The following is a 102916-nucleotide window of genomic DNA, read 5'->3' as shown; positions in this document are numbered from 1 at the left end:
AATGGGCCATAAAGCACAGCCCCCCCTGTTGTTGCTGAAGCTCTGTGCACCAAAAGTGCACACAACTGACCGTTTGAAACCCAACAACAACAAAGCACAAAAAACCAGAAGCAGCACACAATCTATAATTAAAGACTCAGCGGCTGTAATGGGAATGGATTTCTGAACTCAAGGCAAATCCCTTCTGGCACTTCCTGTGCCTAATAACCATCAACAGAAAAATCAAACAAATCCAATTGGCTCCAGCTGCTAAATCTATAACTAGCAAAAGATTGCAGCAGAGGCAAGAAAGGAAAGCAAACCCAGGCAACATCACTACACACACACACACACACACACACACACACACGGTTGAATGTGTGTCAAAAGCTGGAAAACAGCTCATTGACCAGGGGCAGTGATTAGGAACCTTGCCTCAGCTGGCCCTGTGTAAGTACTGTGACTATGAGGAAGCCAAATCCCTACCATTAGGCAGAGTGACAGGGCAGCCTCAGGCAGTTGAAATGGGGTGTCTTGAAATGGAAGCAAATTGGTAGTTATTTAGTTTAATATTGTAATAATAATAATAATAATAATAATAATAATAATAATTCTATATCACCTTTCATTCGAGGATCACAGGGTGCTTTACAAAATAAAAACACAAAAATAAATACCATAGTAGCAAACAGAAACAATGCTCCCCCCACAGTTTAAAAGACCATTGATTAATTAGCCAAAGGCCTAGGAGAAGAGCAATGTTTTTGCCTGGCACCTAAAGATATGCAACGAAGGTGCCAGGTGAACTGCCCTGAGGCTAGCATTCCACAAACGGAGCCACCACAGAAAAGGCCGGTTCTCATGTTGCCACCCTCCAGACCTCTGGCGGACGAGGCACATGAGGAAGGGCCTCAGATGAAGATCATGGGATCTGAGTCGGTTCATATGGGGAGTGGCAGTCCTTGAGACATTACAGTCCTGGGCTGTTTAAAGCTTTATAGGTCAAAACCAGCACTTTGAATTGGGTCCAGAAACTAATTGACTGTGCAGTTGGCCCAGGATCGGTGTAATATTCTCAAATTATCTTGCCCCAGTGAGCAACCTGACTGCTGAATTCTGCACCGGCTGAAGTTTCTGAACCGTCTTCAGAGGGAGCTCCATGGATAACACATTGCAGTAATCTAACCCAGAGGTTAGTGGAGCATAGATGACAGAAGTCAGGCTAACGTATCCACTGCCAGAATCTAACAGAAGGCAATAATTTGACTGCCACAGATACTATGGATGTTGCCTTGGTGGGAAGGGATTCCATTTGCTTTTCTATCTCAGGCTGCAAAATATCTTGGTCTGGCCCTGCCAGCAACGAGTATAGCACTGGAGCTGACTTTAAAACCCTTCTAATGTCTGGTTAGAACATCATACTTTTGAGCTATCTTTAGGGGGTTAAAATGAGCTGCAGTTCCTCAGGGCTCCATTTCAGAACCCATTTCGAATGCTCGGTTCAACCTCAGAACACATGAAGCAATTACAGGAAAGAGAGTTCCTCTGAGCATTTGGCAAATGTCATTTGCAGTGATCTTCACTCCCTCAGCTGACTAACGACAGCCAAAATCTGAACCTCTCGCCCATTTGGGGACAGCTGTTACAGTTCAGAAGCTACAGTTTCCTGGCTCGAGCCTTAGCACTTTTCATTTTAAGCGCTGGCCAAAACTGTTAAAAACCAGGCCAAAATGGTCAGGGGCCAAAAGGACTCGTCTTCAGGATGTCTCTCCCTTCACCTGGGCCTGCCAGCTCTCCTTGTGGCAAAAGGATTGCCTATCCTTTTCCTCTGGCTGGGGAACAGAAAGCCATTGTAGACCAAGGGAGTTGGATCAGGGGGTCAGTCAGCACAGCTGGCCATGTGCCAGGGCTCACACCCCAGCAGGATGGGGTCTTCCATGTAGAGCAGGGGTAGGCAACCTAAGGCCCGTGGGCTGGATCCGGCCCAATCGCCTTCTCAATCCGGCCCACAGACGGTCCAGGAATCAGCGTGTTTTTACATGAGTAGAATGTGTGCTTTTATTTAAAATGAATCTCTGGGTTATTTGTGGGGCATAGGAATTTGTTCATATTTCCCCCCGAAATATAGTCTGGCCCACCACATGGTCTGAGGGACGGTGGACCGGCCCATGGGTGAAAAAGGTTGCTGACCCCTGATGTAGAGCCTTGTGGACCTGCTTTCCCTCACCATTGCTCATCTGCCCCCCTCTTGCTGGCTAATTCAATTCATTGGTTAAAAATCAAGTTCCAGCTTGCTACTCTTTAATGACATCCAGAGTCTACTGTCTGAGATTCTTCAAGCCTCACTCTGTCTTATAGTGTGGACAAGTAACACTGCCATTTGGGCTCTTTGCTGTTTTATTGTTTCGGTGTGGGAGAGAGGGGGGTGGCTATTGGTTTGTTTTGTCTTTGTTATCAGTGTTGTGCTTTTAACTTGCATTTTCATTCTGCGAACTGCCCTGAGATCAACAGATGAAGGGCAGTATGCAAATTTAATTTTTAAAAAATATTGTTTTATAATTTCAGCGTGTACATAGCCTTGAGACAGATTATATTAGGTGGTACATATTCCACCTTATTTTAAACAGTGCCAAAATGTGATGGTGCTTGCCAGAGCTCCAAGGAGAGGTGATTCCATACAAAGGGGGCTGCCACAGAGAAAGCTCTTCCCCTGATCACTGCTAACTGAGATGGCCACACAACCAAGAGAACAATGGATCCCCCCCCCTCCTTATTAGGGTTGGTACACATAGTGGACTCAGGGCACCTTAGTAGTTGGTTCCACAGTCATAACATTTAACATCACGGGACGCAGGTGGCGCTGTGGGTTAAAGCCTCAGCGCCTAGGGCTTGCCGATCGAAAGGTCGGCGGTTCGAATCCCTGCGACGGGGTGCGCTCCCGCTGCTCGGTCCCAGCGCCTGCCAACCTAGCAGTTCGAAAGCACCTCCGGGTGCAAGTAGATAAATAGGGACCGCTTACCAGCGGGAAGGTAAACGGCGTTTCCGTGTGCGGCTCTGGCTCTGGCTCTGGCCAGAGCAGCGATGTCACGCTGGCCACGTGACCCGGAAGTGTCTCCGGACAGCGCTGGCCCCTGGCCTCTTAAGTGAGATGGGCGCACAACCCCAGAGTCTGTCAAGACTGGCCCGTACGGGCAGGGGTACCTTTACCTTTACCTTTTTATCTTTTTGTGCTAATCTGCCACTGTTTGCTGATCAGAAGATGACAACTATAATCAGTCGAGTGTTTATTATGGCTGATTGACCAGTTAACACGGTACAAAATATAAAAACCACAGCCTCAGGGGAGCTAAATATTAATTATTAACTCTGGCAAGTTAGGAACTAACATTCATAGCAGGTCCAAGAGATAGGATAACATTCAAATATTTTGCCACCTGTTTGGTAGTAGATCTATTAGTCCCCTCAAGGAAAATAGGTCTTGGATAGCTGACCAGAATCCTCTGCTCCTAGTAGGATCAGCTATGTGTTCTCTAACCACTTGATAAAATCTGCACCAGATGAATGTATGGGATCTTGGAATAGTTGTGAAGACAACACCTGTCCCTGAGGAGATACAATTCTAGAATGTTCTGGTGCTAGCAGAGAAGCAGTGGCAGCTTGGTTGGGCCTGGGCACTGGCATCAAACAAACATTGCTACAGTCAACAAGATTAGCAGAGTGCTGGCTTTAGTCAACAGGTCTGGGAAACTGAGGGCCAAACTACACAACATTCTATATGCCCTTTAAAAAAATCCAAATAGCATTAGTTGGGGGATGAGTAAAAAAAGAGAGAGAAAAGAACAAGGTCAGGGCAAGCATGGAGATGGGATATAACCCTGTGCTTCCTCATTACTGTGATCCTGAGGAAAATGTCTTTTCTGAAGCTGCTATCCCCCTGCTCCCACCCAAAAAGCAAATACCATCTACAGAAGCAGCATTTTCCTCAGGATTTGACTTTTTTCTCTCCCTTACTGTAGCAAGGGAGGGAAAACAGTCAAATCTCCTCTTTCTGTCTGTCCTAGACTTGTTACTTCTCACCCACCTACACAACGGATACAACTGGCATTTTTAAAATTAAAAAACAAAAACACCTGCATGTTACAAAAGCACGTGATATCAATATAATGTGTAGTTTGGCCTTCTGACAATTCCTCAGCTCATTTGTGTTGTTTCTGGACTTGCATACATTGAAATTAAAGGGGACAAGTCTGTACATTTGTGAAGCTGCAGCCAGATGAGCAAAGCTTCCAAGCTGTCGTTCTGAGACCTACTGGTCACATACAGAGCTACTGGGCTAAGCAGGCTTAGAAACATAGTAATTGTGCTGTTATCTGACTTTGCAGCAAAGCATTTGGAATCAGACCCCCAGGGAACATGAAAGCCACCAGCCACACTGAGGCCAGATCATCTATACCCAAACATTCTCTAGGGTGGCTTTTTCCAACCTGGTGACCTCCAGGTATTTTGTACTACAATTCTCACCAGTCCCTGTTGGCTGGGGCTCTTGGGGATTATAGTCAGGGCTTTCTTTCAGCCGGAACTTGCTGGAACTCAGTCCTGGCACCTCTCAGATGGACGGCATTGCCATTCTAAGAGAACGAGGGAGGTGTTCATTGTGAGCTCTGGCGCCTCTTTTTTCTGGAAATATAGCACTGATTATATTCCATAATATCTCAAGGGCGCCAAGTTGGTGAAGGCTGCTTTAGGGCTTAGAATACGTTGAGTAAGGAACCTCAGCTGGATCTAATCTTGCAGTGGTAACAGGCAGCAACAGAGAGTGCTGTTATTTGACCCCAGTCCTTCTCCTAGCTGGAAAGATGTCTGTGGAAAAACAAAACAAAACAAAACACATGCAGTTGGAATAGCTATGTTGAAAGCCTTCGGACTAATTGCAGAGCATCTCTCTGAAGAGGAATATATCTGTGTTTCAGCTTGGAAGCTGTGGTTGCTCACTTCTACCAGTAAGTTCCTGTATATGGAAAGCTCATTTCCATTGCAAGCTGAAACCTCTGTAGGAATACTTGCCTTTCTTTTATAAATATGTTGTCAGAAATCCTGGGCAATATAGAATACATATGCAGGTTTGCAGGCAGTACCTGGTGAAATGAGGGCAATTGCACCTCCATTTTATCCCGAGATTCTGGTGCACATGCCTCCCTGAATCAGGAAGGGCTACGCTAAATGGGGAAGGAGGGGGGTCTCATCATTTTGGCATGAGATGCTATGCAGGTTTACATAGAACCCTCTGGCAAGGTAGGATAACCAGCTTCCCATAACCAACTTGCTTAAGTCTAATTAAAGCATGAAGGGGTTAATGCCATAGAGTAAGCTGTCTTTCCAGCCATAGCTAGGTCACTTCCCCTCACCCTGGAGGAAGGTAATCAAGCCTATTGTTGTACCCCAGTCTACCTGAGAAGCTCAGCATGTAAAGAGGTCTGAGGTAGTTGCTCCAAGCTCTAACCACATGGTTAGAGACCACATGGCTCTAACAAGCCTTTCTTGAGTTTCTATACCAATACTTTAGGAACCTTCACCGCTGAAACTAAGTTTTACTGCCTGCACAGTACACGACCTTGATATACTTGGAGGAAAGATGGGATATAAATGTAACATATAAAATAAATAAGTATAAATAACCAAATGGAAAATGGAAACATAGTAAACCTCAGTAGAAAATGTGTCTGATTTCAGTTCAGCTGCATTTTAGTACTATTGGATCAAACGTCTGCAGATACAAACAGCATTCTAGGTGCAAGGATGTCAGTTTTCCTTTTTAAACACGAGCTCTGTGCCTTTCACAGCTGCATGGGAAGCAGACAGTCAGCAGCTGAAAAAAGCCTCACCTCTTGAATTTCTGCCTGCTAAGCAACAGTTAAATGTTCAGGAGCTCTACCAGAAAAAAAGAGTTGATACTAATTGCTCATTGGGGGGTCCAGAAAGCAAAGGGCATGCTTTCCATCCAGAAAAAGATCACAGTTTCAATCTCAGTTTAAAGGATCTCAGAGAAATGGGGCTCTCTTTGCCTGAGAGCCGCTGCCTCAGGAGTAGACTTTATTGGACTGGATGGCACATAGTGTCTCTGATTGCCATGAAGAGGGTGCCTTTTCGAGGGTTGGGGTGGAAGCAACCTCTGCCTCCCACCTTAGAGAGCCCTAGCTAGTCACAATAGACCAGCTTTTGCCAGTGTTGCATCCTCCAGATGCTGATTGGTGATGCTAATCATATATTATTTCAGACTGGGTTTGCCAGTTCTGTGGTATGGCATGCTATGGCTATTCCTAAGAGCAAGCTACACAAGTGTTTGGTGATGTTCACAAGCAGGACATGGTGTTTTTTGGCCCTGTTTATTAAAAATCCGGCCCAATTGTCAACCTTCACAAGAACCCTCAAGGGAGCTTTAAAACATTACCTTCCTTATCCTTCCTTCCTTCCTTCCTTCCTTCCTTCCTTCCTTCCCCCGAGAATAGTTTCATAGCTACTGTCTCTTTTGGTGGGAGTGGAGCAGAATGCTGTGATCTTGAGCAGCTCACAATAGTGTAACATGGGGCAGAACAGGTCCTATTGAAGCCTGCAGCTTGGCATTGCATTGTGTTTTAAAATTGCCATGTTTGTTGCAGAAGTTGAGGGGCAGATAGAGGAAATGTCCCATGCAAAGTTTACACACACACATACACACACACACGCAGTAACAGAATTGAACAAATGGTGGTATTTACAGGTACAGTGTATTCTTCTGGCAGTCAGGCCTTATTGTGTCTGTTAAAGGGCCAAAAGAAAGACTGGCTGTGCCTGTGATAAAGTTAATGATTTCCTGATGTTAGCATTGTAAAGAGTAAAGAGTAAAGGGGGGGGGGGGGAATCATGTACAGTCTTGTGCTACAAAACACACTGTACTTTGCTCAGATCTGCTGTTTAGATTTACCAAATGTTGCAGGCCTTTACATGCGAGTATTGTTTGCCTTACATGGAAATGGACCAAACCTTATTTAAAAATGAAAAATTTGCCATCTTCTGCAAGCACGGAGAGCGTTCACTAAAGTGAACAGGCGATGGGCAGGGGGTTGTGTTGCATCTGCAAAGAGGGTTGCCTGATCATGGGTTCCTTGGATGGTGCCAGGAGGATAAAGCCACATCCTCTCTTCTTGCATGGATTGACACTTGGAGATGAGGTTGACTGAGGCACATGTTCTTTCTGAGTGTATAAAACAAGTGTTGCCCTCCAGATGTTGATGGACTACAACTCTCATCATCCCTTACGGTTGGCCAGGATGACTGGGGCTGATGCTGTCCATTTGGAGTCCAACAACATCTGGAAGACCACAGTTTAGTCATCTCATCATAAAAGGTTTAAAAACCCCAAAAAACTTAAAAACCCTGCCTTTCTCTTAATCTCAAATGCAATGTGGCTTCTGCTAGTGATGCCTTTCTCACATAGTTATATTGAATGGGAGGCTAAAGATGAAGAGGTTAAATGCATAATGATTAAGTGGGCACAAGATCTAGGACATAGTATACAAATGGAAAACTATGGAAAGTGAATTTTAAATTCGCCAATTGTATATTGTTAAAAGAGAATTATATGAAAATGATGTATTGGTGGTACATTACACCTGCAGAAATGTATAGAACAGGCTCCAATAAGTGCTGGAAGTGTAAAGAAAAAGAAGGCATTTTTTTTCATATGTGGTGGAATTGTAAAATAATTAAAAAATACTGGGAAATGATTTATAATGAAATGAAAAAAATGTTAACGATAACCTTTGTTAAAAGACCAGAAGCTTTTTTACTAGGCATTTCAGGTCAAGATTTGCCAAAAGAGAAAAAGAAACTTTTAATGTATGCTATGACTGTGGCTAAGGGATGCGGGTGGCGCTGTGGATTAAACCACAGAGCCTGGGACTTGCCAATAAGAAGGTCGGCGGTTCGAATCCCCGCTGCTCGGTCCCTGCTCCTGCCAACCTAGCAGTTTGAAAGCACGTCAAAGTACAAGTAGATAAATAGGTACCGCTCCAGCGGGAAGGTAAACAGCGTTTCCGTGCGCTGCTCTGGTTCGCCAGAATTGGCTTAGTCATGCTGGCCACATGACCCGGAAGTGGTACACTGGCTCCCTCAGCCAATAAAGTGAGATGAGCGCCGCAACCCCAGAGTCAGCCATGACTGGACCTAATGGTCAGGGGTCCCTTTACCTTTACCTTTATGACTGCGGCTAGGATGGAAAAGCGATGAAATCCATCCAAAGATGGAAAACCGATGAAATACCAACCAAAGAAGAATTGCAAGAAAAATTGATGGAATACGCTAAAATGGCGAAGCTAACTGAAAGACTTAGAGATATAGATAATAGAGAATTTAAAAAGGACTGGGAACCATTTATGTTGTACTTACAGAAACAACGTAAAGAAATGGACTCACTAGCTGGATACGAGTAAACACCTACAATTAACAAAAACAAATATAGAAATTACAGAAATGATGATAAAATGATAAGAACAATATTTAATTTAAAGAATATAATATTAAGATATAATAAAGCAAGCAGGAGAAGTTACTATGCAAAAACCCAGAAGGGGAAGTTGAAGGAAGTCGCGTGGGGTTTGTGTGTGGTGGAATCTGGGAATTGAATTTGTTGTTAGTTGATATGATGTTATTATGATAAAAATGCAAAACTTAATAAAAATTATTTTAAAATATATATATTGAGATATAAAGGTGTTGGTGTTGTTGTTAAAATTTGCATACTGCCCTATAACCTTGCTCTAAGTGGGGCTGTCCTTGAAGCTGACCCAGAAACTCCAGCAGGTGCAGAATGCTGCTCCTTACGGGGTCCTTGCCGCGGGATCACATTCATCTAGTGCTTTACCAGCTGCACTGGCTCCTGGTGGAGTACAGGGTCAGGCTTAAGGTACTGGTTTTGACCTTTAAAGCCCTATGTGGCTTAGGACCCTCATACCTATGGGATCGCCTCTCCTGGTATTCCCTACGGAGGACCTTAAGGTCCATAAATAACACTTGGGAGGTCCCAAGTCTCAAGGAGGTTAGATTGGTTTCAACTAGGGCCAGGGCCTTTTCAGCACTGGCCCCAATGTGGTGGAACGCTCTGTCACAAGAGGCTAGGACCCTGAAGGATTTGACATCTTTCCGCAGGGCCTGCAAGATGGAGCTGTTCCGCCTGGCCTTCGGCTTAGACTCACTCTGACTCCTTATATGGGATTTGGTAAAAAAAAATTCCCTTGGCTTTTTTGCTGGCCCATGTAGGACCAGCATGGATAGCTGGCTTGGGTGAATATCTGATGTTTCCTCCCTTTATGGTCTTGATTTATGGGCTACTACTAAAATGAGGTTGCATTTTAAGCTGTATTTTAAGCCGTATTTTAATTAACTGGTTTTCGTTGTTGTTGTTTTCCTATTACATTTTATTGTAATTCATATTTAGTGAAGGGGAGGGCCAGGTATAAATAAATAAATAAATAAATAAATATTAACCGTAGCTCTCACAACACAAAGTTACAATATTAAAAAACAAAACAAATAATAAAAACAATTAAAACATTTAACAATACTGTACTAATTTATATGAACTTAGTCCCTAAACAATCCCCCAGCCCACAAATACAAATACAAAAATCTAAATTAACACATAACAAATACAAAAATCCAAATTAAAACCTAACATTTAAAAACAATTTAAAGTAACACCACCCTCACATAAGAGGAGTCCTGCTGGGGCGAGTCACAGGTTGGTCAACCCTGAGTTTCTGCTTCATGGAGTGGTCGACCTACTAATCCTCATCACATCTTGTGGCAGCAAATCCCATCAATTAAGTATGTATAGTATGGGAATTGATATCATTTATGAAGGCTATACGGAGGCTCCATATTCAGAGGCATTATGGCACAGAATACCGGTACCATGGATTCCTTGGAAGCAGCATGAAAAATTATGCACATTAAGCAAATGTGCAGATAGTTGTTTCTTCTGTGTGTATGGTGAAGGGCAAGGAGCTGTGTGGGGTGCTGAAATCTCTCTCTCACTGGTTTCTGAAAGTCCTGCTTGTCTTTCCTCTGTTTCTGAGATATCATCAGATTCTTCTTGTATGTTTACAGTCCTTCCATTGGATTGAAGCACTAGAAACTTGCATTTTTTAAAATGAAGTTGAAATTCTCAGGATGTTGAATTCTGTTCTGTGTATTGAATCCTGTGCTTCTGTAACACTATTGCAGAAACACACCAGATGTGATAGCCGTATATGCAATCTATTTCTCTTAACTGCTCAGCCATCCATCAGATATCATTATATGAATACTTGTTGCCTTAGATTCTGTGTTACTCAAGGGTGTTGACAACAAAGGTAGCTCAGCTCTCATAGACTGAGAAACCATTATTTTGATTATTGCCTTGCAGAGTCTGGTTGGTAAGCTTTGTATGCATTGAAAGAAAGCGTACAAAGGGATGACATATAGCCTAGACTTGCTTTCATAACCCACTGTAAAAGGGTGGCACGCTACAGAATAAAAATGTTATCTTATCTTCTGTTTGTTTCAGAATGATCTGAGAACTGCTTTAGGTTACACCCAGCAATTTAGCTTCTAGACCAAATGCTCCTGTTGTCTTTCCCCAGGTACCATGGAATACTAGAAGGTGAGAAAAATTGGCCCTGCATCGTACATTTCTAGAAAGCATACTAGCTCTTTACAGCTTGGCAAGTCCATCCTGCTGTTAAAAAATGAGAATATTTTCTTACAGCTTCCTTTTTATCCCATAACAATTAGCACACAGCCTGCATTCCCCAGTCTTCCTGGGTCAAACATAACATAAAGGGAATCCCTTGCAAAACACTTTATGCCATCTTCATTAGGCACCTATGGAGACCCTATTCTCTTTGACCATTCAAGGGTGAGAACCACAAGTCAAGTCCTTCCATGCCTTCAATTAATTGCTCATAATGTCAAAAGAGAGTGCTCTCATTTGTTTGGTGCATTACTGTGCACCATCACAGTTCTGTGATGTTCCAGTAATTTTTCTTTATGTGTTAAGCCAACTTGAGGCAACCTGTAATGGTTGTCACACACTATTTCCTTACAAAATAGCATGCAAAAAAGACCTTTGTGGGAAAATCATCACTGAGTTGAGGGTCCTCTGCTTTCAGATGACGAGAAATGAGTCTACACAACCTTACAACCACAGGGAGCATTCAAGCATTATCCATTTGTATAGAAAGTCCATTTTTGTGGCAACGACATAGGCATTCTGTGGTTGCTTGGACACAGCATGGAAGGCAGAAACCACATCAAATGATCCCTCGAAAGGTGAGTGATGTACTTTCACATTGACCATGCAAAGTGACTGGGCATATTTGCCAACTAGGTTGTTACCATTAATGTATTTCAGAAGTTTCTAAAACCTCTCAGGGACAGGTGCATGGAAGGTTTCATGGTAACCACAGATAAAGAAAGTACCTACATCTGATGATAGCAATGGGATGCACTTTTAAATGCTGAGAGACACTTGGAAACTAGAATTCCTATTGCGTTAGAATTAATTGATGTCCTTTGAGTTGAATGGAATCCAGTATATTTGTATTCCTGCAATGGAAGAACAGCCTTAGCAGGGAATGGCTGGGTTCCCAGTAAAAGGTGAGTTGTCACTGGGTCCTCATTTCTCAAAAATCAAAATTGGTATGCAAATTTTACACTCAAGGAACACATCTGAAATGGCTCAAACTATGCTAGTATTTGGGCCAATCTAGCTAAAGTTAGTCATGACTAAATTTCATTGTAACCAAGGCATTGCATACGTTGATAATCCTATCACTTTCTATGGAAGGGCATCACAACCCAGCTATGAGGTTTCATTGCTAGCACAGAGATAATTGGTGCAATGCAGTGGTACCTCGGGTTAAGAACTTAATTTGTTCCCGAGGTCCGTTCTTAACCTGAAACTGTTCTTAACCTGAAGCACCACTTTAGCTAATGGGGCCTCCCGCTGCTGCCGTGCCGCCGGAGCACAATTTCTGTTCTCATCTTGAAGCAAAGTTCTTAACCTGAAGCACTATTTTTGGGTTAGCGGAGTCTGTAACCTGAAGCGTATGTAACCTGAGTTACCACTGTATAGAGATAAGAACATAAGACCTGCAGGATCAAACCAAAAGCCCATCTAGTCCAAAGAATGGCAAAGAATGCTCTTGAGAAGTCCACAAGCAGGATATGTGCACAGATTCATTGCTGAATCAATATATAGCCATCATTGCTAGTAGCCATTGATGGCCTCATCCTCAATGAATTCATCTAATGTTCTTTTAAAACCACCCAAGTTGGTGCCCGTATCTATGCACAGTGTGCAAGAGTATCTTTTATCCATCCTGAAACCTCCAATATTCAATTGTGTTGGATGAGTTCTAATATCATGGGAGGCGGGGGGGGGGACTTTCCCCACACTGTGCATAATTTGATAGGCCTCTGTTTTATACACTGTGATGGGACAGTGTGGGTGTATGAAACAAGTGCACTTGTCCTTACCTTCCCCATTGCTGGTAGGGCATAATGCCTGAAGTATGTGTCTGTCCCCTTCCATTAGGCAAAGTTGGACAATGGTCTCAGGTAGATGCTGGGGTCCACTACTTTAGAGCCCCTTCCCTGTGCCCTTCTGTTGGAGGACAGAACTGGCTGTATCAAATGGGCTATCCTGCACCCCCATAACCAGTGTAAGGTTAACTGGTGTAAGGCTTAGGTACCTCCAGTGCTGCTCTGATGTGCATCAGCTGTCATGTCTTTGGGTACCACCACCAATCCTATCCTTGCCCAATGGACGTATGTTGAGGATAGGATTGCATTGTGAGTTATTCATTAACACTTTTTTTAATAGAGAGATGGTTAAATGTCTTCCCTGACAGAGCTCTACAGCATTGCTGAGTGCAAGCAACATAATTACTGTAAAAGCAGGGATGAATGATTACTGGTACATCCCTGTCAAAACCAAAGACGAAAGAAAGAAAATCACGTTCTTTTTTGTGTGTGTCACACTGTGAGGAGATTTATTTACCCTTCTGAAATACTGATATGACAGTTAGAAAAAGTTAGCTTGCTTGTTTTGTGTTTTGAGACTGTAAACTTTATGAATTGGAAGCTAACGATTAGAATAATGATCTCATGGGCCTGTTTGTTTTGTCCTGCAATCTTGATCATCCCTGTGGTCTTGCACATTAGATATGTACCCGCCACAGCACACAGATGACTACATGCTCTATATCTAGCTGTTTGAACTGGCAGCGATATTTTCAAATAACACAAGGAGGAAATTTGTGAATGGGACCAGTAGAACATTCTTTTCTCATGTGGTTGCTCAACAGTTCTGCTTTCAAGTGGGAGGTTGGATTCGTGACAGCTTTCAATGGGGTGGGGAGGGGGGGGAGAGAAAGATTGTGCAATGTTGTGCAAGCCTTTGTGAACTCAAATGTCCTACCAAAACAAATTTCAGAGGACTGCATTCATAACAAAAATGGCTTTAGATCTAACAGGTACATTCACACTGGCTCCTGCGCTCCAGTTTACTGCCTCTCATTTCAAAGATGGGCCAACTCTGTTAATAAATCATTCAAGAACTGCAGCCGTAGCAATGTAAAGCCTGGGATATTGTGCCATACCTTCCAATGTTACCAATCTTAACACCCAAGAGGGTCTGTAGGGAAGAGGGAGGTTTTGTGGATCTTGGGGGGCTGGAGCTACTTAACCATTAATGTGAGCACCTTGAATTGGACCCAGAAATGAACTGGTGACTGGGGAAGCTGTTTTAACACAGGGATTATAAGCGATCTACAAGGAACCCCAGGCAGTAACCTGTCTGTTATATTTTGGATCAACTGAAGTTTCTGAGTCGTCCTCAGCTGCCCTAAATAAAAGTTCAGCATGAACTTTGCCTAAGTGTAGTATGTGAAATGGCAAGCTGCACATATAGGTACGTAGCCTGCTTGATTCCCATGGAGGCCAGCCATGAGCAGAATTACACCCTTGGTGTAGTGCAGTCAGAAAGTATCCCACTCCTACTCCGATGTGCAGGGTTAAACTAAATGAGATGCCATTGGCACAATTAGCAATTGCATGGGTGGTTTTCCAAAAGTAAATAGCAGACACAGCCCCACCAGTCCTGATCAGGATTTTGTGATCCTTCTTTGCCTCTCGCAGTGGACTTGATCCAGACTGGGGACCCACACCAGCTGCTACGTGCAGAAGTTAAGTGCCCATTTGTGCCACTGACAGTTTTTCTTTCAATAGCACCACCCCACAGCAGGGAATGGATGATTAAAGCCCCCTCCCTTCCTCCAGGATCCAGATTTTGATCACACACATACACCTGCTATTAACATTTTTAAAGCCTTTTAATTCTATTTGCTTTAATTCCATTTATTATTTATTTTACTCTGAACATTTCTGCGCCATCTATTTCTCCAAGGAGACCCAAGGCAGCTGACAGTAATAAAAGCAGAGCCTGTAACATAAGTTAACAATATCCAATCTGTTTAACAAATTCCAGAAGCACAAAAATAACACAGAACTCAGCCAGCAAAATTACATAATTTAATTTGTTTCAATTAAATTAAAAAATAAATCACTTGTTGTGTGAAAGGCGTCTCATGGCATTTGGTTTTGGGCTTTTTAGAAACCTGAAGGGAATGAGCTGAAACCTGAAGAAAGACAACTTTAGCAACGAACAAAATAGTGGAAAGGCAGCCCCAAACTCTTCCCAAAAGGGAAAACAACAACAAAGAACAGAAACTCAGTTTAACAGGGGCATCTACTTAAAAAATGGGGGTGGTAACTAGGGACCATTGGTGTGAATGTGATGTCACTGCTAAAGAATTTCTCTTCAGAACTGGAAAAAGAAATTCCGCTTAGAGTTACGGATGTTCCCCCCTTCATTGTTTTTGTTCTCATTCTGTTGTCGTCGTTTTCCTCCAGTGCACACATGCCTGGATCCATCTGCGTTCATTTCCATGTGCCTCCTTTTTCCTGAGTACGGTCTGTTGAGGAAGAAGTATCTAAATAATTGCTCCCACGGAGCAGGAATGAGCAAGTAGTACCCATTTTGGATTTATTTGGTTTTCAAAACTCGCTTGCTGTTGACTCATAGCTGAGATTCTGGCAAAGTAAGGTGACACAAAGCGCACACGGACATGTCATTCACAACTGGGTTTTGCTCGTCTTCTTGTTTTGGCAGCCCGCATTGTCCTTGCTTGTTGTGTAGCAGAGATATTTATCAGACAAGAACAATTCATTACCCAATCCCTATCCAGCTGCCGGAGATCTAGAGGAAGGAGTGCTTTATGGCCACAAACTTCCTGAATTTACTATGAATTACCTCATGCATGTTTGAAACAATAAGCATGTACAGCCAAGAATATTTGGCTGGGTGCATTAGGATGTTCCAGGAGAGGAAAATGAACTTCCTGCAAGATGCCTCCTTCCCTCTTTTTAAGATTTGTGTTCCTTTGTGTTTGAAGCAATTTGTGCCACTACCCGAAGGAGCGCTTGGCAATTCTAATGCCAGAATAAGGTATCTTCAGTAGTTGGTTTTATGCAGAAGGAGAACCGAAGCAGGGCCAAATGAAAACACCTATGTGAGGCTGCCCGTGGCAGGGATGTCAAGAGGGTTTCCTGGGCACGGCACACTTTGTGTGGCTTGGGCCCCCTGTCTCCTCTCCTCAAGCAATTTACTGACAGGAACTGCTGCTCTTATGTACATATATTAACTTAACACAGCCTACCTCACAGGTCTGTTTCAAATATGAAGGGGAGAAAATGTGTACGAGCTTGAGCTCCTGGTTGGAAAATCAAGATACAGTGGTACCTCGGGTTACATACTCTTCAGGTTACATACTCTTCAGGTTACAGACTCCGCTAACCCAGAAATATTACGTCGGGTTAATAACTTTGCTTCAGGATGAGAACAGAAATCGTGCTCCGGCACGGCAGCAGTGGGAGGCCCCATTAGCTAAAGTGGTGCTTCAGGTTAAGAACAGCTTCAGGTTAAGAACGGACCTCCGGAATGATTTAAGTACTTAACCCGAGGTACCACTGTACAGATATATGCCACATACTGCATAGTTAAACTATGGAATAAACTCCCACACGAGGCAGTGAGAGAAACCAAGTTGGGTGGCTTTAAAAGAGAATTGGACAAGTTCATGGAGGACCAATCTATCAATGGCTAACAGTCATAATGGCTATGTTCTGCCTCCATCATTAGCAGTATGCCTCTTAATACCATTTCCTGGGGACCACAGATGAAGAGAGAGCTGTTGCACTCACATCCTGTTTGCCAGCTTCCCAAAGGCATCACTGTGAGAACAGGATGCTGGTCTAGGTGGGCTTTTGGCCTGATTCAGCCAGTCTTTTCTTATGTTTGTATGTTAAGCTAAAGGGACTTTAAACAGCCATTTGCAATATAGTTGGAGCCTCCTCTTCATGAGAAGCATGATAATCCTTCCTGTCAGTACTGTCAGCCACAAATTCTGAAACTGAACACCACTCTGGCACCCATAGCAACTGTTCAGGTGCACACCTAACGTGACTTGAAGCTGCATCCCACACAAACACCTTTCAAGCATTTTCCAAATACCAAATATTTCCAAATACCATATAAAATCATCATAGATTTTTGCAAGGCAGATTGCCGAGGTTCCTCTTTCAAAACCCTCCAAGTTGGTGCCCATCACTACATATTCTGGGAGTGGGTTCCAGAGCTTAAATATGAACTGTGATGAAGTACTTTCATTTGTCTGTTCTGAATCTTCCAATATTCTGTTTAATTGGATGGTTCCAGGTTCTAGGATTATGGGAGAGCAATCCACTTCTTCCATACCATGCAAAAAACATATACATTTCTGTCATGCCCCCTTTCTTACGTCCCATGCTTTATTTTCCTAAACAAAAAATATAAACATGTTGGAATATGCTATTATGGGAGTTGCTGCATCCCCTGAACCTTGTTCATTTTGGTTGCTCTTTGTGAAACCTTTTCCAAAAGCCCAATATCCTTTCTTTAGGTGAGGGAGCCAGAACAATACAGAGTCGCACCATAAACTATGCCATTGCAAGTTCTGTTTTCTGTTTTCTGTTCTGTTTTCTGTTTCCTAATTATCCCTAACATGGAATTTCACAGCTGATCTGGGCATTTGAATTTTTTTGCCTGTGCCTGATTTGTTGTCTTATTCCCCCCCCCCCCACCCCAAATGAAATAATGTAAGGCAGAGATTTTCAACCTTTTTGAGTCCATGGCTCCCTTGACCAATTACATTCTTTCTGCGGCAGCCCTCTGGGGCTCAGGAGCCCAGTTATGTCACCCCTTGTCTGTAGAGCTGGCAGCCTCTCACTCTTTTTTGAACACCCTCCCTTGTGGAGTGTTCCCTCAGCCTCCTCTCCTCTCCCCTCTCCTTGGGAGTCCTCTGGGCAGCCACAGCTGCCGCCCCTGGTCTCTGAGCTGCCCTTCTGCCCCAAAGAGAGCTGCCTTCTCACACTGCCCCACAGGGACCTGGGAAACACAGCCCAAGAGGACCATTTTCCTGGGGAGCTTGTAGCCAGGGCTGCTGCAATAAACAGCTGTGCAAGCCTTTGGGAGGCAGAGAGGCAAGAGGGCATCAGCGGAGGGAGGGAAGGAAAGAGGGATAGAGGCCAGTGTTGCACCCCTAACCATCATTCAAGGCACCCCAGGGTGCCACGGCACACTGGTTGAAAACCACCAATGTAAGGATATATTTAAAATATTGCATTGTAACCACAGGAGAACACTGATTACTTTAATGCATTTGAAGCAAAACAAACCCCCAAACAGCAGACCACGTGTCACATAGTAAGGAACCGAAGATTGGATTTTAAACTTGTAATGGTGGCATATCGGTTAAGGTAAGGTTACCAGACGTCCCTGTTTCCCGGGGACAGTCTCCGGATTTACACATCAGTCCCCATACAAAATCCATTGGACTTGAAAAGTGTCCCCGAATTCATTGGAAAAAATCTGGTAACCTTAGGTTAAGGATGAAACAGCTTCAGAGATTTCATCTAGAATGTTAAAACCTGAGTTCTTGGTGAAAGAAAGGACATTGCAGGATGGCCATAGGCTGTTCTTTCTTTAAAACGTCCTGGGGAAAAATAGCTACCATATTACACATCATATGGCATGTGACCGACTACATTTACACATGGCAACATGCCAACCATTATCCTTCAGAATAATAACTTAGCAAATGTAGCATTTAGACAGCGTCTCAACAATATGACAGCTGAAATCTGTCCCAACAGAAAATTGCTGTTCCAGGTTTAAATTTAAAAACAGTCCAGCATGAGTCATTCTTGTGGTGGCCAGATTCACTCCTCATTCATCTAGGCATTATCTCTTTTACAGCAAATTGAACAAAGGAATAAAACCATAAAACAAATGCATATTCTCCTCCTAACCAACAGAATGTTCCTCAGCCATTTCTCTCTCTAAATATATCGCTTAATGCCAAACTAGGTTTCTAAGTGGCTTACAAGTATAAAAACCAATTATATATGCCTTAAAATATGAGCATCTACAAATAAACTGCACACTAGAACAGTGGTTCTCAAACTTCCCCCCTCCCAACCCCCTGAAAATGAGGGCCTTGGTGGAACACGATAATTTTTCTGCATGTTATAGCGATGGCAATGTGCTATGTTAGATGCCATATTACTTTTACTTGTCTTTTTATTTCTTCTTGTATTTCTTCTATATTGTATTTTATTGTACAGTAACTTGAATTCAATGAAATTCAAATTGTAATATAGTTAAATGCAATATAAGAAATAAAAGAGGTAATAAAAATGGAAGTAAAAATCAATACCAACATTTAATGGGGTGGATGTGCCATCTCCCATCTTCAGCCACAAATTCACAAACACACAGTAGACCCCTGAATGGAGCTTGCAGACCACTGGTGATCTACGGATCAGAGTTTGAGAACCCTTGCAACAGAACAATCTCATTAAAACATTGTTATGCATGTGCTGGAAACTGAGGGGTACAAATCTGTGTGTGAAACGAGCAAGCAGTGAAATAGAATCAGGTCACTGAGTCTGCAACATTTCTTACCTTTCGCCTGTGTGTGAAAGTGGATAGATAAAAGCATCAATGTATTTACATTGGGTTGGAGCCAGTGAAGCTGCCCTGTTAGCACAAGGACTTCCGCCTGCTCAGTGGGTCTCCCTCTCCCTCTTCTGTCCTTGTGTGTCTCCTGCATCCCTCCAAATCTCCTCCAGAACAAATTGGGAGAGGGGTGCAAGGCGAGGGAAAGGAATTCCCATTGCGCAGGCAGAAGACTTCATTGCACACAACCCATTTTGTCTCTGTTACTATCACTTAATGACTGTAAAATCAAGTGATGGTGATTTGCATGTTGGAAAGAGCCACCTTCTATCACAGACAGAATTTTCATGCACAATACTTTTCCAGTGGTGTTGGCTTGATTTAATATCTGTATGCCACTGCTCCTGTCTTGCCCCCAGAAGTCTAACATACAGTAGCACTGGCACTCACAGTGTTCAGCATATTTTAGTGCTGATCCATTCAGTCCCAATTCTGTGCAAATTAAAACTATGTGAAGATCTGTAGCACTTTAGAGTGGCAGAGACTGGCTGGTTGGCCCAAACTGGTACTATGAGAATACTCTGAACAGTCTCCCAGATTGACTTTCTCAGGTATCTCACCTGTATGCCAGAGTTCACACTGCTCCAAGAGTGGCCTTATTTTTCCCTTCCTTCTTGGAAACTCTCCAGAGTCCAAGCTGGCTATGACCAGGAAGTGCTGATAGGACTTTTGGCTTTCAGTGGCTGTGGATAACCTTTGAGGAACCCTGAACTGGAAGGCATATCAGTTTGGATTGATACCTACCACAATATCCTAGGCTCAGCTTGTAAATATAGAAATAATGTGCCATTTCCCATTTTTCTACAGTGGTTTATGATGTCATAAACTGGGCTCCTCCAGGGAGGGCATTTCACAGCTGCAGCACAACATCCAAGAAAAGTTTGACTCCAATCCCCCTTCAGCAGACTTCCCTGGTACTTGGGGACCTGAAGCAGAGCTTCTGCAGATGATCTCATCCAACATGATGGGCCATGTGTTATGTTTTCCCCCGTGAGCAGGCAGCACAGGACCGAGTTGGCTTTATGGCACTCAGTCCTAAAATTGGAAGGTTGTCTGCATTTCCAGGTTACAGTACTGCTCCAAGCAAAAGAAAAATTGCATTTCCTTTCTGTTCTCTTGCCTAGAGCTATTACCCAGACCAGCACTTGGCTACAAGAAGCTCTACCTGTACATTGTAACTGCAATATACCCTGAGAGACAAAAGCGTTTGCAGAAGCATTAGAGTTCTCTATTTCCCCCTTTCCTCTCCGCATGTGAATAATGGATACAAACTGCTGACCGTGGGGAACATGGAAACTGTAAGCAAATATGGAAGCCATTAAGCATTATTTAGCAACATAGACCGCATGCAGCTGTTATGGTGCATTTATGCAAGCTATCGCTGGAATTAAATTAGGATTTTTAAATGGGGGGGGGAGCATTATTTCCGTCTTTCTTTCCATTTTGGCGTGAATAACCACCAGATGGGAAGAACAGCATGTGTCCAGAAGTGTTCACTAATTTTATAGCAATATTTTCCCTACACTAATTAGACACAGAAATTCTCTCAACCTCGGGGCTGTTTTGTGTTTCTTGTGCATCACCGCCCTCCCCCAAAAAGTGATTGTCTGCATTTCTGCACACAGTTGCAGTTGGGCCTGGTGAATGAAATGTCACCCATCACAGACAGCAAAGGCCTGATTCTGAAACCCCACATTGGCCACAACCTCTCTGGCTGCCTTTGAGCAAGCAACCAGCCACCTGGCTTCAGGTCTGAATGAGCCACTGGCCAATTGCCCTCCAGCGAGGCCCTTCCTGCACTGGTGGGTCCACTGTGGTTCACCCGGCTGCAGTGCTCTGATTAGAAGCAGGCACTGTTCTAATATCCCACCATGACTCTGATGGAATCTCACTTTAGGGGATTGCGGGAAATGCATATGATGGGGTCCTAGGAGCAGCATTGCTGCATAGCTGTCATGGACTGGCTGGATCCAGAGGAGTGGTAGGAGGCATCAGCTGGGGAACCCTCAAGGGAAGAAGGCTCATGCCAGGGGGTTGGTAGTAGGATGATGACAAGTAGTCAGAGGAAGAAGAGGGAGCAGACTGGGAGGAGGAGGAGGAGGGGTTGGAAGCTGAAACGTAACAAAGTTTGGTGAGCAGGAAGAGTCTGTGGCAGAAGCAGAAGCAAAAGAGGAGGATGGAGAGAAGTGGGGTGGGCAAGAGGCAGAGATACATCAGACTAGAGAGAAAGCCTGGCTGTCTCCTGCTTCTGCTCCTACCAGCTACCCTTCCCCCTGGTCTCCCAGAACCCAAAGAGGTATGAAGAGGGAGGAGCTAAGACAGACAAGGAGCCTCAGATTGCTGGGGAAGGGACCAGGGGAGGAGGAGACTTAGGGAGCTGTGGGAATGTGGGGGCCTTCAGTCCTTGCAACTGTCTCATAGGGGCAGGTTCTACCAGGAAAAGTTGATGTGTTCTCTAGGCCTGGCCTCCTGAACTATCTTGTTTGTTTGACTAAAGAGTTAACTTCACTGAAGCCGTGTGAGTTATTGCTGACCTGCTCCTGGCACCTGCTTCTGACAATATGTGACTAAGAGACATCAGGGCTGGTCCAAGACATTATATTGCCTGAGGTGAAGGCTCTCTCACCCCTTCATCTGCAGAATCTTACTTCACAGCAGAATCTTACTTCAATACTAGCAATGGGGAGATGTCTCCTGTTGCATCTGAGGGCATCGGGCTAGTTATGAGGTGGGAGGGCGGCCTAGGACAGGCCATACAATGGTATGGGGAGAGGGCTCAGGTGGAATGACTAATGGGTGCCACCCCTACCCCCACCCAAGCATCTGAGCCTCAGTCTGCCCAACAGCAGAGCCAATCCCTTATTTCTGAACTGTTAGAAGCAGGCATCTTTCTTGCCAGCTTCTGCGAGATTTCTGTGAAGCCTTGTCAACACAATCAAAACATCAGACTGTTTCACATGGCTGGTTCATGTGAGGGTTGCTCATTGCTCAGTAAAGGCAGCATCATGTGCCATCTTGCGCCTTTGCAGCTGGAACTCTCCCATCACCCAGCGGTCCATTCAGACATGCTGCTTTTGTTACTTCGTGCAATCATCCCGTGGCATCCCCAGGCGTTTGTCTGAACCAGTCCTAGCCTTCCACTTCTTGGGAGGAAAGAAGGCACCCCCCCCCAAACATATGGTGTTTGTTTTCACTTGTGTTGTTTCCGCTTGGCTTCATGCGCTTGCTCATCTGCTGCGCTTACATCTTCGAAGCCTAAACTTAAAACAGAGGCCGGCCTGGATTTTGTGGGGGAACATAAGGGCAGATGGAAAATAAACAGCCCAAAGAATCCCTGGCTAATAGAACTGCGTATTGTTACCAAAAAAACAGGAGATCCAATACACTGGGGAGCCATTAGCGGGACTGGGAAAGTTGCCGCGGAGCTGTGTTTCCCCGCCGTTTCTCATCTCAAAAGGAATTGTCAAAAGGAAGAGTATGTTCATTCTCCATGATAGTGGCCCATCACAGGGAGGGTCTTGGAATGTATGTTATGACTTGTAAAAAGATAAAAGAGGTAGGAGATGGAGTGGGGAGAGAGAAGGAATAAGCAGGTCATCAAGCTAGTGGCAGGAAGTGAGAATCCAGGAAACCTTGTCTGTGGGCTTCTCCAGATATATGGTACATTCATGATGATTTGTGCTCCTGGTGGTATTGGGGTGGTTGTACGCTCTCCGACTTTCAATACCATTTGCATCTGCAAAGGTTTCAGGGCAAGTATGCTGCTTCATTTCTAATCAGTGTGTGTCCCACAACTTACTGCTGAAATCCTATAACTTTTTATACCACAAATGTCCTGGTTTGTTTGCTTTTAGCCTGCTTTAGTTGCACTAGAGCACAAGAGGGATCCTCTGGATGGCAATAAGGAGATGATGCTGGAGAACATAGCAGAACAACTAGTAAAGCAAAATGATGTGCAGTCTAGAATACATTCACATTGCAGAATACACCCGCAAAAAAGCACCATTCTGGAGGAGGCCTGTGCTGTTTCCCAAAGTGGGCAAAGTTAGTGGAAAGAGTGCATTATGTTCTCAATATAATCATGGTATCTAGTCATGGCAGCATAATTACTGACAGTGGGGAACAGGTCACTGTCACAACACTCTGCTGGTGGAGAAAAATCTCAGTGAACTCAGACAAAGTGGAATAATCTCCAATACATTCATATGCAATGTTGAATCAGCACTAGCTAGTCAGAATCACGTGTCCCATGAGCGTAGCCTTTTGTTGGGGGGGCAAAACCTCAGTTTGCTATGTATTTTTATTTTTATTGATTTAGGGGGGCAGTTGCCCCTTCCTGCCCCCCCCCCCGACTAGGCCCATGATGTGTCCCATTTCCAACCTATGCATAATAGGTTCTGTGCATAATGTGCAGTTGGGCACCAATGTGTCTGATCTGCTCATCATAGATGGTTTTCCACCAGTCCCCTGGACAACAGGCCAAATGATTACAAGCTGAAAGCAAACATTGCTTCTTTAATAATTGTCGGTGGATTACATGATCCCTCATTCTTTGCCCAGGATGGATGTCCCAGTTTCCCCATCTGAGTGACACTACTCGAATGTAGGCCCAGTTTCAATAATGTGCTTGAGGAGAAATGTGTGTGTGTGTTCCTGGCCAAAGGAGGTCATAGCCAGGAAAGCAAATTATGTTGTGCAATCTTACCTAATGCAAGGGGCAGACTGACTACAAAATCAGTATCCCCTCTAGAAGCATGAGATAAACCATGAAACTCTTGATTTCAGGGTCATGGGTTTGAGTCCCATGTAGGGCAAAAGATTCCTGGATTGCAGGGGGTGGACTAGATGACCCTCGTGGTCCCTTGCAATTCTATGATCCTATACATCACTCGAGACTGAACTCAGACTTAAACAGGAATGTGCATGCTGAATAGTTCATCAGGCATGCTGGGCAATCAATTCATATGACATTTGCTTCATTTGGCTAATTATTAATACAGAAGGATGTAAATATTTGGATTAGATTTTACTCCCTTTACCTGTTTTCCATTTATGTATCAATCATGTCCTCAGAAGCAGCATCTTCCGATTTCACCCATGATCTCACTGAGGTAGTTGGCCATGCATAGGGATCATTTCGGTGAATGAGGAATGTTTTAGCATCTGTGCGCAGCAGGAGATGACTGTTGCTTGAAAACACGTCCTCTTTCTTAGCCTTACACCTGGAAAACAGGGGCGTAGGGCAGTGGTTGCCAACTTCTTACCAAAGAAGCTTTGGGCAGGTGTGCCTTCGCTCATCCCAGTGATCCCATCGTTGTTAGGAGAAGTCCCACCTGCAAAATATTTCCTTACCATGGAAAAAATGAACAAGGCACCAGAGAAACAGACTATGAGACAAGGTGTTGACAACCTCCTAAAGGTGTGTCAGTAGCCTGTGCAGGCAAGCAGCAGTTGGTGCCCTTGATGAGAGAAGGGTACTAGTGGCCAAGGTGGAATGCTAATGTATGTGCACCTGAAACCAGAGGGAAGCATAGGATACCTTGGGCCAAATGAAACCATTGGTCCATCCTGCTCAGTCCTGTCTCCTTTGACTGGCAGCAGTGGCTCTCCAGAGTGACAGATTGGTGCCTTTACTCCCTGGAGATGCTAGAGAGCAAACAGGAAACAATATTCTGGCCATAGGCTTGCCATATTATATAAGTCTCTGCTCTTGACACCAAGAAATTATAGGATAAGGTGACTGTCAGGGATAAGTACATAAGAACGCCTATTCAGTCCACCATCCTGCTCACACAGCTCTCAGCCAGATACACCTGGGAAATCCACAAGCTAGATGGGAGGATAATAGCCCTCTCCCACCATTGTGGAAGATACCACATCTGGTATTCAGAGTCAAAAAGCCTCTAAACTTGGAGCTTGCATATAGCTGTAATACTGGTAGTCCTCCATGAGACAAAAACATCACAGCTAGTGGCCATTGCACTATCCTGTAGTATTGATAAACTGCCTTCTGTAAATAAATATTAACGTTTGTCTGTCTTGAATTGGCTGTCAGTCAGCTTCACTGGATTCTTGAGAGAGGGAGACAAATAGATCTCTATCCAACTTTATCCACATAACATATTTCTATGAACCTCTACCATGTCCCCCCTTACTCACATTTTTTCTTCTAAATTTGCTATCCCCAAACACTGCAACCTTTTCTCATTGGAGAGTGGCTCCAGCCCTCGGATCACTTCGGATGCCCTTTCCAACTCCTTCCCTGGCTCTACAAAATGCAGATACATGTGGGGCCAGAATGCTGAGATTAATGGCACAGAGAGAGGAGAAAAGTGGCAGCCCTAAGGAGCTGGTATAAATTTACAACTGCAGCTCAGGCCACTTGTAAAGTGCCATTAACCTTTCCTCTGTTCTTCTGTTTTGTTTAGGTTTTTTTGGTGGTGGGTAGGTTGGTTAAGGGTTTCCCCCATCCCTTCCCTGGGGAAACCAAGATTCTTTAGCTTAGTTGAAGAACGCCAGACCAAACAGTCCGTGAGGCTGAGACGACAGCAGAATGTTCTGATAATATTTCTTTCCCCCCAAGATTAGAAATGGAAGTCATGCCAGAGTGTGGAAATTCCTTGGAGCATTGTGACTAGGTAAAGGAAGTGGTTTAAAGCTGAGCTACTGGCTTCTTCTGTGTTACAGAACAGAAGCCAATTTTTACTTCCTGTAACTAGCTCTCACCTCTTTGTGCTGCCTGGAGTTAGTTTGGTGGGGGCTCTCTATAGACACTTTTATAAGGAATAACAATAATAAACTTAAAGAAACCAAAAAGCTAACAATAAAACAAGTTTTCAAATGTGTCTCTGGTTATTTTCCGGCATTGCAGCAGGTTGGATTAGATGAGCCTCTGGGTCCCTTCCAACTCTCCAAGTCTATGATTCTGGATAGATAAACATAGATAGGGAGATTCTGTTTGCATGAAAAACACGACCCTCTCCATTCCTTTCCAGCTGAAGGTTTGGGGAAAGTAGCCTGAATCCCAGTAAAACAAAGCAAACATTTTTCTCATTCTAAATAGCGTTTGGTTTTGGCTGCTGCTCTGCACAGTTGGAATTTTTATAAGGAGCACTGCTAGGCTGCCGTCAACCCTCACCTCCTTACATGAAGGCTTAGTGACATGAGATGGACGGTGCTGCTTGCTTTTTCAACTCTTATTTTAAAGCTCTGTTAGAACCAAGTACCTCGGAGCCTCTGCTTGGAATGATGGTAATGAGCGACACCAGGAAACACCCCGTCATTCCTTTTTTTTCATGATCGTTACTTCTAATCATGTGTCTCTGAGCACACATTCTAGGCTCCTTCTTACATCTGGGGCAAGGAATGAAAGAAGATGCACAGTTCCCGAACCTTAACTGTGCTTTCGGTCATGTATGTTTCCATCTTGTATTACTGTACTCCGTGTGTGTGTGTGTGTGTGTGTGTGTGTCTTACAGGACCTGTTGTTTTACTGTTTGTTGTTGCTGTTTTTACATGGTATGGGGAGTCTAGATCTCTTTGGAAGGCGGAACAGTAAAACGAGATGGACTGAATTGGTTTTTGGGGTCCCTCTCCCACTTCTGTGATTTTATAGCTGTCAGGTGGAATTCTGCACCACAAAGTGACTGCTAAAGTTGTTAATGGTACTAATTTGTTAATGCTGTGAGCCTTCCACCTTACTCCATGTCTGAGTTAATAGAACCACGTAGAACAAAAATGACATCAGTTTTATGTGACCTTCATTTCAAGGAAACCAACCCATGGAACTAGCGGAAGGGAACCACACCTGAAATCTCTCAGAAGTTCGGGTATGTGTAACAATATTGATCTTGTCAACCAATATTCTCTGCTGGAAAATCCACTCTTAAGTTTCATATTCTTCTTGACTTGACTTTAAAGAGATCCCCATCCAATGTCACTGCAAAAGGGAATATTGTCTACATGGCGGAATGAATGTGGATGAAACTAAAGGGAGATAGGAAGACAGAACCAACAGGGTGGGTCTATATATTTCCTTTCTCCTTTTGTTCAACCTCTGTAAACAGGTAATCAAGTCTGATCTCATGTGAGTTGCCCACCTGACCTACTTACATAATGCTACCGCACCAAATATGAGAGGATCCTGGTCCAGGCATGTGGTTGCTTTTTGCCATTCAAGAAGCCTTCGCCTCAACTTCTATGGCCCTTTGGAGACTTCCTCTCGCTCCTGGCTTTTATTTCCTGCATAGACGACTGGAGATTCTCTGTGGGCTGGAGAAGCCATGCAGTGCATCTAACCACAAAGGTCAGAGAATTGTTCCGCTCTCGTTTTGGATTAACTAGTCCTGTTTTAGAGTGTGTCTGCTTGGTTTTTTTTAGAACCTGGTAACGAGAGCTTGCACTCTGCCCCTTAAAAGCACCATTAAAAGAAATGCATATTTGTATTTTTTTTTAATGCCCATGCCTGAACTGAGATACTTACCTATGATCCTATGGCTGTGGACAACACATACATTTTGTAGTTTGTAAAGCATGCTAGGAATTGTAGCTCTGTGAGGGGAATACTACAGTCCCCAAGATCTTTTGGGAGAAGGATGCATGGTGTGTACACAGCCATAATAAATTCTTCTTTTGCTCTGAACTGTTTCTTCTACCCATGCTCCCTTCTACTGTCAGATCTAAGGCTAGGATCCTGGAGGTACCCGAGTTGTACCACAAGTGAAACATATTGACAGATGAGTCAGGAACAATCTCATGCTCTGGGAGTCATTTTTCAGTGCCCCAATTTAGTCATTGTTGCTGGGTAGCCCTGCGGAAAGGGCTAGTGATGAGCTACTCTTGGCTGGTCCAAACATTTTGATTTTTTTGCCGCCTTCTCCTTGATTATCTCTTTTGCACTTTTTCAGTGTAATCATAGATACAGTATGTTTGTTCAAGAGTACTCCCCACGGACTTCAGCAGGACTTTAGGTTTTAGCCTGTTTTTCTGGGTTTTTTTAATAATTCCCACAGCAACACTGTGAGGTAGGTTAGGCTGAGAGCTGGTGACTGGCCCAAGGTCACCCAGTGAGGTTCATGGCTGAGTGGGGATTTGAACCCTGGTCTCCCAGGTCCCAGTCCAACACTCTAACCACCATGCCACACTGGCTCTCCCTGTTTCCAAAAACAAAACAAAATCCCCCTATGCACACAGTGCCCGCCTACTTGAAAACACTATGACATGCCTTGAGGGTCACAAGTTCAAGTTTGATTACATTGGTAAAATGGTCTAATGCATGTGTAAAGTGGTTTCTCCTTTGCCATTGTGGTGACGGCGAGAGTAGGCGTTTCTGCTTTTCCTTGAATCCGTTGCTATAGAGCTCTTTGCCGGTTGGGCCCATAGTCTGTGCTGTTCTGACTGCTCTGAGTTTTCAGTGAGTTTTCCTTTCAGAAGGTTTACAAAGGGCTGAGAATGGAGCGCTTATGCGGAGAACAGTCGTAAGGAACTGTTCTCTGTGGTTATTGATTTGTTCCCTAAGATGTGCATCCTGTTCTTCAGTGGGCATTTGGCATTCCCAGAGCAAGGACATAGGAAGCTACCTTGCACTGAGCCCAGACGACTGGTTTGGCTAGCTCAGTATTGCCAACACGGACTGGCAGTGGCTCTCCAGCATTTCAGAGACAAGTTTTTCCTTGCCCCACCTAGGGATGCTGGGGTTTGAACCTGGCCTTAATGCAAGCAAGGCATGTACTGTGCAGATGAGCTTCAGCCCTTATAAATAAAATTAGTGAGAAATGTTAACATTCAGCAATGAACCTTCAAGAATGCATAAGTGGTTTAACGGCCTTGTTTGCACTTAATGCTGATCCAATAGTTTAACTATGGTTTATTTGAACCTTGGTTTGTTTTCTGCAAAAAACAAAACACAAAACCCATGATGTGAGGCCATATTGGTTTGGATTATAAACCACAGCTTGTTTTAACTATGGTTTAGAGTTATATCTGACACAACAGTCTTGCTTAAGCAGACACTTATCAAGCTACAAATGTGCAAGGCAAGAGCAGCTGGAAAATAGATAAAGTTTTGGAAGAGAAACCTACAACTTGTTTGCTCATCTGTGAAATGACTCATGGTTTGCTGAACAAACCATGACTTAGTGCTATGCGCCAATACAGCCAAATTGTTACTTGTGATTTTTTGATCCCTTTCTATGGCACCCAAGGCGTTTGTTCAAAAATAGCTTATTAGAGTTCATTGCACGTGCAACACATAGTTGCGGATGTGGTCACGGTATAGCCATTACACCTGAGGCTGGAATCTTATCTATTTCATAGACTTAAGTGGGATTGCACTTGTCAGCATAGGCCAAGATGAAAGACCTTCCAGTTAAGCCTCAGATGCTTTAGGAAAGTAGCAGTCTAACTGAATAAGCAGAGGCTGGATTTGACGGTGCCATGCACTTGCCTTTAGGGCAATATGAATACATAGGAAGACTTTGAAACATTGGACTCAGCTAACTACTGCACTGTCTGCTACTTAAAAGCAGATTACACTTAATAAAACTCACATAACCAGGGAACTTGCATTATTTAGAACAGACTTAGCAGTGTTTTAGCGATTTGGAATACTTAGGGCATTCAGATATTCATAACCCCAGTTGTCCCTGGGAATGCATTATCACCTATTGGCAGTTGCAGGGCCTAATCTTATTAGATGCTCTTCAAACTGAGTTTCTGGTCCTGGATCCCTCTGACAATTCCCATTTAAATCTTCCACGTTATTGAAATGGGTTTTGTTCAGGCAGGAAGACTTTCAACAAACACAACAGTGGGGGGAACTGCAGCAGTTGCCAAGTACACAGCTTGCAAAATGTAGTGGACGTCTTCTGAAATAATCCATAATCTAGAACATTGATTTTGGTGGGTATGTTTAACTGATGTGGTACTATAGCCTAGTATCTTATTCTCTGACTGATGCTTTCAAGACATCATTGTATCACAACTCCCATCATCCCTGACCATTGGCTGACTGGTGTGGCTGGAAGCTGTAGCACAAAATATTTGGAGGACACCAGGTTGGAAATGGGAAGTTGTGACCAAACTGACAGCTTAGTCATCACTCTGTGTTTCTCAACTGAATGAGCTACTTAAATCTTTCAGTGATAATTTGTTTATGTTAATCAGATCTCCTAGACTGGGACAGATTTGTTTTCTGATAATGCAGGTAGGATGATATATGGCAACTATGTCACTTAACAGCTACAGCTTCTGCCGGTTAGGTGAGCTGCTTCCTGTGACTCATTCTGCTCCACCTTGTTCAGGCACTCATACTGCGGAAACCCCCACAGCCCAACCCTAGTAAAAACCAGCCATATCACAACAGGGGTGTTTTACATCGACTTTGCATCTGGGCAAGCATGTCACTCAGGCTGCAGGAGGACAAAAGAATAAATAGACTAGGCCTAGTATCCATGTGCATCTTCAAGGTGTTGTTTCTTGTGACCAGTTCCTTCTGCTTCCCCTGCGCTTGTGGTATCTAGTAGCACAATCTTTCCTGCTCTTGGGTCCACTCAAATAATCATATTTAACAACAACTCTTTGTTGTTTCAATTCCTCATAAAGCCAGTTCTTTATAATCTAAAGAATCCTTATGCTGCCAGATGCTTGCCCTGTGGCTGGATGAGTTAAAGATCTGGCCCACCAGGCCAAAAAGGTTTCCCATATCTACTTCATATATATTCCCATATATTGCCCCCTTTCCACTCATCCATTGACCGATCTGATAAACAGGGAGGAGGCAATTTGCATCCCCATCAGGGTTGGGCAGAGAGGTTTGCAGCAGAGCTAACAAAGAGTCTTGTGTGGCACCATAAAGACTTAACAAATTCATTATGTATACATTTTTGTGGGGTCGAACCCACTTAATCAGAGACATAGGTGCCACTTCTTGCATGTGAGAAAGGGGGTTTGAGCCCATGAAACCTTGTGCCGTGATATATATATATTTACAATATTCTGCTGTTTTATGTTTCTTCTTTTTGCCACTGGTTCCTAAAGTGGTGGGGTCTTGCGGGGGAGGCAAGGAAAAAATGCTTTCGGAAGAGCATGTCAGGGGTTTGCCACCCCTGCCTGAGATACCCAAAAATATCAGGATGAGATCGGATCTGAAGAGCTATGGGAAGCCAGAAACTGATACCATTCAGCCAACCAAAATACTTAAGGACAAATAGCAGGCGGCCCCTAGTCTATCCAACAATAAGATTTACAGGCACCTTGGCTTTCGACTCATGTACTAACCACTGAAGAATGAAGCAGACATTCCGTTGTGAGATAATGACATCCTCTTCATTTCAGATCTTAAGGAGAGTTTCCTGTGCTCAGACACAGGCTATCCATGTAACTTGGGTGGGTGTGGTTCTTCATTGGCTGACAATAGTTTCCTGCCTGGGGCAATGCTGTCTGTGTACTCAGTGGTCAGGTTGGGCTTAGTTAACATTCTTTCTTGTGTTTGTCAACCACCTCCTTTCTGTTCTCTCCTGCACATTCCAGCTGGCCTTCTACTTAGCAGTAAATTATGTTGGCAGACATTTGGAAAACAACCTCTTGATATACCCAAACCACCTACTTCCCCTACAAATGGAAAGAAGAAGACATAAATACAAAATGCATAGCTATTAAGTGGAACAAGGGGAGCTGCCTTATATGGGGTTAGACTGTTGGACCATGTTGTCTAAACCCAGGGTTTCAGGGAAGGGATCTTTCTCAGCCCTACCTGGAGGTTCTGGGCATTGAACCTGGATTTTCTGCATTTAAAGCAGATGTTCTACCGCTGAGCTATGGGCCCTCCTGAGCGCCCACAACTGAGTGGCTCTTGGTGCCTTTGAACCCTTCCTGGTTTTATTATGCAAGAAATAAGCACTTACTGCAGGAAATCAGGAAATCTTCCCACTATCTATATGCCACATCAGTTGCAGAAAAAGTGCACTTTTCCAGTACTGCTGCAGCAAAGTACATAATGGTCCTAGCCTGCTCCGGACCCAGTTAAAAATGCTGGTTTTGACCTTGAAAACCCTTAAAGACCTGGAAGATCTCCACCTTCTGGATATACCTGCCCAAACCTTAAGGGTCCTCTTCAGAGGCTCTGCCCCAGATGTCCCTTCCAAGTGAAATGAAGTGGGTGACTACCAGGGACAGAGACTTCTCAGTGGTGGCACCCTAGCTGTGGACTGCCTTCCTCAGGGAAGCTCACCTGGCACCTTCTTTATGGTCATTTGGCACCAGGTGAAGACATTTTTATTCTCCTTGACCTTTCAAATTTGCGATCTTAAAATCTTGAGTGTTGATCCACTGCTTTTATTGTGCTTATTTTTATTTATTCCATCGACTGGTTTTCTCTCTCTTTCTGCCAAACTCTTTTATATGGCAATTGCTGTTAACACTGCAACAATGTTAAAAATACAGTCATAAAACAGCTTTGGTGACCTGTATTTAATTTTTATTTTATGTGGTGACTTGCACAGAGAATTATGGTATTGGGCTTCATCCATTAAAAATGATGGGGAAATGCCATTTCCCTTCTCTTGTCTTCCATCCCTGTGTGTTTATTGAACAGCAAGACAGTGATACAAACAGGAGGATCACAAGGGCACATATTGGGGGTGCCCATCACATCACTGGGTGATGGGATAATGGAGCAATATCTAGGCCAAATTCTAGTTACTGCATGCTTTCCAATGCCTAGGCAGTTGCCAAAGTGTATTTAGAGTTTATGGCACGATTGTCCAAAAAGGTCTTTGGTAGAGCAGAAATGATTGCAATTATTGGCATTGACTCTTCCATTGACATTGATTACTCCGTAGAGCCAGTTCTAAGAAGCATGTTTGCTGGACTTAACCACTGTGTGAAATTAAAAGGGCAGCTGGATCCAGCTGACCAGCACTGCTGGTTCTAGAGACGTTATCAAACAATTGATCCTAATATGATATCAATCCTGAAATATTTTTGGACAGCTTTGAAAGATTGTGTCAGGGGTTCAGGAGCAGAAGCACAGGGAAGAGGGGAGATGGAGAGCGAAGGGGAAGAATCTGAGGGCAGCGTAGGAGAAGATGACAGTGGCCCAAGAGATTCCATGAGCCTCTCCAGTGAATCGGAAGATTCACAGAAGGGGGCGCCAGTGGCCAGGGCAAGGGGATTCCCAAGGGGGACACTCCAGGAGCAAGGGGCCAGCAGGGACTCCCAGAGTAGCAGTTGGAAATCAGGACCAGCTTCCCCACCAGAGCATAGTGGGGGGGAAGAGTCCCAGGTGTCGAGGGCAGAGGATTCCACACCAGGGAGTGAAGATAAGTCAGGGCTGGCCACGCCTCCATCGGAGAGCCAGACAACGGAGGGGAGGTCAGATCCGGGCAGTATCCCGGAAGAGGGAAGCAGTGACAGAAGCAGTGTGATGGTCAGGAGGAAGGTCACTGGGTTGGCGCGAGAGGCAAGTTCAAATGTACAGGAGCGCGGGACAGCAGAGAATGAGGATTGGGAACCGGGTCCTAAAGCCCGCCGGAGACAGGGGGAGGAGTCAGCCGACTCAGCGTCGGAAGAGTCCAGAAAGGGGAAAGCCCCGGCGGGCAGGAGGACCCAGAGGAGGAGAGAACAACGGAAAAGGTGGAGCAGGGCTAGGATCTTAAACTGGTGTCAGAGGGGAGGAGATTCAGACGGGACTTCGTCGGTCTAGGGTTTAAGACGTAGGGCTGCGTGCTGCGGCTTTGGAATGGAAGTTGAACTTCAATAAAGACTTTTGTACATAACGACGATCGGGCGTTGGTCCTCTGTGAGCTGGGACCTAGGGGCAGCTCTGACAGATTGCTTTATAATTAACCCTAAGATTTCCATGTGCTATGAAATGCTCATAAAATTACATTGTTAGCCATACATATAGTGCTTTGCACTGCTTAAGGTGGTCAGGAATTCCAATTACATCATTCCAACATTAACACTTGTACAAATCTAAAACATGGACAGGCATGTCAATATCTTTGAAAAATAATAAGGGAAGTGGGCCAGAGCTTTTGTTCCTAGAACATGTATGTAGGGCTGAATTTGAGTTGATTTGGAATGTGTAGAAAAATATTTGTTGAAGCAATTAGTGAAATAACAGTAGGGCAGCAAAAGAACCTCTTTGTCCTCTCCCTCTTACACAGACTTCCACACCTTTTTAAGGATCTGATACTGGGTGGTTGGAGGTGTGTGTGTGTGTGTGTGTGGTGAGGGGACAACCTGCATTAGACCTTGGAATGTTTAACTGCTGGTTGAATCCCAGTCACTAACAAGGTCTCTGCCATTATCACAGCCTGTCATCTCTCATTTAACTGTGTGCTTAAAAGCGCTAGGCATTGCCTCTTGGCTTCATGGCTGCTTCAGGCCTAAAGAACAAGGGAGGTGTTACTGGTGTTGAAAAGGAGCTGCTCAAGCATGGTTAGTGAATACATGAAATTATATCACTTACGGTTGACATTTCAGGGGTTTCAACTCTTCTATTTCCTTCAAAATATGTAATATTCAGAAGTTGTTTGAGGGGACATTGTTGCCATCATATTATTTGGACTACCACGACTTAACAGTGTGCAAAATTCTTTCTGAATGGACAGAGGGAAATATTTATTTATATTGTGTTTACGTAAGGGATTTATACCCAGTCCTTCAACAGCTTCCTTGGAGCAGCTTGCACAAAGTTGATTGTACGATCAAATGAACTTAAACAAAAACATTAAAGCAGAAATTTGAAAACACCACAATATCAAAGAGCAGTATAAAAGCAGCCAGCAGAAATAAAGACAGCGGAAGAGCAATGTATAGCCGAATGGCATTTTGAGGGCCACAGATTCCCTATCCCTGATCCAATAGCTGCATACAGCTCTCATCTAGCTTTGCTTTTTCATCAAAAATGCCATGAAATCTTGGCAGTGGCAGCACTGCCAAGCAGTGGCACTGTTGGAAGTGTCAAGAGTCCACTTGAATTCATTTCCTCACTATCTTGAAACGAAATAAAGCACAAGAGTTGGGTGGTGGGACCTCACTGTAAAGGGTTAAGCATTTGTGCTTATCTTCAGTGATGTAATGGATGATGAAACTGTTTTTCCGCAATAAACAATGGTTGAATGCTAAGCTATGACAAAGGCTACATGTCCCAAGCTCTTTAATCTTTCCTCGCATTTCATGTCCTTCCTATTGTTCAGCCCTTTGCTGTTGGAAAACTGCGCTGGGATGGAAGAACACTGTGATCTTACCCATCTGGCTGGGGAAGTTGATGCTATTTATGTGCCATGCAGTCTTTTGGCCTCCTGACTTGGTTTCCCATTTAAGGAAAGGGGAGGGAGGAAAGAACCAAGATACGGTTATTTTTCCCTTCTCCTCCTCCTTCTCCTCCTCTGCAAAAGCACTCAAGTCCCATCCTTCAGGTTTCTATTACTTGGTATGTGCGGAAAATAGCACCTCGGTGGTTTAAGGAGAGGATGTACCAGTGTGGATTCCCACAGTTTATAAGATGAGGCAGGAAGATCTTGATGACTCATAAGCACTGGTCTCTCTTTGTTGTTTATTATCCTTAATGCCATGGTTTTCCTTCTTTTGAGCATGTTTGTGTACTTTAGACCATGTCTTCATTTTGTCAGGACAACGTTGTGTGTGGTTCCCACACATGGGAAATGTTGTTGACTGCATCAAGGCTGTTCTCTATTCACTCGCAATGAAAATAAAATAAAATAAAGCTCTGGGTGGAAACGAGGGAGGTTTCTAACTACACCACATCCTGACACACTGACTGTGGGTCACTTTTCCATCACATGCATGACAGCATCTAAATTACCCTGCTCCTCCAGAGCTGGGCCCATGGCTGGTGTAACGGAGTCTGGCTTTGCTAACATGCTTTTTTGAAGGCTCTAAGTCTGTGGCCAGGTTTCTTTGGGGGAAGTAAAGACTGTTAAAGTGGTTTAAGAGTGGGTTTCAAGACCAGGATTCAGTTCTGCTGGAGGAAAGGCAGCCTGTGGAGAATTATTGTGAAGGTAAAAACACTGAGCAGGCAAAGAATTCAGAACCCCCTCTCATCCACTGCTTAACCTTCTCTCATGCCACCACTTTGTTGGTATTTAGGTGTGACCCAAATTCAGACATGGGTCTGCTGCCATCATATGCAGCTGTTCATGTGATTTACAACAACAGTTACCCTGTGTTTTAAACCTATGAACTGGCGAGAGATTTACTTGCTACGGGAGCATTATATCATATGACAGACTCCCCCTGTGCTTCCTAAATGGCACCTCTGACAATAAACACTCATCTGTTGCTCGCTTGATCTCTGCCCCCCCCCCCAGTCAGTTCTTCTCTTGAGGGGACACTGCATTTTCTCAACCCTCAAAAAGCCGCATTTCACAGGAAGGATCTGAAACCTGTGGGACCAGAGATTCTCAGAGGACTGGAGTCAGTATTTGAACTATTTGAAAAGCAATTGTAATAAACAGATTACGCTAGTAGGACTGCAAGAAGTTTTGTAAGGAGGATTATGCGAAACATTGCAGAGAAGATTATGAAGAGAGTTATTAGTTAAGGACAATTAAAAGTAATAGAGAAGTTAAGAAATGTTGATTAAGTGATAAATGTGGTTGATGGAAGTTCAAAACATTGTATAAGATAAGAAAGTATGTTATATGATTTTTGGAAATTATTTGTAAAAATCAATTAAACATTAAAAAACAAAACAAAAAGCAGCATTTCATCATGAGAAAATGCAGCTTCTGCACCCTTGCCTGCAGTTGGCCTGCCCTCCCTGCTTGTTATAGTGATTTTGTCTGGGTGAGTGTTAAGGTCACCTTGTCCTAGTGGAAAGTGTCCTATACATGGCTAGTGATGAGTAGCATAACTCCATCTCCACCCCTCACCCACATGCCTACATTATTAATTTGTGACCTTTTGCAAATGTTAACCCTCCCATATGTATTTGTGATCACAGCAAACCTGAAATAGATACTAAATATATACAGTATACAGTTTTCTTATTGGCCAGTGCCCTTGCATAGTCTATATTGGGGTGGGAATCCTGTTGCCCTCCCTGTGTTGTCAGGTTTCTTCTAGACGGTTGCTATTTTGGAGGATGGGATCCATTCATGCACTGGTAAATTCAGGCTGTGCAGTGAATGTGGATTTGGACTCTTACACAAGGAAGCCCTTCTCCAGCATGGAAGATGGAATGCACACCTCCCCTTTAAAACAAGGCATGTCAAAAGAAAACCAGTGGGAGTGCTATCCCCCTCCCCCATCTCAGAATGTAAAAGCTGTATCATGACACTAGGATCGCACTGGGGTATGTAATAAAAGGAGCCAAGTATCTTGACTCAGGGGCAGAAGGACAGAAGTACAGCATTGTTTGCTTATTATATTTCAAAAACCACCCTTCTTCCCATAGGAACTCAGGGCAGTTTGCAGCAGGATCAAATAAAATACTACTATCAGTTAAAATGTTTAAAACAAGGTGCCAACATTTTTAGGTCAAATTAAACAACAACTATCTCCCCACAGCTTATGCATTTCAAAAATCTACCCTTACACTACTGCTTCAGACATATCTCACCCAATGGAAATTAATTAATTAATTTCCTAACATTTATACACTGCTTGATTGTAAAAACAAACAAACAAACAAAACCCAACCTCAAACCTGTTGAGCATTGAGCAGTTTCACAGAGTGGAGACAACCACTATTAAGAAAGCAACTGCTAATTCTTGTAGCTAAGAACAATCTCATGATGATTGTCTACGAAGTTGACTATACCTGTGATTTTTCTCTGACCATGTGATGATGTTAATGCATTGCCCAAAGACCACAAGCTTTAAAAAGCAGTTGCTTTGAAATTCTGTTCCCAGTAGGACCCAACCCCTAGGGGCTGAGGCGCCTTTGCCCCCCCAAAATAATTGAGGGGGGCTGCCCCCCAAAAGTTGATGGGCATTGCTATTCAAATGGTGTGGGTGTGTGCCACATAATGTGATCTATTATGCAGGGCGGAGCTTACCTGTGCCCCCAATATTTTATTCAAGTCGGCACTCCTGTCGGGTCTTATCCTCTGGCTGTTTGACCCTCTCATTTTCATGCTCAGGAATGCTCTCCATATTGTCAAAAACTTTGTATTTTGTTCACTGGAAAGGAAGGAAGGAAGGAAGGAAGGAAGGAAGGAAGGAAGGAAGGAAGGAAGGAAGGATCATGTGGCATTAGGAAGAACTCCTGCTGCCATTTATATGATGCTAATTTGCTGTGCAAATAAAGTCTGCTCCCTTTGTTATTTATAGGCCCCCCATGCTGATGCTTTTGTTGTCATGTGCTGGCCTCATGTTGATGCACAGTAGTTCCTTGGAATCAGTACTATTGCTGCGGTTCTGGGTCAGAAGATCTGAACAACAGCTGGATTTGGTTGCATCCCCAGGCCTCCATGTCTGCAAGAGGAGTGTTAAGTACGGTCCCCTAGTTCACAAGACTCCCCCTTCAGCTTCCTGCCACAACAGGGTACACAACGTCCCTGAGGTACTTACTGAAGAGGTTTGTATGTGTTCAGACATCTCACTGCTCACTTACCAGGGAATTTTACATCATTAAGAAGCAATTTTATCCAATCTTTTTAAAAAAATTTTTTTTTTTGTTTTTGTTGTTGTTGTTTAGTCATTTAGTCGTGTCCGACTCTTCGTGACCCCATGGACCAGAGAAAGCCAGGCACTCCTGTCCTCCACTGCCCCCCGCAGCTTGGTCAGACTCATGCTGGTAACCTCGAAAACACTATCCAACCATCTCGTCCTCTGTCGCCCCCTTCTCCTTGTGCCCTCCATCTTTCCCAACATCAGGGTCTTCTCCAGGGAGTCTTCTCTTCTCATGAGGTGGCCAAAGTACTGGAGCCTCAGCTTCACAATCTGTCCTTCCAGTGAGCACTCAGGGCTGATTTCCTTCAGAATGGAGAGGTTTGATCTTCTTGCAGTCCATGGGACTCTCAAGAGTCTCCTCCAGCACCATAATTCAAAAGCATCAATTCTTCGGCGATCAGCCTTCTTTATGGTCCAGCAAATAGCTTATTTCCTTTCCATCGCAGCTATGCTGTTATTTATTGCCCGCTTCCTCTCAGCCAGACGGGTTGGAAGAGTTAAAAGTTGCACTTCCCATGGAATGCACAGGATCTTGGTGCTGTCAGGTTCCTGCAATTGTCTCTGTCCATGGGCTTCCGTTGGCAATTTATGACTCACAGCCAAAATCTGATCTGAAGTGGAAGTGGCCCAGGCTTTGTCAAAGTATACCTGCTGCTTCAGGGGAACCCAACTTTCATGTGCTAATGATGTGCAGCATGTCACAACAGAGGAGGGACAAAGTATGGTAGGAGGTGGACCTTTCTCCTGGCAGTAGCCCAACACCAACCATGCAAAAAAATTCAGTGCAAGGGCCCAGCACTTGCCACCATTGAAAATATACTCTAAAACATGTACTAATTTGTGTATTTTTTTAAAAAAAGGAGGCTAGTGAACTGTCAGACTGGTACTGCACAGTGACAAAACCTTTCCAGTATTCTACTAATTCTGAGCATATCTGTTTCTGAGTACCTGGCTTTATATGCTAACGATGCATTATCCTGAGATATCAAAACACTGAGGAGCTGAATGGGTGGGTATGGCAAGGGTCAGAATTTCAACTACAACAAAAGCAAAGCACCTCAAAGAACTGGCCTGTCTTAAAGATGTACACTGGGTATGTTCAAAAACGTGTTCAGAAACAGGAGGTTAGCAGGAGTGTTCATTGGTAGTGTCCTTTTCCTCTAATACTATTGTGAAATTTATAGTATCTACTGCAGTCTATCAAGGAAATAGTATTCTTTGGCGACCACTTGTAGCCGAGTAGGATTATCTTCCATGAACACGGTCTAAACAGTGAGTCTGTAAGTGACTGTGGAGGCCAATTCTGGATCCACACATCCTTCCACAGTGGGGACATAGGTTTCAGGGCAGGAGTTGATCACGGTGAGGGTTTGCCAGGCGTGCCTTCCTCTTAGCACATTTCTCTCCTTCGTCCTGAGTTCGAGGGTCTTCAAAGTCCATGAAACCTTTGGTAAAGGCTGTTCTCCAATTGGAGAGGTCGCAGGCCAGTGTTTCCCAATTGTCAGTGTTTATGCTATATTTTTAAAGATTTGCCTTGAGAGAGTCTTTAAACCTCTTTTGTTGAACACCAGCATTAAGCTTTCCATTTTTCAGTTTGGAATAGAGTTGTTGCTTTGGAAGACGATCATCAGGCATCCGCACAACATGACCAGTCCAACAAAGTTGATGTTGAAGAATCATTGCTTCGACACTGGTGATCTTTGCTTCTTCCAGTACACTGATATTAGTTTGCCTGTCTTCCCAAGTGATGTGTACAAATAGTATAGGATGACTTGATCAACGGAAGCCAGTGATTCTGCTTACATTAATCTGAATTTGCAAAGAAGCAACTGTAAACTAAACTTTTCAACTGGCATTCCTTTTTAGAACATTCTGCCTTGACCTTTAAAACACACACACACACACACACACACACACAGAGCACTTACGATTTACTTGTTTTACAAGAAGAAACATTTGCTTTTTAATGCAGCAATTGGTGCTTGCCTTCAGCAGTAGCTGTTACTCCAGATTATTTGACTGAAATCTGTAAAGTTTTATGGTCCCTTTGGGGCAGGAGAGGCTTGGCAATTCCCTGTGTCATGCAGGAGGTTATTGTCATTAGGAAGTAAAGCAAAATGCAAGGGCAATTTATCTCTAGGCAAGCCATTTGGGTGATGCTCCTGGAAGGTTGGGTTCTTTTTCTGTGTGACATATATTGGCCCTCTTGCATTGTCTGAGAGGAGGCCGTCACCAGCGCCCAGCATGAAGAATGACTCTCTTCCTTACCTTCTAGCATTAACTGTGTCCCCCTCCTTCCACTCCCTGCCAGGATTCTGGCATTTGCTCTTTCGGCTATAAATTATTTACAGAGGAAATGCTGAGTCAGGAAGCTGATGTTGTAGAAAAACGTTAGTCGAGCTATGAAACTCAATCCAAGCTAATTGAAAGCTTCTTGTGCTGCAGTTTTGCCCACTCTTTTCATTCATGGGTTTGGCTTCTCATTCAGAACCTGACACACTTGGGAAAGTGAGCAAAAGTCATCACTCACAGCGACCTTATCCGGGGAAGCTTGTTCCAGGGCAAGGCAGGAGTTGAATGCCTCACCTAGTATAAAACACTGGAGTACGAAATGTTCCCAGTTGCAAAGGGAAGCTGATTTTATTTTGCTGCTGTTATCATTATTAACATATTTGCATTTAACATTTGACATATTAAAAATAACCATACTACATAGCCTGTAGCTTAGCTTATTTCAACATTTGCCTCCCTTTAATAGATAATGCAAGAAATAGTAGTAGTAGTAGTGAGCAGGCTGTTGATTGAAAATGAATCATTGCTCACCACTGATAAATCATCCATTGATCCTTTACCTTTAATAATTGTCCTACACTGTACAATGACATTATGCTTCTTTGCATTCATTTTGTCTATATTTCCCCTAATAATGGGTACGGATTAATTGTGCCCTGTGCCTTGTTATTCCAATATAATATAAGCAGGTTGCATTTCTCAACATAGTTTTTCTCCTGTTGCTTTCTTTCTCCAACCCTAAAAAAATTCATCAACTTAACCATATAGATTCTCATTATTAACCATTCTTCTGTAGTGGGGGCTGGGTCTGGCCTCTCCCATTCTTGACAGATGACTAGTCAGTTAATGGAGGAATAATTATTTCTAGTTCTTCTTGAGGTATCAGTTCTTTACAGTATGCAAATAATACAAGCCAAGGGTCTTTTGGTCATTGGCATCTAATAATGTTTGTTTGTTTTAATTTCTGTCAAGATCTCATCCTAGTAATTAACAATCTTTGAATGGGTCCAAGAAAACTGTGCTGCTATGCCTGCTTTATGTTTTTGTTACAAGGCAATGACAACTCTTGCAGATTCAGTTACGGCATTGGGATATATTGATTGTTCATCCTGGAAGTTGCTAAATGAAAGGGCCGCTTTGATTAAAACTAACTTAAATTAGATGCAGATGTGACCAGATGTGGTAACTTTCTAAAGCTGAGAGCTAATAAAACTTTACTGAATAAAACTTTATGAGGCCAACCTTGAAAGAGATTTTCTGCTCCTATAGATACCAGTCACAACTTATGCCACAGTTCTTGGCATATTGCAGGGGTATTTCTAAAATGAGATTATGACCTACACCTACCTGGCCCCATAAAATTTATCTTCTTCTGTGAATATGGGCCACTGGTGCATGCGGCTGGTATTTTGTCATGAATTAATCTTACATTTTAAAAAACATTCTGGTTCATTTTTGTAAGGGGAAATGTTTCCCTCTGTTTTTCAGGGAACAAACCTCTCCACCATCAGCTTTTAAAAATATGATTGAGGCTGAGGGGAGAGAGTATTAGCATGTACATTTATTTCTTCACTCTTTTACCATCACCCTACTTTTGTGGGACAGCTGCCTGTTAGGCTTTCTACAATGCACAGTTGCAGGTTTGTTTTTAAACAAACAAAGAAACAAACAAACAAACAAATGGTTTAAACTTGGTTGAGACATTATTAGCTTAATAGCTATCTCAGGAAAGCAGCAACAAGATTCAATTGGCAGTCGTCCAACGGTAGCAAGAAGAAAGTTCACATATTTCAAAAGTTTCTGAAACTTTAACATGAGAAACCTTCAGCGGGATTCAGGTTTACATATTTAGCTGGCAATGTTATTTTCATACTGTACAAGCAGGAGCTCTGTTCAGCTGTTGATGAATTTCAAAATCTGATTTTGATAAAAAAAATTAATTTCCTAAATTGATCATTCACAATGTAACTTCTGTTTGTTTGAAGTGAATTTGTGGTTGCGGCTGCTGTCCTGCACTTAACCGGGATTAAGATCCAGTGACACGCACTGATAGACATAGGTTGGATTGCAATGTAAGGCTGAAATCCTATACACACATACTGAGGAGTAATCCCGGCTGGATGCAATGGGAACACGATTGTGCTGTTCACTACATGCCATCTTCCAATTTAGTGCGCAAAGGATTGCAGCCTCACCCCAGGTTTTGTAACAGAACTGAGTCACTCTCGTAATATATAAATGGCATCTCAAGACTTTCAATGGATAGGCTGGGAATTGCTGGGATGGATTTGCATATGTCCACATGGAGCAACGCAAGGAGAGAAGCTAGGGATGGGAAGGCAGATTTCCTTATTTTTATAAATGGAAGAATCGGAGGGAGGTTTATTTCAAGCTTGTAGTTGCTGAGTGCTAATAGAGGTGTCAATGCAGGAAGTTTTTTCTAATGACATGGGGAAATGAGGAGAATTTTTCATTCATCTCCTGCTTAGCACATACAGATGTATTCATAATTATCCCTTGCCTGAGGGCAGCAGGCACAGGTGGGTTCCAAAAGGGCTTGTACGCCTGCCAGATAGCAGAGCCTGAAAGAATGATATGTAGACAATCGGAATGCCATTTAATGAGCAAAGCACAATAAAACTCCGGAGCTCTCTTCCTGTCTCCGAAACCCATAAATTATGAAAATCGCACCTGCCTCGGGCCACGTAGATATTGTTTTATTAAAGTGGGAGAATAAGAAACTGCTGGGGGGAGAGAGAAAGTGGGAAAGAGGGGGCAAAGCGGCCTAGGGCTTCTCCTCCGGCCCCTGTCACAAAATTGTTGGCTTATATTAATCCCATTTGTCATGACTGTACATTTCAAACTTCTTTCTAGATGAGTTTGGTGTGAGGGCACGTCCTACGGTTTTGATATGGTAACGTGGAGGTGGGAGCATTAGGGAGAAAGCTGAAAAGCTGGGAAGGCTGCAGAGGTGGGTGGGAATCACCTCAGAATATACCCAGACAGTCCAGATGTTTGAGATTTTTGGGTGCCCTGCTTGGTTCCTTCACTACAAGAGAGCATCAGTTGTTCCTGCAAATAAGCCTGAATTTAATGGATGCCTCTAGCGTTATTAGCATCTCTCGTTTAAGATGGTCAGTTATAGCATAGCACTGGATGTGGTGGTGTGGAATGCTTTGGTTCCAAGCAGCATTCAGCTGCAAGGCTTGGTGGTTCGCCTTTCTGCTTAACTGGGCTGAGTGGGTTGCTTGCTGTGTGAGGCTAAAATGCAGTTCAGAGCTCTCTGAGAAACAGGAGGACACCTTTGCAACATATAAATAACAGTACGGTCCATTTGTGGAGGACAAAATGTGTGGATTTGCTCTCTCTTGTTGACAAGAAATGGAATTCTGTGATTCTTGTTTGTTATTTTGCTCTCTGCAACATTACAAATAGATGTAGAGGAACATCCATTTAGGGGCTTATTTTAAAAGAAGTGATTTTTAAAATACTGTAGCATAAGTGTAATGGATAGATTGTTGGACTAGGACCTGGGAGACCAGGGTTCAAATCCCCACTTGGCTATGAAGCTCACTGGGCGACCTCGGTCCAATCACCATCTCTCAGCCAAACCTACCTCACAGTGTTATTGTGAGGCTAAAATAGGAAGAGGGAGAAACATGTATACCACCATGAGCTTCTTGGATGAATAGTGGACTATAAATGTAATAATAAAAAAGAATTAAAAAGTATAGCTTCTTTTTCTTCCCGAGTTTGAGGTGTTTTTGTTTTCAAACAGCAAAGATAAACTCATAAGAGTATTTTCCAAAAGGTATTTTTCCTGCTGGCTTCTGTAATGTTTCTAATGATTTGTCCTTATGACTCCTTTCCTCCTGTTCTTTAGCTTCTGGCATTTTCTGTCTTACTATTTTCTCCAGAAAGGATGATGAGAATTAGATTCGGGTGAAAGGGTACCTGCCCCATGTGCATACTAGTTATTTTCTCCTCCACCCAATTTGATATAACCCTGTTGTGCTTGCTTGGAACGTTCCTTTTTAAAGGTGTTGGAACTCTTTCGTTCACTTTAGAGGGATGCAAATGGATCCCAAGGTGATTTCCCAGAAGCTTCTCTCAACATCCAGTAAGGCAGAAGAAACTTGGGCAGGTTTAAATGGAAGAGGATGTCCTGCTACTCAGTTGATTGGAGAGATGCTGAGACCCATTTTAAAAACCTGATTGGAAATGTTTTACTCACAAAACACCCTGACCACTATCTTCAGGGATCAGTGGATGCGGCAGCTGAGCAGTTACATCAGTCTCTGAGGAAGCTGTTCACAAATATTTAATGCTCTCAAATGGGAAGGTTGCACTAGATTCAGTTTAAATCTTCCATATTCTTTAGTATTTTGGTGGTGTGTGTAGTAGGGGCAGCATGCAAGAGTAATGTGTCCTGTCTATTAAAACAAGGCTTCATGGGACTATTTACTATTTTATTTACCAGGTGAAAATGGTGGTGGCCATTTTTAAAATAAAAAAGGTGGAGTTTGGAAATTGGTGTCTCAACACAACCATAACAGAGAACACGGCCATTCATTTAATTGATTCAGAAAATGAGAGATATTTCAGAAGGGTTTCTCTTCCTCTCTCCCCACATTCTCAATTATTATTACCTAAAAAAATTTTTTTTGACATGTATTAGAGGGCATAACGAAAGAGTTTTGGAAACATTGTTTAGATTACATATATGGGCACATGTACTTTGGGTAAAAAAGCACAGAAGTGATGGTAGGCCAAGTCCTCTTACAGGGGAATAATACAGACATCATAGTGTTTATTACCAATGCTAATAAACTTGTGAAGTGGCTGATTTTATTGAAAAGCACTGGCCACAGTACTAAAATTGCAACAGCACTACAATTACTTTTGCAAAGGAAACAAACACATTGCATGGGCCCAAGCAGTTTTTGAAAAAAGCGTTCTAACCAAATACATGATAGAGTTCAACTTACCAGTCATTGATCTACTGTAAGCATCCTCTTCTGATGCAATCTATGTGCTTACCTACTCCTTTTTGGATTATGGGCTGGATTCAGTTCAGTAGTTCCACTAGCAAAAGCCAGCACGATGAGTCCCTCTAGCCCAATGGGGCTTTCCCCATTCTCCCCTTGCTGCCTGCCCCCCCAAATCTGCTTGGAAGTATCAGGGGGAAAACCCCAGAACAGCACAAGGGGTGGGGAGAAATAGTTCCATCTGTCAAGCAGATATGCTTGTGCTGATGTAACAATCTCTTTCATATGATGCTGAATTCTAGCCATCATCATTTATCTATGTGAACATATACAAAGATAGTATGGCTTGTCTGGTAGGGAATATTGAACTGAAATGTTAAAGACTACCATGTAGTTTAATGGGACATTAATAGGGGCCTTTCTTGCCCTATGCCAGGGGTCAGCAACCTTTTTCAGACGTGGGCCACCGTCCCTCAAACCATGTGGTGGGCCGGACTATATTTTGAATAAAATAAATAAATGAATTCCTATGCCCCACAAATAACCCAGAGATGCATTTTAAATAAAAGCACACATTCTACTCATGTAAAAACACCCTGATTCCTGAACCATCCGTGGGCCGGATTGAGAAGGCGATTGGGCCACATCTGGCCCCCAGGCCTTAGGTTGCCTACCCCTGAGCTATGCCATACACCTGGCTCAAAATGAGCCGCTATGAGTCTTTATTGAGTGTTGTGCTCTCCTCACCCCAAACCTCAGCCATTTAACTCAGCCTGTTCTCCCATAAGTTTTCTCTTCTTGCCCATTTCTTGTGCTATTTTATCGTTTGCCTCAGATAACCAGCTCCACAGTGGTTGTATTCCAACTGAGATTGCTCAGATAGGTGGGTGATGTCAGAGCACACACTTTGGGCTATGCCTTGTTGGGAATTCAAATCGGCGAGTACCCTTCGACGTGCTGCTTCTTAGTTTCAAAACCAAGTTAGTTTATAAACAAAGAAGTGTTCTATGACATTAGGAATTCTGGCTGTAAGTCTCCAGGGAATATCTCTTGCCACCCATGGCCCAGTATGTGCCATTTCACCACTGAGAGTCAAAAAATATTTCAAGAAAGAAGTCACAGGACCTTTGTATATTTAACAATATATATTTTATATATAATTTCTAGATCAGTACATTCAGTTTAACTTGTTTTTTCTTCACAAACAGAAGAACTCTTACAATAGTAGACTTCTAAAATAAATACTATTAAAATAGAGCTTCAAAATAAATATTCTATACAAAGGAAAACGTTTGTGGCAATATTTTTTTTTCAGTTGATGGAAGAAGTAAAGAAGAACCTTGACTGTTTTCTGCAAAACTGAACAAAAATAAACCTAAACATGCACAGTGCTGCAAGACAGACATTTACTAGGGTCAGAAGAGGAAATAGATATTTTACTTTGCTAAAGCAATGAGAAAGAGTTTTCATGAAGGCAAAACAACAACAAGATCAACAACGCTTGAGTGATGGGGTCATCCCCAGGATCCAGCCTGACCTGCTGGGACAATTAAAAAGAAAGATGGTTCATTTTCTGATAAGTTTTGACCCTTGGGGGGGGGGTGCAGCCAGTGCAGCATTCACTCAGTTTCAAATGTATGCAGCCATATTATCCAACCTTTTGAATACTTAGTGTTTTGAACCTGGAGGCAATGTCAAAAGGTGTGTGTGTCTGTGTGTACCTTAAAAGTGGAAGATGGCCTTTAAAAAAAGTAAAAGGAAAAGTGTGTTGGCTTAAGAGGGAGGGATCCTTTGCTACCACAGCAGCCAAGTCCATCTAAAAGGAACAGTGTAATGTTGTCCAGGCTTTTGGGCTGGTCTAATCCGGAAACCTTTCAATGCTCAGTATGAAACTTGTCAACTTTGTTGCTAGGCCTCGAGGAAAGAGCCGGAGAAACATGCTGACTGACTGCTACACCAGAGGGGGGCCTGGACAATACAAGGAGCTTCATTCTGCTACATTTGTGTAGGCTTTCCTTTCACAGCCTTTTAGAGCACATTGATCCACTTACATCAGATTGGCCTTGACAGGTTTAAAATGGGGGGGGGGGGTAGCCCATGTAGAAATTTCAGTGGTTTAGAGCTATGTACAGTAAAAATTAAAGGTCTGGTTTCATTTTTTAAAAAACAACAACAACACATTAACATTGTATAAGAAATATAGAAATGTTCCGGGTGGGTATGTACATATATAAATTGGCAAAGTGCTGATCCACCAGTTTGCTTACTTGCTATGGACAGCCAAGCCAGCTAGAATCTGTAGTTGCCTGATCAGGGCTGTCCCACATTAACAGGAGCATAAGATACAATAAAGCATATAATTAACCGAGAGTGTTGTGTATGAGGCTGGATGCCCAGCTTGCTTATACTCTGTGAGCCTGGTTTACCATCTCTTGAAAAGCTACGGCGATTTATACATTCAACAGTATTTTGGCTAAGTTTCTCTTTCTTTTCCCCCACTCCCCCATTGCATGGTTCCCTCAAGTTTGTGCAAGAATATATATGTACAACATACTGTGCGCAACCCAACAGGAACTTATGAAACTCTCTCCATTGAAATGGATGGGAGTGGCACCAAAGCCATTCTTGATGCCTCTCCCATTCACTTCTATGGGCAGATGCTCCCAGTGGATGTGCCCAGTGTGTTCTTGGCAAGGCTAAACTATACAAATCAGTATCTTGACAACGTATGTGTAGCATCCCTTTTTCTGTGAAACACTATATACATAGCCAGCATATTATAAATATAAAAAGGAAGATTAAAAATATTTCCCAATCAATAAATATATACAGTTGTCAAAAAATGAAGTCAACCCCCAATGAGTAAAAGCAAAATGGGGGGGGGGGGGAACGATGGTTTGCTACTGTCAGTATAGTATGTGTTTCATTTCAAATGAGAAATCTGATTTGCTTGGAGAATGACAGTGTGGTTTTGCCTACTGCTTGCCTAATTAAAACAAGGCAGTTTTCACACAATCACTCCAGTACAGGAATTCCAAGTTGAAAAATAAAACCAGCAGAGACATAAGTTCAGCTTTTTGCATGCAACAAATACCCACTCAGTTTGATTTATTATATTGGTGAACTGTTTTCTGTTTAGCACCTTGTGGTTGTCGATAGAATGGGATCAATCCACTTTAAGGGAATGGAACACTGGTCTTGAATAGAGGTGCTTCTGTTCTCTTCCCAACAGGAATTTAACAGTCCCTCGTGCAATAACCTTAACCTTGAGTGTATAGATGAGGCGGAAAACTGTTGGCTACTGAAAATCATGGGAAGCTTGTTAGAAATATTCACCTCTAAGCTTCCACGTGCTCCTCTAAAAGTACTTAATGCTAAAATAGACTTATTCTTTTCCTTTTTAAAAGAAATTCCTCTGTATTTACTAAGATAATGTTATTTTACAGAGGCAAAAGTTGAGCAGCAGCAATAAAAGTGAGAATTTAAATACTGAGCAAATGTCATTTGGCCAAAATCAAATCCACCTTTCATGTGAGCTTGGGGTTGCACTGATACACTGTGTGTGTGTGTGTGTGTGTGCGTGTGTGTATGTACCCATCCCACATATATGCAAATGAATTGTGCTCAGTTTACATTGGCCCTGTGAGTGCAAGGTGGAAGAAGGGTAATGTAGGGATAAGGTGATTGCTTAGCTTAGCTTTCACCAACCTGGTTCCCTCCACATGTTGTTGGACCACAACACCCATCAATCCCAGTCAACATCTGGAGGGCACCAGGTTGCCAAAGGCTGGTTTAGGCTCATATGCTGTAAGTACTTATGTGTAGCTCAATTAAGCCGAACATAGTTTATTTCAAGGAGAAGAGGGCTGCCACAATTTGACATTGAAGGGTTTATGATATTGGTGCCTTCAAAGCTTTTCTTTTTTTGCCTTAGCAAGATCTCATTGTGCGATACCCTGAATGTGCCGTTTGATTGGGCAAAGTAATTTATTGGTGTTAAATGTGTGCTCAGAACCAAATGCATCTGAAACACGTGGCTGAAAAGGGGCCTCATCCCTCAAGCACTCCTGTTATTGGAAGCTTTGCTCAGAGAACAGCATTTTAGCTGCCAGGGCTGCCAGCGCACTTTAAGAATCAAAACCTCAAAGAGCAGCCTTACTGAAGGCAGTGGATTATCTCCATATCAGTGATTGCAGGTCAGAGATCTTCCTGTCACTGGCAAAATCGTTCAGGTGGGGGGGGGGCACACACACACCAATAGCATGCAACTGATGTTAAATGAGGGACAGATCATGTCCCTAGGCAAGATGCATTCTTTGTATACACTCAATGAAGCCAACGAAAAAGAGAGAGAGCAACGAAGAAAAAATGGCCTTAAGAGGAGGAAACTGGTGGGGTTGCCCACTTTTCCATCTGTGCCTCAACTGTAGCTTGATATGCATCAATCAGCTAAGGGCAACATCCTCTCCATGCTCTAAAAAAGTAGCATTTGCTGATTTCTGCCTATCAAGTTCTATCATTTTGGCCCATGGAGGCTGACTGAAAAGGACTTAGGGAATGGATAGAAGGATCCTTTTCAATAACTGCCTTAAAGGGGGTGGAATATTGAGGGGTTGGGCAGGGTCCCTACTAAAGTGTTGAGAACATTAACTCTCAATTGCCAATGGTCTGCAGGTAATAAATAAAAGGTTGGAGTAGTGTGGGGGAGGGGGCTGAAATGGATATCACCTTCTAGGAATAAGAACCCTGTTTCAGCTGTTGATGTACCTGCCAATCCCATCTGTTAATTATTCTTGTGGTATGTAGACTTAGCAAGCAGCCAAGACTAAGAAATGAACAGAAGCAGTCTTCAGATTGCCCTATTTAGTAGATTTCTGCCTTTGCTCTGCAAAAAAATATTCAGAAAGATCCTTCAGATCCCTACGGCATAATAAGTACAGATCACCACTTCCACAACCCCCTGAATAATCCCAAAGTGCTTCAGTTCCTGGAAAGAGACATTTCCCTTCGTTTGTTGAAAGCAAAAGGCTGACACGTTACACTCGCAACGCAGGTTATGAAACTCCCTTTCCTGTTGTTTTTCGGCACTTCTCACCCCCACCCGCCCCTCCTCCTCACTCCAGAGATCAAAATGGCTTCCCTGGCCTGCTGCCAACTTTCCCTTCAGGTGATGCTTTGCAAATCACACTGTTTGTGTTTTTGCACCGGCATCCAGGCCGACTCACTTGGTCGTAGCATCGCTGTGACAGCTTCACGCAGCCGGTGGCCGGCAGGTAGCACAGCAAGCAAGGCAGGACCAGAGAGAGGGCGCTCATGAAAGACCAGCGAGCGCAGCAGTTCGAATGTGAGCAGGAGCAGGGGTGGTCTGCGCAAGAGCCCTCGTCGTCCTCGTTGGTACAGTGGTAGAAGACGCCCTTCACCAGACACATGCAGGTGGAGTAGTTGACCAGGTTCTGAGCCGAGCACAGGCACTCCTGGTTGCACACCCAGCAGGAGGGCAAAGTCCTGGGCAGGGCGCACTCCTTGCATTTGCATTTCCCACAGGCTTCGCACAGCAAAAAGTGCTTGTCCATCTCCTGAGAAGCAGGTCCCTTCAGGTCCAAGGGCTTGCAATTAATCGCCTTGGGCTGTATCCGGACAGCCCTCGGGGAGGACTGGTCTGCTACCGGGGCTGGAACCATGTGATCCAAGAGCCTCTGATCCGAAGATGTGCTGCTGCTACTGCTGATGGAACTGGGCCGCCCGCTGAAAGAGATCCACGGGTGGGTGATGTCCTGCTCACATCGCGGGGGATGGGCGGGCTCGTGGTGGCCCCGGGGATGTTTCTGAGCAGCCAGCTGGGCCAGGGTGGGGTTGTCTATGTAGTCGTTCTCCAGGTGCGTGGTCTTCATTTGGTCAATCGGCAGGATGGTCAGAGGATGCTGCAGCCTGCCATAGGGGATGCGGCTGTCCAGGAGAGGCTGGACCACCACGGTGGAATTGGGAACCCCAGTAATGCTGTGAGGCGTCCGAGGCTCCATTGCTCAGGCTGTCCTTCAGCACCGAGAAACGCGGCTTTTAAGTGTCCTGAAAGAGAGAAAGGAAGGGGGGGGGGGGAAGAGTTCAGACATTAGCTGTTGCTGTCACAGTTCCAACGAAGCCTAATTGCTTCAGCTGTTCCCATGCCAGCACTGGTCAAAGAGCCAGTTGCAGTGTAACTCTTTGTAGTGCCATCCCTGTGGAAGCGATGGTAACGTAGACCATGTTACGTGTATTGTGGTGGCATTCCAAGCGATGCTTGCCACCACAAAGGGCAAGGCCAGGCCTTCCGCTAGAGGGCCCTGCTGCAACTGCCAGCACCACCTGCCCAGCAAGGCTCTCTTCCTCCATCACTTCCTCCCGTTTTTCAAGAAGGGCCATGGAGGTCCTTCCTCAGAGCAAGGCATTCTGGGAGGGATGGCTGCGAGAGCTCAAGTGACATTCCTGGGGTTTGCTGCCGTGGCGAAAAATGGAATGTTACTGAACTTTGATGCCTATTGTTGCAAGCATTTCATGTAAACCATTTTGTGAGGGCCACCTGAAAAACAGTACAGAAATATCTTAAATAAGTGAATACACCTGCTTTTAGATATGTACTACTTATCTTTGTGAAGTCTCTCTCCCCCCCCCCCCTGCTCAAATCACTCATGCACACAAACACACCAAGGCAACCAATTCAGCAAAAAGCCTAGTGACCATCCATAAAGAGACCACATGTTCATTCTGAACACTGTTCAGTCTTGCCCTTTGCTGGAACTGAGTTTATAAACACTAGCTTTAAAAAACACAGCATTATCTACCCACTTTCCCCCACTTCAGGGATTGAACTGCCTAACTAGTCGTGGAGAAAGAGGAACACTCAGACCTGTTGGGGTGTCTTTGCACATGCCTAGAATTAGATGGTGTCACACTCTTTCCGTTCTTTACCTGGAGAGCCAAATAGTTTCAGACCAACAAATTAAAAGCAGATATTTAAAATATGCGCCCATACAAAATGGGGGGATGACGACCTTTAATTTGTGAACTATGAAATAAAACTATTCCCTAAAATCCTGGTCAGGCTTTGCCATCTTATCATGAAATACACTCATCCTGAACATTAGGGTTAGAAAGATTAGTTATTAATCCACTCAGGAAAGAAAACTAAGAACACACACACCACCCTAATGCTTACAGCAGCAGTTTTCAACATTTCTTCTGATATGTGGAAATCACATATGAACTCACACCCCAAATATTCACTTAAGTATAACAAATGATCAGAAGCAATAAGCAATTTTGCAACTCGTTTTTACTTCGGCTCTGGCCCATTTGCTCTTAAGAGTCAGAACGGTGCACAGATTTGGAGCAATTATATAACGGGTACTTACATTCCTCAAGCATCCATTACTTTCAGATCGGTAAATTCTTGACTAGGACACAGCTGCATCTTCACGCAATATTGTCCCTCCTTTCCTCCAAGACATATTGGAAACTTCCACTTCCATTATAGATTATCCACAATTTACTGCTATGTCAAAACCCTAAACTGAGATTAGCTTTAACTATGCTTTGTTGAAGCAAGTTAGCTTCATAAACAATGGTTTGAGATTGGCTTGTTTCAACAAGGCATAGCTGAGATTGCATGAAGCCTGAAAGCTAAAGTATGGTAAATCTAAAATAAGAGCAAAAGCTTCTGGTCTCCTACTTGTGACTATGCTGAAGGAGAAGCAGGGAGTAGTGCATAAGGGAATGCAGGTTTTGTAAGCTGTGATTTAGCATTAAGTTTTTGAACTGCCAACGCTTTCTGCATTTTCACCTTTCTCTTCCCAGTAATAACATAACCAGAATACAAATGTCTTAAAAGCAGATTTCTTAGTTTCAGTTTCTAAAATCATTATTACTAGTCCCCGACGTAGGGCTAGAAAAGTAACAGAAGGCAAAAACTAACTTCAGAGAGGATGGATAAAAACAAAGTTTAGTAACCTAGCTGAAAATTGGAGTAGAGGGCATAAAATCCTTTCAAATATTCAGACTATTTTTCATCCAAACACCAAGCAGCATAGTATTTGGTTTAAATGCTGTTTACTAGCTGACCCATCTATTGCTAGTCTCTAATTTCATTGGAAGAGTGCAATTTATACTGGAGCCCATCCAGAGATTCAACTGGAGTGCAGGACATGAAACCACAGGAAGCAACTAAACTTAAATCAAAGAGCGGAAATGGCTTGGTTCAAATTTAGAGAGTACACATTGTTTTCTGGTGGAGCTGCCACTTCCTCACCGTGACCTTTATATCATTTATTAATTATGTTTTTAAAAGAACAATTTAAAGAAGCAGCCGACCAAAACCATTCCTAGCTAAGGGTGAGAGGAGAGGCTGTTGAAATCCGTAGAAGGACTGAGAGAGAGACAATTAGAGGAGGAAAACTAGAGCTTCAGAAACCCAGAGAAAAATGTGAGGACTGGCACAGTGCGCCTCATCATAAGTAACGCACAGAGAAAAAAATAACTCAAAAGACCAAATATAGACACAGACACACAGCACATTTAGAGTAACAGTGAAATCCTATATGCAATCTACTCAGAAATAAGTCCCATGGGGTTCAATGGGCCTCACATGCATCTAGGATTGCAGCCCTATGCTTTTAAAATCTCATTTATTTTAGATAGGAAAGCATGTGCTTAAACACTCTTCCCCATGAAATCAGTGGGACTTGCAGTGCTTTACTTTGGCTAGATTTTGGCTCACAGTCCATAGAGTTAAACCAGGGGTCAGCAACCTTTTTTAGCCGTGGGCCGGTCCACTGTCCCTCAGACCTTGGGGGGGGGCAGACTATATTTGGGGGGGGGGGCGGAATGAACGAATTCCTATGCCCCACAAATAACCCAGAGATGCATTTTAAATAAAAGGACACATTCTACTTATGTAAAAACACACTGATTCCTGGACTGTCCACAGGCCGGATTGAGAAGGCGATAGGGCCGCATCAGGCCCCCGGGCCTTAGGTTGCCTACCCCTGTTAAACAATAAATTTTAAAAAACAGAGCTCATCTTTTTTTGGCTTGTGGAGTCAGCCTTCCTCCTTTTCCCCCTTCTCCATTTCAAAATGCATTGGAGCAGATGTGCTTTTCAGCAATTATAATGCTGATCGCAATTGTCTACCTCGCCCCTTCTCCCAAAATCCTCAGCCAGGCTTTCCAGCTATTTTGTTTTTAAATTATAGTAGGATTAATTTATTTAAACATTTATTTGGCCCTTTTTATTTTATAAAAGAAGAAAGTACATTTTAAAGAGCTACCCAAAACAAGGCCCCACGGTTGGTGGGTTTGTGATGCTGAAAGCACTGGCCAATCAGTGCTGAGCATAATAGGTTTCTACCACAAACAGGCAGAACCAGTTTCTCCTGAGTTTGGTCCTGGATAGGGAATTTTATGCCTCTCTACAGAATGGTGGCCATGCTGTTGCAGTAGCAGCAATAAGCACAGATGACATTCTTAGCTAATCATCAACAAGTACAACTCCTACAAATTTAGGGGCCCCCCAGACTGGTGATTGCGATTCCTTCGCACATTCTTGCTCTCTGGAGGGGCTACAGTGCAACAAATGTGGAGCAAAAATAAGCCAGAACCTTTGCTGTATAAAGAGTTACGGGATTTCAGCAGGATGCTACAGGGTACGCACTGACTGGAACCACACCGTGGGACCACCCTGACACTTTTGAAGGTGCATCAGGAGCACAAATCCTCATGAATGTGCAATTAAAAGGACATCTGGAGGAGTCCTTTTTGACATACCGGTGTGAATATGAGAAAAAACCCTAAGAATAAAATTACCGTATTTTTCGCTCTATAAGACGCACCAGACCACAAGATGCACCTAGTTTTTGGAGGAGGAAAACAAGAAAAAAAAATATTCTGAATCTCAGAAGCCAGTACAGCAAGAGGGATTGCTGCGCAGTGAAAGCAGCAATCCCTCTTGCTGTTCTGGCTTCTGGGATCGCTGCGCAGCCTGCATTCGCTCCATAAGACGCACACACATTTCTCCTTACTTTTTAGGAGGGGAAAAAATGAGTCTTATAGAGCAAAAAATATGGTAATTTTCATGAGCTTCTGTGAGGAACAACAATCCCGCACGACAGCAGCGTGACTTGGTGGAGTCTTCTAGACTGCAGGGTTCCTCAACTCTGAGATGGGGCCAGAGCAGAGGTTTAAAATGAAACTGAGCTGAGGAACCTCCATCCATGGCCAGGACATATTGTACTTTAATTTTCTGGGTTAGTTCTCACTATACTGGAAGATTGGTAACAGCACGTGCTGTGCAAGTCCAAGAACAAGAGAGACGTTATCTCTAGACTTCTGGCGGCATTGACCTTCATGCCAATGTCAGATTTTAGCAATATTTTGAGGAAAAGTCAAGCACCCGATATTATTATTATTATTATTATTATTATTATTATTATTATTATTATCCTCCTTTAAAAAACAACGACCACCATCTCATTTGTTGTCAATTAATCTTTTAAAGTTAGGAATTTTTGAAACCTGTAAAAAATATGCTAGATCTAAAAACATACACACACAACCAAAACCTGTCAATAAGCATGGATTCAGGGAAATTTGCATTTTCTTTTTGCTCAAAGGCCCAATGTCAGCAGTATTTGCTGAAGGTTAGAATGTATTAGTCATAATAGAACTTAGGGAACTATGCTATGCAGCTTAGAAACATGATTTTTTTTTCATTGAGGAGCTAGTTTTCAGCCTTGATTGTTGATGGTACAAATGCTGACAGAAATATATAAAAGGAGTGAGGTTAAGCAAGCCGACCAGTTCCCTTTATTTCGGTGTTGATGGAATCACCAGCCCAGATTTTAAAGGTTGAGTGTATAACCTCAACTGGGACAGAAAACATATATTTTATTTTATAGCTTTTGAAACAAAATGTATAGGTGAACTACAGATAGAGCTCTGGCTGACAAGATATTGAAATAGTTAGATCTATTCACCACCACCTCAGCGCACTGGGTTTTCAGAACAGTCATCTATAACTAAATTTCAAATATGCAGCAACTATGTGTCATTCTTCATTCTAGAATATATCACTTTAGAAGGCAAGTGGGAGAATATGTATTTGAATGTTTCCCGCTAAAACCTTTTTCTGCTTCACTTGGAAAGCTCAGAGTGCATTTCTCCTTGCCTTCTTCCTGACTTGCTAGCTTTCTGCATGCGGAGATCTTGTCCTGCTTTTTTTAAAGCACTGAATGCTCAGACATACAATTCTCCACCAGCACTCTGGAGAACTGAACTTCATGCTATTCTTGCACATTTGAAATGGCCCTGAACTAAGAAGCATTGCAGACCTATGCACAACGAAAAAAATATCAAATTACTCCCTACGCAACAAATATACATCCATTTTCTTAAAATTAAGTCTTTCCATTTGCTCAGCAACTTTCAGCGTAGATCCTTGAAATTTGTCCACAAGGTGTGTCATTTCAACTCAAATTTTAAATGTAATGCATTGTTTTATGAGGCTGCATCTGAATTCCACTCAACTCTCCAAACTGACCTGAGTGGTTTTGGGGGTGAGGGGGTGTCAGTCATGTGTTCTTTTCCCATTCAAGAACATTCTGCACCAGCTTAGCTTCAAGAGATGCAACTACATCAGATACTTTCAGGACATTGAGTGCAATGATCTAGTGTTAAGAAACATCAAAGACAGAAAGGGATGCATAAGATAGAAGACATTACAGGTCCTCCTTTAAAGATAATAAAAAAGATAAATAAAATGTTCATGTAGGTGGAATAAGCTTTTCCAATATAAAGTACAAACTAGACATTTTCACCACCTGCATGTTTCAGCTCAGCTGGAAGCCCCCAGCTTTATTCAGGAATTTTAAATCCTGGCATACTGTAAACTGCATTATTGCTAGCTAAACATTTGTTTGCTGATCTGGTAAGTCAGAGGAAGCAGATTTAACATCGCTTGCAGGTTCTGAGTGTTTTAGGTCACCTTGCAAGGTCTGGCAGAGATCTTGGGCTCTGTGTGTGATGGGGGAGACAAAACTGTGTCCCTGCTAGGCACATAGGTCTCTATACTGAAAGGTATAGAGCACAAGTTGAGAACTAGTGAAATGTTTTAAAAGAGTTCTTCAACAGGGCCATACAGTGCAGTGGTATATTAAAGGCTTTATAAAGATCTATTTGTATACACATCCCTTTAGACCACTGTTAAACCTAACTATGGTTTAAAGGTGAGTGTGAAGTATGAAGGTGCATGGGACTAAAATTACAAGCACTTCACTTCTCATCCGCTCCTGCAGCTGGCATATTTAGGGATGGCATAGCTATTGCAAGGGACCACATGGCCACCTATTTTTAAATCACTAGCACTTGGATTCCGTGATTCAAACTTGCTTTGGGGGTTGTCAATGGATTGTTTGTCAGTGCAATGGGGCAAGAAAGGACAGAGTACACCAGCCACCATCTAAATCATTAGCACCCTGAGTCACTTTTCCAGACTTTGCCACTGCTATCTATACTTACTTTTTCACCTCAGGATTTCAATCAAGCACATACTCAGCTTCAGCCTGAGCTCAGGTTCAACGCTTGCCTCAGTTTGAAATGCGACCCAAGATTCTAGAAGTGTTTCAGACCACATCTGTCTGCCCTTAAGTATTCCAATGCAAGTCTCACTGATTTAAAATGAAACTTGATTGAAAATGGAATCCCAGTACACCTAGAAGAGAGAGAAAGGATCCTGTCCCTAAGAAATGAAATCAGTACAAGTAGCACTATAAACAGGAGTCCAGAAATGATTCTGTTACTTTAACTGTTTTTTTGGTTTTGGTTTTAACTGTTTTAATGGCCATGTTTTTTCCTTAAAAAATAAACTTTAAAGAACAGAATTAGATCAGTTACAACAAATAAAGAACAAAAACAAAATGCCTTGTGAGAATATATCCACTATGACTGGCATGCTTTTTAATTGCTTGTTTTGTTGTATAACTTAATTAAGGATGTTTTAGTGACCTGGTAGAATTGTTGTTGTGTATTTTAATTATATATTTATTTCATAGTTGTAAACTGCTTAGTTATAAAGTCGTACCTTGGTTTTCAAATGGCTTAGTTCACGAACAACTTGGAACTCGAATGTCGCAAACCCGGAAGTAGGTGTTCCGGTTTGCAAACTTTGCCTTGGAAGCTGAACGTCCGGCATGACTTCCGTGACTTCTGATTGGCTGCAGGACACTCCTGCAGCCAGTCGGAAGCCACGCCTTTGTTTCTGAAGGTTTTGGAAGTTGAACGGACTTCTGGAACGCATTCTGTTCGAAAACCAAGGTATGACTGTATAAGTGGAAAATACATTTAATAATACATGTACTTGCTATTATTTGAACAGAGCTGCCTGTTTGGATTTCCTCCTGCAAAACCTGTAGCACTTGGAGGAGTTGGAAGATCACTTCAAGTAATCTCTTAACTGTTTAAAATCCTTGCTTTCCCATTTTACCCACATTTTCTTGCTGAAAGACATGATTTGATGGCCTGAAGATTTACTGTGTCATAGGAAGGAAACAAAGCAGGATCTTTTACTATATTAGGTTTGTCAGTCACAAATGACCTAAATCCTCTCCAAATTGCACCAAAGCCAATAATATATTCTCTGAAGAAAGAGGGATGGGGGAAGATTAGTTGTTTGTATTTTTCCTGTGTTCTATACATCCAATAAAATCCTTGGTTCAGGGGGAGCCAACAATATATTCTGATTAAAACAGGTAACTCTTCATTAGCCTATAAGGCGCGGCAGGGTGGGGTGAGAGGATAGAATCCATAGTCACTTTTCATTATTTACCCTATACTTCCTTTAGAAAGACTTACATGAGGTATCTCCCCCACCCCCATACAGGCAGGGGTCTAGTTCACACCTCCTTAGCTTCAAGAATGCTACAGTATTTGGTGCTCCCAGGCCTATGAATACAGGGTGCAATAAGAACAGAAGGATAGTGGGTTCCACCACTACTGACATTGCCAGGCTCCTCCCTCAATTGTCACTTAGCAGCAGCCATCTGGTCAGGTGCCAGGGATGCAAGCGTTGCACCAGCTCACCTGATAAACCAGCAAATTTCAGCACCTCCTCTCCTTGAGCTCTTCCTGTTCCAGCAGGTCATTCCAAAAACTTCACAAAGAAGGACTAGTCCCTAAGTCTGTTTTTTCCTCCCTCCGAACCCCTTTTCCTTTTGTGACATGCCATTTAAATTGTAAGTCTGTCTTCTTATTGATATTCCATAAGCCGATATGGGTGAGGTTGCGGGGGGGGGGGGGGATGCTTTAAATTTTAAAAAGTTTAAAACTACAAATGGAACATTAGCCAAGCGTCAACGTAGCACTAGGACACGGGAGACCTGGGTTCAGATAAGCACTCAGCCATGAATCTCACTGAGTGACCTTGGGCTAGTTGTTACTTCTCAGCTGAATCTACTCCACAAGGCTGTTGTGAGGATAAAATGGGAGAGACTGTGTCGATGCCTTGAGTTCCCTGAAAGAGAGCTAGGAATAAATAAAGAAGCCTCTGCAGACGGCCAGACCTCAAAAGGGGGGAAAGGGGAGGGGGGCTGACAATAGTAAAGTTACAAAGATGATGGAACCCACCAGGCACACTGCCCTGGAGTCTTGATTCGTTTCCGTGGGTCTTCTGCATATGTGTACTATTGAGACACACTGAGTGTGCAACAGTGGTAGCTAGTAGGCTATGCACTGCTTTGAGATGCCTACTGAAATAAAAAGGACTGTCGTCCTGAAATGCCCAAGGCTACGGATGGCTCTGAATGTATGGAAATCTGCCTCTATGCTTGGAGGCAGCAATCCTTCTGAAAACCAGTTGCTGGAGACTATAGGAGTGGCGCCTGCTCTTGTGCTCAGGCCCAGCTAGGTTTCCCATGAGCCACTGTGAGAACAGGATGCTGGACTAGATGGGCCTACAATGGCCTCATCCAGCAGGGTTAATCTTACGTTGTACTACACTAGATGATCCTTGGGATCCCTTCCAACTGTAGAGTTGTATAATTCTAAGTCATGGCAGTGAGCACCAAAGCCCAGAGATCACGAGGAAATTCACCCACTCTTATGCCAGGGGAAGTACAAATGAGAACATCTCAGGCAGATCAGGCTGTGATAACATCTCAGAATGGATGGAGCACTCCATGGTCTGAGATGGATTTTTGAATTAAGAACCTTCCTCCAGGAACGCATCAGTCCACCCACTCCATGCAGTTGCCTTCCGTTCAACAGCTCACCAAAATGGGACTCTGAACACCGTATAAACTGTTATGGGACTGCCCTGGATTTCTTCTTACCACCTTTTTTCTTCCAGGAAGGTCAAAGTACTGAAGTAAGGCTGCACTTCCTTGCACCCATACTTGGGGGTAAATACCGTGCAACAGAATGGGATTCATTTCCAAGCAGATAGGAGAGCCAATTGAATGGCGGGGGACATTAGATGTATAGTCTAAAATGAGTGTACATTCACATAGAAGATTGATTTCTTTGGAAACCAGCCCTTTGACATCTTCCAGAAGCCCAGGAGACATTATTGCATATTCATAATAAAAGGAGTGGACTGTCTAAATATTATTATTATTAGTAGTAGTAGTAGTAGTAGTATCTCCATTTATATCCCACCTTTCCTCCAAGAAGCTCAAGATGGCATACATGGCTCCCCCCCCCACTCTGTTTAACCTTCACAACAACCCTGTGAGGTAGATTATGCAGAGACAGTGAGTGACCCAATGTGAAGGACATTGCTGGGTGAAGATTTGAACCTGGGTCTTTCTAGCACAGTGCTCTAAGCTCTACACCACACGGGCTCATCATCCTATCTACGCTTTTCCATCTTGGTCACCCCTTACAGCAAACTATAGCAAGAAGCTAGCATATTTCGCAGGATACTAGCCAAGAATTATATTTTGAACAACACATGCAGGCATGATTCAGCTAAGGGCTTCCAAGTCCCGTTGAGTGTGGTTGGATTGTGCCCTTGGAACAGAGTGCACTGTACCTATGAATGTAAAGCAATGTAAATCGTGGGAAGCTTGGAGAACTTGTAACTTGTCCCAAAAAAAGAACAGGTCAAGAAAGAGCAGCAGAAGCCTTCTGAACGGAGCAAACATACAATAGCTGTGGAACTTTTAACTGCTCTTGCTGAATGTCCCAGAGAAGCCTGGCAGGAATTGAGAGGGAATAAGAAAGTATTCATTCCTCTTGAACAAAAGAACTTCTGGAAACGAGCAAGGCAACAGGGAAAGAATCTGAAGAGAAGCTCTTTGCTTTTCTGAGTAAATGCAGGGTGCAAATTGTTTGTGCGGTCATGAAAACAGAAGACAGCTTACCTGTCAAGAGGGGTCAAGCAATTGTCATGCTGCAGAGAAAAATCAAACTAGAAAGATGCTATGGCGAGTTCATTTTTTTAAAAAAACCCCACACACAACCAAACAGGTGTCACTCCAATAAGCCACAATTCTTGATAGGGTCATGACTGTAGTCTCCCTTCTATGCCTGAGCAGGTAAACCTTCTGGAAGCAAAGCAGAAGGGCCCAGCTTGAAGGTCAGCTGGATTTCCAAGCACATCCCATCTCCCTGCATTGCACAGCACTTTGTGTGGTCCTATGAGGAACAGTTGGAGAGCTGGATCTAGTTAGCCTGGGGAAAGAGAAGATTAAGGGGAGACATGATAGCCATTTCTATATCCCTGGAGGGCTGGCATGTGGAAGATGGAGGAGACTCTGCTAACCCAGATGGCAGTACTAGAATGGAAATGGTAATAGGAAGAGATTTTGGTGAAAGCTTAGGAGAAATGTCCTCTTGCCAAGAGCTGATTGCCTCTGGTAGTGGTGGACTCTCCTTTTCTGGAGGTTTTTAAGGAAGGTCAACTGTCAGAGCTGATGTAGTTGCAGGCTGCACGGAGCAGGGGGTAAGGCTGGATGACCTTCAAGATCCCTCCCAACTCTGATGAGTTATACTGCTGCATGCAGTTATTGTTTTTCCAGTTGCCAGGGGAATGCACCTTTAAGGAGGAGATGGCCCCTGCTGAATCAGACCAAAAAGTCTACCTGGAACTACACTGTGATGTGTTGTCTGGTGACGCTTATAGCTTTACTAGTTCCAACTGTGAGGACAGGAGCTTGAAAGCTGAAACACGACTATAAAAAGGGGAGAAAACTGAACCACACAGCAGGAAAACCCTAAAGGGCATCAGAAGGATTTCCCAGCTCACCTTCCACTGGAAGGAAGCAGCAGATTCTCAGGAACTGACCAGGCCAGCAGTAGGAAAGGAGCCACTGTTAACAAGACTCAAATTACATGTAAACACTATAGGATAAGGGGAAGGAAGGTTGGGAGGAAAATAGAGCATCCACCTTCACAAAACGTCCCAGAATGTTAAAAAGACTATAAAGCTACATTAAAGCACTTTCTTGAAATGTATCAGCAGGTGTGCATTAAAAGATTTGCTTCCAACCCCACGTATTTTACCAGGTCTAAACAACACCATACAGTAAAGCAAACTAGTATCAGATTTCTTCATCAACCATTTTTGCACTTTCCAAGCCCTGCTAAATCAAGGGAATCGAGTGGTCCTTGTGCCCAGCAGCCTTGGCTTCTTGCAGAGAAACTAAACAAATAAGCAAGACCAGAAGGATGAGGTCCTTGAGAAAAGGCACCTGAGTGCTCAATGCAAGACATCAAATGGTTGCTGGTGATTGTGAAATCCTGAAGTGACTGAACAACTCTTTTGGAGAATCATGGCCAACTGTGCATTATTTCAGCTCAAACACGGCTAGACCTTTTTTTGGCAGGATATCAAAATCTCTGGGAACTCTTTTTTTTTGGCCTCTAATATACGCACCAAGCAATACCTGATTTCACATTGGCAAACATCTCTGAGGTTTCGTTTTGTTTAAACTTTTAATTATTGAGATGCCAAAGTACAGGAGACTGTGCTAAGTACACAATCCTAAGCACACTTACCAGGCACATTGAACTCAGTGGTTCTTACTTCTGAGTAAGTGTGTTTGGGATCAAACCTCCAGCAGCCTTTTAAGGTTTCCACAACCTCCACACTCCCATCTGTCAAAAGCGAGAGGCAAATCTAACAAGAATGCAGGCCTGGTAAATGGTGCTCTCAATACCTCTAATGAATTTTATGCTCAATTTGAGCCAGACTTGAGCAAAACTAGATATTGTAATGGGAGAAAAAAGGCTCCTTGCTGCCATTTTATGAAGCCCGATGCTAACAGGCTTCCGAAGATAACATCATCCTGCATAAACAGAGTTAGTCATTACTCAATAGAAACACTTTTGTTTTTTATGCTTTCAAAGATTAGCCACAGGTTTGGTTTTTTCTTCCAGGGAAGGAGACATTCCTTTTAAAAGGTGCTTTTATTTAACGTGGCAATATCAAACTAGGGCTCCTAGTATGAATGGGACACAGCAGGCTGTAGAAAGCAGCACATTTATCAAATGGAGACATCCTCAGAAGGGTTCCAAGAACTTGAGAACTGTCTCTCCCTCGCCAGACACCCATTTTTACCATTCATATACATATGTGTGTGTGTGTGAGTGCGTTTGGAAGACAAGTGGGTTGGTGAAAAGGAAGCCAGTGGTGGAGATCATGGCCATTCGGTCCACAAGCTGACACTACTTTTAAGCACATCAAGGAAGCTATGTTAAATATTGAACATGCTGATTAAGGCTGAGGGGGAGAGGAAGGAGAGCTTCGAAGCCCACTTGGAAATCTCTGCAAACAGCTGGCTTTCCCTTGCGAATTATTTTCTCTGTCGAAATCCTTCGGAGAGACTAAAAAGAGGCTCCCTAGCAAAATCACCTCAGAGCGGAAATCAGCTGAGCAAACCGTCCTTTATCCCCCCCCCCCCAACTCAGTTTAGCAAGAGGAGATTTTGACATTGACATTTCAGGCCCGATGGGAAGGTTGGATTGCAGGCGCGTCAGGCTCTCCCTTGCAATGCATTGCATGCTCTCCTCTCAAGGAAAAAAAATGAGGGTGGGGAGGGGGAGAAGAGAGGAGAAGAGATTGATTTCCTCCCCTCTCCTCCCTCCCTGTGGCATTCATCCCGGTGATGCCCTTCTGCACGCCCACTGACAAGCTCTACAGTCCCCGGGCCGGCTCGCCCTCCTCGCTAGCAACCAGGGCTGCTGCCTTCCAGGCCCTGGGTGGCCAGAATCTGCGAGGGGTTCTAGGCTCCTCTCGGTTTGCCAGGCGCTGCGACGCCACGGCTGCTTCCAGCACAAGCGCCAGCCTCGCCTATAGATCTGTACTACGCCATAGGTGGAGAAGGCCCTGAGCAAGGGAGCCAGGCGCTATTTTATTTCTTCATACTCCTTTTCTCCCCTCCACATGCACACACACACTCCGGGTTCGCTGCGCACAAGTCCAGGAGAGAGCCCCTCCTTGGCGCACCCAACCTGCGCAGTTTTATTCCAGATCTGACCCCCCGTTTCTCTCCAGGTTCAACATCACAAGATGGACAGAAAGGTGAAGTGAGGCTTTAATATAGCAAAAGCAAATCGGTGGGGAGTGGGGTGGGAGGAAGAGAGGCGTAGTCGTCGTTGCAGGGCTGTTGCATGAAATAAAACGCGAGGGAGCAAAGGTCAGGCAGCCAGGAGCCGACACTCCAGCGGCTCGCCTTTCTAAAGTGCCCTATTATGGAGAGAGAGAGAGAGAGAGAGAGAGAGGAGGCTCCGGAGCCACTGCGCAGCCCGGCGAGGCAGAGGCGCAGGAGGAAGGAGGCGAAGAGCGCCTTCGGCAAGGCGCTCAGGGGCAGCTGCGTTTGTCAAGCCGGGGGCGCGTGGGCTCCGCCAGCCCTTGCCCAGCGAAAGGTTCCCTCGCCACCACTCTGGCACACACGAGCAAGGGACAAACTCAACCGGGAAAGCGGGGGCGGCTAAAATATTTTTAATTTTATTTAACAAGAAGAGAATTCTAAGACGGATCACAACGTCCACTCATACCTTATCTAAATGCCCAAATGCAGATGGCAACGGGAAGAGCAGGCGATGGCCAAGCCAAATTGTACAATCATCATCATCAGATCACAGATATCATTCATATACATATATATGAGATACTTGGCTTTATTTTTAAAAAAGGAAAAGGAGAGAGAGAGAGAGAGATACGTGGGTCGATTTTGGCTGAGCGACACACGCCTTCCTCGCAGAAGGTCAGGAAAAGTCAACCAGGAAAGGGAGCAAAATGTTTCCTCTACGGGGCATTATTATTCCCCCCCCCCCTTTTCACCCTGTGCATTTAAATCCACAAAGATGAAATTCCTTACTTACTTGAAATAATCCAGCCAAGATCATCTCTCAACAGGCGAGTTAATCCTAAATCCGAGACAGTTCGCGAGCTGTGCGTGCAAGGGGGGCAGTTTGGCACGGAGCACCCCTGGCTTCTCCGGGAGCGACTTACAAGTGCTGCGCTGTCAGCAGCAGCAGCAGCCGTCGCTTCCCCCTCGGCTTCGCCTCGCTATTGCAACAACTGCTGCCTGGGAAAATGGCTATTTTATGAATGGGAGGGAAAGGCCCTCGTCTGCGCATGCCCGTCCTCTCAATTCTATGAATGGGTGAGCATTGCAGGACCAAAGCGCATGCTCCGCTCTCATTCATGAATGGGGGGCCGGAAGGGAACTAGTTGCAAGTTAAGGATGGATGGTAGGCTGGGGCTGCCTTTTTTTTAATGAATGAAAGGAGGCAGCTGCAGCCAGCTGCGCATGCACCACACCCCCGCCCCAGCCTTGGGCTTCAAGGTAAAGCAGAACTGCAGCAGAAAGAGGGGGGGGGGGGGAGGTGGAGTGGATGTACAGTAACCGAGCCAAAGAAAGGGAAGCTCGGGCGTGCGCGAAGGACGTGATTTCTCTCTTGGCTGCAGCCGGAGGCTCCCTGGCGCGTCTCCCGCCCCGATGGCCAGCAAAGGAGCGGGTGCTGGGGATGCGTAAAAGCGCCAGGCTCCGTGCGCTTTTTCCGAGCCCATGCCGGCTGCTTCTGGCAGTTGCTAGGCGGGCGTGCCTCCCTTGCCAGGCTCGCTAGCCCCGGAGTTTGGGGGTGTAAAGGGCAGCCTGCTGCCGGCCGGGGACAACCAAGAGCGACCTCGGGGATGCCGCCTGAGTCCGCCCGCTCAAGTGCAGCATTGCTGGGTGTTGGTTAGCAGGAAGGAAAGCGGGGTCCTCATCCTGGCCCTGTTTATTTCCCCATGGTCCCCATGGGGTGCAGAGGGGGACCGAACTAGAATTCCCTTGTTTTATGTCATGGCTTTTTCCTGTCAGGCGCGTGTTCCGAACGTTTTTCAGCCTAACAATCCAGCGCAGTGGCTTTTCTGCATATAGGCAAAAGCCAACTGTTCGGACATTGTATTAAACACACACACACACCAAGTCTAAAATACCATAGCTGAAAATCCATCTCGCCGTAATCAGCCTGGAGGAATTTCAGGCAGCAAAGCAATTAAGGGGTTCCTGTGTGTGTGTGTGTGTGTGTGTGAGAGAGAGAGAGAGAACTCAAAGGCAAAATGCATGGGAGATAAGGAATACTGTACTGTTTCCTTAATCCCCCCACAAACCTCCCTCTCCCATTTACAGGAGGGCAGATTTGTAATAACTGCTCCCTGGTTGTAGCAAATAAGGAAGAAAGTGGATCTCTGAATTTGGATTGCCTCTATGCCAACTGGGCTGAATTCACTCTCTCTCTCTCTTAAAAAAAAAAAAATATGGTTTTTTGTAATACACAAAGAAAAAGGAAAAACCCATTACCCCTCTACCACACAGGGCTGAACTCACATATAGCGTTAACGTGTGTGTGTGTGTGTGTGTGTGTGTGTGTGTGTTTGTGTGTGTGTGTGTGTATCCTTGTTAACTAATTTCATTGACAACTTACATTGCCCAAATGGACAGTTTCATGTAGACCAGATATAACAAGTAGACCAAACCTGAATGAAACATAGTGATGTAGTTGCTTCTCCTTTACCCCTATGAAGAGCACCAGCCTTATATGGGGAGATCTAGCTTCTGTGTCAGCCCTGGTGCCACTAATAGAACCAGGACTTTCCCATAGCTGATATGGGAAGGAAATACTGTTTTTACTGAGAAGCAAGTGGGATAAAGGGTGTCATGAATCTCTTTTTTAGAAAACCAAAACTTAAAAAGCAGTCTGAGGTTTCCAGCCCAATCCAATGCGTGTCTGCAAGGAAATTGAGTCTGACTGTGTCAAATGATGGTTACTCCTAGGAAAGTGTGCACAGGATAGCAGCCTTAATATACTTACGGCTAATGGAGTAGGGTGTAATGTTCTGCAATTTTAAAAAAGCTGTTTTTATAATCTTTTAATTATATTTTAGGCTGTCTTTGTTATATTTTGTACATTGTCTTGGGACAAATGTGGAGGGCAATGATGTTGATAATGATGATGATGATGATGATGATGATAAACACTCAGAAAGGGTATGTGATAGATTCCCACCCAAGAATACTGACCTTCTGGAAGTCCTCAGAGATCTCCAGCAAACTGTGGTTGTTGTTGTGGCAGTCTGAACCACAGGACTTTGTGCCCGATTCAGTTTCACAATTCAGTGAGAGAAAGCCTATTGGCACACACCATCTTCCCACTCCCAGCAGCTCTTTCTGTCATTGCCAGTTGCTTGAAAACACCGGAGGGGAGAGGGTTCTTGTGCTCAAATACTGCTTGCAGGTTTTCTCCAGGCATCTGGTTGGCTCCTGTGATGCTTGACCCTATAGATGGGCTACTGGCTTGATCCAGCAGGCTCTTCTTATGTCCTTACCAAATGGATTCTGTCATAAGTCAAGGTAACGTACGAATTGGGAAATTCTGGATCATGGCAGCACAGTAGTAACCCCTGTGACCTTTGAGCCTGGAAATGTGCCTCTGATATGGTGTAGTATTGTCTGAACAGCGAAGCAGAGCACTTCCTCCTCTTTATCATAATGTGTGGACCAAGCCTTGAGGGTCTCCTGGGAGGTCACAGTGTTTCGGTTTCCCACATTTAGCTTATGACAAGTTGGTATTTGTTTCACACTCATGTACGTAGATGAAACTTGTGGGTTTTTCCTCCTGCCTCACTTAAACACCTGGTCCTTGTATCCTCCATGTATTACTCATGTCTGATACCTTTTTTTTTTTGCATAACCAACATCAGCTGTGCGCTTAATTTCCTTCCTTCCCTTGGCACTTCTTTTCTTGGACTTTGCCTAGAGATAAACATGCGCTCAGTACGTTTTCCTTTATCTCATAACTCTTCATCAGAAGTTGGAATGTGAACCTTGCTGTGCCAAAATAACTCCCGGAATTGGGAAACAGACTCTTATCCACCCACCACCATGGTTTACGGGCAAGATGAACTGCATCAGATTTCCACTATCTGCCCCATTTCCTCTCCCTCCTTCCAGAATTTGTCTCTGGCCTCTGATCCTCTCTGCAAATTGTCTTCCCCATCCTTCGGCCAAACAAGACTCTGATGGGAGGAATTGCTCAACTGCTGGTTTGGCCAAGCTTTGCAAGCATTTCTCTAGCAGTCAGTGTTTAAGTATTGCAGTTATATAATGGAGCGAAGGCATCTTTAGAGGGATTGCAGGGATAGGGAGCCTAGTACCCTCCAGATCTTGTTGAACTCCCATCAGCCCCAGCCATAGAGGCCAAAGGTCAGCGATGATGGAAACTGTTGTCCAGCAACATCTGAAGGGATGCTGGTTCTTTATCCCTGATCTTATTGGGCAGACTTTCCACCATCCTGTTTTGATGGCAGCTTTGTATTGTACAGCTTTAGAGTGAATGGCTGGTTCAGTTAGTCAGAGCATGATACTGATGATGCCAAGGCTGCAGGTTTGATTCCCGTATGGGATCCCTATATTCCTGCATCGCCATTGGGCTAGATGATCCTCAGGGCACCATCCAACTCTACAGTTCTGTTATTCTCTGATCAAGTACAGGCCATTATTGCTTTCTGGTCTTGAAAGGAGATATATTGCTGTTAACATACTTCTTCACATTTAACAAAATCAGAGGAGAATGTGCCTTCATATTCAAGGCCAGCCAGCCCATGAGGCCCAGTGAGGTTGTCGTCTCAGGCAGAGGGCTCAAGATAGCTAGGAGGCGTGGCAGATCTGTGCCTGCAAGCAGAGCTCACTGCCTTCTCTGCTTGTTTCCTGATACAGTGGTACCTGTGGTTGCGAACGGGATCCGTTCCGGAGGCCCGTTCGCAGCATGAGCAGAACGCAACCCGCAGCGGCGCATCACACACGGGTTGCGATTCGCCGCTTCTGCACTTGCACGTGACATCATTTTGTGGGTCTGCGCATGCACGAGTGGCGAAACCCGGAAGTAACCCTTTCTGGTACTTCCGGGTTGCCGCAGGACACAACCTCAAAAAACGTATCATGAAGCAAACGTAACATGAGGTATGACTGTAATGCCTCCTCCTCCCTCTGCAGCGTAGGACTCAAACAGGTCCCTGTGCAAAAACAACACCTTGAGCACATGGAGGCCAGGAACATGCTGTGTCCCCACTCCACCCGTGCATTTCCACACCTCCACAGTGCAAGAGTCTGATTTAGGCTGTGCGCACACAACCCTTTGCTCCAGGTGCAGTGTATTCCCACTGCTGGTGTTTCGAGCAGAGTACACATGATCCACATGACCTTAGCCACAATCCCTATGTATTCTGTAGGTCCTTGAGAAATACTGCATTTCCCCTCCAGCCAGCTGCCATTTGATTTGAAAATGTAAGCCACGGTTAAGTTGAGGTGTGTACTTGAGACATCTGGTGCACATGTGATGATGCCAGCTTTGTGCAATAGAAATGGTGTGGCTGTGTGACACCTGGGGAAAAACAAACTGGGCAATGTGCATTGGGTTAAAAACACTTATGCCCTCTCTCTGTTGTAAACAGCAACATAAAAATGCAACTTGAAAAGCAGGAGGGGGAAACAGCCTCACTGTGTTTTAAGCCACTAATGTGTACATAGCCTTACATTTCTACACTTCATTCTAGTGCTGCATTGGTTTATAAACTGCATTATATTATTTTCTGTTATTTGTATGCATCGCAGGGAGGTTAAAGGTGCCATTAGGGTTGCCATACGTATGGAATTTCCCAGACACAGCAGTGTCTGGGTGGAAATGTCCGGAGAAACCCAGATGCATGGCAACCCATGTTGATGGTGCCGTTTTTGGCAATTTCCCTTAAAAATAGCTCAAAAGTTTCATTTTGATGTGTGTGTTTTTGTGTCTGGATTTTCACTTTTTGAAATATGGCAACCCTAGGTGCCATAGACCCTGTACTCCCTCGCCTCCCCACTTGCCAATTGAAAAAAAATCCAGATTCTGTCAACAGAATAAATTAAGCAGATATTTACAAACTTCGCCATTTGCTTTCCATAACAGTGTTTCCAAGGCATGGGCTTCCTAATTTCTCTCTCTGTGTCATGAAACTGGAAACAGGCAGTCCCGGTGGTGGTGGTATTAATTTAATTAATAAATGTATATGCCACTTTATACAAAAATGGGCTCAACAGGAAAATTCAGACAAATGCACATCATACAATCACAACATTAAAAATGAATTAACACAATCCCAGTGAGAACTATTTTGTTAGCCGAACAATGATAAATGTTTGATAGACAATCTAATGCCTTCTGATATATGTATTTTCATACCAATATGAAGTGCTTTTTTGTTGTTGTTGTTAAAAATAAGGTGCTGGTACCCATATTTTGACAAAAGCAGAAAACAACAGACTCGGGCAGCAAAAAAAGAGGCACCAGCACTTGGTACTGGTGTGAGTGCTGTCAGGCACTGTCAATATGTCTCATGTCTCCGTCTCAAAATAAAAATTAAAAAAAACATTCCTTGGAGTACAGCTGAGACTAATATCTAGTGGACTGAGATTGTTTGTTAGAATCCACACACACACACACACACACACACACACACACTGATTTGCAGACACAAATTTGTTAGATCAGACCTTTGTGCAGAGATGGAAATTCCATGGGCTCGATTCCACAATGCAATTACTCTGATGTATTTCCTTTGCATCTAATGGGAAAGGAAGGTAGTGCAGTGCTGACTGAGGAATATGTTGATAGCAATCTAAACAATGTTTGTAGATGTTTTCTGTGTAGATAGCAGTACCACCAGTTCAGCCTCCTAAATCAGTAATTTTTACTTCTGACTCCTCCTGAGTCATCTAGGACCACTGTTATCTTAATGGAGGCACCCTTACTTTGAATGAGTGGCCTTCGACATAATAAATTCAGCTGGTAAAATGACCCAGATGAGACTGTGGCTCCTTCACGTCTGATTTGCACTTGGCAATTATACTCAACGCAGGAGCGTTGGGCCATCACAAGATGGGAAGGGGTTCCATCCATTACAACCCTACAGCAAGAATTTGTGTCTCTGAGAACTATCCTGTGGGAAAGCCCATCCTTTTAAATTAGCTTATCTAGTTCCCACAACATATTGTGTTACCTGTTCTATTTAGCACTCTCTTCTACTGAATTACAGGTCTCAAAGCAAAATACTTGGGGAGTAATTTTTGCCGCCATTATCCATAAACCTCTTGAGCTGGTAAATTTGGAAGCATTGGCTTGAGGAGCATCCACGTGACATACATGATGGGGATGAAAAGTGTTCATGTAGTCCGTCTAGCAAGACATTTATATGCACTGGGACTTCTCTTTGAGCCAGTCCTATTGGCACATGTCTGAAAGGAGTGACTGCAAAATCAACTTGAGCACTTCTCACTGGCATCTGTGGGAACAGGTTGCTGGACTAGATAGACCTTTGGTCTGAGCCTCTTCTTATGTTCTCAAATGTGGGGCAGTGCAATCTGCTGTTGCCATGAGGTCTTACCATCCAAGAAACATACTTGGAACCCAAGTAAGTAAGTAAGTTTGCAAACATTTTTCGGAATCCGAACTTGCTCTGTTTTGAGTGTTACACTCCCGATTTGAGTGCCTCACTTCCGTTTTGAGTACCACACTTCCGTTTTGAGTGTCACGCTGAGGTCTGTCTATTTTTGCTATTTATTTTGCGTTGTTGAGGCAATTTTGTTGTTTTTGTGACTGTGTGGAACCCAGTTCAGCTACTGATTGATTGATTGGTGACCGCAGTTCATTGTTTATTGCTTTCATTTTATGGATCAATGGTCTCATTAGACAGTGAAATTCATGTTAAATTGCTGTTTTACGTTGTTTTTAAAAGTTTGGAATGGATTAATCCATTTTGCATTACTTTCTATAGGAAAGTGCGCCTTGGTTTTAGAATGCTTTGGTTTTGGAAGGGACTTCTGGAACAGATTAAGTTTGAGAACCAAGGTACCACTGTATGCACATTGGTCTGGGAGTAAGTTCCACTGAACTCAATGGGACTTACATTCTGAGTACATGTGTGTAGGATCACACTAAGTCTTAATGGCCACAAGGTGTAAAAACAAAACTTATTTTAAATCGCCTTGAGCAATTTGAGCGGTGCATAAGCCACACAATGTGTGGGTTCTATAGGATGGCCCTGCTGCAAAATGTGGTCTTCCAAGCCTCTTAATCTGGCCCTTAGGACTCTGGTCCAAGCCACAGCCCTTTCCCTAATCTCAACCCTAAGTGCTTTTGCTGAGCTGGAAAGTGTCCTTGATCTGTGATGATGCTTCTAGTTCACCTGGATGGAGTTGTATATTGTGTAGAAACCTCTGTACAAATGAGTCAAAACCATTGTTCCTCTCACATTTGCCTATAGCTCTGTCTACCACTAGTATGCGACCTACAAAATGTTAGCCCCACAAGAATGTAACCCTTGGACAAAAGAAAAAGAAAAAGAGGTTCCCTTCCCTCACGCAGGATGTAAATTCGTAGGACCAGGGTCCTGTTATATTACATGTAAAGAAAGTTACTGCTCTTATTCCGCAGAACAGAACTCAACACCTGGAACAAGTCGGCTGTTTCTAATGAGTTCTTAAGATTCCTGTGAGAGATAATTATCTCTTTTCACTGGAGTTTTCAGGAGCTAGTATAAAACAACGAAAAGGCAGGAATAAGTTTCAGTCAATTATCATTCCTTAGTAAACACTTAAACACAATTGAGGAAGTGGAATCTTTTGCATGTGTAAGTAAAGGGGGAGGTAAAGCTTCTGGAAAGCAACAATCAATATTGCTACTAGTAAAGAGGACCTGCAAGATATATATATCCACATCTAGCTGGTCTCTGGGCGTTGGATAAGCCAATCACACAGATTTCTGGGCAAGTACACATTAGTTTGCATACTTCCCCTTTTTCTACCATTGATTTTTGAACTAAGGCTGCGAAACCAGAAACTGGAAGTGTACTGGTGAAGGGCCACAAACTGCAGCCAGTCCAGCCATGGTCACATCCACACCATACATTTAAGTCCCCCTTATAGACCATTTGACAGTCATGGCATCCCTCCAAAGAATATTGGGAATGGATACTGGGAATTATAGCTCTGCTAGACATAAACTACAGTATTCCCACTGTAGTCGCAACATAGATTTGCATCATCATCATCATCCTTATCATTAATTGAATCTATATACCACCCTATATCCTGTTTATTGACAGTTTTATTTTCGATCCCAGCTCTAGATGATGCATAACATCTGCAAGATTCACACCAGGCAGGCAAGTCACCGGGAAGCCCTGTAGAACCAGCAATCTATGTATCTAATATCCAAGTCACCCACTACCAGAAATACCCTTGGCACGGGAGGATATTTTTCATCCCCAAGGAATGGGTCCCTTCTAAGGGATCATTTCCCTTTTCTGCAAAGTGATCCATTCCTTCCCTGAAATCCTAATTCTCTATGACATGAGGGAGTTGTCACCCTGGGAGTGAGACATCCTTATCACACCTATGAAGATTTCATCCTCTACCCTGACTCACCCTGCTTCTCCAGTTCAGCTCCTTTGGCCTCAAGAGCAATTACCCATTTTTTGTAAGCTGCTCTTACAAAAAATTAATTCAATGCTCCTTTGGTTATAAATGTAATAGGCTCTTTGGATCCCAGCCATTGATAATCTCTTTCGCAGATATTAGAGATCTGATAATAGAGAATACTCAGCTTTTCATGATGTCTAAAATATTCCCCAAGGGGCGGACTTTTATTTTTTGGAGGTGCCAACCTGGCTTAACCCTGGCCATTAAGAATCTGCATGACTAAGAGATAGAAATATAGTAGGCTCAAAACTTACATGGGGGTTACATTCCAGGGATCCATGTGCAAAGGCAATATCATGTAAAGTCAGGAAGATCCCTGGAACCGCTCCCCAAGACCCCTGCCTGATTGAAGCCAGCACACTGAGTGAATGAGATCTTGGGAGTCTCGCGCGACCTTCCTAAAGACTGCTAAGCAAGGCGTAGGACTTTAAAAGCTTTTTCCGCACCAGGTTTTCCAGCTGCAGAAAGAGCTTTTAAATCCCTTTGCCTTTCTTACCAGAAGAAGTACCCCACTTTCTCTACCCTGAATCTACCACCAGTCAATTTCAGTGGGTGAACTCTTAGTATGATGAGGTGAGGAGGAAAAAGTTCAGTCCAAGGGTAACATTTCAACTTAGGACTCGTATTCTTTAATTTTCCTACTGCATTTTGCTTTTTTGCTCTTGCATGTTACCACTGAGTCCTTTAGGTTGGAAAACACAGAAGCAGAAGGGAACAGATTTAACTACAAAGCAACTACTTATAGTACATTTGATGCTAAGACTTTATAATTCGGCCATTTTATTCGAAATACTTGTCTATGATTTGCAATTAGCCAAGTGGGTATGCAGATGTAAAAAGGCCTTTTAAAAAGTACTGTTTTTTTAAAAAAATATGATAAAGAAATTTGATATAGTGCAGTCTGAATCCATTGCAGTTAACAGAGTTTCCCCCCTTCAAGTTGTAAAACTCTGCTGGATTTTTCCAACATTTTAAAAATAGATTAAGACTGGGAGTAAGAATGGAGAACAAGAGATATTGTATTCCAAAGTAAATGTGGTTAGGATTGGGCAGTAAAGTTGCTATCCAGAGAACACTCACTTGGTAGTAAATTCCACAAAATCAATGAGGTCTTCTTTCAAGTAACTATGCTTAGGATCAAGGTTAATCAGGATAATATATAATTCAGTCTGACCTTAGGCAACCTGGAAAATAAGTTTACCTGACTGGAGGTTTTTGAAAAAGATGTGTGCTGTTTGCACAAGATTATAGCAGTATTTGAGGGGTTGGGGGAGTCACACATTGATTTGGGTTAACTGGAAGATAATGCCTCATTTGAAATGAGGATTCATGTTTGCAGATGGGAATACTCCAATATTTAGCCATGTTTACTCCAAATTAAGGTCCACTGAGTTCAAGAGAATTTACCTGCATTCAACAATGCAGTGACTAGGGATAAAACCCCACTGATCCAAACGAATTTATTTGTACACAAAGCAGATGCATAGAGTCAGGATGTTAAAAAATACAAAGGTAGCCAGTTCGGCCCATGGGGGGGGGAACTGGGGTTTTTTTGGGGGGGTTACCCTCCAAAGCTGGGCAATGCATTTATCAGGACAATGCAAAAAGCCACAAAAATGAGCTTTTGGATTCTCCGGAACTTTTCCTCAAGCAACATGTTGCACAAGTTAAGGGGTTGGTTGGATCTAGATGAAGGATGATAGTATCCCGATCCATTTCGGGTGGCGTTCACTTCCTACTAAACCTGCATAGGACCAGCCTGGGGAACTAGCCAGAGGCGAGAAGGAAACTGCTCTGTTTGAACTTAAGCTCTCTCTCCACATTCTGCGGTCGTTTTGTTTAATGAAGGTATTCCACTCGGGGTCTCCTGAGCTCCATTTTTTCGCTCTGCAGCCCTATGCAGCTTTAACTGCGGCAGGCCTTACTTCCTGGGTAAATATCCTGGGGACTCCTCATCTCCATAATCAAGCAGAGCGCTAATCCCCCTAATGGCATGCTATGCTTAGAGCAAGTCCGGAGGGGACATCCTCTCTAGCAAGGATCTTTAGGGCTGCAGGCGAAAGATCCCTGGGCCTTTCGACTCGACCAGGCCCTGTAGGCGCGCGCGTCCGGGGAGGCGGAGGTTTCCCAGGTCCCCCTGGGCGGGGCCCCCGAGCAAGGGGGGACTTGGCTGCCCCAGCGCCCCGCTTCCCGCGTCCTCTGTTGGCCACCGAGCCCGCAGGTGTGCCGGGGGAGGGAAGGAAGCCCGCGATCGGAGCGAGATTTCTGTGTTATTCTGCAGCGCCCAAGGCGGGCCGGTGCTTTGGCTGCCGCCGCTGCGATTGCTTTAAGGGAGCGAGGCCATCCGTCTGGCAGACGCCTTTGAGCCTCACAAAAGAACAGGATGTTGTTGATTTGTAACCAAACCACAGAGAGGAAATGATTGTAAATTTCCTCTAAACATCCCCACTGTCTGCCTCCCTCGCTTCCGCCTCCTCCTCCTCCTCCTCCTCTTCCACCCCCGCAGCAAAGGAGCTGCTGCAGTTTCCATAAGGGGGAATCTCTCCTGCGCAAATGGCTTTCCACCTCGGATTCTCTTTCTCCCTTCTTCATTTCAGCATCACGATTTCTCTCCTCCACCACCACCACCCCTTTCCCCACCCGCCTTTTGTCTTTTCAGTTTAAGCAGAGTTTACTTAGCAGTCCGCAGCTCCCGCTTGCTTGGCCGGGTGAGAATTGGTTTACAGCTGTAACACCTACCCTGCAAATCCAGAACAACCCGTCCCGGGGTGGGGGGCTGGGAGGAGGGGAGAGGGGGGGGGGGAAGGCGCGCCATGAGTTCATTGTGTAACTTTCTCTCCCCTTCGCCAATGAGTTGCATTATTTACCCGTCATATTTGCTCATGCTTAATCCGTTTGCGAGCCGGCAAGACTGCAGGAAATCGCGCGGGAGTCCAAACCAACCCCTTCCGCTCCGAATTCTTTAAAAAACAAATCTGACCCTATAGAGTTCTTATCATTAGAGCCCTCTCTCTGTGCTTAATTGCAGCTTTCTAAACGGCACACCGCGGTCGCCTGCCAGATGTCCCTATATTTTAAGGGGTTGTGCTCTTAGCTTTTCGTTGCCACGGGTTATGGCTTTCTCCGTGACAAATGAGATACAGCAAGCAACTATGTCCCTGGAATATGGATGGATTGATAGGTTGAAATATTCCCTAATTCACATCTGGATGTGGTCTGTACTCTCAGATCCTTCTGTTATATACAGCCTGATCCAGTTAAAGTTGGGAGTATGTGGATTCAAGCTCCTCTAGTCAGTCTCTCTCTCTCTCTCTCTCTCTCTCTCTCTCTCTCTCTCACACACACACACACACACACTTGCCAATGCTTGTAGGTTTAACTTTAGGAGTAAGCCCAGTTGATACCATTACAACTGATATACATAGAAGTGTGCTTAAACCACAGCCTTGCTGATGAATCTCCTGCAAATCAGAATTAGGTCTATATTTCTTCATTCAGGTGGCCCCATGTGCGTCTGTAAAAATACAACTAAAAATCATACAGCATCTAGCACAGCACAGTACAATCGTGACAACAGGCAGAGAAATCATTAAGTGGTTCCCAAGACCCACAGTAATTTTCAAGTGGGCCACGGGGAAATTTTGTTGGTAGCCACTGTTGTTGGCATCTGTTTATGTCGAGAGACAATGGGGTGCACATCCAGGGGTGAAGTCAAACCTCTGCATTAGTAGCACCAAAGTAACCTTTCCAGGGTGCAAGCCTGGTTAGTGTGTATGGAGGTCCTGGGATACAAGATTCTTGTCACTGTATAAGACCAATGGTAAAAATGGCCTGCCTGGCTAACCTACAAAGGGATATTTTGCTTTGTTTCAACACTGCTAACATATGTACCTTTTAAATCAATAATATGAAACGCTCACTATAGTGTGAAAATTGTCAAATGGGAGGGTGGGGGAGAAATGAGAAGAAGGAAAAGGATATAAATCATATGCCTACTTTGTCATAAAAAACCAACCAAACGCACACGAAACACAGTGATATTTTCAGCATGAATTGAAATGTGCCATTTGCAGAACAGGAAATATTCCTGAAAGCTTCTTCTTGTCCCCATTAAAAATAGTTGCAAACAGTTGAATCAACGTGGGCGATGCTGGCATCAAACTTCCCAAAGCAGAATATGAGAAAGAGGAAATCCCTGCACTGGACAGGAAATGTGAAATGATGAGCTATATCTGCGCTGCGGACCAATTTGGAGAAGACGTGATCTCTAGTGTATTGTCAAGCCCATTGCCTGTGCTGTCACAGGACTCCTTTCTTTATTGCTAACTAAGCCCAGGGGCTGCTCTGATTACAGATATACTGTAAGCAGCTGCTTAAGACGATAGCTATGGGGAGAAGACAATGTCGATGAATCTTTAGGGGAACCGCTGCCGAGCAGTGACATTCGCTCACCTTCGGAAGGTTTGTGCATAATCTTTAGCTAAGATAAGGTCTGTAGTCATAGACTTGAAGCCCCAAGGTTGAAGGGTCCTCCTTGATGGCTATGCATCCCAACGTCTCCCTTTCAAGTAATGCTGCGCAATCATAATTTGCTGTGGACAAAAGAAAAACCCTCACGATTACTGTTGCCTGATTTGTAGCCAGAGGAGAGGTTTTGGGATTATATTCAGTGGTTCTGTTAGGGCTAGATTTCAGAGCCCGGGTCCAGGAGCCCACCCCTCCCCAAATGAGCAGCAACAGATGATGGGGCCAATAGCGGCAGGAAACAGGTGTGGTGTCCACTTCCTAGCATCACACAAGCCATGTGGGGTCCAGAGACACTCTGAGGATATGAAAGTGGCAATTCACTGCACAACCCACTAAATCTGTGTGCTTTTTTTTTTTTTTTAGTGAATGCTTCCCCCCCCCCAACCTGGCAAAGTGGGCAGGGTGGAGGGCAGCAGAGCAACCAGGGGAGAGGAGAAAGCAGAGCAGCCAGAGTAATATGCAGGAGGCAGCCAGGAGGCCTCTCCCCCTCCTCCCTGCCATCTTACTAAGAGTTTCCCCGAACTTGCCAGGGCCAGTGATGGAATATGTCAACATCACTTGAAATAAATAAAGAAAAGCTTATCTTTCTTAAATGGTTACAATGGTGGAGTCATCAGAGGATGGTGAGTGAAAGCATTTTGTGCCTTACCATAAAACACTTTTCTTTTGAATCTTCTTATAAGGGCATGGAAGTTGCTGTATAGCTATGCAGATGCTCTACAGAGACAATACAGGCAAGCAGCAGTCAGGGTTAGGCATCCATCTCCTCCATTTTTGAACATTTTCAGAGGTCAGACAATAGATTGCCTTCCTAGAACTGTGCTGCTTGCAAAAGATTTGATCCAGAAACATTTACTGATGGTTAGCTTAATAAATGTGTCAATGGAAGTGGTAAAATCGCCCTGCCTGAAACCTTCCTGAGGGATTGTGGGGCTTGCAGGTGGCATGAAAGTACAAACACTTTCCTCTCTTTTCCAACAGCCCAGTTGGGTGTGAACATTAGGCCAGAAGCGCTCTGTGCACCTAATTATAATGTTGTTGATTGATGGTGTTGGGGTGAGGATGGAGCAATAGAGCACCTGTTTTCCACAAGCCTTTAAGTTGCTTTTATTTATCCTCTATTGGTGCTTTATCATCTGTAGGGCATGTAGTTCTCCCCGCCCGCCACACTTACGATTTAGTCTGCCTCTGCACAGACCAAGATAAAGTGCACACATATGCCTGTCTGTTCAAAAGTAAGCCTACAGAGTTCAAAATGTAGGCACTTACTGTCGGGATGCATGGTTTAACATTGCCATCCAAGGCTGCATAAACACCATATGTTTAAAGCACATTATTTCCCCCAAATAATCCTGAGAACCATAGTCTACCTTCACAGAGCTCCAGTCCCCGGTGCCCTTCACAAACTGCAGTTCTCAGGATTCTGTGGGGAAAACAATGTGCTTTCAATGTACTGTGTGTCTATTTATGAAGCTCGAGCCAAGAGGCCTCCTTTACCTGGCTATGAAACGGTGTGCTCAGACTTCTTTTTAAAAAGAATTGAGACCCTCCAATGATATAAAGTATGCGAATGTAAACTTCATGTGTTACATGTGCCCTATGGGTGATATGCATTGAGAGCACTGGTGTGAACCTTGCAATCAACTTTTACAATGCATTTAATATCACACTTACAAAATTGCAGATGGCAGGTACCTCTTAGAAAAGCCATGCCCCTTTCTCTCACAGGAAGAAATGCCGCCCCCCACCCTCAGCCACAAATAATGCTGGTTATGACATATGCCCATATTTGAAAGCAAAGTGTGCTTTTTCCCCAAAGAGAGCATTCTTAATTAACATAAAAGCATATGCAGACTGAGTAATCAAGGTTTCTTTAATTGGATGGCAGCCCTAATAAGACACTTATAAATAAAATTAAACCCAAATCTCTTGAGCTGCAGAATTCAGATTCAAGCATCTTTTAAAGAATCTAGACTCCAAAGTCAATGTAAAGTTGTTTCTACCTTGAGTAAGATTATTCATTTATTGCTGTGCTATAGTCCCTAGGAAATTGCAGCCCTTATCTTCAGGGCTGCAGATACTACTACATAGCAAAAGTTATTAGCCTGCAATCTTGTGAACATTTACCTGAGAGTAAGTCTCATTGAACTACGTGGGACTTACTTCATAGGACTGTGCTGTAATTCCAGGGGATTGAACTAGGGCCGAATCAGCACTAAGCAAGGAAGCTGCATTTCTGAGTTGCTCAAAAAAGACTGAGCCAGCCAAACAGTCTCCAGCATCTCCCTGGTACTCCTAGGTGACCTCACAGCTGATTCAGAGCCAAGGAAAATAATGAGCGATTGAAACAAATTGCACAGAAGGGTGACATAGGAAATTGCCTCCTGAAGGCAAATGAACAATATAGGATATATAGAAATGAAATAGCATGGATGACACTGTAGGTTTTTTCAGGTACAGTGTGTGAATATTTGGATTCTGTTTATTCTTTCAAAGTGGCACAACTCACTGTTTTTCTTCTTCAATAATTCAGTTTATTTTCCCTTTCTTGCAAATTAATGTAGACATTTTCAAGTACTGTACTACACGTTTAATCTAAAAGCTATACACTAATCAGTTCCTGGTGTAATTTTCTAGGTAGAAACAGCAGGATGTTGAAAAAGAAAATCGGGTGAGTTTTAGGTAAGCAGTTTTGCACCTTTGATTGCCTTAGGAACGCCTGGAATTTTTCCAGTCACTTAAAATTTTTCACATTAGTTATAATACAGCTATTCCACAAAAATGCTGGTTGCAATCCGGCCATGGAATGCACAGAATAGCTGTTGCCCTGCCCTCAACCAAGTCCTATCTAGGTAAATAACAGCACCACCAGTGTTATTTTATTTAATTTTATGAATTTATATACTGCCCTATACCTGGAGGTCTCAGGGCAGTTCACAGTGTTAGGAGGGCAGCTCTATGGATCACCTGCCCCATGAGCCGCCACTGTTTGGATGCTCTGCCATGGGACTGGCACACAATGAACTACCTCCTAGTGATAAGGCTGAGAGATAATGTATATGGGCAATGCTCGCTGAGGAATCTGTGCCTCTGTACATGTACTGACATAGGTCTCCATCAGACTGACATTGATGGGACACGGGCTAGGTGGCATGGCGGATGCACAGGTCAACATCTAGCAGGTGGACTAGTCTCCATGTTCTCAATGGCACCTTCACAAATACAGTATTTATTAAAAAAAAAACATTTTGAGTGTAGGAATAAAATCCTGACAACAATTTTTGTGATCATGCTGTCCTATTGTGCTTCTAGGATGTAGGTGGATGTTGAGGATGAGCAACACTGCCCATTCTGGGGTGTGTGTGTGTTTTTGTGTGTGTCCATTTCTCATCCAGTTGTTCTAGTATAATCTAGGTTATTGAGTGAGGACATGTAGTCCCATGTAGGCTGTTGCATTCAACAGGGATGAATGGGAGTGTGCAGCTGAGATCCTTTTCTTGCCTCAACTGGAAAAGGAAGACCTTGCATTTTATCACTTTATCACAGCTGTTTCTATCAGTCAGCACTAGGCAAAGAAACTGCCTTAGGCAGTGGGTGTTAATTGGCAATCTACGTCCTTCCTGTCATGAAGTGTTACTTTGAGGTATTACCAGCTTCTGCTAACACTTGAGTCCTTGAATAAAGGAAGCAAATATGCAAGAGGGTGTGTGTGTGTGTGGCAATTGCTTGACTCAACTGAGTTGTGTGTGTGTGTTTTCAATATAAGTAGTCGCCTCTGTTGTGCTTGGGGTTACTTTTGAAAGTGGGATTAGGGAGGCTTGTCCTGCCTGACCACAAACTGCAATTGCTAGTAACTGTGCTGCTTCCTATCAAAGGTGCTGCACTAAGATTGTCAGAAGGACCTTTAAAAATATTTGATCATGCACCTGCAGCAGCAGGGTGTTGCGCAGAGAACAAGTAATTCAGTGCAGTTTCTCCATGCAGCTTTACAGTCTAAAGGAGCCTTCCACAACCTGGTTCCCTTCAGAGGATTTGGACTGTAACTCCCACTTTGTGATAGGAAGCACTCTGGCTGGGACTGAAAGGAGTTGCAGTCTAAGCATCTGCAAAGGCAGCAGGCTGGGGATAACCGGTCTAGAGCATGTTACATGAAGAAAATAAGGGAGAGAAGGTGAAGAGGAATTAAAGTAGGAAACATGGGGCTGAGCCCAAGAGCAGAGAGGAAAAAAGAAAGTTTGATTATAATTGTTTTCTGTAATTCTCTCCAGAAATAATTCTTACATCTATGAGGATCTGAGCCTAATGTCCAACTTTGTAAATAACCTCAGATACAGAGTGGCAGGAATCTAGAAATCTTTTGGCATAGTTATTGTTTTGCTTTTTGGTGTTTGCCACGGGGGCTCCTTTGGGAGGAAGAGCAGGATAAAAATGGAATAAATAAAATGAAATTAAAACTTTGGTTACCAAAACTTCTTCTTCCATGGTGTAGACAAGCCATGGAGCTTAGAGAAGGAATTCCATATTTTGTCTGTGTTCCTGTACCAGAGTCCTTTAGAGGAACTTTTTTTTTTTTTTAATCCAGCAAGAGGATAAAACCATGGGTAGGCAAACTAAGGCCCGGGGGCTGGATCGCCCGCGGATGGTCCAGGAATCAGTGTGTTTTTACATGAGTAAAAGGTAAAGGTACCCCTGCCCGTACGGGCCAGTCGTGTCCGACTCTAGGGTTGTGCGCTCATCTCACTTAAGAGGCTGGGAGCCAGCGTTGTCCGAAGACACTTCCAGGTCACGTGGTCAGCGTGACGAAGCTGCTCTGGCGAGCCAGCACTGGCGCAGCATGCGGAAACGCCGTTTACATTCCCGCTATAAAGCGGTACCTATTTTTCTACTTGCACTTAGGGGTGCTTTCGAACTGCTAGGTGGGCAGGAGCTGGGACCAAAAGACGGGAGCTCACCCCGCCGCGGGGATTCGAACCGCCGACCATACGATCAGCAAGTCCTAGGCACTGAGGTTTTACCCACAGCGCCACCCGCGCTACACGAGTACATTCTATATGAGTAGAATGTGTCTATTTATTTAAAATACATCTCTGGGTTATTTGTAGGGCACAGGAATTCATTTCCCCTCAAAAAATATAGTCCAGCCCCCCACAAGGTCTGAAGGACAGTGGACTGGCCCCCTGCTGAAAAAGTTTGCTGACCCCTGGATAAAACTATAGATGTGGTGACCATTTGGAACAAATTTTGAACTCAGTGAGGATGGCTAGTTTTGGTCTTGTCCAGGGTCTGCATATGAATGGAATGCCTGTCTGAGCAGGAGAGGAAGGGGGTTCTCTAAAGTCACTTCTCTGAAACTACTCAAAAGCCATTTTTGAACTGGATTAAGGTTTTTAATGAATGCTTCAAGGTTTACTCTCTGCAGGGAGCATCAAAGAGTACAAGAGGGTTCTTTTGTGGTTTACTCTTTCTTTATAGAGGATTTTTTTTCCGGGGCTAGCTTTTCTTCCTTTTTTAAAAAATATGACCACAAGTTACATAAAACATGGATTACGGAGTCAACGAGTTACATGACTTTTCATTTTCTTCTTTCTAAAGTATAGTCTTAGGAGGTTACATATGACCCACCTAGTCTGGATTCTGGTAGAGAGGAGAAAGCAGCCTTTCTACAGCAATAAGTTGTAAGATAGTCTTCATGCATCGAATAACATCCAGTCCCTAGAATTTGGAGAATAGATTGACAGATCACAAGTCATTCATGTTTACTACCCTTCCTTAAAATCCTTACTTTCAGCTTTCTTTGGCAAATGTATTGATATCCAATCCACCTTTGACTCTCACTACATCCTTGGCTTTGCTTGCATCCTGTGGCAGTGAGGCCGCAGTCCAAATATCTGCGGTGTAATAAACATTTGTGCCGAGCACAAATTAATGCTATTGATCTTGGAGAGGGCTGGAGCTTGCTTCTGGTCTTTTCTCACTCTGGGACCTCTTGTTCTTCCTTCAGTTTTCAATTTAATTCCTCTTGTGTGGCTCTTGACCCTGCATAATCCGGAGTCCTTGGTTCTTGCCTGGATGTGGCTACAATTCCCCTACCCACGAGTCCTCTATCCAAGCAACATATGCTATTTCTGCAAAGCACATTCACCACTGAATTAGCATAGCTAATATGCAGAGGTTGCAGCAGGTGCTCTAGTTCTGTCTTAGGTGCTGGAAGCAATGAGGCAGTTTGAAATCACTATCAAAGAGGAGACTTTTCCCACCAGGGCGAACTGTCTTCTCTCAGAGTACAGTAATGTATGCAAGAAATTAGTGATAATGACTGCATGCTGGACTCTATGTTCCAGACAACCAACATGCTCTGAACATGTTGTTGGAAATAAACATGTTTACTCAGAAGTAAACAACAACCTTGCTCCAATCATAAAACCATAGCATTGCAGGAGGCTTTGTAGATCTCCAGAACCGAGCGGTAAAGTTTTACATGAAATGTACCTATTTTACCTTTAAAATTGTCAGTCTTATTCCTTCCTTCCTTCCTTCCTTCCTTCCTTCCTTCCTTCCTTCCTTCCTTCTATTTGCACTCCTTGGGAACAGGGATTGATTGTTAAACTAATTGTACCCCTGTGAGGAGAAGTGGGGTCTCCTAACAACTCTCAGCATCCTTAAACTACAGTTCCTGTGATTCTTGGAGGGAAGCCATGATTGTTCAATGTGGGATGATAGTGCTTTAAACATATAGTGCACATGGGGCCTCACAAAGTGACTTTTCCTCCTAACATGGGCCTACCTAGTAAAGTTGATCCTTGGTATGTCTTAAACTTGATGTTTTGTCCATAGTTTGCCCTGTTGCTGTAATTATTGATATTTACCACGCAGTGGTGCCTTTAGAAGAAAACATCACTGTGTGAGAATAACTTGGAAGTGGCAGCTCTGTAAACCAGATTACATTTGACTTATGTGGCTCCACAGGTGGAAAAGTTCAAGAAACTGGATTGTGCGGTAATAATTGTAATCACATGAATGGCATGGAAGTCTGAATCCAACCTGAGCAGAATCTGAAACCTGATCCACTGTTCTGGCATGAGCTGGTCCATGGCTAATAGCAAAGCATTAATGGAAAAACTTTAATACAACATTTTAGAAGTGGGCATGATTGCAGAGGGCAACTATTTTGTCACGATGAAGGGGTTTGTTTTTAGTTCATTCCAGGAGCGCCTCACAATGTTTTAATACTATAATTGCCAGTTTTCTCCTTTTCCACCTGCTAACAATGGAACAGTCCATTGTTAGGGAAGCCTTTGTTCTCCAGCATTAAATCTGTTCTCTGCTGAAAATTACAGGGCAAATGGTGAACTGGTGTGGAACGCTGTGATACTTTTAAAAGGTGCTTATTACAAGGAATTACTCGGTATCGATAAGCACATTTTGTCACCATTTGGGTACCTGATGGTTGCATTCAAAGGATCACCTGAAAAAAGCTGGTTTCTCCCCCTACACAAAAAATAGAGAGAGAATTATCCATACTTGGAATTAATTCTCACGGGAGCTTGGTAAGATGTGAAAACAAGCCCTTTTGAATGGCTTGACATAAATGAAAGTGTAAACGAAAAGCATTTTATTCAGTTTTTGAGGCAGTCTTTTGGGAGTCAGTGTGCCACGTGGTCTGGAACCAAATGTTATGGATAGCAGATCAGAACAAGGAGCACTGTGAATGCTGAACAAAAAAGGAAAGGAAAGGGAAAGAATGGCCCAGCCTAAGCTGGAACAGCTGAAAAGCAAGGAAACAACGAGTCTTCTCATGAAAAGCAAATAGCCAGGGAGAAGCCACCTTCAAAAACAATGTTGCCTGAGCTGCATATAACTCTCTTTTTCTTTAATTGCACATTTTACTTATCTAGTCCTCTTGCTTCTCGGTCTTGATGGCAATGCCTTCTTTTTTACCCACCTGTTTTCTGCATATTCTAAAATAATTTAACTTCGCTGATGTGATGAAGGCTGAGGGGCGGGTGGCGGGTGATGTGTTGCTCTCAGGCTGCTGCCTGTTTGGGTGCCTGCCAAGAGAGCGCAGTGGGGCTTGCTTCAGTAGCATTTCGTTTCAAGCGGAGAAAAGTTGCCTTTCCTCTCGGACAAAGCAGAAGGGAATCCGTAAAAGGACTGCGCATAGGCAAGGGATATGAGAGGGAGAGAGAGATTTCTTCTTCAGCTGCTTATTTAATTTGACACTGTCCTCGGACATAAGGTCATTTTATTGCCAGCCTGATGCCTGCCAAACTGAGGAAGTCACCTTTTAAGGGAAGAGCTGGACCGTACTGTCTAGTTGTAAATGCTATATTGAATGAAGGCCATAGCTTGGAATATCTAGAGAGTAGTTCTTTGTGCCACAGTTTTCACTCTGCCAAAGCACTTTCCATAATCAGACCTAAGGCATGTTTACATTCCTGTTGTCTTTGGTACTGGGCACATTCTCTCGCTCTATGCTCCCTCTCTGGCAGTACACATCCATCTTTGAAACATGCATATCTGGGGTGCTCAGGCTAACTCTGTCTCATAATAATAATAATAATAATAATAATAATAATAATAATAAAATTATTTGTACCCCGTCCATCTGACTGGGTTGCCCCAGCCACTGTGGGCTGCTTCCAATATATATAAAAACATAATAAATCATTAATCATTTTTTTTTAAAAAAACCTTCCCTATACAGGGCTGCCTTCAGATATCTCCTAAAGGTTGCTATAGTTGCATATCTTGTTGACCTCCGATGGGGTGGGCCAACTTTGTCCGGGCCAACTAAAGGCCCATCAAAGAGGTGAACATCACCATTTCTACAGGGTACCTTGGTGGCCCTGTGTTCTACTTGACAGTGGACAGTGCTCTATTTTGAGGGCTGTCAGGGGACAGCTGTTATTGAAGGGCTGTCTGGCTGAAGGCTAGTTTAAAAAGAAAGAACCGCAAGGAGGGACAGCAGGAATTGGCCGCCAGTTGCTTTCACCTGAAGAGAAGACTTAGCAGGCACACAGGTCACAGTTCCCCCCACAACAGTGAGATAGAATGGGTGGAATTCAACACTGGGCTCTTCCTTTTTTTTTAAAAAAAATAATTTTTATTAACCGACAAATCAAATCAAATCAAATCACATCACATCACATAAATTCCAAATTACAAAGCCGAATTTTAATTTTTTTGTTGGGGGGACCCATATTTCAAGTTCCGAAGGGGATTCCAATCATCTTCTTGCTGCTGCGTTAATATCCACAAATCTGTCCAAATAATGTTCATAATTCTATCCAGTCCTATCTTGCTGTTCCCACATCTCATCTTATTCATATATTTTTCTTTTTTCTTTATGATCTCTTCTGATAATCTCCTTAAGCAGGTAAACACCTATTATAATCCTGTGTGAATTTTTCCGTTCGTCCGATCACCATATCGAGATGGTTTCCATATATCATCACTTCCATAAATAAAAGCACTCTTTCCCTCATTAATCTTCGCAAATCTGTTGCCTTCTTTAGTCCCTCTGAGGAGGCTCGCCCACAATATGAAAACAGATCCATTCCTCCTCCCAGACATAAGTCTTTCGACAGAACTTGCCAAAATGGCGACGCTGTTTTTTACTGCGTCATCCCAAAGCTCTTATACTTTCCACAATCTCCTTAAAACATGCTTTTGGTTAGAAAATTACCTCCACACAGTCTTAAATCATCAGCTTAGGTCATTTAAGCGGCATTTCTGACTTGGGGGGGGGGATTCTTGGTTAATCACATAGATAAAAGAAAGGAAAGTTCCCCTCCCCATCCAGTCCCGTTGCCGACATACCGAGCCTTGGTGTGTCTTCTCATGATATATTCCTGTTTATCCGACCCGTCTTCTTTCTTAGAGATCTCTTCAATTAGCAGTCTTTACTCCCCTTTCTTCCTTGAAATATGTGCATTAGCTTCCTCCTAATTGTTTCTTTTGAAGTTGCTGCAGCTAGAGGCGCGAATCAGAGACAGCGTCCAGGAGCGCCGAAGTCCACACAAGGGCTTTCTGCCTAGTGCCCCCACCCCCTCGAATTCGGGGGTGGTATAGGGCACAGCAGGCAAGGGCAGTCCCCCCCCCACTCGCTTGGGGGGGCCAGGAGGCTGCTTACTCCCATCACAGCCTCTTAATTACCTCGTGTGGGTCGGAGAGATGTTATTGTCGGCCATCTTCCAATGCGCCCCTAGTGCCCCCCCCAACATTGGGTTCTTCCAGTCGGTCCATCTGTGCAAGCATTCCAGCTTGCCAGAAGGAAAGATTCCCCCCACTCCTCTCCCTGCCCCATGCACTGTTCCAGGGTTCTCCTGACCCCACCCAGAGCCAATGGAGTTTGCATAAATGTGTACATTAGTCAAAACTGCATTCAGAAATATGCTTATTGGGATAAATTCACCCTAAAACGCTGAAGAATTTTAACGAGGTTTTTAAAGATTCACAAATTGCTGCAAGAATATTGAGAACGGAATTTAAGACAGGAAAAGTGAGAAACTAAGAAGGCTGAAATCAACAGAGCCTTCCACCCCTGGTGGGGATTGTAATTGTATTTAGAACTGTATCCTTGAAGAAGAATATTCTTTGACACGTGATCAGACTTTTTTCCCCAGTAGAATATTTCAGTCTTTGGTGCTTTCCATATAAGATGCTACAGTAAGTGCTCAAGTTCCCAAAAGAAAAGAGTGTATTCAAGGTTTATGTGATGTCAAACATAAGCTAATGAGATAATTTGTCTGGGAAATGCTCAGGAGCCTTGTAGAAATTTCCAAATATTTGGTCACAGCAGCCTTGTGTGAGAGGAACGGTATCTCACAAGAAGCATCAAGGTTCTTGGTCCCTCTTCTGTCAGTTTATTTCCTTCATTCATCTGGGAAATGTTTTGGTATTACATTGTTAATATCGGCCTTGATAAAAAAACCCGTTGTGTAAAAGACAAGTGGCCCCTATTAGACAAGGGGTGGGTAATACTTTCCCCCCTCAGGTTTGTGTGCTGGTACTGGGTGGGGCCAGATCCAAACATGAGCGGAGCAAGTGAAAGATGGGAGAAGGGTGGGAATCATCCCACACTCTTTCCTTCTTATTCACACACAATCCACATAACTATTCACACACACACATAAGCATGCACCCCAGTCCCCCATTCATTCTCTCTTTCTCACATACCTTTCACCCTCATTGTTTCATTCACACACAGCATTCCATCACTATCCACTCACCTCTCCCCCCCCCCCCACAAAGACATACATACACTTTTTAAAGTTTAGGCTAGTGTCCTGTTTCTAACAACAGCCACTTCAACCCTTTCAGTGCTATTTGCATAGCAGGAATTCATTTGTTGTGGATGATGTGGAAGAAGGTCCACTATTCTGCATGTTCCTTTTTATTTGGTGCATTAAACACACACACACACACACACACACACACACACACACACACAGCAGAGACATATTTGTGGCGTCCTGGATTTCTCCATGAGTCATCATTCCTCTCTACAGCTTAGTTTATTAGAGTTCTTAAACTCCTATGTCTCAAAGCGACTCAAGGCATCTTACAGCAGATTAAAACAGACAAAAGTTAAAACAAGGCAGCAGTACAAAACAGTATCAACAACGGTCTTAGTATCACAACCAGACAAAACAACAGAGATAATCTGTGCTCAAAAGAGGCATAAAAGCAGCCGTCTGATCCCAACAAACGCCTGGGAGTAGAGAAACGTCTTGACCTAGTGCCGAAAAGATGTCTGAAGTTGTTTACTTGGATAAGAACTTAGGATGATTCCTGCTGGATCAGAACAAAAGTTTATTTAGTCCAGCATTCTGTTCCCACAGCTGCCAATCAGATGCCTGTGGGAAACCTACAAGCAAGACCTGAGCGCAACTCTGCTCTTCCCAGTTGCAGTCTACAGCAACTGGTATTCAGAGTCATACTGCCTTGGACAATGGACGGCATGGCTAGTAATGATAGCCTTATCCTCCATGGATTTTTCTAATCTTCTTTTAAAGCTCTCCATGTTGGTGGCCATGGATGTTGTGGGAGTAAATTCCATAGTTTAACTATGTGCTGTGTGAAGTATTTTGTCTGTCCTGAATCCTTCATCTTCACTGGATGACCCTGAGTTCTAGTATTATGAGAGGGAAAGAAAAATGCCTCCTTCGCCACTTTCTCCAAACCTTGCATAATTTTAGACACCTTATCTCTCTCTCTCTCCCCCCCCCCCCCGCACCAGTGCCTTTTATTTAAACATCCCCCCACTGAGACTATCTCCTAAAACCCCAGCCCTATGGGTGATTTCTTGGAAACATGTCAGTGTGTTCTGTGTCCTGCCACATGATGGCCAAGCTACACGATGCAAGAGCATTTGTGTGTGTGGGGGGGGGGGAATAGCTTCATAGTATCATAGAGCTGGAAGGGACTTCAAAGGTCATCTAGTCCAACCCCTTATAATGCAGGAGCCTCAACTAAAGCATCCATGACAGATGGCCATCCAACCTTTGCTTAGAAACCTCCAAGGAGGGAGAGTCCTCAACCTCCCGAGGGAGTCCATTTCATTGTCAAACAGCTCTAACTGTCAGAAAGTTCTTCCTCATGTTTTGTGGGAATCTCATTGTAACATGAATTCATTGATACGAGTCCTGCTGTCCAGAACAGCAGAAAACTCATCTTCCATGTGACAGCCCCTTAGATACTGGAAGATGGCTGTCATATCTCTTCCTAGTTTCCTCTTTACCAGGCTAAATGTAACTAACTCTCTCAGCCGTTTCTCATACGGTTTGGTTTCCAGACCCTTGATCATCTTAACCCCTCCTCTGCACACGTTCCAGCTTGTCAATATACTTCTTAAATTGTGGTGCCCAGAACAGGATGCAGCACACCAGGGGTGGTCCAGCCAAGGCGGAGTAGGGTGGTACTATTACTTCCCTTGATCTGGAATTATAATTCTGTGATGCAGCCTAGAATAGCATTAGCTTTTCTTTTCCTTTTTTTGCTTTGGTGCAGAGTAATTGAGAGTAGAGAAGCAACAAGCAGGAAGGGTTAAGCATCTCCTCCCCAAGCTGATATCTTAATTCCAAACTCTACCCCTGCCAAACAGCAAGCTTTTATTCCATAGGTATATATTACCATGTGCATTTTTGGCCCTAGTGTACGTCGGAGTTCAGCCTTGGTACAGAGGTTGCCGTTTAGTTAATCAATCTCCGCCGGCATCCTTCTCCTGCCTGCGAAAGAGCACTGGGTGCTGTTTCTTTAAAACACTACTGATTACATCTGACCCTTGAAGCAGCGCTGACACAGTTTTCTCAAGGTTTTGTACACAGAGCTACAGGAGTGTTGTTTCAGGCTGACAGATATATGTATTTTTACTCGCAGCTCTTTGCTCAGGAGTCCCAGATGTTTATGCCACTTTTAACTTGACCTAAGGTCCTTTTGTGGCGCGCTTGCCTTCTGAAGACTAACCCAGATCCCAGCTTGGCCCATATGGCCGCATTTGTACAGCTGACAGACTCCAGAGCGGTTTTTGCCTGCACCTGGCTATCATCGCTATGGACGATGGGTGCGGGGAGGTGGAGCAGGGAGTGGGGAGTGAAGCAAAAGCAGGATGACTAATTCTCAGGGTGTTAAATGAAACAGCTGCACAAAGTGCAAAAGGGAAGGGGGGGGGGCAGGAATCAGGAATTTAAGTGGGCTTTAAATTCCAAAGAGCAACTTGCTTTGCTTTCCTGTCCACCATGTGGTTTTTCCCTGTTCATGCTGTGTGCTCAGCAGTATGCTGGGGCAAGAGGCTTCCAATAAATTCAGCCTTACCAAATGTCAGAGTTTGATCCAGGCAGTTTGAGCTGGTGCCGTTTTTCTCACTAACAAAGAAAAACGGGCTGAAGACTGGATTAAGGGCACTGGGCTAGTGACAAACTGGCAACTCAAAGGGAAATGTCTCAGGCCTTGCATCTGTACACACAGGCAGGGGAGTTTGCAGTAGTTTGAGGCTGGCTGGATTAGTGCTGTGAGAAACCATGGTGGAAAAGTAGCAGCTGGACCAGCACTGAAAACTTTTGCCGGGCTTGCAACCAAGGAAATCCATCCTATAATTATAAAGTTCCTGGTACTATTTTCAGCTATGTAGAATTGGATTACCCTTTCGCTTGCTGTGTGTGTTGAACATCGACTCTTGTTGGTACATTCTGTTCAATATAGGGTTTGTCAGATTTATTTATTATTATATTTTTTTTAAAAAAGAGGGAATTCAAACTATTAATTTTAAAGATGGACATAGTTGTTTTGCCAAAGCATGAGTGAAGTGACATTCTTTCCGGAATCAGAGTTTTGTGATGTTTTTGGCCTTGCCTTAGTTTCTACTTGAGGACCATTATTGATATTTATTTCTTCAGTAATAAGCATTTCTTTCCTTTAGCTCATTTTGAGGGAAGCCTGCTTTTGTTTCTTGCTGCATGGAGTTTTTGTTTCTTGGCAAGGAGTTCCACAGGGCAAGGTCTGCCACACTAAAGGCCAGCCGAGTCCAAAGTGATCTTTGTGAAGACTACAGCTCAGGAGGGAAGAATGAATCCTGCCATTCACTGCAATCTCCATGAAGATCAACCGCCACCTTCCCAGGCCTGCAATTAAATTTGAGAGAAGCTCCTGTTATTATTTTTCAAATCCGATAGCTTTGTGTTTGTGTGTACACACACACATGTATGAACGGAGACGTATGTGTGTATGACAGCGTGAGGGGCCTCGCCCCCTTTTTTATATAGCTCAGTTGGATGAGGGCCTGGGGACCTCATCCTGCAAAATGTCCCCTGTCCTTGACTTAGAGCATTATGAACTCTTGTGAATCTGGTTTGGCCAGAGCTGGTGGTGAGACCCCAAAAATGAGCATGAGGATTCTGCTGGTGACGACAACCCTGCAGTATGGCTTCCTGTTCTTTTTGAGCGCCACTGTACAACGAAAAAAAGGGAAGGTGTTTTTTTTTTTAAAAAAAAAAGATAAGAGTGGCCTATTTTTTAAATGGGCCACAGTCACTGACTTGACCTAATTGCATCAGCACATTCTTGAGGCTGACTCTCTCTGCTCTGTGAAGCGCTTGCATCTAGTTCCTCCACTGAATGCTAAACTTGCTAGAGTACTTTCCTCGGGCAATTCTGGCCTTCATACCAGTGGAGGCCACGACCAAGATGACAATTTCCTCAATGGGGATCATCTCCCCATGCAGGAAAAAAAATGTGTTCTTTGTCTTTCCCTGTGTCGACTTCCAAGTCATTATGCTTGCAAATAATAATAATAATAAAAACATTCAGGCTGCAGTTCAAGAGATTTCAGAGCACACTCCCCCCCCCCCACTTTTTACATGGAGATTGATATTTTGGTAGGAAATCATAATGACGGAAGTGGCTCTGAGACAGGTTATTATTTTGTAAAATAGCTTCAGTGTTATGCTGTGACAAATGTTCAGTCTGGGCAAGCTTATCACCTTGCCTAACGGAAAGATCTCCCCTCTCCTCCCCTCCATGTACTGTTCCTGATGCCACCCAGAGCCAATTTTGGGAGATACTCTCTCACAGTGTGTGCAGTTAGGGAGGGGGGAGCCTCATTCTTGTCATCAGTAGCTTTTTAAAAATGCTGGTGAGAGTCTTATTTACTTTTGCACATTTTACTGGTGAAGCAGTGAGATTTTGGAAGTTTTGCCACTGGATTTCTTCCATTGTTATTATTTTTGAAAAGTGGACCACACATTGTGACGCGGCAGCTAAAAAAGCCAATGCAATTCTGGGCTGCATCAATAGGAGAAAGCATCTAGATCAAGGTAAGTAATAGTGCCACTGTATTCTGCTCTGGTCAGACCTCACCTGGAGTACTGTGTCCAGTTCTGGGCACCACAGTTCAAGAAGGACACTGACAAACTGGAACGTGTCCAGAGGAGGGCAACCGAAATGGTCAAAGGCCTGGAAACGATGCCTTATGAGGAACGGCTAAGGGAGCTGGGCATGTTTGGCCTGGAGAAGAGGAGGTTAAGGGGTGATATGATAGCCATGTTCAAATATATACTGTAAAAGGATGTCACATAGAGGAGGGAGAAAGGTTGTTTTCTGCTGCTCCAGAGAAGCGGACACGGAGCAATGGTTCCAAACTACAAGAAAAAAGATTCCACCTAAACATTAGGAAGAACTTCCTGACAGTACGAGCTGTTCGACAGTGGAATTTGCTGCCAAGGAGTGTGGTGGAGTCTCCTTCTTTGGAGGTCTTTAAGCAGAGGCTTGACAACCATATGTCAGGAGTGCTCTGATGGTGTTTCCTGCTTGGCAGGGGGTTGGACTTGATGGCCCTTGTGGTCTCTTCCAGCTCTATGATTCTATGATTCTATGATTGGTAGATTTGGTGGTGTAAAACGTACATGTCGTCATGACTCTGAGCTACAGTGTTGTGGGAGCATTTCGTGTTTCCAAGCCCTACTCCTACGTGGATTGAATGGGGAGCGTATAGTGAATGCACAAGAGCCAGAGTGCAAGAACCTGCTAGGTAGGAACTTCCCAATTCCTCTCCACCAATCCATGAAGGAGACAGACTGGGGATGATGTTGAGCTCCCATCCTGCTGGGGACCTGGCAAGGCAATCTTCTGGCTTTTCCCAAGGCCCTGTCTTGAAGGTTCAGGGAGGATAGTTCTACTTCTCTACTGTGGGCTCTGCTGGCTTAGACTCTCCTTGTTCCAAGTGGCTTTTCATACTGGGCAGGGGATAGAAAACCTTTCCAGAATGCCTTTAGCTTTTAGTGAACACCAATCATGGGCTGTTTTGTCCATTCATTTATTATTATTATTATTATTATTATTATTATTATTATTATTATTCAGACATCTGCTTCTTGGCCACAATGAAAATGTACCAGGAGATTTTAAAGGGATGGGGTGCAGTGAGCTTGCATGCCTCTGAAGAGCATAGAGTGAAGAAAATTAAATTACGCATGCGCACTGTTGTTACTGACGTTGATTTAAGGAAGAAAGTATGAATTGTGCATTCCTTACACTGCACAGTCTTATCATTCCTTCATTGGATGGGCTTCAAAGCTGGGCTTAGAGTTTTAATGGAAAGATTTGTATTCCTGCCCCCCTCTCTCAAGAAAATGAAGGAAAGCTCTTAAATAAAGCCTTGTCTTGTTCCATGTTTGGCAGCCAGGCACATTCGCAGTCGTAACAGCCTGGGGTGGGGGGTGGGATGAGATGGGAGAGTAACCAAACCCCCATCTACTGATCACAGGAACTGGCTAGCTGATCCTTTGATATCAGGCTACAAGAGGACAAAACAGTGTGACATGGGACACTTCCTGTCCCAAATGGGGGCAGTGATACTGGACACCTGAAACAACAAGTGCACAAAAGGTTCATAGTCCTGGTCCAGGAATGTCCTCTCTGGGCTGAAGTTGTTTCTCCCGGAACCTGCATCAAGGAATCAGGTCCTGCACATAGATGTGGAAGAGAGGAATTTTTTCCCCAAGCAAAATGAATTGAGGTGGACCTGACTGGAATTTTTGCATCACAATCAGAAGATTGCTGAAGGCAAGGGTAGGGAGGCCGGATTTTTGGCTTGTAGGAGCAGAGTGACATTTTTGTCTTTCCAAAAGGAAAGGAAATGGAAGGAAAACCAGATAAAAGATAAGAGTTTTGACTTCTTGTATCTGATAGATAATAGAACAGATAATAGAATTATAGAGTGGGAAGAGACTTTTTAAAAACTGCTGGCTTGTTTCAAGAAGTTTGTCACTTTTGATTGAATTAAAAAATGCATTGAAAAGCACCAACAATGATTTTTGCCCTTATTTGTAAATGTGGGACAGAGACATATGCTGATAGCTTCTCCAAAATGAGGGCCTTGAAATTTTGCTGAGAAATGTTATATGGACACGGGTGGTGCTGTGGTCTAAACCTAGGGCTTGCCGATCGGAAGGTCGGCGGTTCGAATCCCTGCGACAGGGTGAACTCCCGTTGCTCGGTCCCTGCTCCTGCCAACCTAGCAGTTCAAAAGCACGCCAAAAAGTACAAGTAGATAAATAGGTACTGCTCTGGCAGGAAGGTAAACAGCGTTTCCATGTGCTGCTCTGGTTCGCCAGAAGCGGTTTAGTCATGCTGGCCACATGACCCGGAAGCTGTACGCCGGCTTCCTCGGCCAATAAAGTGAGATGAGTGCTGCAACCTCAGAGTCGTCCATGACTGGACCTAATGGCCAGGGGTCCCTTTACCCTTTACCTTTAAGCACACTTGCTCTAGAGTAGGTCCTATTGAAATTAAGTGGACAGTTCTGAGTAAACCTGGATAAAAATGGGATGTACAAGTAATTCATGAAAGTTTACATTCCTAATTATTTTACTTGTTTATGAATGTTTATAACCTGCTTTCCATTTGACATCTTCAAAGTGGTTTGCAACAGTGGACAGTGGACTGAGCAGGCACACACAGTCTACCTAGTCACAGGTTGGATCTAGACACCTCAAAGAAGCGTTTCAGTTAAACTCGTTTTAAACTTTGTATGAGAAATCGGGTTAGCAAAAACGGAACTCCACAGCGCCATCTGGTGTCACAGTATTAGAATGCATAAACAACACATATACAAAGCACTTTTTCTTTGCCAGTGTAGCTGAGTCCAGTCTCCCCACCATGGTGAGATGTGCTGCATTACTATTTCAGTAGTGACTATTTCTAAATTTCCATCTATACAGGGAAGAATTCAACACCATGCTCTTCTGATCATCCCATCAGCGCAAGCATTTTTGCTTACCAGAGGGGAAAGCTCTTATGTGGTTTCCTCTAGAGTGCCAGTGAATTGGATCCAAGCCATAAATTGGCCTATGCAAATTTTATGCAGATCTAGGCTCTCTGTGTGTATGTGTGTTTTTGTGTTGTGTAAGTGATCACCCTAGCAAATCTGCATAGGAACAGCCTGCAGATCCTATAAAGGAATACAGTGGTACCTCGAGTTACATACGCTTCAGGTTACATACGCTTCAGGTTACAGACTCCGCTAACCCATAAATAGTACCTCGGGTTAAGAACTTTACCTCAGGATGAGAACAGAAATCGTGCTCCGGTGGCGCGGCGGCAGCGGGAGGTCCCATTAGCTAAAGTGGTCTTCAGGTTAAGAACAGTTTCAGGTTAAGAATAGACCTCCAGAACGAATTAAGTTCTTAACCCAAGGTACCACTGTAGTGGCAACTCCAGTTTTTCAGTAGCTGGAAGGACATAAACAACAGAGAAAATTCTTTTAACCTCTAGAAGTGGGATGATTACCTCTCACCCCTCCCTCTCTCCGTAGATCTGTTCTCCCTTGAACTGCAGTGACTTCAAGAAATACAATAGGATGGGGATAGGAGACAAAGATGGTATGCTGGTTTTCCCCCTCCCTGTTGACATCCAAAGGCATCTGAGGAGCATGAGGTCTTTCCTGTTTCTAAGAAAACAGTTTCCCAGGAGGACACCTGAAACAACAACCGCCTTCTTCTCTTCTCTCTGTATCTTTGGTGAGAGTCACAAATCACCTCCCCCTCCTTTTATATCCCTCTCATTTATCAAGTCAGTTTTGTGTTTTGCTTTGTTTTCATTCCTCTGTGCCAGAACAAATCTCTGTGAGAGGCAGGTGCCAGGAAGTGCAGTAATCAGAGGAATGTGTTTCTAACTTTAGTTCTTTCAACTGCAGTGACAATTACTGTGTTATTTTATTTAAATAAACACAAGTCTTTTACTGGAAATGTGAATTAGCTTCTGTATCAGGAGCTGCGCGGTGGAAAGAGGTGTGTCAGCAGACACTTGCTGCTGAATGGCGGAACTATGGCAGAGAGTATCAGCGCTCCCCTTCAATTCTGGATGGCCCAAATGCCACAAGGAGAAGATCGCACCATTGTTCTCTTGTCAATGACATTGGGGACACAATAAGTTCTCCTGGGTGAGCCCCATTGGGTCAAATACAGTTGTGGCTATGGAGGAGCAATTAAGCAATCTTAAATAAAAGGACAACTAGAATTCAGCAATTCTGGATATGTAATCTTAGTTTTTATTAACGAGTTTCATTTCCCTAACTGGAAGAAATGGGGGGGGGGCAAGAAAATGATGTGGATTATGTGCTTGGTGAGATAATTAGCATCCTTTGATGCAAATGTTCAAGGTCTGCCCATGTATTAAGAACTTCTGTAGAGTAAAAACAAAATAAAAAAATTCCTTCCAGTAGCACCTTAAAGACCAACTAAGTTAGTTCTTGGTATAAGCTTTCGTGTGCCCTTCCCCAAGTCCTTTAGCAAAGGTATGTCATGCATTCAAAAAAGGAAAGAGACTTTTCTGTGGTGGTGTACCCAACTTTGGAATGTCCTCACTAAAGCACCAACATTACAGAGCCAGGTGAAGAGCCAAACATTTTAGATTATTTGTGCAGTTGGAATCGCCTTACTATTTAGTTTTAAATCTTTTTTTAGTCTGTCTCTTATCTTGACGTGTGTTTTATGTTTGTTGTTGGTGTTTGCTTGTTGGTGTACATGGTTTTTATATGGCGTTGTGACTAACTTTATTCACACTTTTGCACACTATCCTGGAATCTTTAGATGAAGAGTGGGTATGAAATATTTCCACCAGGCTCTTTTGATTTTGATTTCTCATTCTGCCTGGTCAAGAAGTTCAGAAGCACCCTTTGATATTCAGTAGAAACACCCATGTTCAATAGTGGTTGCCTCACTTAGGGTACTTTGATGTCTTAACCAGGGCTGAACCAAGACATTTTGCTACTTTTGACGACATGCAGAAGGCATCTGGCCATACTGGCAGCTGCATCAGTATTGGGGCAGCATCCTCCACCACACCTGAGGGCAGCAGGCTAATTTAGGGGGTCATATGACACACAGAGAGCTCTGTCCTCTATCATCTTGTCACCACTCCACTTGGTGCCTGCTCAGTATCTGCTTAAACAAACACCACAGTGTAGTGGTGGCAGCACCAGCATGCATTGGCTGAGCAGAGCAACACATTCACAAGCAAGATGGCGGCTGGAGTGTGAGGCCCAGACAGGCCTCTTTGCCTGTTCAATGAGTCAGGGGCCTTTCCCAGTGGCACCATAAGTGACGTGTTGAAAGAAGACAGTCAGGACTGGAGGGACAACCAGACAGCCAAGGCCAGCAAGCAAGCTTACTGGCCTGGGTGCTGATTCCCCCAGCATCTACAGTGATACCTTGGTTCTTGAACAGCTTGGCTCTCGAACAAATTGGCTCCTGGACACTGCAAACCTGGAAGTGAGTGTTTGTGAACGTTTTTCGGAAGCCGAACGTCTGACGCGGCTTCTGCGGCTTCCAATTGAGTGCAGGAAGCTCCTGCAGCCAATCGGAAGCCACGCCTTTTGTTTTCGAACCGTTTCGGGAGTCGAACAGACTCCCAGAATGGATTAAGTTCGAGAACCAAGGTACCACTGTACTGGCTCCTTCTGCCTAGTGGTAAGGCTGGCTTTGTATTGCTAGTTGATTATGAAATTGTTTCCTTTCCCTGCCCTGTCAGCCGCATGTTGACAGGTAGAAATCCAGCCTTTCTCAGCAGGAAGATGAAGTGCTTGTACTGGGAAAGGGCTTCTGTTAATTTCTGCCTGTTGTAAGAGGTTAAAGGCACAGGCTCTTTGCCAAAATAGAACAGCAAACTCTATTTGGAAATGTTGTCTAATTAGACCCTTGTGTGTCATGGGAAGACTGCCCTATCTGGAGCATCAGACAGGAAGCATGATTAGATGGGAGTGTGAGCCTGTACTGCTATTGACTTCATCACTGTGGTGTTTAGGATTGCAATTTTTCTTTCTTTCTGTTTTTTTAAAAAAAGAATTCTGGCAGGGTTCCTGTGCCATTTAACAGCTGCATAACCATCAGAGATTCAGCAGCTGAATGAAGCTTTTCCTGACTTGGAGATGCAGTCATGGGAAAAGCGTTGGCTGCTGAATTTATACTTGCCACGCAGCTGTTAAAGGTACAGGAGCCTTGCCAGAAATAAAAGTGGCAACTTTAATTGCATTTGGTCTTTATAAAATATGGAGGGTGGTCTGCAGTTAGTACGGTTACACATTTCACTTAAGCACTATGGGCTGCCTTTATGCACATCACATAATATAGAGACCAAGTCCTTCAGGCTGCAAGTTTCTTTTCAGTCTCTATGCACACGTACTTGTAAAACTTGTTGAACTCTGTGGGCTTGCTTCTGAGTAAACAAGCGTAGGACTGGGCTCCAAAAATGAAGATGAAGGTCAATGACTTTAATGGAAAAGTCACTGGAAACCCAGCCAAATGGGCAGGGTATAATTAATAAAATAATAATAATAATAATAATAATAATAATAATAATAGTTTTTGTTGTTATTAATGGTTCTAACCAAGAACAGAATTACCTGTTCTCCCCTGATCAGATGGCATGGTTAACTTTGTGACAGGCCTAACATTTGGGCCAGACACAATGGGGATGGTTTCATGCCCACGCCACCCAGGTATGTTTCACCCATTCATAATGCTAGTCGACCCCACCAGCATTCTGCATCTTCTTCGGTTGCTAGGAAACGAGACAATGTGAAATGCTCAGTCATTACAGATGGGGAAGCTTTCCTGTAATTATTATATAATTTCCCACCTGGCTACTGCATCCTTTTCACCAAGCATGCTGTTGCCACTTCCTTCTCATGATTATTTTATCTATTACTTCTATTGCACCTTTTATTGTGCTTGGCAACCAAGGAGGGAAGTTAAAATGTATGGGGGAAGAAGCCCCACTGTGAGATGCTTTCAATCTAAATTAGACTGACAGTAGTACGCTGAAAGCCATAGCTCAATGACAGATGGGGAGGTGGGTGGATTTGGGAAGGCAGGGACAGAAAACAATGAAAAAGGGATGTTGGTCTCAGTTAAGCTTGGTTTAGACTCTGAAAAGCAGTTCTATGTTTCACAGTAGCTAAAAAGGAAACAAACTCATCGTAAGCAGAAAAGGAATTGTAAGTTGCTAGGAAGAAATTAAAAGTTTCATTGTTCTCAGATAAAAGTAAGGGCTCCCAATTAATGCTCTCTGCTTTGTTAAACTAGATTTATGAGCTGTGTCAGAGTATGGAATGATGGTACATTTTTTTTTGTTTTACACTGTAACCTGCCTTGATAACATTAGGCTGTTTAAGCAGGGTACGTGCAGGTGTTTGCGTATTCATATTCAAGATTTATATGCAGACCTTCAGTGGAGTTTCGAGGGTAAGTTTACAAAAACATGATAAAATACAA

The 102916-nt window shown here is 43.7% G+C and overlaps 1 protein-coding gene and 1 long non-coding RNA gene across 4 annotated transcripts; one reads left to right on the top strand and one right to left on the bottom strand.

Annotated features, from left to right (window-relative positions):
• Nucleotides 1–48262: 48262 nt before the first annotated feature.
• Nucleotides 48263–66639, bottom strand: SPRY4 (sprouty RTK signaling antagonist 4). Its single transcript, XM_079968005.1, has 2 exons — nt 66445–66639; nt 48263–52164 (listed from the first exon to the last, which is right to left on the bottom strand). Exon 2 carries the CDS (start codon nt 52116–52118, stop codon nt 51225–51227), a length of 894 nt encoding a protein of 297 aa, XP_079824131.1. The 5' UTR covers nt 52119–52164; nt 66445–66639; the 3' UTR covers nt 48263–51224.
• A 146-nt stretch (nt 66640–66785) lies between these two features.
• Nucleotides 66786–99328, top strand: LOC307211417. 3 transcript variants are annotated; one of them, XR_013836437.1, is made up of 4 exons: nt 79536–79583; nt 80180–80272; nt 82287–82331; nt 98959–99328. It is a non-coding gene; the product is annotated as an uncharacterized lncRNA (long non-coding RNA). The 3 variants fall into 3 exon arrangements; XR_013836435.1 differs by lacking the exons at nt 79536–79583; nt 80180–80272 and adding an exon at nt 66786–66911; XR_013836436.1 differs by lacking the exon at nt 80180–80272 and having other exon boundaries at nt 79136–79583.
• The last annotated feature ends 3588 nt before the right edge of the window (nt 99329–102916 follow it).

Source organism: Podarcis cretensis (genome assembly GCF_951804945.1).
Source record: "Podarcis cretensis genome assembly, chromosome: 2".
In the NCBI taxonomy this organism is placed as follows: Eukaryota; Metazoa; Chordata; class Lepidosauria; order Squamata; family Lacertidae; genus Podarcis; species Podarcis cretensis.
The sequence above is the reverse complement of the archived record's forward strand: the minus strand, read 5'-3'. Positions and strand labels throughout refer to the sequence as shown.

Excerpts from the sequence above, each read along its gene's own strand:
- SPRY4 (XM_079968005.1), bottom strand. The coding sequence starts at position 52,118 with ATGGAGCCTCGGACGCCTCACAGCATTACTGGGGTTCCCAATTCCACC.